Source organism: Oryza glaberrima, chromosome 9 (assembly GCF_000147395.1).
Source record: "Oryza glaberrima chromosome 9, OglaRS2, whole genome shotgun sequence".
Classification (NCBI taxonomy): domain Eukaryota; kingdom Viridiplantae; phylum Streptophyta; class Magnoliopsida; order Poales; family Poaceae; genus Oryza; species Oryza glaberrima.
This window is the reverse complement of record NC_068334.1, coordinates 18,278,072-18,414,156: the sequence shown is the minus strand read 5'-3', so window position 1 is coordinate 18,414,156 and position 136,085 is coordinate 18,278,072. Positions and strand designations below refer to the sequence as shown.

Sequence of the window (136,085 nt, the reverse complement as noted above, 5' to 3'; positions counted from 1 at the left end):
GCGATATCTGGACAGGAAAACCAATAATAAACTTTTTCATTTGATGGGCTAGTCACTTAATCATAAGTTTGCAGGATTAAAATTGACTTACACCCAAAAGGAAAGTCTCCAAGGAAGGGCAAGCGTCGAGAAAATAAACCAGGTAAAGATAATTATAAGCTGGGGAAGATGAGATAATGGTATGATCAATGGTCAAGCACTTGAGATGGAGGAATTTGCTAGGCAATATTGGTGTATCAACCATCTGCATAAAAAGCATAAAGATCATCAGGCTGAAGGCATGAATATTGTTATATGGACATCACAAGTCTATGATCATTTATGTTTTTTGAGTACCTTGTCAGTCGAGCATTCGAGGGTGAGAGTTTCAAGATTTGGCGCATTGGATGGAAGCTTTGCATGAGCATAATACATAGCATCGGGGTAGTGCAAGGATAGTCTCTTCATTCGCAACGATTCGCCAAGCAAGAGTTGTGCCTGCCTACCTCCAAAGTCAAAACTGCAAAGATTTGGAGCCTTATTCTCAACTACTTGAAGAATTCTGCAATCAAACACTTCTAGGTGGCTGAGGCACTGCAACAGGGAAGGTATCTTCAGACAAATTATTCCATTGCAATACATAAGTTCTAACTGCTCCAAACAATGAGAATTTGAGAGAAGGCACCCTAACTCATCTCCTGTAATATGTACATTAATCAGATGCAGCCTTGTCAGGTTTCTCAAGTCAAGGTTGATTGTGGGATGGAAGCCACAATTGCCAAGATAAAGATGCCGCATTGAGCTTGCTCTCCCATCAGCTAGAAGTGAGCATGGGAAGCTGTACTCCATATTGAATGAAGATAGAGATAGGCTAATGGTGAGTTCTTCGATCCACGGTGTAATAGCAATCTGATGCCAACTATCGAAATGATGGCTGATGCTAGTGCTCCTTCTAGTATTGTAAAAACTATTATATTGAAACTTTACCGACTTGATGCCAATTCCTGAGTGATTTTTCATAATGCGGTCAAATTTGTTGATGAAATCCGAGCCCAGTATTCCAATACAACATATAAGATTGGGATGGCATCGCCAGGAATGATGAAAAGCACGAGACACGCATGCTGCACGAGCAGCATCTTTGAATGACATTAGGGAGTGTATATGGCACCAGATTTCCTACAAGCACAAGCAAGGATAAAAGTTTTTTTAAAAGAATTGTGAAGGTTCAATTGGAAGGGAAAGCAGTACTATTAGTAGCTTATAAGGAATAGCTCTTTGGGATTTGTGGTACGCAAACTGAACGGCACATTTTCATTTTTCTCCTTTTCCCTTTCAAAGTTTTCTTAGTGGCTATCGGGAAAAAGATAAAGCAGATTGTAGCCAGTGACTAATTATGATCACATAGTATGAAACCTATTCTTGCTTGAAGTATGCAGCGGTAGTCAACAATGTTATGTATGAAATGATGCTTTTTTCCCTACAATATCATCCTATAAATTAGTCAAAGGTAATGAAGAAAAAAATAAACATGTATCTTAAGGACAAATCGCACATTGGGGGTTCTGGTAAACATAAACATTGATCATCAGGAAACTGGTCGAGACCAGAGTAATCACATAAAAGAAGTACAGGAACCCGCTGATAAGTGAGGAAGAACCTTTAGAAAGTGAACTGCCTTAACAAGATTATTAAGGTGACGCCATCACAAACAATTTTCTGCTTGAGTGATAAAGGTGCAACAGCTAGAACAGAGAAAAGGTGCCCTCATGCAGAATTGTAGAAGATTGCAGCTCTAAATATCTGTTCATAAATCTGGATCAGGCTCACTAACATGTAGGCCCAATGAACCATGGACCCATCTGTCTGTGACAAAGACATGGTACCTTTGAGTTTGAAGGTAGAGGAAAAAAAAAAACGCTGGACACCGGGAAGGACCCAATGTCAGATTTATTAAGAAAGAGGGTGAGCGCGTCCGGCCAGAGTCGAACGCGGGTCGCGGAGAGCACAACGGCTGCACCATACCATCTGCGCTACGCGCAGTCTCAAGGTAGAGGATCTCAATCCTTTTGATCTAGCCACCATATGACCACCAGTGTGTAGTTAGAGACTACTTAGAGCAGTCATAGAATCATAGTGACCCACTTTGCTTCTAATATAAGTATTTCTTATCAGCATTAGGTACCATACCTCTGGAAGGCTAGGCACTGAATATCTTGTTCTTTTGGCGCCTTCAGAATCTGCAACGTGGTGACAGAATGAGCCCTTCCTTTTAGCCAGTGAAGCAATTGAACAAACACATCATTTGCGTGGTTATATGCAGACATCAATCAACAGGGGAAAACATCAGATCAAAGCACATGAATGAACACGAACAATTCAATTTGGTTCAGTTGTCCAGCTTTTTGTGAAAAGAGCGGGTATTCACTCCAATTTGTTTCATTACTTCCTACAAATCAAATTCAACCGAGCATTGCTACCTTTTACCTCCCAAAAGAAAAAAACAATTCTACACTATTTTGTTCCTAAATTCCACAGATCATAATGTCCCATTGCCCCTTCTTGAATTTCTTGCAAGCGAGATGCTCTTTTTTTCCCCAAAAAAGCAATCGTGGCTATCAAACACAATTGCTGAAGAAGAAGAAGGTAGGAGAGGGAGGGCTACTGCGGGGTCGGAGTTGCCGTCGCCGCCGACGGCGATGCCGCTCCTGTCGCGCAGACATGAGACGCTTCGGATCCAGCGTCTTCCCCATGGCAACGCGGCGAATACCTCGCCGGAATTCGCGCCGTCGCCGGATTCGCCTCGCTGCCACCGCCGCAGCAGAGGTGGAGTCCGAAGACCTAAGGGCAAAGGGAGTCCGACATGGGCCGGTCCTGTGCTGATATGGGCTTTCTGGGCTGTGATGGGCTCGGAAGATAGAGTCCGGCCTTCACAACCAGGCTCATGTCGGTGGCAGCTTGACAAACTGAGTCTATTCTTTTTTGTTAATGAAATTCATTTCTGATCTTCACTTCAAAGAAATCACAACTAATTACTACAAGGTTATACACGGCTATAAAATTAGAAAAAGTGATACTACCTCCATTTTATATTATAAAACATTTTGACTGTTTTAGTCAAACTTATTTAGGTTCGACCAAATTTATAAAAAAAATATTAGCAACATGTACAACAATAAATTAGGTTTATTAGATGCAACATTAAATATATTTTGATAATATGTCTGTTTAGTTTTATAAAATGTTTCTATATTTTTCTTTAAACATGATCAAACTTAAAGAAGTTTGATTAGAAAAAAAATCGAAACGAGTTATAATATAAAACGGGGGAGTAGGCACATGAATACTAGCCGAGGCGGATCAATGTTACGTTGACAATTCAAGAGATGGTGAATGACCATGCATGAGGTTGAATTAGCTGCAAATTAAGCTAAAGGGACACACTTGGTTAAGGGTATGTCTTCACATAACGTGTTGTAGAAGTGATTAGAGCCTTTGATGTTTAGGGATGAATATACTCCCTCCTTCCCTAAATGTTTGACACCGTTGACTTTTTTAAACATGTTTGACCATTCGTTTTATTCAAAAACTTTTGTGATATGTGCAAAACTATATGTGTACATAAAAGTATATTTAACAATAAATCAAATGATAGAAAAAGAATTAACAATTACTTAAATTTTTTGAATAAGACAGACGGTCAAACATTTTTAAAAAAGTCAACGACGTCAAATATTTTGGGACGAAGGTAGTATATAGCTAGTCTGTTGCAAGTCAATACCCTCGGAGAAACTGCCTTGGATGAAATTCCTTCCTTCCCTATAAATTATTACACCAAACTATACAGATAACATAGGCAGTGACACGAATCATGGCATATCCGAAGCATAACTCGCAATTAGTCCGCGACACCGACCAATACGCAAATAATCTAAATTCTAACGAGTACGTGACATGGGATCAGCGGATATATCATATATGAACCGGCTAATTAATCTAAAACTCTAAACTTCATAACTCTCTTTTCTTTCCCCAAGACTAACGCAAAATCATATACACACGCAAAATTTAGGAGGAAATTGAACCTATCGATTTATTTTGGCCGTCGAATGCATGCTGAGATTATGGATACGCGCTGAAAGCCTGTTTGGCACAGCTCTAACTTCAGTTCCACCTCTTCTCAAGCTGGAGCTCAGCCAAACAGTTTCAGCTCCACCTAAAATTAGTGCGGAGCTGAGTGGAGCTCTCTCACAAAATGAACGAGAGGTGGATCTAGGTTTAAATAGCTTCACAACTCCACTCCAGACTTAACTTTTAGAGTTAAATTTAAGAGTTGGAGCTTTACCAAACAGACCCTATGATTCGTGTAAGTTGTAAGGGAGAAAAATCGCGTGCGGGGGATGACTATAAAATGCCCTTGCTCCAGAGCGAGCAAATTAAGCAAAAGAACTTGGTGGGCACCTAGCACTAGCAGCGACTGTGGTATATATGGGAGGAGGAGGAGGAGGCGGCGGCGGCGGCGCAGCCTGGCTGGCGTGGCTGCTCGTCGTCGTCGCGGCCATCGCCGCCGTGGGGCACGGCGGCGGCGTGCAGCCGCTGTCGCGGGTGGCCATCCACCGCGCGCGCGTCGCGCTCGACGCGTCCGCCGCCGTGCGGGCGTCGCCGTCGCTCCTCGGCGCGCAGGTACGTACGTGAGCGTGCGCGTCCTTTAATCCAGCTTTTGCCGTGCGCCCTCCGTTCGTGCCGCTCTCTGCGTTCTCTGCAACGCACGGCAAAGCTACTGCCTCCGTCTCAAAATAAGTGATGTCGTAAGTATCCGTGTTTAACATTTAACCGTTTATTTTATTTAAAAAAATTAAAAAAAATAGTCACACATAAAATACTATTTATGTTTTACCATCTAATAATAAAAAAGTAATCATAAAATTTTTTTAAATAAAATGAACGGTCAAACGTTTGTTTTGAAACGAGTGAAGTACTCGACCACACTACACGGTAGCAACATTGCGCATACCTAATTAGGTATACTCGCTCCATTACATATTTCAAGTAGCTTTAACTTTTCTACTCAAACTTTTTTTGAGTTTGATAGTATCACTAGAAACATTTAGCTACATTTATAACATCAAATTTAAATTAGTTTTATTGAATTTAACATTTAATATATTGTGATAATATTTTTGTCTTTGTTGCTATAACTTTGTATAAATTTGGTCAAACTTTAAAAAAATTGATTAGAAAAAGTTAAAATAACTTATAATGTTAAATGGAGAGAGTAGTGTATAGTTAGGCTGAGTTTGCATTAGCTTCTCAGTTGGCTACTACCCCGTATTTCGTAAGTGCATTATCCAAACCATTAAGTTATATTTTTAAAAAAACTTTTGTACGTAATTTTTTATTAAATTATGTTTAATTTATTAATTAATATTCAATTAATCGTTGGGTAATAACTGTTCGTACGTACCAAGGAAAAGCCATCCATTCCGTTGTATCAAACCGAGCCTAGCAGTGTTTGAGGAAAAAGAAATGAGAAGATATTCAAAACGAGATAAACAATTAGCACATGATATTTTAAACTTGAAAAATAATTACTATGAACTATTTAAACAAGTTTCCTATATTTTTTTAAATTTAAAAGACATATTCCTCCATCTCAAAATAAGTGCAGCCGTATGATTCAAATTTGAACTACAGCGTTACACTTATTCTCGAACGGAAGGTGTATCGTTTAACAGTTTTAAAAACATGCACTACTGTAACCACTCATCTGAAACGTAGCTTTAGCGACACCACACAAGCCAGGCCTGGTTTAGTTCCCAACGTTTTCTTTTCAAACTTCTAACTTTTCCATCACATCAAAAATTTTATACACACACAAACTTCCAACTTTTCCGTCACATCATTCCAATTTCAATCAAACTTTAAATTTTGGCGTGAATTAAACACACCCCCAGTCGAGCGATTTACTTCAAATTTTAGAGGATCAGATCAGACGAAATTCAAACTAATCAAATGAAAGTGTAAAAATCCTTCATCACAAGTAATGCGAATAAAAATAGTGACCGGTCAAACAATACCGCGCGTCGAGTCAACTCCCGGCCCCAAAACTTATCAATCTGTCCCCGCGCATGTGAACTCAAACCCATCCGATCGGTTGACTCGCAACTGATCATGCGTAGTACCCCCCGAATATTCGGACGAGATGATCACATCATCACGCGTCCCCTAGAAAAACCCACTCCGCCGCCGCCGTCGTCGCGTCGCACGCGGCGCCCTAAAACAGCAGCCGCCGCGCCGGCCGCTCGCCACGTTCACACGAGCGGGGCCGGCCTCTCTCACGAGAGCAAACCAACAAACTAGTTCGGCGAGCGAGCTCGGTCAATCGGGATACCGCCAAAGAGTGCGTGCGAGTGGCAATGGCGATGCCGCTGGGTGGGATTCTCCTCCTCTTCCTCGTGCTCCTCGCCGCCGCCGCGGCGGGCGGCGGCGGCGGCGTGTGGGCGTTCTCCTCGTCGTCGTCGTCGTCGTCGTATTCCAGGATCGGCGAGCAGCCGCTGTCGCTGATCGGCATCCACCGCGCGACGGTCGGCATCGACGCCGCGGCTTCCGTGCAAGCGTCGCCTCGGCTTCTCGGTGTCAAGGTAGGTACACACTCGTCTCTTCGCCCTGCTCGCCGGAATCCCGAGCTCCGGCGGTGGTTCGCCGGCCGGTTTCGTCTTAGCTCAGCTCGCCGTTGTGTTTGGCGCGGCGAGGAGAGACGACGACGTGTTTGCGCGATGAACCGTACAAAATTTGGATAGATAAGCCAATCGCCGTCGCCGTTGCAGTTCGGAACGAAATCAAATTTCTCAATATCTCAAACATCTCCTAATGATATCAATCGTTCTTCCTCTCGCCAGATTGGATTTTCCTTTTTTTTTAAAAAAAATGGAGAAGATGATTACATCACTAGCCTCTGCATGAGTCATGAACAAAAGCTGGGGATCGGGGCCTCTTTAGATTCCAATATTTTTCTTCAAACTTCTAACTTTTGTATCACATCGAACTTTCCTACACACACAAATTTCCAACTTTCCGTCACATCGTTCCAATTTTTTCAAAATTCCAATTTTAATAGTGATGCCATGTTTTTAGTGGCGAAATGTACCATGGATATTCTTCGAAATTGATTGATTGATTGATTGGTGGATGGGTTTGAGTGTATTGCCCATGCTTGTGCTAGATTGCTAGTGTGGTCACAGGCCACATGGAATTGCTTCCCACGCCTGATAGGGTCAAATGGTATTTGCTTCGACTTTCCATTTGTCAGTGTACGGTTTTGATGCACTACGATCTGCATGATTGATCCCATTTCGTTTTTATCTTAAATTATTGTTGCTCCTATTGGTATTCGATGTGATCGAATCAAGATTTGTCTCCTCGTAAAAAGAAAATCAGGATTTCTTTGACCCATTTCCATTGTTTATTTTTTTACATGAAAAAAATTATATCTGACACTGTTGTGGATACAGGGGGAAGATACTGCCTGGGTAACTGTTGATTTCGCAGCTCCGCATGCGAGTGACGGCGATTGGATCGGAGTATTCTCTCCTTCGAATTTCAAGTATGAAACAAGTATATTTGCCATGGATTTCAAAATTTGAATAGTGAGACCATGTGATGTGAGTTTGTAGATTACAATCACAATGACCATGATCTGATGAACTCTTGCACTTTCCTGCAGCGCGTCCACATGCCCCGGTCCTTCTGGATCAGACTCAGGACCTGTTATATGCTCTGCACCAATAAAGGTTTGTAGGAATAATAGCATCATGTTTGTAAAAGTTCTGCAAATGAACTCCTAAACTGATTTTTTTTGTATGTCTGGTTTCAGTATCAGCTTGCAAATTATTCTTCAGATTATGGCAAGACAGGAAAAGGCACTCTCAAGTTTCAGTTGATCAATCAGAGGCAGGACTTCTCCTTTGCACTGTTCACTGGTGGTCTCTCAAATGTGAGTTCAAAACATCACATTGTAATTTTTTTTTTAGATAATTCACATTGTAATTTTATCCAGTCCTTATTACTAAAGAAATGGCAACTGACTTAATGTATTTCATTTCCAGCCAAAGCTTATCGCAGTATCAAATAAGATCGCCTTCGCAAACCCGAAAGCTCCGGTTTACCCTCGTCTAGCTCAAGGCAAATCCTGGAATGAGGTGAATTATCTTCTTCTCTCTGACTCACATTTGCAAATCATCCTCTTCTCTCTGACTCACATTTGCAAATCTAGATATACAGATCTAATATGAGATGCATCCTAGCTTAAAACGTCAAATCTCTGAAGAATTTGTTGCTTTGTCTTGCTAGATGACTGTCACATGGACTAGTGGTTATGACATCAAAGAGGCATATCCCTTTGTTGAATGGGGCATGAAATGGAGCCCTCCTACGCGCACAGCAGCTGGCACCATCACTTTTGATCGCGAAAGCTTATGCGGTATGGACCGTATAAAAGATCCCTTTTATGCATTATCTTCTGTATATGCATATAATAGCATGAAATTTGTGAGGAGCTTGCAAAAATGTCAAAATTACACAATCCTAGATGTCCAATCTTGATGCCCTGATGTGGTTTAAATTGTCTGAAGTTAGTACATTGTGTTCCTCACAGTAGTTTTTGCTTGTGCAGGAGAACCTGCCCGTACTGTTGGTTGGAGAGATCCAGGTTTCATACACACAGCATTCCTGACTGATTTATGGCCAAATAAAGAGTAAATTACTTCCTATGGCTCTATCAACATTTTTTTTCAATTGTGAATACTGGTCTTCTGACTATGCCATTTTTCCTGCTAGATACTATTACAAGATTGGACATATGCTACCTGATGGAAAAATTGTATGGGGCAAATTTTACTCCTTCAAAGCACCTCCTTTTCCTGGGCAAAAGTCACTGCAGAGGGTTGTCATTTTTGGTGATATGGGAAAGGTAAAATATACACCAGCGCAAAATGTATCGATAGTTTTAGTACTCTCTCCTTCAAAAATAATTACTCCCTCTGGTAAAAAATATTTATCGTTTGGGACAAGATTTAGTTAAACTTTTAAGTTCACTGCTTAGCTCAGTCCTGAAGCAAAACTACCTCATGTTTCTTCTGAATTCACATGGTTTTATCACTTGCAGGCCGAGAGGGATGGAAGCAACGAGTACAGCAACTACCAGCCTGGATCACTGAACACAACCGACACACTGATCAAGGACCTTGACAACATCGACATTGTATTTCACATCGGTGACATTACCTATGCCAACGGGTACATTTCCCAGTGGGATCAGTTCACTCAGCAAGTCGAGCCGATCACTGCTCGAGTCCCCTACATGATTGCAAGGTCTTTCTTGATGAACATCTTTGGTTTATTAAATCTCCAAGCCGGTTAACTAATTCTATGATAATTACTAACATGTTTGATACGATTGGTTTGATTCAGTGGAAACCATGAACGGGATTGGCCAAACAGTGGATCTTTCTTCAATGGGACAGATTCTGGAGGGGAGTGTGGGGTGCTTGCTGAGACCATGTACTACACACCCACAGAGAACAGGGCAAACTACTGGTAAGTCTCAGACTCTCTCTGTATATATAATCAACTCAAATTTCAATTTCCATTTTTTTTAAAAAAAATTGAATACGTTTGTACTGAATTTTGAATATTTTTTTCTAAATTTTAGTTGGAGGCACATTCTTAGTTTATAAAACCAACAGAAAAGGCATTTTTTGTTTTTGAAAACCGGATGTTTCGAGTAAGGTCGAGATCACAAACTGGCTCGGTGATGTTCAAAAAGTTCAAACTAAATCTGAATTTTGTTGGCAAATTTTGGTCAAATTTCATCGGTAGTCAACGGATTTCATGAAAAATAAAATAAGGGAAACCGTTTCAGAAAGCAGTTCAGTTTTGCGGACTCTGCACGTCCTACTGGGATCCACCGACCTGAAATTTTCATTCCGAAATTGTGAACCCTGCTGTCCACTGGTTGCCATTGTAGACCGGAATGCCTGAATTTTGAACAAACAATCTTTTATTTTTTTTTGCTAAAATTTAAAATATTCGAAATTTGTTCTGAACTTTGTTGGGCAGGTACAAGACGGACTACGGGATGTTCAGATTCTGCGTGGCGGACAGCGAGCACGACTGGCGGGAAGGCACGGAGCAGTACGCGTTCATCGAGAGCTGCCTCGCCACGGTGGACCGGAAGAAGCAGCCATGGCTGGTGTTCATCGCGCACCGCGTCCTCGGCTACTCCTCGGGCTTCTTCTACGGCGCCGGCGGCGCCTTCGCGGAGCCGACGGCAAGGCAGAGCCTCCAGAGGCTATGGCAGCGGCACCGCGTCGACCTCGCCTTCTACGGCCACGTCCACAACTACGAGCGGACGTGCCCGGTCTACGACGGGCGGTGCGCGTCGCCGGAGAGGTCGCGCTACTCCGGCGCGGTGGGCGGCACCATCCACGCGGTGGTCGGCGGCGGCGGCAGCCACCTGAGCAACTTCACCGCCGAGGCGCCGCCGTGGAGCGTGTACAGGGAGATGGACTACGGCTTCGTCAAGCTCACGGCGTTCAACTACACGTCGCTGCTCTACGAGTACAGGCGGTCCAGCGACGGCGAGGTGCACGACAGCTTCACCGTCCACCGGGAGTACCGCGACGTGCTCGCCTGCGTCGCCGACAGCTGCCCGCCGACCATCCCACCGGCGACGTGATCCAGCTCCGGTGATTCTGCCGGCGACGTGTGCACTATTGCTGCTTGGTGGTGCTTGCGGGCCTCGTCTGTAATCTTGACTTGTCAATCGTGTGTAAATTGAATTGCGAAATATTTCGAAATTAAGTCAAATAAAGAAATGTTTCAAAATTATGTGTTTTAAATCCTTAATTACTCCTCCTCGTCTGAAAATTAAACAAGTTATTTTCAAATTTGAATGCAAACGAAGCAGATCCCCACCTCTCCGGGCTTGATCCGCACCGCACAATGTGGATCGGACGGTTCATGGCCCTCAAGGGGGTTCGGCGAATAAATCTCCGAACCCCTCCTCGCCTCGACTCGTACTGGTTTTGGTTGGATCGGGGCAAGAGGAATTCACAACCCAGTGAACTATAATTAAAATATTTAGATATATATATATATATATATATATATATATATATATATATATATAATCAAACAATTAAATCCTTAATTACCTCGTAGAATTCACAACTCAGTCAGCTAATTCATTATAATATGAACAGTTTTCCTACTGATCTACTCCATGTTCATGTGAAATTCAAATTTTTAATTTGAATTTGGTGAGGCGACGATTAGTTAGTTGGCCAAGGTGTGGGGGTCGCAGGCGTCGACGGCGCAGGCGAGCACGTCCTTGTAGCCCCTGGTGATGGAGAACGCGTCGAGCACCTCGCCGTCGTCGCTGCGGATGAACTCGAGCTCCAGCCGCGAGTGGTCGCGCGCCGTGAGCTTCACGTACCCGTAGCTCTCGCTCCTCGCCGCGCTCCACTGCGGCCACTCGCCGCCGGCGTACCCCCTCAGCCTGGCGCCGCCCGTGCCGGCCACGACGTGGATCGTGCCGCCCAGCGCGCCGGTGTACGCCGCCGCCGGCGAGCTCCCGTTCCCGCCGCCCCCCGCCGCCGCCGGCGCCGCCGTGCAGGTGTTCTCGTAGACCGGGCACGTCCGCTCGTAGTTGTGGACGTGGCCGTAGACGGCGAGGTCGACGCGGTGCTTCTGCCACAGCGGCTGCAGCGTCCGCCCCATGGGCTCCGAGAAGGAGCCCTCCCTGGCGTAGTACTCGTTCGACGAGTAGCCGAGCGGGCGGTGCGCGGCGAACACCAGCCACGGCTGGTGCTTCCGGTCCGCCGCCGCGAAGCAACCGTCCAGGAACGCGTGCTGCGCCGTGCCGGGGCGCCAGTCGTGCTCCGTGTCGCCGACGCAGAAGCGGAACATGCCGTGGTCGGCGGCGTACCAGGGCTTGCCGCGGTTCGCCGCCGCCGGCGCGCGGAAGTAGGTCTCCGCGGGGACGCCGCACTCGCCGTGCGAGTCGTCGCCGCCGTAGAAGCCGCCGGTGTCCCGGGACGTGCGCTCGTGGTTGCCGCTCGCCACCATGTAGGGCACCCGGGAGGCGACCGGCGAGATCTGCGCCGTGAACTGGTCCCACTGCGCCAGGAAGCCATTGGCGTAGGAGAGGTCGCCGATGTGGAAGACGGCGTCGTAGTTGGGCAGGTCCTTGATCAGCCGCTCCGTCGTCACCTGCGCCCCCGGCTGAAATCCGGCGAGCTCATTGCTCCCATCACTTTGCCCCTGTCCCAACAGAAAAAAAGAAAAAAAAACTCAACCAATACACTCCAAATTCAAATTTACACAAAAAAAACATGTATAGACACTATATTTTAAATTTAAACAGATACCCTTAGCCACTACTTCCATCGTCCTAAAATAAAAACATTTTTAGCATAGTGCCAAGTCAAATATTTTTAACTTTGATTATTAATAGAAAAAAATAAAAAAAACTTAATCATGTAACATTGATGTTACTAGCCTTATCATTAAACAAACTATCAGAATATGTAACTCTTTTTATTTAAAACATTTTATTTTTATATATATTGTCGGTCAAAGTAGCATCTTGAAGACTATGTCGAAGTCTAAAAATGCTTATATTTTGGGATGGAGGGAGTACGTTTTAAATTTAAATTGAAACATAAACTCTTAGCTACTACACTTCAAATTTAAATTTAAACGGAAACTCTTAGGTACTACACTGTAAATTTAAATTTAAACAGAAACCCTTAGCTACTACACTTTAAATTTAAAATTTAAAGCATATTACAAGTTTACAACAGATGGAAACAGATCAGCATGCATTTTCAAATAAAATTTGAACATTGTCATCAGAATGTGCACAAGTTTGATGAAATTCTTACGAGTCCCATGTCTCCGAAAACGACAATTCGCTGGAGTGAAGCTTGTCCAGGGGAAGGTGATGCACGGAAGGTGGACGACTTGCCCCATACTATAGTTCCATCCAGTAGCTCGTGTCCCATCTGATAAGAATACCTAAAAGAAAAGCATGAAAACTACATGAATATTGTAAATTAAAATAGTTGCTGAGAAGCTCAATGCATGTTCTGTCAGTGTTCTTACTCCCTGTTTGGCCACAAGTTCTTCAGGAAAGCTGTGTGGATGAAGCCTGGATCTCTGTAACCTTCTGCATTAGCTGGTTTACCTGAAAAATTTTCCAGCTAAACAGAGTCAACTTACCTGTAATTCTGAATTGAACTCAAACTTGTACTAGATTTTGTAATATATGTACAAGTTTTTTTTAAAACATAATTTGGATGTTTTTCAGTAAGTTGCTCTGAACTTTACCACACAAATGGTTTCTGGTGAAGGTGAGGGTGTCGGCCGGCGATCGTCTAGCTCTAGCATTCTCCTTCCCGTTCATTCTCCACTCCACAAAGGGGTAAGCTTCATCAACGTTGTAACCACTTGTCCATGTCACAGCCATCTGTCATGAAAACCAATTACATCAAGAAACCAACTAAAAATTTATGCAAATTATGCAAGCTCACCTCATTCCATCCTTTTCCTTGTGAGAGACGAGGGAAGACAGGAGCTTTCGGGTTGGCAAAGGAGATCTTGTTTGAAACTGCAACGAGTTTAGGCTGCAAAAGAATCGTACAATTAGCTACATTATCCTAGCTCCTAGCTCCAATGCTGTTTTTCAGCAAAGAAGATCAAATCCTAATCATAGTTCCAAAGTTCTAAAGTCATGCAGTGTAAATCTGAACTCACATTGTCCTTGCCACCGGAGAACAGCCCGAAGGCGTAATCATAGCGCTGGTTGATGAGAAGAAAGCTGGTGTCGCCGCTGCCGGAGCTCATGAAACTCGGCGAGATGTTAGCAAACTTGTACTGATGAAACAGACACCAAAAACAATCAAAACAATCAATCTCATCCAGCCATTGAGATATACACGCAATCTGTATCAGAATATACATCTTGTTTTTCTTTCCCCCTACTACTCCCTCTGGGTTGATAATATTTATCGTTTTGGACAAAAGCACGGTCTCAAAAAAATAACTTTGACCATTATTTTTCATTATAATATGTATAAAAGTGTTAACAAATATATGATTTTATTAAGTGTTTTTTAGGACTAATATATATATATATATATATATATATATATATATATATATATATATATATATATATATATATATATATATATATATATATATATATATATATATGTAATCACCACATTTGAAAGACAAATATATTAAAAATGATTCATAATCAAATATTCTAAAGTTTAATCCCACCCTTGTCTAAAAGGGCAAGTATTATCAGGCCGGAGCGAGTAATCACCAACCTTGATGGGAGCGACGGGTAATCCAGCAGGTGCTTCATCTTCACCTGCTGCATTGATTCTGCTACTGCTCATGATCAAACTGCAGCATCACACACAGAGGGGAGGGGTGGTCAGATTGGATTAGGAAATTTGAAGCTAACAATGTTCAGTTGATCGATCTTGAGGTGGATAAACGAGCTTACTCGAAATCGGCAGGGGAGAAGAGCGCGATCCAGTGGCCGTCGGTGGGCGCCGGCGTCGTGAAGTTGACGGTGACCCAGGCCGAATCCTCGCCCTGCCGGCCGCCGGCGAGAGAAGAAAACAGGTGAGATTCAGAGATCTCATAAGCTTGTATTGCGCGAGGCTGTGTAATACTCACGTTGGTGCCGAGGAGCTCCGGCGAGGCGCGGATGGCGGAGCCGGCGTCCATGGCGACGCGCGCGGCGGCCATGTTGAGCGTCGAGAGCGGCTGGATGTTGTCCAGCGTCGCCGACGTCGAGTTCACCGCCGCCGCCGCCGCGGGGCTCACCAGCAAGAAGGCGGCGGCGAGGAGAAGCGCCGCCTGGAGCACGCCGCGCGCGGCGCCCATCGTCCTCTCTGCTCGCCGGCGAACACACGGCGAGGCTTGAAGAAGAAAACTATGGCGGGGAGGAGGAGGAGGAGGAGGTTGGAGGCTTTGCAGGTCACGAATTTATAGGGATTTTGCTAAAAGTTTGGATGAAATTCGTGTCGTTAGTCGTTAGGCATCTGGTTATTCTGGTTAGTTTCGTTTGAAATTTTATCCCGAACTAACGACGCAGATAATCTACGTGATTTTCTCAAGGCTTTGCTATAAAATCTGAAACGTCTCTCCTACCTCGATCTTGACCGCACGATTTAGATCGGACGGTAATGCAGGCCCAGTTCTGGGTTACCTATCCTCCGAGGGGCAAATGGTAATATTCAACAATTCTAGGGTCCTATATGCAAATGTCGCGACGCCCTTTCTCCCGCGCCGATCTGCACCGTGCAAGATGGATCGGACGGCTGTAAGCCTATGTTAGGGGGTACGGGGAATAAATGTCCGAACTCCTCCTTATCCTATTCCCTCCGTTTAAAAAAAAGACAAACCTGAGTTTATATGTCCAACATTTGACTATCCGTCTTATATAAATTTTTTTTATAATTAGTATTTTCATTGTTATTAGATGATAAAACATGATTAATACTTTATACGTGACTTATCTTTTTATATTTTTTCATAATTTTTTCAAATAAGACAGACGGTCAAATGTTGGACACGGAAACCAAGATTTATCTTTTTTTTTTTTTGGGACGGAGGGAGTACGGCGCAAAAGCTCGCGACCCAACCTCTACCGCTTCGATCTGTGCCGCACAATGTGGATCGTACAGTTGATGGCCCTCACGGGGGTTCAGTGCATAAATCTCCGAAGTCCGAACCCCTCCTCGCCTCGATTCGTACAGACTCTGGTTGGATCGGGACGGATTTGCGGCGCAAGTGCAGCTATATTGTATGGGCTGGAACGGGCAGCCCACACTATTTAGGGCAGAACGTGATTGCAGTTGTGTATCTGGCCGAAATTATTTGGGCTTTTGGGTCTATTTGGTTCTCTACCCTACCAATTAGTTGGTAGTGCCACTACCAATTTTTTTGATAGGGCAAAGTTAGCTAGTCTATATAGGCTCCGTTCGTTAGTCCTGAAAAGTGTGGATTAAATTTTAGATTAAAGTTGCACGCTTTTCAAACTACTAAACGGTACGTTTTGTGCGAAACTTTCTATATGAAAGTTGTTCTAAAATACCAGATTAATCCATTTTTTAAGTTTATAATAATTAAAATTCAATTAATCATACGTTATTACAATTAATCCATTTTTCAAGTTTATAATAATTAAAACACAATTAATCATACGTTATTACAATCTCGTTTTACGTGAAACACTTTATCTTCAGGAGATTCAAACACCACCTATGTTTGGTTTAATACCAATAAAAAGCCAAAATTTAATGAGTGAAGAAGATTCCAGAATATAGCCAAATTAAGCATGGGTACTACTAATTGTTTAGCGTCAATCCAAACTAGCATGTTTACTCCAATTGATCATGTTTTGGCTTCAATCCAAAACGCCCTTTGACGGATTACGGTCCACGTGCGGCCTATATTCCATACGCGGCAAAATACTCGCCTGAACCCGTTAACGACTCGTTTGTGAAGCTTTGACGTCAAAGCTGCAGCCAAATGTACACCTCTCCAAGTCTCAAACGAATTGACTCTTGAGAAGCGTTTTTTCTCAAACGGCTGAACAGTACACTTTTTTAAAAGGAATAAGTTCCTGAAGAAAAAATACTTTTAAAAAAATTTAACTAATATTTAATTTATCATGTTAGTTGTTCTGTTACATTCGAACAGTCTTATTAGAATGCGCTTGCAGGCAGATCTCATTTCTCGCATTCCCAGCAAGGAATGCAGACATGCAGTACACATCTGAGCGAAAAAAAAAAGGCTCAAAACAAACAATCACGATTAGCACACAATTTGCATTGCCCTCCGTTAACGCCATGGTTCTGGTTTTTGGAGGCTAAACAACAGCTACAGATGTACACCATACTTTTCTTTCGGCCGCCCGGGTTCATACCAATTTCTCTGACATGCTACCTCGCATACCAATTTGACAAACGATGTAGTACTGCACTGCAGCCAAATACAACAGCTAAGACTCATCCACATAGTTTCATCATGGTATGAAATGTTGCTTCCGATGCATGATCCTTCTCCAGGGAGCAACACCTCCAGCGATTGCTATGGAAGCATCAATTATCTGTGCCGAAGTAGCGGTCACCGTACTCTCCCAACCCTGGGATTACCCTGTATTCCTCGCTCAACCCGGTGTCGATCTCGGAGGTTACAATCTTCAGCCTCGGAAATCGCTTGCAGACGCACTGAATTCCCTCAGGAGCCTGTTTACAAATAAAGGTAGACAGATCCAGTTAAAACTAAAATAGGGCGGAGAGCAACAGAACAGTTAGTTTAGTATGTTAATGGATTTACCGAGATAAGATTGAGAAATATGATTCGCTCCTCTGGAACACCTTTTCTTATCAGAAGCTCAATAGCTTGATTTGCTGAGTTACCTACGGAGTACAAAACAACGATGAAGGACACTCAGTTATAAAGTAGTGTCAGATACTGGCGCTATGAATAAAATTGCAGATGGCCTAAAGCTGGTGGAGCATCTAGCCAAACATTGCAGCAGCAGCAGTCTTTGATTGTTCATTCATTCAGAACATAATCATGGACTAATGATTCATACTTGCCTTATACTTTTTTTAAAAAAATCAAGGTGTTCCCAACAGGGAAACCAATAGGCAATAATATCTTCCAATGTCCAGAAAAGCTTCTGGATAAATGCAAGATATATAAGTGCAGGCATGCATAGCAAAGGCAATGTCGTCCATGATCAGTGGTTCACAAGTCAGTTAGCTTAAGTTCCAACAAATGAATGAAAATACATATAGAGCGACCATGCAAAACTGACCTGTACCAAGCACTGGATCCAAAAGAAGAACATGCCGTTCAGCAATATCCATGGGCAGTTTATGGTATATAAGCTGCAATGGCAAAGTGAATAATAATTATTCAAACTATATGAACTAAGTCATTCTGAGGATCCTTTTTCAATAATCATTAATCATAAAATCTATGTACTTACTTGCTGTCCATTGTCTCCAACACGATGTATTAGAATCTTGCCAATTTTTATTCCTTTACAACAAGCACGCAATGCATTCTCCATACTTTCACCACTGCAATACAATGATACATGTTAATGAAAAGATGTTGAAATATCTTCTGTAATACTAATATTTCACGACATTACGGAAGAATGACTAGGAAAAAAGTAATTTGGAGTTAAAAATTGGGACATGATGCATGGTACCATGAAGATCGATAAATGCACTAGTCTGACCTAGAAAAAAATGTTACAGAACACATAACATACATAAAGGAAGAGGTTCCAAAATCCAATACAAAACAAAGTATAATGTAAAATTCTACTAATAACAAATAATCTTGAGTTCTAAGGTAGCATCTCAACACAAGGATCCAGAAAATTGCTGTTGGACAGAGTCAATTCAGTATGCAGCCATCCTTCAAAATGCACCTGCCAATGTTGTCTGCTTGAATTTTTAGTTTGCTAATTACTTCATCATTTCATAACGTACCTTCGGACAATAGACACTCCACAGAGCTTCTTGCAAAATTCAACTCCCATATAAATGGACCCTAGACCCAGAAGAAACAAATTATACATGCATGAGTTGATGTTCTGAAAAAGGAAAGCATTGTAGAGCTAGCTAATTTCAAATACTAAATGCATAGAGGTACGACATGCAGAGTATCATGTAGCAAACTTGTTGGGAAGTTCTAGGTATGCTGTTTTTCTATTTGCACTAAATCAGACCCCTAAAAACCTGTTTGCAGCCAACCATAAATTGCTACTCCTACGTCGAAGGGAAAATTTCAGAAGCATATGAAAGTAGCTAATTCCAAAGGTCTGCAGCAGCAGAATTAATTAAGTAAAGGTTCTCCATAACAACGAGTCCCAGCTGCAGGCCACATCTGCAGCATCAATCCTAAATTTTTTTCTCAACAAATTTTTGGGTGATTTTAGAGAATTGTTATGTAGCACACTAGTCAAATTTGAATCAGTTGTCTTACAACTATGAACAATTAAAAAAACTCCTTTTCGTAGGTGGATTCACACCAGTTCAGAACTTATGATATAAAACAATATTAGCATTAGCAACCAGAATGAAACCGTGCACCCCCTGCATCACAGTGGGATGGAGCCGTTTTGATGGCAGGATGGGTTATGTGCGCTCTCTTTTCAGTCTTTTGTAGGAATAATTTGTAACACTGTTAAACAACTGAAAAAGAATGAAACCAAAAATATGTGGTACCATTTGAAAATACCTGTTGGAGTAATAATCTGCTTTTCTGTAAATGGCAAATGCCCCAGTCCGTGCTCAACTACCTGACATGGCATTTCCATACCAATAGCAAATGAGTTGAATCAATTCAAAATCTGGATCTTTTAAAAAAAAAATTTATGAAGTTAAAGAGAAGTTATAAAAGCTATATATACAAAAGTAGTACCAAACGGATCAACCGATCTGAATAAAAGACAAAGTCAGGTGTAGTGATGTCCCTGTCACGAATCAGAGTATGCATTCCTCGGATCTGTTGAATTCACCATGAAAAGTAGAAGAATATTATGAAATTTAGCAAAGAAAAGCATAAAGTTTAAAGATAAGTGCAAATAATCTAACCTGGAATGTTGTTTGAACCACATAAACATGTGGATAGATTTTGCACAAGTCATGCTGACCAAGCTTAGTACGAATATGTTGAACAATCAGGTCAATTGCCACATGATTATCACCTCCTCGTGGTATGATCACGTCGGCATATTTTTTCGAAGGGAGAACAAAATCATCAAATGCTGGCTTCACAAACCTGCCATACTACAGATGCCAACAGAATTTCAAATTATATATGTAGAAAAATTGAAATCAGAAAGGTAAAAAGACAAAAACCTGTTTACAAAGCACAAGAACAATATTAATATAAAAACGCAAAATAAAACAAGTTGAAGTACCTGCTCAAGCACCGAGCTAACATCTCTACCTCTTTCAACTGTATCACGCCTTATTCGTCGAGCTAGCCTAATATCAGCATCTGATTGGATGCATCATGGGCACCCAAAAAAGAAGTGAACAAATATTCCAGCTAATAACAGGAAGCAGTTCAAGGCAAACCCAACATAATAATGAAAATGAGAAACCTGTGTCCACAAAAATTTTCATGTCCATCAGATTGCGAACTCTTTGATCATGGAAGACTAAAATGCCCTCTAATATAATGACATCTGATGCATTGACCTAGCAAAACAAAATTTTATCAGTCATTTAATAAGCAACATTGCAGTTTATTCGCTTAACTGTTAATAAGGAATCATGAAAATACATCAAGAAAAATTAACAAATGTGCACAGTAACATTCGAAACAAAATGCAATGTTGTCAATTTTCATTTTTTTCATGTACAAAGGGCATATATCAGCTATAAATGGTCATATCATTGCAGAGAGATTAGGGGGGAAAGCAACAACTATTCAATGTTATTCAAAAGGCCAATGACTTGAAACCTAGATTAAAAGCTCACAGAACTACCTTTCTAAAGCTTTCAGAGGACCGTCGGTGATTCTTAAAATCATATATAGGAACATTTACAGGTTGTGCCCGTTTTAGCTGCCCCATGCATTCCAGAAGCTGCTCTGTGTCAAATGCATCTGCAAGCAAAGATATTTTTGTTCACATTAGAAACAAAAGAATGCCAACTCAGGCTCTGATCACTAAAACAGGGAGTGTAATTCCATCCAAACGACAAGTCAAGTACCAGGGTGATCAAAGTTGTAATCTTGGGCATGTGCAGATTCTTCAGCAGTTAACCCACGGTAGAAGGAATCCTGCAAGTTAAAACCCAAATGAAATTTACTGGCTCTTCAAAGCATTTCTGGTGGAGCGAGACGACACTAAGACTTGTCAGGAAAAAAACTGAAGTAACTAATGACGCATCATTTGCAGGTGGACTATTGGTTGAAAGATCAACTAACCAATGTGGCATATGGGTTGTCACACAGACACCAAGAAGATAATTTCCCAAATAAATTGGACTAACGGTTTCTGGATTTATAAACATGAGAAGAACATCGAAGGGGGTGGAGCCAGGACGGAGCTGTGGACAATACACATTTAGCTGTGTTTTGCTATTCCATGGAAAACATGGTTGTGCCACATTTCTGCTAACTATAAATATTTTGAGTTGCATTTATCACAAACTGATATTCCCATCCTCTAGATCATGTGGTGCCTGAATGGATGCCCCCAAACATCCAGTTACCGTAAGTGACCTAAATGCATTCATGCTAGAGGTAGCACAACTTGAGGTAACATTCAGGCATATCCCAGAAAAACTGATCAGACATCAAGTTACCCGTGTCCATTCATGCCATGTTTTCCATTCATATAAAATATAAGGTTGTGAACAGTTTCATTGCTTAGTTTCACAGCTGTAATATGAGCATTAGGTGCAATGAATTGCAAGAAAGATGAATGCATAGAGACACTCATCTAGCAGAATAGATCTAAACAGATTACTTTTCCAAAAAGTAGTAGGGAAATGGCAGAAGCACGTTAGTAAGCTGGTTAAAGGACACATCAAACCTACTCGAAAATTTCCTAATCCTGATCACTATCAGTCCATGATTTAGCACATATGCCGCATTATGCAACCCCAGAGTTCAGCTAAGCTAGTAACACAGATCAATGTGAAACTATAGAAGAAAATGATGGCACACACACCTGGTTGACGAGCACGACACGGTGGTCGTGCAGCTGCTGGATGATCATGTCGCACACCGTCGTCTTCCCCGACGCCGTCCCACCCGAAACCCCTTGAAAAATCCAAGAGAAATCCTCGCAAACAGAGGCTAAACCAAGCAAAAAACAATGCCGACGAGGAAGGGCTCGAATTAGTTACTACCGATGACGAAGGGCTGCCTGAGCGCGGATGGCGACACAAGCTCCGCGGCGTCGGCGGCGACGCCGTTGGCGTAGACGGCGCCGTTGGAGTGGGCGGCCGCCGCCGCGGCCGCCTTGGCGGAGGAAGGGGAGGACGGGGCGGAGGGGGAGGAGAGGCGGAGCGCCTCGAGGCGGAGTCCGCTGAAGTGCGCCCCCACCGCCGAGTCCATGACGTCGTCCACCGCCTTCTCCGGCATGATCTCCCCGCCGCCGCCGCCGCCGATCGATCTCGCTGCCTTCGCGGGTTTTGGTCGGGATCTTCTCGCTCGCCTCTCACTCTCTCTCGATCGGTTTTTAAAACGAAAATAAAAAAAAAAAGAAATGTAGTTTGGGAATTTCGGATAAGTAGTAATTTGATGGGGAAAATGGGCCGGGTTTTGTGGTGGGGCCGATGGTTGCATGGACCTGGTGTTTGTACACCGGGTGTATGACAGGTGGGGCCGGATGTGAAGGTGTATGAAAGCTGGGTCTAGGGTGGTTGGGATGGGGAAGCGTACGGTTCAGTGGACGGGGGACATGAGGCACAGATGCTTCCGCCTGGAGCTCCACTATTTGGACCACCTGGCTGTCATTGATCTGTCTCACTCGAGGGAGTTACTGCCTCCGTCCCACAGTAAATAAAGTTTTTTTTTTCTTGCAACGTTAATACAAATATAAAAAAATAAGTTATACTTAAAATACTTTTATGATAAATCAAGTCACAAATAAAATAAATAATAATTATATATTTTTTAAATAAGACGAATGAACAAACATTAAAAAAAACTCAAAACGACAAGTATTATGGGATGGAGGTAGTAAAAAAAACATGAATACTAGGGAAGCATCTGATATCGAATAAGTGGAAGGGGAGAGATTTTGAACCCAAGCCAACTAAATCATCATCTTGTGGAGTTAGCTGGAGGATCCCTGGGCGTTTCTCTCATTCGAGTGAGTCAATGGCACAGTGCCACAGTGTTTGCATATCTTCGTTCTAAGATATAAGGATTTTTAATTTTACACACAAATACTAAGACAGTGGGTAGAATTAAAAGGAGAAAATTATGATGGGTTGAAAAACAAAGGTAAGTGGGAATTAAACGGTGGAAGATTGTAATTGAATGAAAAGAGATTGTTAATAAAGAAGTTATATTTTGAGATAAATTTTGAATGCTAGAAGTAGTTATAATTTTGAGACGAAAGGATTCGATTTCTGCAAAACTCATTTGAATTTGGTGGTTTTTTTTTCATATAAATTTGTCAAAAGTTTAAAGGGTAAACATGGAACGATGAATTCGTACAAGTCTGATGTCACATATTTATGCAGATGCTCCAGCCTTGGAGATAGATAGATCGATAGATAAACCATGGGATTCACAATGTCTTATTCCCTCTGAACAGTATGGGATGGGATTCATGTAAACCTCGTGTTAGGAATCGGATCCAAACCGAAACACCCAGCGACCACATATGAAGACAAAGACTGACAAATTCAGGGCAGGATGCAAATCATGCAAAGTATCATTAAGCTTTACTTGTGACTTGTCCATCAAAAACGGACCCAAGAGTTTTAACATTTAGTAACACTGGAATCAGTGCCAACTGCCAAGGGCACATTTTATTATCTCTCAACAGCTCACGTAGTGCAATCTGGGGATCTCTGTAAAGAAGACGTGCAGAGTGGCCCTAGTTTACAATAGAAACCGAGTACAAAACCACAGATCAGCTTTTGTTCTGAGATCCTTCAACGCTCTTCCTTAGTGCCGATATGACCTCTCCTGGTTCAGCTGCTCCAAATATTGAGCTTCCAGCGACAATGCAGTTAGCCCCAGCAGATGCAGCCACATCAATGGTGGAAGGACCCAGACCACCATCAACCTAAAAGAAAAAACAAAAACGAATATGTTTTGATAAAATGGAACTAAATAGCCCCCGAGCGTCTGTACGATTAAATCAGTGTGCTTTAGACAAGAATCATAAATAACATTGCACCACACTACACTGTGAAGAACATATTGTACCTCGATGTCAAGGGATGGGTACTTCTTTCTCAGGGCACGCACCTAACGCACCATGTTTCAAAATGATCAGAATAGTTGTAAAACATAGATACACAAAAATACAGTATAAACTATAAACAATCAGGAATACTAAATGGCACTTGATGCAGTAATAATACCTTTTCCATCATTTCTGGCATAAACTTCTGACCACCAAAGCCAGGTTCAACTGTCATAACAAGAACCAATTCAACAGGATTTTCTGCCTCCACCTGAAGAATTTGTTATCAATAGAACAATTGATGATGCGTGAAACTCACAGAGCAAGATATGCCCACAGCCTTAACTAGCATTGTCAGAAATCAGTTTCAGATAAGTGAGAGTGAAGTTGCTAGCCAACAATATGATTATAATGAATTCAATAGGAAAACAAGGTTAGGCAGTAAATTGCTAGCTCCTTATCACAAGTATCTTGAGACCTGATCATTATTTTGTTAAACAAATGTCTCTTGATCTTCGATGCAGGTCATGCTGCAGAAAACAGACATGTAATGCTGGATATAGTGAACGGGAAGTTAGCTATGCCTGAACATGGGAAGAACAGGATTTGCTTATTTACCAATCAAAGAAATAACATGCAAAATATATTGCCACTAGAGTGGTACAGAATATACAGCAACCAGGACTGGTACATGATCACTGTTCAAGAGTTAAGATTCAGAACTACAGAGGGAATATGCCTGGATACTGAGAACAGGATAACTATAAATGAAACAAATTGTGCAGCTCGAGTGTAAATGAACATAAGCTTACTCCCAGTTTGAGCACTTATTGGATATGTTAAGAAAGGCATTTATGTCATAATTATGAACTGCGTGTGGAAATAGAGCATGGGATCTAGAGAAGTTATATTGAGCAATTACCAGGGGAAAAACTTCCTCCACAGGAGTGCCTGGCCTCAATGATACACCCGGTCGCATACCCTTTGCTTTGATACTTTGGATGAGTTCTTGCCAATTGTCTGCACCAGGTTTTTCGTAAGACAAGGAAAACCATTAACTGCTTCTCAACAATTATATATTTACCTCTGGATACTTCTATATGGAATGTGAAACCTGAGGCACCAGCTTTTGCTAATGGTTCTACATAATCCGAAGGATTGGTCACCATAAGATGGCAGTCCAAATATGCCCTAGAAAATTTCAGAATGGTGAGCATTATAGGTACATATAGGAACAAGAGTTAACAAGGTGAGTAAAAGAGCACCACCATACTTGGTGTGCTTCCTCAAGCTCTGAATCACTGGAGCTCCAATAGTAAGATTAGGAACAAAGTGCCTGCATATGTGAATTAGTTCTTTAGCACTACAACACCACCACTTCAATCGCCATTGATCTATCATATTCTGGTGTTTGCAATACATAAACTCACCCGTCCTGCAAGAGCATATGGAGAAAGAAACCATAGGTCAGCAAAAGCCAAGTTTCGCATTTTCGATTCATAATCAATAACACACAATCCTCTTGAAAAGGAAAAAAAGAAGTGAAACGTGATCACCAGAGAAATCAGGATTAACTGAAATTGTCACCATGAAAACCAGGCTGTTAGAATGAAGAGACAGAAACTTACGCACACATAACATTCTCTCATAGTCTTTGCTCTGAACATCTATGAGCTATGCTACACTAACTTTCCAGTAAGACATGAAACAGGATATGTCGAACAAAAGGTCATTTTGAACAAATATTATCAGATTCCTGCGATTTAGCACATATATAAGTGCATGGTAACTCCAAGCTAAAGCTCAATCCTAACCCTGACCAAATCATCCTACAAACCAAAGGGTACGCACGGTCAAAAGATTTGGGGGGGAAACCGGATACTACTAGAGCCACTGCTTTCGCGCGGATCAGAAGGTGGGGGGCGAGGCGAGAGGGGGATCGCACACGTTACCATGATGTCCATGTGGAGCCAGTCGGCGCCGAGGCGGACCATGCGGTCGGCCTCCGCGGCGAGGTTGGCGAAGTCCGACGAGAGCATCGACGGCGCTATCTTCGCCGCCGCCGCCGCCATGCCTCCTGCTTGACCTGCTCCCGAACCAATTCCGATAGTGTTGGGTGGTGGTGTGTTTGGGGGGCGGCGCGAGTAGAAGTGCGGTAGGTGACGTTCTTCGGGTAATCGGCGGCGCTGGGAATGGGAAACGAAGAGGTTCGGTCGTGTGTATGGCCCACTTGTCAGTGGCAGGGATTGTTTTCACGAATTATTATCTATTTTAATAATAAATTTAATAGTTTAAATAAAGAACTTTAAAGAAAAGCTTATAACAGTGAGAAAGTTTGAGTTTAGACTTTAGAGACGTGTACCAGATAATTCATCACAATAAGTCAATAACAATACGATGAATTAACCCAGAAGAACATGGTTAGGCTGAATTAAAACAAAGTACTCAAAGCAGGCACGGCTGGTCGCTACTCGCTAGTTGCCAGCGTAAAAGTAGATCAGCAAGTAGAGCGGCGATTTATTTTTGTCCGTCCTGAAACACATGCCTTCCCAATCCGTCCAAAAATAAACGAACCACCATTCTAAAATAAATAAACAAACCAAGTCAATAAACATATCGAATATCGAGCAAACACAAGCACAGTTCAACATATCGACCATTGTGATATTTCTGACAATAAATATGTTCGGTCTCATTTGCATCAAGGCAGCGATTAGTTCAACAAAGCAGGTTGGGAGAATCCTGGTACAGAATAGAAGCAAGAAAGCACAAGCGTTTCTATCAAGTTCAGGGCATGATTCCCTGGCGTATCAGGGAGAATGTTCGAAGCAAATTTGTTGATGCAAATTTGCGGTAACTGAAGAACATAATCGTCGATCTAGTCCTTCCTCAGGTCGATGTACTCTCGCTTCGTCCCAGCTTTGTTGATGACAACTATCTCCAGCTTATCACCCTGCAATATTTGCATGCTTCGAGCGTCAGTAAAGTGGCAAATACGACGGTGTGAAACACATTACTGATGGGATTGCAGTACTGAGATGGTGAAACATACAGTGTAGATGTCCCTCTCAGTTGCCGATGCAAACACATCCTTCACTAAATCGACCGCCTCTGTCTCCGACAAAGGTGTGACGGCATCCTGCACGCATCAGAAATATTCTTAGGACTAGTGGAGCTATTCAAATCAGCAGTTGAGCACTTATTTCTGGGTGGCACATAAACTTGCATGTCAAATCAACCAGATGATCACATGACATGATCAATCATAATGCACATGCTAGGTAACAAACTAGTAAAACTTCAGTGCCTTACTCTTGCAGGGAGTAATAGTGGACTAGGTGATTTTAGTTGGTTGTCCAGCACTGGCATGATCAAAGCAGATCCTGTTCCCTGTGCACTGTAGCCGGTCCTCTCATAGGACCCAACTGCATCATAGGTGAAAACACATCCTTTCCCTGTGAAAATAAGATATGTGTTTATTAGCTATTAGAGAAATATATATGCTTCAACAAACACATAAAACATAAATTGGAAAAGGAGAAAAAACATAAATAAAAATCTGCACCTTACCTTCACTATCAAGCCCACCAAGTACATTGAAAGCATAATATGGGAAGAATCGCTTGTAGTACAGAGTGTTGGAGAGCAGTTGTGCCATGGCAGGGCAGCTCATCCTTTTATTGTGCTGGTGCTGGTACAGCTACAAAAACAAATGGGCAGCAATAATTTAGATAGCAATACTGGGAGCATCCTGAACATTCAGAAGTGCATATTTGCATTAGCTTGAACACTTCCAAGTGTATAAAACAATAAACTTCTTTACTAACAAATAATGCCAATAAATTGCAGCCTAGCCAGCTTAACAGAGTTCCTGACGAAAGGGAAGTTTGATTTGTGAAACTAACAGCTAACCAGCTAGGAGGCTGCGTAGAGAAGCAAATAGAAGGAACAAAAGCAAAAATATATATTTCTGACGCAAGATGCAAGTCAATCAGTTCATCTGCCTTTAGTATCAAAAATTATACTAGCAGCATTAAGTGCACAATAAACAACTATCATTTCTTGTATTGATATAACAACAAAAGGTCTAAACGAAAGTACAACCCTGTTACAGTGGCGAAGTTATGGCTCGGGAACTTACCAATTCTCTGGCAGCCAAGTTCTTGTGCAGAGCTTTGATATCACCTTGGAAGCCGGAAGATGCTAGTGCGCATTTGTCCGCTCTAAACACGAAAAAAAGAAAAAATGTCTTAATTTTGTATTATTGATAACGAGCATATTGGAATGTCATAGCAATAAAGAACAATACTTCCTCCGTTTTTTCCCCGCAAAAAAAAAATACTTCCTCCGTTTCACAATGTAAGACTTTCTAGCATTGCCCACATTCATTTAGATGTTAATGAATCTAGACATATGTATGTGTTTAGATTCATTAACATCTATATGTATATGGGCAATGCTAGAAAGTCTTACATTGTGAAACGGAGGGAGTAACACGCAGTGGCATGATTAAAGGTGCTCAGTAACTTCCATGCAAGCAGATAATAAATTTAGAAGAAAGTAACCTATAGCACCTCAAAAATATATCGGTGTAATCACAAACTAACCATGCCAAATAAAAGAGAAGTGCAGCGTATTATCACCAGTAGACTTAATAAACTAATTGGGTATTAGAGAAGTGCAGCGTATTATCACCAGTAGACTTAATAAACTAATTGTGTATTATCACGTAGTTAACAGTAGGGAACAATAAAAGCTTTTCTGAACATGTTTCTATAACAAGTTTGAAACTACAGAAGAAACTCAAGTAGTTCCAGGAGAAAGTAATATCACATGGTATGGTTCTATTGGACCAGATTCAGATTAGAATTGAGAACATGGAAAAGGCTCAACTAAATAAAGTCATCAATGTTAAGTTATACTTGTATGTAGTTATGTAGTGTACAGTAAGTGCTATCTACCCTTTTCACAAAACCATGCTTATGGAGACTCCATTAGGTAAAATCGCCACTCACTCTTGGCAAGATTATGTGCTAGAAACAGAGGTACCACCCAAAAGAAAATCGATTTTCAAAATCACTGAACAAAGGTAAGCCGAGGTCACCAAGCATGGTAAAACAATCCCAAAAGACAAACAACATCAGCAATTTAAAACGACAAGCTTTCATTTCCTCAGCCTATGTTCATATCCCAGTGAATCATTCGAACAAACCATTCCTATAGATGAATGAAATAGTGTACATAAATGTTCTAACACTGCCTATCGAACACCCTAAGACAAGGCAACACTAAACTCAAACAAAAGATGAGCATACACTAGGAGTTAAACCCACGAGCACGACTACCCAACAATGTCTCTGTTCTATGGATCAAGAAAATTTACTGATTACATATCGTACCTTAATTGCAATACTGTAAAACCATGTTGTGTACAGACTGCACGAGTTAAAAAATAGTTGCCCTAAAATTACTACAATCAAGACCTTACGACAAGTAAACCCTACTTTATCTCCCCAAATCACCCCCCAAGAATCCAGCCACCAAACCCTAGCTAAATCAACCAAAGCCATCACCAAATCATCCCCCATCCCACCAACCAATTCGACTCCCAAGCGCATCACAAACCCACACAGCCCTCCCAATCAACAAACCCTAAGCCCAAAGCGGGCAGATCGGGGGCCGCGATTCGGCCGGGACTTACAGCTCGCAGATCTTGGAGTGGTCGCGCGTGAGGATGTTGTATCCGACGGAAAGGCGGGTATCGGCGGCCACCACGCAGTAGTCCGCGCCGGCGATGGCCACGCACGTCCTGCAGGCACACACACACCAACAACAACCCGCGGCCGTCGTCAGCGAGAGCCGGAGGAAACCACGGCGGCGGGCGGGGATCGAGTATGGGGGCTTACCCGCCGTTGTTCTCGTAGACCCAGTCGCCGCGCCTCGACATGGCCGCGATCGGGGAGCTAGGTCGTCGGCGGCGGCGGCTTGCTTGCTCGGGATGCGGCGGAGGAGTCGCCGGAGTGGAGGAGGAGGAGGAGGAGAGAGAGTATTGGAAAGGACACGCCTCGCTGCGTTGCGCTTTTCTCCACCCTTGATCCGACTCCCACGAGGCCATGGGCCTTGGCCCAACTTCGTATTGGGTCTGGATATGGATCGGGCATGGGCCGGCCCGTGGTTTTTTATGGGCTTTTTAGCGAGCCCGCTTTCCATGGTGACGGTTGCGGTTGCATTTATATCGTCTTGGGTTGAAATGCGAGCCCCCCCCCCCCCCCCCCCCCCCCCCTCTCACGATATTCAGTTTGGGATTCGATACAAAGGCCGGCGGTTTGGGAGAGCACCGAAATTTGGTGATGAAATTCGAGTGAAACTTAACCCTGATGCATGGTACATGTATGGCCCTGTTTAGTTCCACACCAAACTTTCTCTAAACTTCTAACTTTCCATCACATCACATCCAAAATTTTCCTACTCACATAAACTCTTAACTTTTTTTCCAAACTACTTTCTCCATTTTACAATGTAAGTCATTCTAGCATTTCTCATATTTATATTGATGTTAATGAATCTAAATAGATATATATGTCTAGATTTATTAACATCAATATGAATGTGGGAAATGCTAAAATGACTTACATTGTGACACGGGGGAATATCAACTTTCCCCAAACTTCTTCTCAATTTCAGGAACTAAATACAGCCTATGCCATTGAGTTTGGCTCTACTCTTTCGAGGGCTGCTATAAGTACGATATGTTTTGTACAATAGTTGTACGATGAAACACTTCTCCAGTGTTTAACTGCTGTATATTTGGTCCCACATGGATGGATTTACCTTGTGTCGCTCCACCCACATGCATACTAAAATAAATTGCAAAGCGAAGTAGTTTATGATGACATGTTTTGCAAAGCAAAGTTTATATTAAAATACTAATATAAAAAAATACAAGAGCTAAATACATGGTCTTACTCTTAGACAGTGCACGGAAAAAAAAAAGCGACTAGCGTAACAAAGAATATGTTTGTGATGCCCAAGCAAATAAGATGGATTAAGATGGACATACCTCTTTGCATGCAGTCTAGATTAGTATCGTTGTAGATTAGATCAGACTGTCAGTTTAGATATTAACTTAGGTTTATACAGCATAAATAAGAAAACAGGTAAAAGAGGGCAAAGAGTTTGTAAACTTTGTATATGGGCTTCTGGGCCATGAAGGACTTGTATTCTTATCATGTATCCATGTTTCTGTGCCGTCTGTTTGGTTGCCGTATGTTCGGGCATAGCTAGCTGGCGCGTACGCGTCGTCAGCGCTCGTTATTGGGTATAAATTGTTATACTAATCTATTAGCATATTAGATAATAATAGTTTAGAATAATGATGGTAGTAGATAAGGTTTTATTTTTTCTGTGAGATTTTTTTAACTAACAAATTAAAAAGAAATCTACATATGAAGTCATAGTTTCAAAATTTTAAACCCAGATTTGAAAACTTTCAACTCGAAATTTATTTTTTTAAGTAAAATTTGAAAAACTTTCAACTCAACTTTGAAAACTTTTAACCCAGATTTAAAAACTTTCAACTCAAGATTTGAAAACTTTCTACTCGGATTTGAAAACTTTCAACTCGGGATTAAAAACTTTCAACTCGGATTTAAAAACTTTCAACTCAAAATTTGAAAACTTTCAACTCAAATTTGAAAATTTTTAAATTAAGATTTTAAAATTTTTCAGGTCAAGATTTTAAAACTCTCAACAAAAAAATTAAAAACACTTACTGCTGGAATATTAAAATGTAATCAGAAAAAAACGCAAAAAAAAAGAAACATAAAAAAATCACGGAAAAAAAGAAAGTGAAAAAAAAAAGAAAACGGTGGTAGGTTAGAGAAGAAAAAATCGCGCGCGTGCGCCGCGTGGGCCATATGAGTCGGGAGTGCGTGCTGCCGGCGTGCGTGTGCGAATTAGGATTCTCGCGTCCGTTCGTACTAATTTCATAAGTGAGAATCGTACGTGAAGCCTACTATTTCCCCCGGCCAAAAAGGTGACATTGCAAGTATTGAGAAAAATAACATGCACCCCAAATTATCTACGTGCACTCAAAAACTTGGGTAGTCATCAGTGGTCTAGTTGGTATAGTGTTGTGGAACGAGATCATCTGACTTTGTGAAGTCAGAGAAGCACAGTACCTTGGCTTTGATCCATTCTCACCCGTAGCGAGATTAATCGATACAGTACTGCTGTTTTTCGCGTCAACAAGTACGCTACAGTATCAGTGAATAGTGAATTAGCACGATGGTTTTTACTGTTTTGTATTGTTGCTACAGCCAAAACTTCAAAACACTGTTATGTACCATAGCACCAGGCTTATTTTACTGTGCTTATCTGCCGTTCGCTTGCAAAGTCAAAGAGCCGGATCCGTAGGTGTTGTACATCCACGATTTCACGTCATGAACCAACTAAACTCTGCTTTTGATACAATTGATCGGTATATATACTACACGCCAAAAATCTCCCTGCAGTTTTTAGTAAGCGATGCCATTAACTTTTAAACATATATTTAATCGTGTAAATAAGTCATACTTGAAATATATATCTTCCATGATAAACCAAGTTAAAAAAAACTGATAACTACATAACTTTTTTTTAAAAAAAGAATAATCTACATATTAAAAATCATCTATTAAAAACCTAAGGAACTTGGTCAAAACTCCGGTTTTCGAAAGCTGCTAATTTAATTCAAGCATTGGGAACAGTAGAACACACTGCCTATGAATCGTACTGTACATTGATTTGCTTGTACCTTGTATTGATTTCTGCATGATTCCTTGGTTTCTTTTTTTTACACATTTACTTTTCCTTCACCAGATGGAATAATACACAGTAATACTAGCCTAAGGGCCTATTTAAATAGCAGGAATGAAAAAAAATTGAAGGAATAGAAAAATCACATAACTCTAACAAGAATTGAAGTGATTGAAGTGTAAAATAGAGAATTGTAAAACACAGAACCGTTTGATTGAATCGTGGAAAAAAAACATAAGAATCGGATGAGAGAAATATACTTAAAGGGAAGTTTCATCCAAAATATCTATAGAATTGTCCATTCCATATGAATTTTTTTTTACGGAAGTTCCATATGAATTTTAAAGGATTGGATCATTTAATTCGAAGGCATTTATAGGAATTTTTTTAATAAAATTAAAATCCTTCAAAATTTTTATTTTTTTTCTCTGAATTAAAGGAGCCTAACTTTTTTTTTCTCCATGCATGATGCATCCACCACCTTCCTGACCTCTCCCTCTATATACACAGGCGCCACCAACAAAAGGCACACCAAAAAAAAATCTCACTACTGATCATCACATTCATCAGTGGAGTGCAGCTAGCTAGCTAGAGCTAAGCCAATCGAGATGATCGGGTGGGGCGACGTGTACAAGGTAGTGGCGGCCATGGCGCCGCTCTACTTCGCGCTGGGCCTCGGCTACGGCTCCGTGCGGTGGTGGCGCCTCTTCACCGCCGACCAGTGCGACGCCGTGAACCGCCTCGTCGCCTGCTTCGCCGTCCCCTTCTTCGCCTTCGACTTCGCCGCCCGCATCGACCCCTTCGCCCTCAGCTACCGCGTCCTCGCCGCCGACGCGCTCTCCAAGCTCGCCGTCGCGCTCGCCCTCGCCGCCTGCGCCGCCGCCGCCTCCACCCGCTGCTGCGGCTCCGGCGGAGGCAAGCGCGGCGGCGGCGGCGGCGGCGGGTTCTCGTGGTGCATCACTGGGTTCTCGCTGGCGACGCTGAACAACACGCTCGTCGTCGGCGTGCCGCTGCTGGACGCCATGTACGGGAAGTGGGCGCGCGACCTCATCGTGCAGATCTCCGTGGTGCAGACCATCGTCTACTTCCCGCTGCTGCTGCTCGCGTTCGAGGTGAGGCGCGCCACCACGGCGGCGGCGGCGCCGCCGCCGCCGCCGCCGACGGGGACCGACGACGACGACGTGGAGGACGGCGCCGCCGCGGCGGCGACGGCGGCGGCGGCGAGGCGGTCGCTGTGGCCGCTGGTGAGAGCGGTGTGGCTCAAGGTGGCGCGCAACCCGAACGTCTACGCGGGCGTTCTTGGCGTCGCGTGGGCGTGCGTCACAAACAGGTGTGCCTACGTAAGCGACTGCATGCATGCAGAAATTCTTGTTTTGTCCGAGTCTCTCACTGATTCGCGCGCTTTGCTGTGGAAGTTCTGAAGTAACTTTTAATATGTTTTTAACAGGATGGATCCAGCGTAGGTGCTGTGGGACTCGAGTCCCCCTACCCCGCTTAATCGCATTAGTAATTTTATGAATTTGTAGTAGTAATAAACCAACATCATTATCAAAACAAAATCAGTTTGCTGGAAATGTAAGATTCTCTAGTCAAAATGTTGTAAAAAAACACATTAAACAGGCCATAGGAAAATGTTTATATATAGCCTACTAACTGAGCTTTCTTTATTAATTAGTACTCTATAAAAGGGACAATCAAAGTGGATCGGAACAAATACAACCATTGTTAGTGGAACGGCTGACATGAACTTGTAAACCATATTTTTGTTAATTAAAGTAACTTGATTTGACTACAAGCATCTCTCATGTTTGCCCCATATTAATCAAGAATTGAATACAAGTAAAGCAACACACTACTTGAATATGTATTGGACGACAGTCCAATCAGGCACATATATATGGAGAACAACTTTGGCAATTTGGCATAAAGTTGTCTGATTCAAGTCAGGAGAGAATGTTTGCTGCAAATGATCAGATATGTACCTTTAATCAACCCCCCCCCCCCCCCCCTCGAAAAACTTGCATATTACGCTTGTTTAGGCTATGGCAGATTATTCCAAGATCCTGTTCCCAAATCAAACGATGAATTCTCGAGAGATTTGCAGGGAATTATCTTTATTTGTGGCTTGATTTATTGTGACTGTCGTTCTTGCTTTGCAGGTGGCATGTCGAAACGCCAAGCATCATAGAGGGGTCAGTGCTGATCATGTCCAAGACCGGGGTTGGACTCTCCATGTTTAGCATGGGTACGTAATTAACCAATTAATAATCAGCTATCACACGACTTGATCATTCCTAACTTCTTTTCTAATAAATATGCAAATTAAATTTTTTACGTAAAATGATATGGTATTAACGTATAATTGATTAAGTTTTAATTATTACAAACTTAAAAAATAGATTAATATAATATTTTAGAGCAACTTTCATATAGAAAGTTTTTGCACGAAACACACCGTTTAGCGGTTTGAAAAGCGTGTCACGAAAATTTTTATCTTCATTCAACTCTTGTTGGAGAAATGAACGGTACCTAAGGACTAATGAACAAGAAAACGCTGTACTCTCCTAACTGAAATCTGCATTTGATTTGTTTGTGTTTGTACTCTCCTGTACTGTGCAGGTTTGTTCATGGCGTTGCAGGACAAGATCATCGTCTGCGGCGCCGGCCTGACCGTGCTGGGCATGGCGCTGCGGTTTGTCGCCGGCCCGGCCGCCACCGCCGTCGGCGCCTTCGCCCTCGGCCTCCGCGGCGACTTCCTGCGTCTTGCCATCATACAGGCATACACACATTTACACGAAATTCATTCGCCAAGTTCTTTTTTTCTTCTTTCACCTGAAATTTGTCTGAATTCAAACGGATGCATGCATGACACAAGTCCTCACGATGAAACTGCTCGTGATGAACAGGCTGCGCTTCCTCAATCCATCACGACGTTCGTGTTCGCAAAGGAGTACGGCCTGCACGCCGAAATACTCAGCACAGCGTAAGTAGACAATCTTATATACGGTTTAACTGGATTTCACTGAACTTCTTTAGTTTGATCTGCTTCAGTACCTTCTGTCAAATTTATCTTCCAGGGTTATATTCGGGACACTGGCGTCATTACCGGTGTTGATCGTGTACTACATTGTTCTAGGCTTCATACGATGATCGGATTAAGTTTTTTTTTTTTTTTTTTTTTTTGGCACGTCAGAATCAGAGTGCAATGCAAAGTAGCATGGCATGCCATCAAGCTTTGTATCACTATTGATCGAGCTATGTACTTACAGAATCTGTACTTCTGATCTTAGGTAAATAATATTAAGCACTATTTACTCGATGAATGATGCAAAAAAAAAAATCTGATGCAGCAACTGCAAATCAAAGTACAATAGTACCCAAATCAATAGCTAGATACAGTATATGTGCTCTACAGTGGAAGAAGAGTTTAGAACTTCAGAGTTCAGATACGAACGCCATCTCTTCAACCTCTGACATACTCCTAATGGACATGGTAGGTAGCATCTGATAATTAATGCCAATTAAGCAGCACCAAAAATTGTTCGGATTCCATATATTGATCATCTGATACTGCAAAATTTTGTGCGAGTGGTTTAACGAGCATTGAATAAGCTTGCACTCATGCATGTTTCTTCAGATTCGTGTTCCATTTTGTGAAGTGCCTCTGAATTTTTGTGGCATTAATTATTCTGGTTGTCCCAGAGCATCGATCAAGCTAGCTACTTCTGCCATTGTTGGCCATCATCGATTCTCTTCTCGACCAAGAATAATACTTATCACTTTCCACAAATTTGCTTTCGCTTGGCCTTAGGACAAATGCGTTTTTTTTTTGTCTGTCAGGACGTCATGAATTGACGTGATGCCATTTGATTTGAATGTTGAAATGCTACAGGAATGACCTGTTTGGAGGAGCTTTAAATTCTGAGAAGCAGCTGTTTGTTAACCAGCTTCTGAGAATTTGAAAAAGCTCTGAAACCCAGCTTCTCTAGCTTCTAGCTTTCTAGTTCATTTTTTAAAATCTGTAACTACAGATTCTCAGAAACTGTGGACTGTTTGGGGCAGATTCTAGCAGAAGAGTTTTTTGGAAAAAGCTGCAGCTGGGACAAGCTCTCCCAAACAGGGCCAATTGGCTTCTACTCCATCACTAAGCCTCAAATTGATTTGAATGTTGAAATGCCTCAAATTCATTGTTGACGAATCCTTGTTTGTTTGGGGTCAGACGAGGCCCCGACAAAATTCCAAAATCATCTGGTAAAACATTGGTCCAATTCAAGGTTCACGGTGCCATGTAATGGATCTGACTCCAATAATATCCTTCGCTGCTAGCTTCATCCCTGATATATGATAAATGAATAAATTACATATTGGATCACTTTTTATAATAGTTTTAATTTGAACTATCTTGAACTAAGTTTTCACTTTTTTTTAGAACAAAGTTTTTACTTTGGACCGGATAATATTTTCTTCTTTGTTACGCCTATTTTCCTTTGGACCGGATAATATTTCCTTTCCGTTACACCCTGGGCCACCCACATAGTTATCCTTTCACCTCCCCTCGCGTGCCTCTATCATTGTTGCTTAACCAGTGGAACTGCATCTTAGTGGGGATAATTAAGGGCTGCTATGTTCCATTTATTGTATATCCCGAGTGATTTCTCCACTAAGATGGAAAATGGAAATGGATTGTTAACCCGACAAAAAAAGATATGAACTACTTTAGGAAAGCAAAAGGAGTGGTGATTATGCAAAACTTGGTGTAATTTCACATCAACGTAGAAACTGCATTGACGAAGCCACCTAATTTAGTTATTATATATATAGTGCGACATTGGGTGGCTTTATCCATTCTAGGCAGCAACTTCCAATTAGGAGTGTTATTGCTAATTAATTTGCTATAGGCACAAGTGGGTGTGGGCTTTTTGTTTATGCTGTAGACCAGGCCCAGAATAGCCCAAGTAATTAAGCCCATGGTGGCTAAAACCCGGCTCCAAGAGCCCAAGACAGGTTGCCCGCAAGAGAGATATGAATCTAAATATTTTTTTTATATTGAAATTTAAATCTTGAGTTATTATTTTCAATAGTTGGTCGGCTATGGGAAATCCTGATGCCAATATTTTCAATAGTACATGTCAATATTTAAAATTTAGGGAAGGATCGATAATATAGCGGTAAGGTTATGGATGCATGATTATACCCGTCAAGATTTAAATCATAGCGCTCATGAATATTACGAACACGTTGGTACATTTTTAATAAGATTTAATATTAACCTTGTATTTTCTATGTGTGTTAAGGGTATTCACAAATGTGAGTGTGGTGTGCATACGCAGTGTGCACCAGTGTATCCGCACTATTTATAATCAAGAAAAACTAGAATTGATTGTTTTTTTTTGTTATATATAGTCATATTACTTGTTTTTTACATGTATTCGTATGCTTCAAATTAATTACCGTTACAGATTTATTGTAAGTCAAACATTTCAGCCTCTTATCATTATTTTATACAAATTTAACATTATAAGATTTTTATTTTTACATTCGTTATCAGAAAAACTTTCATGATGTATAATTCACTTGTTGTCAAACTATATGGATTATTAAAATTAATGATAACGAATTAGAGATAGACATGATTGATATAGTACGCACAATAACAATAAAAAGTTTGAAACGAAGGGAATATTTAACTTCTCTAGACTCCCTTGTTTTCTCAGACGAGATGACAAAAAACTGTCCGGAAAATATCCTGCAGGGGCGTAATATTCGGCCATTTACTACAGTGGTTAATAATACACCAACAAGTCAACAACAAAATGCAGTTAGCAGACAGCTGCGGAATTACGTTGCGTGTTTGCATACAAACCGATAATTGATTAACAAAGTTAATGATGCAAGCACAGGCGTTAGCTGCAACCGTAAGTTGACTTAAATGAGAAAGAATTTGAGATCGAATCGTTTAGTCGCTGTCAGCATGTGTACCACACCTCTCCCGTACTGCCGGCGTGCTCAGCTAATGCTCGAAGCCTCGAAATCAGCAAAAAGGATTAATAAAATACCATTTACTAAATAAACTACACCATGTAAGCAAATGACTAGTAATAAAATGCCGTCTGAATCGGTTTGATTGGTGGGGAAAAATATTAAAATTATGTAAGATTTGAATCATATTAGAAAATTTCTTCTATTTGGTGCTTTAAAATAAAGCTCCAAGAATCCTATGAAATGCTCAAGACAAAAAAAAAAAAAGATAATTCGAAGGAAAGTTAGCATGACGTTGAACTGTATGAAAACCTTTTCTTTTTGAGTCTTTTTATTCATTCTTTAAGAGTGTTCATAATTATATTATTCCTCTTATATTTCCTCTCTACAACTTATATGAAACTAAAAATTCTTTTAGTTTTCATATACTCATTTTTTTTGCGGGAAAGTTTTTTTTTAATATACTCTCTTCCTACAAATCGAATGATACTTATATAAATTAATTATTAAAAATCCAAATCCTTTTTTTTAAAACGGAATAAACCCTTACCGTATCATACGGTTAAAAGGACCCTCAAACATTTAGGATATTTAACTATTTATTACCACTCTTATATATGATAATTAACCATTTATCACTTAGATCCACATGTTACTGATGTATAAGGCCCTACATATCATTGACATATGGTTGCCAAATGGTTAAACGCCAAATCTAAGAGTTAAAATAAAAAGTTAAATGCCCCCCAATTTTAGAGCGGAAATGCTACTGGGAGAGCCCTCGCCCGCCCAGAGCGATCAGATTTCCCACCCCCCTCCCTCCACCTGGTTTCCTTTTTTGGCATCGTATTACTTTCCTATTTTAATAAATTTATGCACCTAAAGTTTATATACCTCAAGTTTACACATCTAAAGTTTAGAAACCAAAAGTTTATATATCCGCAAATTTGAATTTGAATTCAAATATTTTTTATATATAGTATTTCTATACATCTAAAGTTTATACACCTAAAGTTTATATATCCGATTTAAATTTGAATTTGAATTATATCTGATTCAATTTTGAATCTGAATTCAAATATCCAATTCAAATTTGAATTTGAATTCAAATATTTTTCATATATAGTATTTCTATACATCTAAAGTTTATATACCTAAAGTTTATAGACCTAAAGTTTATATACCCGGTTCAAATTTGAATTTGAATTATATCCGATTCAAATTTAAATTTGAATTCAAATATTTTCTATATATAGTATTTCTATACATATAAAGTTTATAAGTCAAAAGTTTATATACCCGATTCAAATTTGAATTTGAATTCAAATTTTTTATACATAAATTTTTCTAACTTTTTATTTTTTAAAAACTTTTTTAGGTGTACTGTAGTAGGAAGAGAAGATATGAGGGAGGAAGGGGAGAAGTGGGAGGAGTGCCTATAGGGAGTGGGGGATCCAATCGCCCAAGAGAAGAAGGGGGAGGAAGGGGACAAATGGGAGGAGTGCCTACAGGGGAGTGGGGGGATCCAATCGCCGGGCGATCGCCCTGGCGATCGATCGCGCGTTAGGCCCCCCCATTTTAGAGGCGTTTTCTAGTCAGTTTGATGAAATTTGAGCAAAAAAACGCCGTAGCCTGACAGCCTCCCCTCCCCTTCGCCTCGTTCCTATCGCCTCTAGTGCCCACCACCACCCCCCAACGCCCCCGCCGCTCTCCCGATATCCACTAGTGGCCACGCCGCGCCACCCCCTACCCCTCGCCACGCCGCGCCACGCCACGCCTCGCCCATCTCCTCCCTATAAACCCCCCCGCGCCCCCAGCAGCTCGGGCGGCGGCGGCGGCGGCGCGAACTCGAATCTCTTCTGTCGCCTTCCACCACCGTCCCCCCACAGGAGATGCTGCGCTGCCACACGCCGCCGCAATGCCGCCTCGGCGCGGGCGGCGCGGGCGCGGGGGTGCTGCTGAGGCAGCGGAGCGAGGTGGCGGTGCGGTGCCGCGCGCGGCAGGTGTCCGGGGTCGAGGCGGCAGCGGGGACACCGGCGGCGCGGGCGGCGGTGGAGGGTGGGGAGAGGACGAGCCTGGCGGAGCGGCTGCGGCTGGGGAGCCTGCTGGAGGACGGGCTGTCGTACAAGGAGAGCTTCATTGTGCGGTGCTACGAGGTGGGCATCAACAAGACGGCCACCGTCGAGACCATCGCCAACCTCCTCCAGGTGCGCCCCCCACCACCCATGCCGGGATTCCTCCCCGTCTCCCAAAGCTACTCTTCGCTGGTCAGATTCGTGCTCTCCGTGGCTCGATTTGGGGTGGAGTCCTCTCGGATTGCGAAATGTGCTGCGGCCACGGTTTGTGTTGGGGGGAGTGGAAGCATCGTCTTCGTTCTTGTTCTTGATAGATTCGGTGGTTTGGATCTGAATTTAGACAGCTCCAATTTCTCCGTACAATTATAATCCGACCTCATTTGCTGTGATGTGACAAGATTTAGTAATACTAACTTTCCTCAAATCCGTGGGCTATCATTTGCGTAGATTGAGCTAGAGCTTTGATAAAGTCAGGTTGTTCTAGTCTTATTCTAGTCGATGTCTTTTTTGCTTTTATTTATATTTTCTGGCAATTAACAAATCCTGAGCCGGCGAAATCGCCCATCGAAATTTCATGGGCATATGCTTGCATTCCTAGGTGGTATCACACTCCTTTCTAATGCTGATTTTCTTGTCCATGTGTAAATATAATAAAGCTATAATTCCTGAATTATTATGCTTAAATACCTGATAAGTACTTCCAATAGGGGTTGTGTATCATGTCAGTTTAGGTAGTTCTGTTCTGTGTGTCTGGATGAATGTGCGTGGCTGTTAAAAAAATATTGAAATTCTGATTTTTGAGTTCTACTTTGGCATCAAATCATGCAAACAAGTCAAAATATGACTGGGCGTATATCGAGCTAGTTCTGGTGGAATATAGTGGATTGAATATAATCTTGATTTAAAAACTAAGGCAGTATCAAATGGAATGCTTTTTTTTCCTGAAAACTTCTGATCATTGAATTTGAAAAATTGATAACCAGTGGTAACAATACGTGTTTCCGCGTTCCAGAAAAACAATAAGTGTTTCTGCTTCTATTAGCATTTTTCTTAGCTATCAGTGTTGGCTTTATTTATATGAAGAACACTGTTGAGAAGCATCTCATTATTTTGTTTGTACTATGAGCTTTTAATGGTAAGATTTCTTGTAAATGCAGGAGGTAGGGTGTAACCATGCACAAAGTGTTGGGTTCTCCACTGATGGTTTTGCCACAACTACCACAATGAGAAAACTTGGTCTAATTTGGGTGACCAACCGAATGCACATTGAGATCTACAAGTACCCAGCATGGTAAGTTTTCAGGATTGCATCGAACATTGCTCCCACCCTTGTTTTTTTAGCAAGATCTAGTTCTGACTGGTGGTTCTGCTCTGGTCAGGGGTGATGTTGTGGAGATTGAAACTTGGTGCCAAGAAGATGGAAAGATCGGTACTCGGCGTGATTGGATCCTTAAGGATCTGGCTAATGGTGAAGTTATCGGCAGAGCTACCAGGTACTTATTGCTCAAGTATAAGAGTATTCATAATTACATTATTTTGAAAGTGGTTGCCTGATGTGCATTCACTCAACCATGTTGTGCATGCTGGGATTCTGAATAGGTATTGAGGGGGTCCACTGGTGATGTCTTACATGTTTTAACTTAATATTTCTCACCTCTTTACTTTTCTCCCCACCTTATTTCCACTTATTACACCTACACTTCTCCAAATGAATTCAACCAAGGTAAGGCTGTAAAATAGGAAAACTCAGGTACTAGATTTTAGCAATCTCAAAAGAGAGCGTGAATCGAAACACTGGAATTTTTTTTAATGCCCAATGATCTTGGTGCTTGTCTTATGCTTGAATGTTCTTACACTTGCTGGCTGGCAATTGTAGCAGCCTTAATTATTCGTTCTTAATGAGTGAGACCTGCTAATGATTAATTGGAACTTAGTAGTTTGTACTGAACGAACCGTTCTCTTTTGGTGGAAAACAACAAACATTTTCATTATTTAGTGTTTACAGTGTAACACAGCCATATCTTCTTGTTTGTCCAGCAAGTGGGTCATGATGAACCAAAATACACGCAGACTTCAAAGAGTGAGTGATGACGTGAGGGATGAGGTTTTTGTACACTGTCCAAAGACTCCAAGGTAAACCTCCTCTTGTACTCATTTAGCCACAGTTTTCTTGCACATGCACATTTTTGTTGCTTTGATGCATCTCTGTTTTTACTCTTCAATTGAGCCACAGATTCCCTTTCTTTAACTTGGCTCTGTTAAACACACTTGGATACATATTCAGTGGTTTTGAATTACTCGAGAATCAGAAGAATATGTTTTCTTTGTATTCGTAGTTGCAAATAATTCATTGGTAGCTTGACTGAAGATTGTACATGTATTTTCTCAAATGACTGTTATGGTATAATAATTATTGTAACAAGCTACCATTGTGCAGATTAGCATTCCCCGAGGAAAATAATGGCAGTTTGAAAAAGATTCCAGTTCTTACTGATCCTGCACAGCACTCAAGACTAGGCCTAGTGGTTAGTTCTCGTCTCAGAATGCGGTTCTTTTGCTCTGTCCCTAAACAATTCTGTGCTGACATATATTAATTTCTGTATTGCAGCCAAGAAGAGCTGATCTGGACATGAACCAACATGTCAATAATGTCACTTACATTGGTTGGGTACTTGAAGTAAGTTTTCCATTATCTCAGTTTTGCTACCAGTTAACTGTTCTTGCTTCATGTGACAGGCTGACAGCCCTCTCCTGGCTGTAATCTTACTTTGAGCAGTTATCATCCTTGTTGATTTGTGATGATTTCTGATCTCTTTCTTTTTCCTTCTAAATGGCAGAGTATACCTCAAGATATTATTGATACACATGAGTTACAAACAATCACTCTTGACTACAGAAGAGAGTGCCAACATGATGACATAGTAGATTCACTTACTTATATCGAGGAAGGAGAGGAGAAGAGTTCCAATGGATCCGCATTTGCTGCACCGCACCCAGAAGAGCAGCGACAGTTCTTGCACTGCTTAAGATTTGCTGGGAACGGGAACGAGATCAACCGTGGGCGCACCGTGTGGAGGAAGCTAGCTAGATGAATTCCCTAGTTTTGATCATACAGTCATATGTATTCTGATCCCTTCCATTTGTTCCATCATTTTGCTCTTGGTGTCTGGCATAGCCCTTTCAGAGAATCGGTTGTACCCCAAATTTTGTGTTAATTTGTTACCTTTGTAATGTACCGTGGTAACAATTACAGTTTGTGACATTCGTCTTACCTGAAGTTGTGCGTTGCTGTATACTTTGTACTAGTAGAATCAGTGTTTATGAATCTTCAAATAATTCTATCGGCAACAGATAGCAATGGCATGCCAAGTTTGGTTCTTCCTGTATAGAATACCCAGCTGCTTTCCCTATTACTATGATATCTCAGTGATAAAAATGTCTGTTTTATATAATATTATAATAATAAAACGTGTGCATGATATGTTGGATTTAGAAATGTTATGCAGCTTTTATTGTTTATCATGTCATAAGTTTTGCCATTTAATTTTTGCAAGTCTCTATGAACAATTATTCAAATAATAGAATTATAAATTACTCTATTTGCAAGTGAACCTTTGCTCCTCATTTGTGGATTATATGACACCGCAGTCAACTTGTTAGCTGTTATTTGTATATTGTGTTTAGTTATGCCCCTAGATCTTTGAGGGATTTCCTTAGATTGGATTAATGGTGAGTTGCTTCGAGCTGAACTTATTACTTTGGATGATTCTTCTTTTCTTCAGGTCGGTGTTTTCTTATTCTTCCTCCATTTTACAATATAAGACAATCTAGACATATGTATGTGTTTAGATTCATTAACATCTAAATGAATGTGAGTAATGCTAGAAAGTCTTACATTGTGAAACGGAGGAAGTAGCCTGTAAATAAAAGGCATAGGCAAGATACCTAGCACTACTAAAACTTTGTAAATCAAAATAGGAGTAACAGCTTTCATAGTTTTTCCTGTTGCAACGCACGTGCAATCATATGCACAAAACTGCTGCAAAAACTACGAAATCTTCAAAACATCCAACGGTGCATAGAACAAGCACAAATATTAGCTCAGGAAACGGACCATCAATTAATCCCAAATTCAGGTTCTCTTTGAGAACACACAAACAGTACCATCACCACAAGGGACCATCAACCAATCCCAAATTCAGGTTCTCTTTAAGAACACACAAACAGTACCATCACCACATGGGACCATCATCTAATGCCAAGTTCAGGTTCTTTTTAAGAACACACAATCAGTACCATCACCATAAAGAGTACAGACGCCTAAAGAAACACACAAACAGGTTTACAAGACAACATGAAAGCTCTCATACTACAGGAGCTGGGGATATATACAGTCTCCAATTCTCTTAACCATGGAGTAATGTTTGATCTGAGCAACCTCCAAGGCGAAAAACTCGCTGATATGTTGCTGTATGTTTCATGAAGCTTCCCTCTCCTGCAATTTCATCAACAAGGCCACAAGGAGTTCAGCGTAACGTACACCGATGTTGCCTGCCCTCCTCATCACATGATGAATTCATGACAGTAAAGCGTTCTGGGTACTTCCTTAGTAGGTACATCAGCTTGAGCCACGGTTTGCATTCTGTTCCAGCTGCTGAAGAGCCAGCCTCTGGTGCCAGGTGCATCTGGACCTGGCGCTGGGGCCATGTTGCACTGTAACACGCAACGAGCTGCAAATAATCACAGATCAGTTTTCGCGTTCATGGGTGCAGCAATAATGCGAAATAATGTACTTCCCCCATCTTAATGAATTCGGTCGCCGTTCCTTCGGCCGACCCGGCAAAAAAAAAATCATAATAATGTAACAATGTCTTGTTCAAGTTTCTATTAATGGCAGCTGAAGTATCTAACTAATTGGGAGGATAGTGACAATGGTACAATTGGCAGGCACCACTAACTTGTAATATGCTGAGTAGTCACTTAATTTAGTATACCACTCATGTAAAATGATTGATTTAAATAGCAATTCGCCAATTCCTTAGTGGAAGCTCACAATCCTAGGGTCAGTACCACCTCTCAAGTTGACAAAGACACAAAGTATTTCCAAACTAGTGAGTAATGAGAGACACTGGATATTTCCAAAAGGTCGCGAGCTTATTTCATGACTTCCACAACATGTTAATCTGAGGATACGGTAGGGCATATCAGGTAGGTGAACATTTCACAACTAAATTGGACATTGCATGCTAAAGAGAGTTTATAAAAAGGTTATTTCTGCATGCATGCAAAAAGCAGAAATTGACATTGATTACCAGATACAGCAAGGTTTTACTTTAGGCTATTTTTAGACCTGTGAGTTTATGCATAACTTCTGGCACAAGTGATGCGACCAGGGGTATCATGGCCACATCAACAAGGCTATCGAAGGATCATTGAACTTCTAAGAATGAGGGCACATGAATGTAGTTACCCAAATATTTCTGTTCAATGTGGAACTAAGGACAGTGCAACTGATGAATATACTTGGTCCTTCAGTGCAAAGCGTAGCCTGATGACATATGGAAATGAAAGTAAATGCCTTTTTCTGTATATGGATGCTAGGGAATTGTTTCTTTTTTTTTTCTTTGAGTAGAGGAATTGTCTATTAGTTAACAAATTATTATTTCTCAAAAATGCTGATACTTTAGTGCAACATGTACGAAAGGAAAATTAAAGTGCTGGATAACACAACCCACATTCCTGCACAAAACATATCTGGAGGTGGTTACACTAACTTTCTGAAATAAAGAGACACTGGACAGAAATGAGTACTCTTCCACAACAAACCTCTGAATGGAGTTTTTCAATAGGAATCATCTTTTTAAGACCACATAGGTCAGATATCACGATTCCAATAGATGCGAGAACATATTCCTCTTTATTATTGTCTGCTGGTCTTATTGCTAAATTATTGACTGCATAAAGAAAAATAAGCTAGTTAGGCATATCTACAAATAAAATAAGAAATGTAGTAAAAACTGATTTCTTGCATATCTGAAGAGCATAATGTTAACAAAAAAAATAATACAAGTGAATTGGCATAGCATGTACCATTTAGTCTAGAATTATGTTTCAGTGTATCCACAATTTTGCAGAAAAAGGAAAACAAAAACTTGTAGTATCCCATATTTGTTCTGTTAATATTTTTTTTAACACTTTGCACAACTCTGTATTGAAAAAACAAGCAGTGAAAAATTTAATTATTCCAAGAGATCAGGATCAACTAAATTTTGTTATAACAAGGGATATCATAAGACAGGTTCACATAATCACATGATATGACAATTGGAAAATCAGAAAGATAGCATTGAGAAGGCTAGTAGTCTTGGGCAGTTCTGTGCATGGACCTCTATTTGTCCATCTCTAACCATTAGTTTCTGTAATCATGAGAGCTAATTGTTTATCCTCTACTACAGTGGGATGCAACGTAAAAATCAATATAGGCCAAAGAAGTGATAGTATTATTAAGAAGTAATATGATGCCATTTCAACCTGATAAGAACAGGGGAATGTGTGCCAACGACTGCCACAAATTTTTTTTGGCACGCATGCCTAAGGATATGCAAACAAAATCTGCGCCACTTTGGCAAGCAAAGGACATACTTGCCACATTTTTTTTGCATCAATGACACATGGGACCTAGGTGTTAAAAAAATCTTGCCACTAGTGTGGCAATAACCAAAAAAATGCCTAAATCAGTGAAATTTGTCTAATTGAAGTGTGCCAATATGTGGCTATAAATAAAACAGGCCCATAAATTTTATTGTCTGTATGAGTTGGTTGCATACACTTTGCAGCAGAAAACCAAAATTTGAACTACATAAGGAATAGAAAATAAGCCAAACAAATCCTCATGCATGCCTGATTATTTGCTTTACGATTCATCTGAACAGTTTTTCTGAGAAGTATGATTTCCAGTTTTACGTTTCCTATTTGAAATTGGGTATCATGCCAGGTAAGTAACAAAAGATAATTCACGGAATCAGGCATATTTATCAGCATACATATGCCATGAATGTGTATACTACTGCTACATAAGCCCATGAATGTGTATACTACATATTCCATAAATGTGTATACTACATATGCCATGAATGTGTATGTTGCATATGCCATGAATGTGTATATTACAAATTCCATAAAAGATCCTAATTACAAACAGACTGATTATACACATTCAAACTTATGCAGATACACCAAGGTGGCACTACCATCACCACCAGGTGTCATTCATAAAAGTAAATACATAAATAAAGTAAGATAGGAAGGAATCAGATCTAGCAGAAGAATGTGTCAAAGACATACCAGGCTGACCGCCAGGTGCTAATGTTGGCTCAATTGTGATGTGGTGGCTGCTGCATGTATCCAATTCACCAAAAGGCATCTTGTTTTGATTCATGAATTCCTCTTGTGTTTCAATGCCAGCTATATTTTCATTTTCAGCATTGTTCTGGATATGAGCAGGAGGAAGAGTGACGATGCCAATTTGACCAGGTTGAGCAGTGCCAATATGAGGAGGAGGAGCGGCGGTGCCAATATGAGCAGGCTGAGCAGCAGCACTTGCAGTGAGATTATGCTCATCATCAGCGGTGCCATTGTTAGCAGGCTGAAAAGCAGCAGAGGCACTAGGGCCATGCTGATTAGAGGAGGTGCCGAAGATAGATCGAGTTGGCAGGAGAAAGTAGAATTTCTTATGTCCAATCTGAAGGAGGTCTTGGGAGTCCAGTTTAATAGGACTACCACCTGGAAGGTGAAGGACACCTTCAACAGTGCATCCACATTTACCAAGGACTAGAAGGGAAAACCGCTTGCATTCAAAATCATAGAATATGTGTGCGTGATGGCGGGAAATAGAAAGATCTCCACCAGAGACGTCAAGATCTACCTTTTCTCTCTTGCTATCGCGTCCCAAGATGATTGAATAAGTTTGCATGAAGTACTCGAAATCTTCACCTTGAAGCTTTGCAAATCCTACGCCACGATTGCGACCAGCAGATGCCATAACAGAAATAGAGGAAGCCATCTTCAATATTCCTGGTAGTAGCAGTACACTGAGTGCTACTGCCTTTCAGTTTCTTCTACAAAGTAAAAGCAAGGCGGATGCATTAAAATCCTTTCATGTTATAAAAATGAAATGGTTCAAAAGATGCTAATATACTAGACAAATGGGTACTATCGGTTCTTTTTATTGTATTACTAGCTAAATGCCTGTGCTTTGCTATCCATAGAAGGAAAAAAATATCATAATATTTTCTAAAATAAATAAAAGCATATTTTCCATGAAATATGTTACCCACATTTTCCTATAGGGAAGGCTCACATTAATTTAATTTTATAATGTGGCATGTTTGTTTGGCATACTCAAATTGTCAAAGCTTGCCATACTTTTTTAGCTAACAGCCTAACATGCGGCTACCAAAATTGAAGCCACACTTTAGTTCGAAGAGAGCAACCTTGCCACACTTTTATGTGCCAATGACATCTGGGACCCATGTGATGATGAAGGAATCTTACTACAAGCGTGGCACGAACCAAACGGACACCTAACTCAGTCAAACCTGCCTAACTTGAGGCAAATTGTGGTAGTGAACCAAAAAACCAGAACTACAAGGCACATTACATGCAAAGGTTTGGTAGACTCAAACTGTGACAATGCACATTGACACTAAAAATGAGAAATAATCAAAGTGTGCAAAAACTAGGCACATATTTTAGTGACATATGCTTGTCTAACCAACCTTTCTACCTCTTAGTATGTGGTTTTAAGTAAACATAGCAGTGTACTATAGAATGGCATTGACTGGTATGAATAAAGGATAGCTATGATACATCATGTGGATATTTTTCACAACTAAATGGACTCAATACCCTATGAGCTTCAAGAGGTAATAGATTAATGAAGCAGTAAAACATTATCACACAAAACTGACATTGTTTCAACCAACGAAATCTAGGAACTGCAATGAATTTTTATTTGTTTACTTCTTCAGCAATGTATGATGGTAAAGTTCTACATAGGATGTATTCAGAGAAGCCCTCAAAAGGCTATAATTATTTCATGAAATTGATCCAAGTACTCAAAAAAATGCTTCCATGTGCAGCCAATTATAAATGATCACCAAAACAGTCCAACTCCTCTTTGGACATAATGGGCATAGATCAAGTTAATCAATGGACACATAATGGCCTTGTGTATCACCTTTTAGGGGTGTGTGTGTGTGTGTGTGTGTGTTGTGTGTGTGTATGTTGTGTGTGCGCGCGCACGCACGTGTGTTCTGTGGGGAGGACAGTTTTGTTACTCTCCTTTGTAATTATTTTCCTTTTTTGTTTCTTCTTAATGAAATGAAGTGTAGTTCTCCTACGTTTTCGAGAAAAAAAAAGTTATCAATATTGAGATTGCAGAAAATATACACTACCAGATAGATCAATGCACTGTCACAAACTAGTGCGATGAAACATACATTTCAATAAAAAAAATGTGTGTGTTGCTCTCATGTGCAGTCAACTATAAATGATCACCAAAATAGTCCAACTCCACTTTGGACATAATGGCATAGATCAAGTTTATCAATATTGAGAATTTTTTTTTTTGCGGGGATCAATATTGAGAATTTGAGATTGCAGAAATTATACACTACCAGATAGATCAATGCCCTGTCACAGACTAGTGTGATGAAACATATATTTCATTAAAAGAAAATGTGTGTGTGTGTGTGTGTGTGTGTAGCTATGCCCTTGTTCTTAATTCTTCTACCTCACTTGCTGAGTTCTTGCCCTTCTGAAGTTCTTAGCGAAGATCACACCCATTACCACTACCACATAAAACCAATTGGAAGAATCAAGAATATTCCTCAAGCAAGCACTACAGTAGATGCCAATCTATGACGAATATTTGGAATTATTTTCAAGACGCAGCTAAAGAAAAAACACGGTGCAAGAGCTAGATGAAGGTGAAAGAGATATACTTAGCCAAGCTCTCGCGATTCCTCTGGAGAGCGCAAAGATCACCAGTCGCTGCCCGAGATGAGTCAGCGGCTGAGCGAGAGAGGAGGATGTGGAGGCCTCCCCAAATCTGGCTCAAAACCCTAAGGATGAACTCCTTTCCACTCCTCGATGCTGCATTTAAATCCAAAAATTTCAGTTACAATTTTCTCACCACCTTCATGATGATTTGCGTGTTCTACTCCGCCCACAGGAAAACCCCTAAAAAAAACCCAAGAAAACCATGAGATGGCCTTGACTGGTATGCATAAAGGATAACTATAATATAGCATGTGGATATTTTCCACAACTAAAAGGACTCAATACCCTATGAGCTTCAAGATGGTCATAGAATAATGAAGTAGCAAAAACATTATCACACACACAACTGACATTTTTTCAATCAACGAAACCTAGGAACTGCAATGGATTTTTGTTTATTTACTTCTTCAGCAAAGTATGATGGTAAAGCTCTAAATATGATTTATTCAGAAAAGCTCTCAATAGGCTATAATTATTTCACGAAATCGATCCAAAGTACTGCAAAAATTGCTTTCATGTGCAGTCAACTATAAGTGATCATCAATTCAGTCCAACTTCACTTTGGACATAATGGGTATAGATCAAGTTTACCAATATTGAGATTGCAGAAAATATACACTACCAGATAGATCAATGCCCTGTCACAGACTAGTGTGATGATTGATGAAACATATATTTCATTTTAAAAAAATGTGTTTGCAGCTATGCTCTCGTTCTTAATTATTCCATCTCACTTGTTGAGTTATTGCTCTTCTGAGAAAAGACCACACCCAGTACCAAAACCTCGCAAGACTAATTGGAAGAATCTTCCTCACGCAAGTACTGCAGTAGAAGCCACTCTATGCCGAACAATTCAGAATATAATTTTTTCAATACACAACTAAAGAAACAACAGACATGGAAGAGCTAGAGGAAGAGGAAAGAGATATACTTTGTCTTAATGCATTAAAGAAGAAAGAGAGAAAAGTTTAAGTGCAGTTACAAGGCGCATTACATGCAAAGGTTTGGTAGACTCAAATTTTGACGGTGTACATTGAAACCATAAAAAGAAATGATCAAAGTGTGCGAAAACTAGGCACACATTTTATGGCATATGCTCATCTCACCAACCTTTCTAGGGAATATACCAGAACTGTCACTTAAAGCAAAGACAATAATATTGATGCAGTATCCATCGAATTCACCTCTTAGTATGTGATTTTAAGTAGACATAGTAGTGTGGTACTATAGAATAGCCTTGACTGGTGTGAATACAGCATGTGGATATTTTCCAGAACTAAAAGGACGCAATACCCCATGAGCTTCAAGATGGTCATAGATTAATGAAGTAGCAAAACATTATCACGCACAAAATGACATTGTTTCAACCAAAGAAATCTAGGAGCTTCAATGGATTTTTATCTGTTAGGCTATAATTATTTCATGAAATTGATCCAAGTACAACAAAAATTGCTTTCATGTGCAGTCTACTACAAATGATCACCAAAACGGTCCAACTTCACTTTGGACATAAATGGCGGCATAGATCAAGTTTATCAATATTGAGATTGCAGCAGCAAATATACTGCACGGTCCCTAGCAGATAGATCAATGCCCTGTGACAGACTAGTGTGCTGAAGCATATACATTTTCATCGTAAAAATAAATAAATATATAAATAAATAAAAGAGGACATATGTAGCTATGCCCTTGTTCTTAGTTCTTCTACCTATCCTTTCAAAACAAAAATAGTCTGCCTCACTTGCTGAGTTCTTGCTCTTCTGAGCGAAGATCACACCCATTACCTCTAACACGCAAAACTAATTGGAAGAATCTTCCACAAGCAAGAACTACAGCAGACACCCCAACTCTATGCCGAATGATTCGAAATTATTTTCAACACGCAGCTAAAGAAACGACACGATGCAAGAGCTAGAGGAAGGTGAAAGAGATATACTCAGCCAAGCTCTCGTGATTCCTCCGAAGAGCACAAGATCACCCGTCGTCGGGCGTCGTCGTCGGCGGCGGCGGAGGATGTGAGAGGCCTCCCCAAATCTGGCTCGAAACCCTAACGATGAGCTCCTTTCCCCTCCTCGCTGCTGCATTTAAATCCAAGAAATTTCCGTTGCAATTTTGTCACCACCTTCCTCATGATTTGCGTGTTCTACTCCGCCCACAGGACCCCATAAAAAAAAAAAGAAAACCACCCCCCGGATTGCTGCAACCTTCATCCAATCGCAGGCGCGGAGCGGCGGCGAGGGAACGCCGCCGCCACCGCCGCTCCGGCGCCCCGCTCCCCCAGCTCGCCCATCTCCCACCTTCAGCCGCGCGCCTGGCCGCGCGCGCGCTGCTCTCGCCGAGCCCGACCTGGAGCGAGCGCCCATTTGCGGCGAGCTCGCGCGGCGGAGGCGGCGCATGCGAGGTGCTCGGCGGCGGAAGCGGAGGCGTTCGCGCGTTCGCGGAGAGTTTTTTTTTTCCTTTTTGATGATTTTTTTTTCGAAGGGGAGAAGGCTGCAGCTGTGTGGCTCTGTAGAGAGAGTCTGCCCGGTGGGGCCATGGAGTCAGTGAGATGAAGATTCTTCGTGGCTATCGTCGTCTTCGCAGCCAGCGAGGTTCGGCGAGAAAGCCTTCGGCAATGGCGAAGCTCGCCGTTGCTCGTGGGATGATCAGGGGCGGAGGTAAAACAAAACGAAGAGGGTTTCACTCGTTTTCTTTACTCTAATTTAGATCTAATTTAGTTTGATACAAATGCTTAAGTTTGGATGACAGGTACATATACCGTGAAATTAGATAAACTATATTAAAAAAAGTTATGAACCGGGTTCTTGTGCACCCCATGAGACGGTGGCGTGAGAAGAAATTGAGTGCACAAACACACCTGAACTTAGAAGAAATCCTACCTTGTAACGTATCATGTGGATCGGTCCTATTTTTTTCGCTTGTGTTTATTCATATCTTATTAACAGCTAAAAATAACTTGAGAAACTTAGCAATTGAAAAGCAAACCATGTAAAATAGTCTACGATAAAAACTATAAAATCAATTTCAAAATTAAGTTTTAAAATATTCAATTTTGGCTTAAAAGTATAAATATAAACAAACATATGAGCCTCTAGATAAATTACAAATGGAGTAGGACTAAACCATAAACGAACAAATCAGCCTTAGATAGATTACAAATGGAGGAGGGCTAAACCATTAAGAATAAAAAAAAGGGCTACATAATTGTTTTTGTTAATTTTGTTTGAGGAACATAAAGACGGCCTAGCATTGTTTAAGAATTGTCGGATCATGTATGTAATTTGGGAAGAGGTCAACAAAGAGATATACTATAGTAGACAAAATTAGGACTATATTTGTCGAAAATCTTTAATTGATTGTTGGGGGAAAGGTACAGGCCAAGGAGGAAAAAATATCAAAGGGAATGAAATCGATGTTCATTCTTATTACACGGGAAAAAGCCAGAGTGGATGTAATAGGATGGTTTTCAAGATGCCAAGAAGTTGGTTGCGGAGAGCTGCTCGGCAGAATAACTGATGAGCTCAGATCATTGAGTTTGCGTGGAGCAAAAGGTGATGTGATTTTTTTTCTTCCTATATTTTCACTATAAACCGATGTACATAAATTGATACATCTTCTTACTATAACATCAACACCCTATTGGCTTGGTTTTAGAAAAGAGAGCTGGTTTATCATCTTATTTTCTAAAATATTTATGTACTTGAAGGATTAGCTGGTCAAAATTCATACGGGTATGATACCCAATTCGACCAGGCGTTCTTTATTTTATTTTATGTTCGACGAAAGAAGAGGGATGGATTAGGTTAAAAATTAAAGCATTTATAAATTGTAAGGGATTGCAAGCGAATTTTTGGTCGTGAACGTATTTATAACAATGGCAACGTAGATTCTTTATTGTCAATTTTTTTTTCATTGTTTGTTATAAGTAGTTTATGTAAAAATGTTTAGCTATGAGAGCGGGAATTATGTGACAGTTAGATCATATTATTATGTTATTATAGAGTTCTTTTCCGCTTAATTTTATATGCATATTACTTGTAATCAATAGTGTTATGTTACCTCGGCTTAAATTGAGTCTTTACTAACTAATCCAACCATACAGTCATGGGTTTAATATATATTCATTGCTAACTTTAAAAACCTAATTTCACCCGTTGGTTAATACACATATCGTCATGGTATCGAAAGAACTAGATACAACCATGCACTTTGTAGCGATATTTATAGTTAAGAATGGTTGAAAAATTGTCAAACTATAGCATCATCCAATATTAGAAGCTTGTGAGGTGGACTAAGGAGAAAGCAAGACGTGTGAGTCTCTATGGGCCCAACCTCCATTTCGGGATTTGTTAAGATGCGAAGATCTAACGATGGCTAAAAATAAGTGATGGCATGACTCAACCAACATGTAGCCTTTTATACCAGTTATTTTTGTTGGTGGCCCTACTTAGCATGATAGTTTGTAGCAGAATGGCCATTAAGGTTCTCTTTGGCACAACTATGTACCTAAGATATTTTGGAGCTAGGCATTTATGTTCTACAAATTCATAGATCTAGATCTACGGTTACTTTGATAACATTTAGATAAATAATTTTGTTCTCATTTTAGATAAAAATTAAAATGTTAAACCAATATAATTTAACATACAAATTAAAATCTACCATAGATCTGAGATATATATTTGTGTCAAACAGGACCTAAGGGGCACTTTTAATGTGGAACCTTGGTCCATGCGTGGATGGACCAGGCTCTTCTCCCACCTGCTTTGGCCCATGCTCAAGTCTAAATTTCATGTAATCAGTAGCAACTTTCTTTGATTCTCGTCAACTACTTCTGATCAACCCTGAGTTCCTCTCGACATTCAAGGCTGTTGTTGGCCCGATCTTTCGGTGAGTTGTGATAACTACGATTTGGGAGAAACGTTGATGATCCGACTACAACCGTACGAGACGTTGTGTTGCGCCTTAGCGATCGATACACCTCTCCGTGGGTTGTTGATCTTGCCGGTGCAGATCAACCTTATTCCTGCAAGCAAATCGAAAAAACAAGCAAAAACAAGATAAAAGCAATCTGATATTGCAAATAGGAATTTAATACAAATGATAAGTTGGGGTTCCGAAGAACAAGCAGACGGACGGTCTAGCCGACACGCGCGCTGCAAGCAAGTAGCAATGGCTAAACTTTAATCTATTAAAACCCGAGAAACCCTTAAGGGGTACCTAGCTATTTAAGGAGGTGGGAGGACGACCAAGAGGGTCCTAGGGTCGTGCTCCACCAGCTTGGGCCGCACCCCACATGGGTCCCACCTGGGCCGGGGTCCCAAATGAAGTTACAAGCCCACAGGCCCATTATAGGTGACGCAGCACCTTGTTCCTGTGATTCCGGCCACATGAGATGGAATTCGGAGAAGAAGCTAGATCCGTTGGAAAGAGGGCTCCGAGAGCTTTCCAACAAGTACTCACGGGCCGAAAACGGAGGTCGTATGCAGATTCGGCGGCCGTTTTAAGTCAGCAGTGTAGTAGGTAGCCGAATCGGATTCCAGCACTGGGAGGACTTGATCTCGATATCTTCTTGTTCATCCATGATGTGAGTAATGGTTACATCCGTGGTAGCCATGGTCACATCAACTTCAAATAAGCTCATGTTTAAATGCCATCAAATAATTTATGATTTTAGCCCAAAAATATTTAGTTCAAAAGCCATGAATAAAGAAGACGGTGTAAGAGATACACATGTAATAATGTCGTGCTACCATGGTACTACCTCGTTCCAAAACGAAATTATTTCTAGCACATACTTTGTTTCGAATCGAAACAATTTCTCCACCTACCCCTCCTCTCGACTGATAACAAATATTCTCCATCTCATTTTTTCACATACTATCTTTTATCAACCAATCACAATATTTATCAAAACATTTCCATCTACTTTATTAGCATCGTACTAATCTAAAAATATTTATATTTTGGGATGGAGGTAGTACGAAATTGAACGGCCCAAACTGTCCAACCAACCCATTTACCCAACCCAAATTAATCAGGCCCTGTTACTGAATCGAACAGCCCAAACGGCCCAACCCAACCCAGCCCAGCCCAAATTGACCAGGCCCTGTTACGTCTCGTGCTCCCCTTCATCTCCCCATCTCATTGGCAGCGGCTGCCGGATAAAATAAAATAAAAATAAAAACTTATTTTTTTTTCCTCCCCCACTCTCCCCGACCTCCACCCTCTGCCACCCCGGCCGCCTCACCGCCGCGCCGTCCTCCTGCACGGCGGCGCCGCCGCCGCCAAAGCTGAGCCTGCTCTCTTGCCGACCGGCGCCCAACTCCCAGCCTCGTTCTCCACCCTTCCGGTAAAGCTCGCCATTCTTTTTTTCCTTTCTTTCTTTCTTTTCTGTTTGGGTTCTTGTCACTGGTTGTCCGGCTTGGTTTCTTGCTTAGTCTTGATCTCTCCGATTCGGAAGGGGATTTCTGTTGGTGTAGGGTTTGTACACGGTTCGTGCCCGGAGTTTCTGCGCGGTCGTGGGTTTTTTTTCCCCCTTAAGCTTGACAAGATTTGCTCGTGTAGTTCGTGATTGGGTTTTGTTTCTCTAGGGTTTCTTGAGATACTCACGATATGGATTACATTTCAGATTCTTGCGTCTCGGCATCGGAAGCGATGGGGAAGAGGGTGAAGGCGAAGGCCAAGAATCCGAGGAAAGCACAGCAACAACAGGAGCCGACGGCAGCGGCGCCCTCTGATGCTGGATCTGGGGATGCGGCGGCGGCGGCGGCGCAGGACTCGGGGAATTCGACGGAGGAAGCTGCTGCTGCTGCTGCTGCTGCCGCGTCGGCCAGCGGCAGGGAGCAGTGCGGACACTACGGCGGCGACAGCGCCCGCTTGGACAAGGTCCTCTTGGAGATCATGACGTCCAAGCATTTCGCGTCGTGCGAGCATTGCCGGGATGATGCCCCTAGGAAGAAAGGGGGTGGCAAGGAGAAAGGGGGTAAGCAGCAGCAGAAGAAGAAAGGAGGTGGAACGAAAGGTTCCGCGGCCAAGGCGAAGGTGGAGAAGAGTGACATGTGGGTGTGCTTGGACTGCGGTCGGCATTTCTGCGGGGGTGAGGTTGATGTGACCAAGCCGTATGGCCATGCCCGAAGGCATGCCAAGCAGGACCGGCATTGGTGGGCTGCACGGTTTGATGATCCGACTGTTGCGTTTTGTTTGTCGTGTGAGAAGGAGGTGTCGATCGAGATGCCTAGAATAGAGACAGTTGCCGCAGTGCCAACAGAGGTGGCTGGTGCAGCTGACAGAGATCTAGGTTTGGTTAACTCTCATGGTAGTGTAATCAGAGGGCTGCCAAATCTTGGGAACACATGCTTCTTCAATGCAGTGATGCAGAGCCTCCTTGCGCTTGATAGGTTGCGCAGTAAGATGTTGGGACCAGATGTTCCAACGGGGGCTCTTTTGATGTCATTGAAGAAACTCTTCATGGAGACAAGTGCTTCAAATGATGTAGGAGGTGCGCTGAGTCCAAAGAATCTCTTCTCAAATATTTGCTCAAAGTACCCGCAGTTCAGGGGCTTCCAGATGCAGGACAGCCATGAATTACTCCGCTGTTTTCTTGATGGTCTGCACACGGAGGAAAATGAAGCACGGAAGCTAGCGGATAAAGCTTCAAGTGCAACCATTCCTACAATTGTCGATTCCATCTTTGGGGGTCAGCTGTCTAGTACAGTGTCCAGCACAGAATGCACACACAGTTCTGTTAAACATGACCAATTCCTTGATCTGTCACTACCAGTTCCATCCAGGAGGCCTCCAGCCAAGAGTGTGTCATCACCACCAGCAAAGAGGAACAAACAATCCCTAAGAGATAGGAATAAAAATCGGAGATATGGGAAGATTTCGACCCGAGTGACTCCTACAATAGAGGTGAGCAACAAAGAAAAGATTCAAACAGTTGCTGAAGGCAATAATTCCCTGATTCCTGGTTCAGAGTCAGGACAGGTTGTCAGTGAGAAAGAGCCTGAGCCTTCTGAATGCAGTGAGTCATGTGCTTCTGTGCCTAATCTAGAACAAACAGGTACTTCAAATGTGGAGGATGGCACTTGCTGGTTGGATTACATTGATGATGCAGATGAAGCAAAATCAGAGATTCTTGATTCTGCAGATTCTATTGAAGCGGGACAGATCTGGGAAGACAAGGGTGTTACTTATGGTCCATTTCTTCCGCAGGATGATGCCTTATCGAAAGAGCAGGTCTTGGGTTCTGAACACTCTGGTGAAAACCCTATTGATGATGCAACATCTTCACAGCCTGTTATCTTGCTTCCTTACAAAGAATTTGGTTCCACTGCCGATGAAATGGATGGAACCACAGAAAATTCACAGAAACCAGAAGATGCAGTTGCTCCTCCAGCTGTTTCTCCCTTGCCAGAAGATAATGCACAACCTGCATCTGTTGGCGATGGGGATCAAGATGACTATGTTGGTCTTGGTGATATGTTCAATGAGCCTGAAGTTACTTCTGAAGTCAAGAAAGAAACAGGTACAGTTGAAGATATTGATGTGATGGCCTGGAGTAGCAACAGTGCTGAAGACGAGGTGGATGATAGTAATGCTCCCGTATCAGTTGAGGGCTGCTTGGCTTTGTTTACTGAACCGGAGTTGCTCTCTGAACCATGGCACTGTGAGCTCTGCTCTGACTCTATTGCATGCCCAAACACCAATGATGGCAAAGATGATGAGATGGCAACTAGTGTCAATGAAAGAAAGGATGGTGAGGAGATGATGGCAGGTGGTGATGAAACACAAGACGGTGATAAGTTGATCGCTAACTGCACCGAAAAGGAGGGCATTGATCAGATTATGGCAACTGACGGTTGCTCAGATAATTTAAATAGTGATATGAACAGTAAAGAAGGTGGTTGTGCAAATTCTTCTTTGGTTGGTGCTGACAACTCAGTTGATGCTAACTTTCCAGAAAATGGGAAAGTTGCTTTACTGAAAACAGGTTCGTCACTTGTTGACACAACTGAACAGGCAGACAGCAAAACATATCGTCGAGAGATTAGGGATTTGAACAACTCAGCAGTGGAATATACATCTTCAAGTAAGCAACCTCATGATTCTGCCCAGCATAAGGATGAACATAATGTGGATGTAGCCTCTGAAGAAACAACTGCACCAGAGTGTTCTTGTGACAACGAATCTGCCTCTTGCAGCACAACCAATAAGAATGAAGCTGAATGTGGTGTTGGTGCTGAAGAAATTGTTACTAGTAGCCTTCCATCTGAGACGCAAAGAATCTTACCAGGTGAAAAGGACAATGAAGATGTTGTCACGCGGAATCATGGCAGAAGGAAGCGAATGAAGATGGTTGGCAAGGCACATCAAGGGCAAGATAACCAAAATGAACAGAAAGAGAATGGAAAAAAGGTTTTCAGATCTGCAATGAGAAGGATCCTTATTAGCAAGGCGCCACCTGTATTGACAATTAATTTGAACAGATTCAGTCAGGACTCGCATGGTCGGTTCAAGAAATTGAAAGGGCATGTGCGCTTTAAGGAGACACTTGATGTGCGGCCATTCATGGACCCAAGGTATTGAACTTTTTTTTTCAGTTAGAAGTACTGATGTTTTTTATCAACCTGTCAGCTTTCTGATTAGCTGTGACCATCTGCCATTAGTCTATTCGCATTTGCTACTAAGAGGTCCCACTGTCCATGCATAGCCATTGACATTTAAATATTTACACTACAAATTACCTCACAAGTGGTTTTCAACTATGTAGCTGATATTACTCCTGCAAGGAAATTGTCGTAGACACATAGTTAGGATAGATAGCGAATGTTTAGCTTCCAGGTAATTTTGGTTCCTCATCCCTAGCGATTGGCCAATGTTGTTTGAGAAGATAAATTGCTGCACTATTTGTCATGCTTTTTAAGAAGAAATGTAGATCAGATTTTTGTTACATTGAGAGTGCATTGCATTATCGTATTCAACTCCACCATGTCCTTATCGTCGTATAAACAGTAATATACCTGAAAACATTTCATAGTCAATGTGAATTTGGAGGTCTGGGTTAATTTAGCAGTGCAACACGATTTAGACTACAAGGTAGTAAGCAGATCAATATGTCTCTTTTGTTTACCTGGAAATGTGTTTGTATTTACGGATGCTATGTCTATGATTAATAAATGGGTTGCTTCTTTGAACTTTCTAATTCCTAAATAATCAGTTATATCTATTGAAAGAGAACAACATCATGTGGATACAAATTGGTTAGCTTTTAGAAGCTGCAGCAAATTGTTATTCACCATTTATATGCTGATTGAAACACTTTGACTTGAGCAATGGTTCTGAAATTTCCCATCGGCTTCATAATTTTGGGTTCATGTCTAGATGTTGACCATGTAGTACAATAGTATACACAACCCAGTGCATGTACATTCTTGCCCATGATTTTTCAGAAAGGATGGCCAGTCCAAAAAATTGTAAAAGAACAGTCCTAAACCAGCTAGTGCCTAGTGATATGGGCATATGGTAGTGATTAGCAGAAAACAAGACCTGGTTTCCTCTTGCCCTCTCTCTTCTGCTGGTTACACACAAAATTAGGTAGATGAAATTTCAATCCAATCTTTCAGCTGTTCTTTAATTTCAAGAGTTGGTGTTAAAAGTCATCCCATAGATGTCCCAAAGAAAAGGCATTTACTTTTAATAGCTTGTACCATCTACACATGATGACTTCTCAAGTGTATATAACAGTATGCCTTCCCATCTGTACAAGAATAGGGGAAAAAATGTCTTCCAGCTTCCAATCTTGAATTGAACTAAGAAACGTTGTAGATGTGCATGTATCACATCTGATTTGCACGCGAGATGTCAGTATTTTCGGTTTCAATGTTATTAACTTGATATTGAGCCCTTTTGTTGTTGCATATTTCAACTGAATGGTCTTAAACTTGGTGTCTTCAATTTGTGATTTATGAATACTGCAGCCTTAGAGTTGATCTGCTCATCACCTATTCTCTGTAATCTGCAGGTCTAAGGAGAATTACAATACAACTTATCGTCTCGTTGGCGTTGTTGAGCACTTGGGAACCATGGCAGCTGGGCATTATGTTGCATATGTGAGAACTGGCAAGATTGGGGGTCGGCAGCAGAGGAGCACCGGCTCCAAGTCATGGTTTTATGCAAGTGATGCACAAGTCAGAGAAGCCTCTCTGGAGGAAGTTCTTAACTGCGAGGCTTACATACTGTTTTACGAAAGGGTGGGAGACTAAGAAAATTATGTCTGCCATCCAGCAACATCAATCAGTCTCTATCAGGGCATGTTCAAATGGCAAGCAATAGATAAGAAACGTCATTTTTTGGAAAATCAGAGGCTCAGTTAGTCTTCATACTAATTACTATCCATCAAGTCCATTTTGTTTCTTTGATTGAGTCCAGTTGGCCTTGTTACCATTTGTCTACTCAGTCAAAGAGATTTTTCACAAGTGGACTTGAGCAGTTAATCTGTTCATACTGCCTACAGCCGTTTTGTCTTTTGAAGCATATTTTGGAGGTGTGCAAATGTTCAGAATTGGCGAGCTGCTCATACATATCTTGGCAAGGGCTCTGTGGAGAAGCCCATAGATATTGTTTTACAACCAAACAAACAATGTTCACCTTAGTACTACATATTTTTTGATTATTATGTCTCCAGTCTCCACCCCTAAATTTTGAGTGATGGGGGTGTATACTGTAACGTGCCTTAGGTCCATTTAAAAGTGGTAATTACATACTTTTACCTCTGTCATCTGGGATGGAAAAAAATGCTCCTTTTATTGAGAATTTTTCTGTTTCATCAGAATGTAGTGTTCGTGCTGTTGTTTGCCCTGGAGCTTGTGTTGAAATGCAGTGTTTTTTTTTTCTTTTTTGCCCTTTCTGATACTGATATCTGAATATCTGATGGTCACACAAGCCAGCAAAAAACCAAGATAATAATTGTTAACACGTCCAGTTCTAACTTTACTTTTGCACTCAAACCTTTTTCTTTAAGAAACAATTTGGTTACAGTCTGGATCCATCCTAATGCTAGTGTGCTAGTGCCGATGCTACGTTGGAAACCAACTATGGTGAGCAGACTACTCAACAACGCCGCGTACAGCTTGTTTGGATGCAACTGGACCAAGCAAAGCTCACCGCAGATAGCGTGCGGATTGATGGCGATTCACTACGTACTGGCACACAAAACCTGCAGGTTTCTGGTTTAGCACATCTCTTGTCGCCAGCACAAAAACGTAAGAATAGTCTCGGACAAAAAAGATGTGTGGGGGGGGGGGGGGGGGGGGGGGGTAGGATCGTAAGATCTAAGTAGCGAAGGTGACACGTTTAGCCTTCCTGTATTAGCTTAAGCTTTAGATCGAACTGATTGATTCGTATAACTCAATATAGGTTTTTTGGATGAACTGATCAACACATACAACTCAATATACGCAATAGTCTCTAAATCCATTTGTTTCTCTTATTCATATGTTTATCCGAATAGCTTATTAGCTAATAAAAAATTATTTGTGAGCGAAGCTTTTCATTAGCGACTACAAATATAAATTACGATAATAAAAAGATTAAAAATAAAATTCAAAATTAAGTTTAAAATTTAAGCTTTGTCTTATAAGCATAATTGAAACAATGAAGCCTTCAGTACCGTTCCAATTTTTCCCAAACATCCAAAGGGACTTCACACAGTATGGTCTTCTTGGGACTTCTTGTGCTTCCAGAGAATAACGCTTTGATTTGTCCGTTTGACAAAAGCACCCAGCCGCCCGGCGCCCAATTCCTGCATTTCTACCTCCTTCGGTGACCCGCGCCAACAACCAACGCCAACCATCCATCCATCCATCCATCACAATCCGGTCACTGAAAAATCCACCAGAAAAAACGGCTTCGGAAACCTGCCCGCCGCTACGTCGGACCGCGGCTCGTAGCCGACTAGTCCGTCCGTTGTTCCGTCACGGTCACGCCCCGCGAAATCACCCGCCGGTCGCTGCAAAAACGGGGCGAAATCGCCTAGATCGTCTTGCTCGCGTGGCCGCGGCTAAACTAACTCGAGTTTTTCACCTTCTGAGTTTTTTTTTTAAGAATTACACAATACAACACATACACTCACCCCTATAAACGCACGCACGCAAACCCTATCCTTATGAGCATCATTAAAGACTAGGCCGGCAACACTCATCTCTATAAATACACACACGTAAATCCTATTCCCATAAGCATCATCGAAGACTAGGCCGGCAAATCCATTCTGGAGATTGACGAAGTCACTATAGACGCCTTCCTATTGATGGGTACGTTGCCTACCACTGAAAGCACAAAGCCGTTAAATCCTGAAAAATTCGCTCTCTACTCTAAATTATTTTCTAAATTCTATGACTACAATTTATTGTAATCTAAAAAAAATTAAATTGTTTGGTAGAGTTTCTGATTTTAGGAGGAGCTTGTTGCTCCGTCACCGGACACGGTCAGAGTCCGCGAAATCACGCTTCGGACGCTGCAAAAACGGGGCGAAATCGTCGTAACCCCACCCCGACCGGCGCCCGTGCCGCTCGACCGCGCGCACCGCGCCCGTGGGTCGCCATGTGGTGGTCGCGCAGCGCGGCCCTCGCGAGAGCCGCATCATCGGCCATCCGCCACGTCCACACTAACGGACACACACACGCAAAAATAAACAGAGTAAAACCGGCGAGACCATCTGCAAGAGAGGATAACACAACACAACACGCTGACGCTGCTGATGCGAGTGAGATAACGAGATGCTTATGTATTTTTAGGCTCTTCTCGTGAAGCTGTGTCCAAATAGGCGTAGGCTTCTGCTTCTCCTTCTCCTTCTCCAGGTGAGTGAGGAGAGAATGGAGGCGCGGGCGATGCCGCCGCCGACGCGGACGCGGCGAGGCGTCACGCTCGCCGAGCAGATGGCCGCGTCGTCCAACCTCCGCGACCTCCTCAAGCTCCGCGACAACGACGACGACGACGACGACGACGGCGGCGGGCAAGGTGGTCGCCGCCAGCCGCGGCCGCTGCCCGACGCGGTGGTGGTGGCGGCGGGGCGGCGACGCACGCTCCTCGACGTCATCCGCGGCGTCGACGACGACGATGGCCACGACCACCCGCCCACCGGCGTCCTTGAGGGACACCGCCCCGCGACGTCGACGAGGACGGCGGCGGCGGCGGGGGGAGCGCGGGGCGGGAGGGTGTCGCTGATGGCGCTGCTGGAGCAGGCGGAGCGGCAGTGGACGACGGCCGCCGCCGGGGACGCCAGCCGGAGGCGCGTCGCGGACGACCACGCGGCGGCGGCGGAGGCGGGCACGAACAAGGGCTTCGCCGGCGCCGCCGCCGGCGTGGGAGGGCGGTGCTGCGTGTGCATGGCGCGCGGCAAGGCCGCGGCGTTCATCCCCTGCGGCCACACCTTCTGCCGCGCCTGCGCCCGCGAGCTCCGAGCCGGCCGCGGCCGCTGCCCGCTCTGCAACGCCGCCATCCACGACGTCCTCAACCTCTTCTGATGTCACCATCTCCGCCGCCGGCGACGACGCCGCCACCATTAATTCCGTCGACCCAATACACCATTGCTGTAATGTACTTGTAGATAAAAAAAAAAGTTCTACTACTTCTTGGCTTCTTGGCAACTGCAAATCATATCAAAGAATTCTCAGAGCGTCACCTGTTCATCAATCACCCACCCGTGCTACACAACCAATCGCGCGATTCTTGGATCGATCGAATAACCCTCTGTTCCTCCATGGCAGCAACGATCCGCAGATCCCGGCACAAGTGCTTTGCTGCTGATTAGTGATTACGTTTGCAGCCACGCGAGTGATTGAAGATTAAGTTGGCGCATGTAATTAGCACATAATTAATTAAATTTTAATTATTATAAACTTGATAAATGAGTGTATTTGATTTTTTTAAAGCAACTTCTACGTAGAAAGTTTTTACACGGAACATATTATTTAGTAGTTTAAAAAAATATGCTAATGAAAATCGAGATATAATCTACTCACTCTGTTTTATAATGTAAGTTATTTTAGATTTATTAATATTTATATAAATATGGATAATGTTAGAATAATTTATATTATGAAAGCAAATCTTAATGAGAAAATAACAGGTTGCTCGGTTTCAGTGCATCGCAGTCACCGTTGAACTCCACCCGTTTGCTCGGTTTCAGATCAACGCATTAGTTAAAATAAATCAATTGTTTTTTCAGACGATGCGATCATGTGATGTCATGGCTGGAGGAGAGAAGATTAGATAGGGATGAGTTGAACCGTGAGCCCATCTGACCAACGGTACTCCAAACCTGACACCTTCGTTCTGATGATGTTGACTTCCCTGAAGAAATGATCAAATTAATTTATTTCAGACTAAGATCACACCAATTGACTGCCTCTGCATGATCCGGAGTTCCGGACAGTCCACTTAAACGGCTAAACCCTGAACTGACAAAAATTTACTGTACTATAAAATGGTTTCAGAGGAGATACTAAAAATGTGGCACCTTTAGGATCGTAAAATCACTCTTGAACTGAAAACGTAGAGGATACGTACATCATTGCTTATTGCATATGAATATGATATCTTGTATACTTGTGTTGAGGCTATCAAGGCCAGCACTACAGTGCCAATCACTTTAATCACACTTGTACTACCATATTTGTTAGTTAAGTACTAGATTGAGCCAATGGGGCACTAACACAAACTAACATATGCAACCATGCAAGCAATGGGCACTGAAAGTGTACTTTGTAACATTGGATATATTATATCATGTTGGGTAAGCTAACTTTTACCATCAATCCATCATGCAGAAGCACGGGTTCAGAGTTTCAGAGCAAAAAACACCCCAATCTTAAATCTAAATCTATCCCTCTCTAGCCTGTGATTGCGTGCATTCGTCGCCGTTAGCCTGTCTTTGCGAGCGGCGACACCGGGAATGATGGCGATGCCCTGCATCTGCATGCAAATATGCAATGCAAAGCGCTAGGGACCGGGAAATGGTTGGCTGAATTCGCTGAAATGGCAGGAGAGAAGAACTGGACCTTTTTGGAGATTTGCAAGGGTTCAGACAAAGCGCATTAGCTGGGGTGGAATTGCCGTTTAGCGAGCAGGAATCGTGTAGGGTTCATGCAGTGGCTGATGACTTGTGACAGCCTACAGGAATGGGGTACCCACCACTGTACTGGTACTTCGCCTATAATGGATCGAGAGAATAATTGTACACTCAGATCTTGTTGCTTAATACTTTAATTCCTTCTGGAATTACAGTCCCATTGATCATCGTTTTGTCTCCAACTAATTGTAACCCGTGAAACCATAAAAAACTAATATGTAGGTAAACTTTTTATATATGTGTTCTTAGCTACTTAAAAATTAATGCTGAAAAATAAACTACGATGAGAAAAATTATCAAAAACAACTCTAAAATTAAATTCTAACATTAAAATTTGCATGCGAGCGATGGCCAATAAGCATATTTTACAAACTTTACAAAAAAAATCTTGTGATAGATTTTAGCGCAAATCAGTCTCTGTAAAACATGGCATGGGTAGCTAGCTCTGGTCGCCAATAATTGATCTCCTCATGAGGGGACACAGTGACCTAAGCTTAATTAGGAGTTTAGGACAGTGATTCAGTGAACACCGTTGGTTGATGCTGTCCTAGATCGCGGTGGTTGAGCTGCCCCGTCCGTCTGCATGGACGCAGTCACACTATCACAAATTCACACACCATCTGGCATTCTCTGCTTCGATGGAGATAGCTTGCGAGGAAGAGGAAGATGAACAGTGGCGTCGCACAGTTTCTGATCCCAATTTTTATCCATTGCCACCTCAGCATGGCTCCCCACAATAGGACTATATATAAATCTTTGCCTGCCTGTCGATCTCTGTATCTTGAATTCTTGATGTGTTCATCGGACATGCATTGATTGATTGATTGCATGGGACTCCAATCCATCCACTGTTTGGATTGGATCGACCGTTTTTTTTTCTTTTTGTGGTTGGCACTGGGAGGAATGTTTGTCAGAGGCCGGCCGGATGATTAGTTAACCAAACGTACGATGAGAAAGAAAATTAACAATGCAGCTAGCTTTAGCTCATGGTTGCGAACTTGGGATGGAGAACTGTGCATGGTCCAGACACCATACACAAATTTCAGAGGAGACGATATACGTCGTGATCATGTACTCCCTCCGTTACATATTGTAAGGCATTTTAGTATTATCTTAAATCAATTTTTAGTGCTATCTTAAATTAATTTTTAGTGCTGATTAAATTTATAGATAAATATATGCAACGCTTATAATAACGGGCGTATTGTTTATCCGTCGAGAGCTTAACACCAAAAACTTTACTGGTTGCCCATATTTCCTAATAAACCAAACGACTTATTAGCGAATAAAAATTAATTTATAGGTAAAATCATTATATATTTATTTGTAACGAGTTAAAAGACAATGATAAAAAGAAATAACGTTGAAAATATCTTAAAATTAACTTCACATTCAAATTCAAAAATTCAAATTATGCCTTTTTGTTTTGACTTATTAGGCCAATTAATGGGGCTCCAAGATCCATTTAGGTTGGAGGAGATGGGAGACTACGGAGACAAAGAGAAAGTAGCCAAGTAGGATCAGAAAAGAAGCCTTTCGCCTTCCCATCAACGAGTATTCCTCAGTTGAGGTCCTTGAGCCCTGAGGACGCCAGCTTAGGGGCCTCATGCCTCCTCCGTCCAGTGTCCTACTCGATAACGTGCTTGTCCATGCGATTCCATGTAACATGCGCTGTAGCCATCAGCTATGCTATGCAACAGTTGCAGGCTCTACAGGTTAGCACCTAACAGGGATCTCCTCTTAGATGCTAGCACAGTTTGTTTTGTTTCAAGATCAATGTAAATATTTTTTTAGAAACACGTTACAATCACATAAGCTCACAACACGTGCCCTACCCCTAGGAACATTTTCAGAAGATTAGGTCAATATATATCGTGAGATTAATGAAGTCACCACGGCCGTATCTAACTATAGTATTTAATCCGGGTGGGTTGGTTCCACCACAAGGAACCTAACTAGTTGAGCTACACTCACCTCGCAAGATCAATGTAAATATTACCACGTTAAATATAGAAATATTCTATTATATACTAAAAGTCCATTAAACTTCCTACAAACGCTCTCAAGTTAAGTTGCCACATGACACTCTAATAAATTAGAGAAAATCCTAGAAAATCTGAGAAAAAAGCAAAACATCCGTACGTTGATTTTCATTAAAATTGGTGGGTTCAATATTATAAACCATTAGATTAGATTTGTCTTAAAGGTAACCGCAACTACAACTACGGTCCCACCGGCTTCTCACCTCCCCATTGGTACGTACATGATGTACGTATGTATCGCAACAAAAAAAAAACACGCCACTCTCTTTCCTTTTGTATCTTTTTTTCCCTTGTATATAGTTTCTTTGGAATATAAATGCATACATATATATATATGTCGTATTTTTGGATTGGTACTTTGTAAAGAGGAGAAGGGTTAATGCAAAATATAAGTACACTGTAACCATGTAAGGTAATTATTATGTCTATATTCGCGGACAACTAGCTACTAAGCTCATAACTAAAATATCACACTAGCGTTAAATCTAGGTCTTTACAAACATATATAAATTGTATCATCATATCGCTCTTTCCAAATATACATACCTAAATTAGAAATGCAATATTTTAAAATAAAGTTTACACCCATTATATATATAGCCATTTATTATCTATCTATTATATACTAAAAGTCTATTAAACTTTTAGCAAACATTCTCAAGCTGCCACATGGGACTCCTATAATCATTCCTAAGACGCCACATGGCACTCTAATAAATTAAAGAAAATCATATAACTTTTTGGGCCACGTGGGATTTCTATAATCGCTCCTAAACCACATCACGTGACACTCTAATAAACTAGAAGAAAATCATATAAATTTTGAGAAAAAAACATATGTAACGTTTATTTTAACTTAAATTGATAGGTCCAATATTATAAGCTCTCAGATTAAATTAATCTTACAATAACCTAGACATTAGAAATTAGAAGTACATACGGTCACACCTGTACGTACGTTACGTGCATATGCTCTCTCCCACCCACTAGCCCACATTGCAAGTACATATATACATAGTACGTATATGTTTCTTCCTTCCTCTAATCATCCCTCTCTCCTACTTATATAATCCTATTCTATAGCTAATAAAATTTGAAGGGTAGAAACCAATACGCTTCCGGTCCGTCACAGTATATCAATTCGTTTATTTTCACTTACACTACTGGAAAACTGATCTTTGCTCGGTCGCCCCAAAACCACAATAGTCCTGGTTATAAAAAGAACCGAGACTAAAGATAGTTCTGGTTTAAAACCCCATAGCCATTCTACGATCTTTAGCCCCACCAACCGGGACTAAAGATGATCTTTAGTACCGGTTCATCCCCTGTCAGTTCCTTGTCAGAGGGGCAGGGATCTTTAGTCCCGGTTGGTGTCACAAACCGGGACTAAAGATCACCACTTTAGTCCCGGTTGGTATTACTAACCAGGATTAAAGATCTCCTAGATCTTTACTCCCGGTTGGTATTACCAACTGGAACTAAAATCACGCGTATTATATAATCCATATTCCCTATCTTCACCCCCATAATCGGCCTCAATCTCCTCAACAACAACCGGCCTCTCCTCTCCTTAGATCCATCTCCCTCTCCTCCTCCCTCTCCTCCCCTTCCGCCTCCCATCCCGGCCCTCTCCTCCCCCTCCTCCCTTCCCATCCGATCTCTTCCTCCCCCTCCTCCCCTTCCTCCTCCCATCCCGGCCCTCTCCTCCCCCTCCTCCCTTCCCATCCGATGCCCAGCGAGGGCCGCCTCCTCTCCCTCCTCCCTTCCCGCATGCGTCAGGCGGGGCCGCACGCGGTAGGCGGCTGGCGGGGCCGCACGCAGGCCACGCACGGGGAGCGGCGGCAGGCGGCGCTACCGGCATCCATTTTTTTTTCTTTTTTTTTTACAATTTGTGATTCACTGAGATGTATAATTTTGTGATTTGTTGTATGGATCTGAGATGTATAATATGTGATGTATTTGGTTTGTGTGTAATTTTTTTAAGATTTGTGATGTATTTAATTTGTATGTACAAGTAACTTAAGATTTATGATGTGAATGTTTTGCGATGTTACTTTGATTTGGGAATATGCATCCCACTCGATTTGGGAGAAAATACAGGGATTAAACTCTGGCTAAAAAATAATGAAAAAAAAAGAAAAGGAGACATAATGAGACCGTCGCTAACCTCTCTTTAGTCCCGGTTGATAACACCAACCGGGACTAAAGATCGTTCTTTAGTCCCGGTTATTTCACCCGGGACTCAAGATAGCGATCTTTAGTCCCAGATTCGTAGTCCTGGTTGAATAACCGGGACTAAAGGGGGGTTACGAACCAGGAGTACAAAGGGTTTCTCCACCAGTGTTAAATGGGTGGTTCCAATATTTTATACCATTAGATTAGATCTATTATTAAAAAAAAGTAACACCTTCCTCATATATCCATATACATGAGGACAAATATATTATTGTGGACCTGGGCAAAAAATACTTCTTACGTACGTATGATTGAAGAAAGAAATAAAGTAGTTATTACTTAATACTGTTCGCCACAAGAAAAATAAACCATAAGCACATATATACTTATAATAGATCATGATAAAGGAAAAAACATACGTACATACTACGTGTACAATTGGGAGAAAAGGTCGACGTGTTCTAAAATAATATTTCTACAATTTAAAGATAAACAACTTACACAAATGAACTTGATCTATATATAATTCAAATATAATATATCCAATCAATGTTCTTTAAATGTTCTATAATTTAAATTATTTTAAAATTACATCTCTACTTTATTATTTATATTTATGTAATTAAATAAACTACTAATATCTATGGTCCTAAATACATCGCAATACATGGAGCCGACATGTAATAGTTAATGTTATAATAATTTTTAAATAATTTTACATCATATTTTAGTTTAGGGTGTCAGATACCACTAGAGGAATATATAACACTAATTTAAATCTGCATATGTGAAAAAATGAAAATAACATAATTTAGTTGTTTTTAAGTAGATATGATTTAATTTTAATTTGACAAAAAATTGGAATTTTTTAAGACTATTTGATTGGTATTTGAGAAGTGAGAGAATAAATACAACATAGGTGTGAAAATAATTATCAAAAATATTTCCAGCCTATGATCTTGCTATACATAATACAACTCCTTAATCCATCTTGATATTTATGGTCATTATGTATGTTTTTTCTTTGCTATATAGTTTTGATAACAAATAAATAATCAAGTAACATGTGCGTAATAAACTACTCATACATAATATATTTTCTTATAGTTGAGAAATTCTAACATGTAATGTATAGTTGATGGAGCTATGTCATACACCATACTGACGTCGCCAGAAATATACTACAACGAATTAGTTATTGTAATAAGTTTGAAAAAAATAAATATATTCTTCAAATTAGTAAAGATGTCTCATGTGATTTTGAACAATATGTGTTGAAAACAAACCTGACGTTACCCTATAGATATTTGACAAAATATAAACAACAATATAGTGCTTAGGAGATTATCTTGGTAGTATTCTTTTAAAAAAATGACTTTGTCCCGGTTACATATAAATTCATCTATTGTTTTGGGATAAAATTTGACTCATCGAAATTATGTGACGAAGGGAGTATAAGCAATATAAGTCTATCTTTAATTAGATAAAGTAGTCTATTAGCTACGTTTTAATAAAAAATAATTTCATTAATATATAATAAATCCATAAAGTCATCTATAGCACACAATAAAAAATGTTAGTAAAATTTTAGAAACTGAAATGCTAAATATTCTAAAAAAGAATCTCATATAGTACAAATGTATATGAACCAACTCCATCATTGTGACACAATTTTTTCTTGGTTGTACAGTTTCAAATAATTTTAGTATATAGTTTATACGTTGCAAGGATAATCAGAAGAAAAACATAACCAATGTCCAAACCTATTATTAACCAAAATATGTTTAAAATGGACTCAAACTTTTTTTTAACAATATCATCCTAACATTCGTAATAAAAACTAAAGCAACATTAAATAAGATGCCTGTGCGTATGTGCGGGCTACTTTCCTAGTTTTCTATAAAACCTATATATAAAAATGTAATCCATGTCTTTGAGCAACGGTGCTGAAAAAAATGTGAAAATGTGGTGACACCGGTATAAGATAATAGCAGCGCATTGCCATAGTGAGTTTTGTTCGGTCTCTAAAAAATTCAGCTTTGAACGTTTGAGATAGCTGAAATTGATGGATTAATAGATTGTCTGACTTTTCTGATAACTATTTAAGGGTATCCTAATTAATTCTCTCTTTCAAAGTTGTTGCCTAAAAACATTTCAAGAAAAAAATTATATAGTTTTTTTTACACAAAACGTATGATTTAGTAGATTGGAAAGCATACAGATGAAAAATCCAAAATTCATAATCAGAAAAAGAAGTACGTGAAAAAAAAAACTAGCAATGGGCCACCAAGGCCCATCTCAACATTGCCAATTTCTATATGGGCCGCAAGTAAAACCACCGGGATATACGACCGCCGCCGCCGCCGCCGCCGTGCTCTCGCTCGCAGGGCGCACCGGCGAGCCGCCATGGCGGAGCGGAAGGAAGGGGAAGGGAAGGTGGTGGTGGTGGAGGAGGAGGAGGAGGAGCGGCGGCTGCGGGGGGCGCTGCGGAGCCTGCAGCAGGAGGCCGGGGTGCTGGAGCGGCTGGTGTACAAGCACCGGAACCAGCACCGCGGCGCCGCCTACTTCCAGTACCTCCTCAAGGTGAGGCGCGACGTGAGGCTGCTCCTCGCCGCCGGCCTCGGGGACGTCCTCACCGCCGTCTTCCCCGTCCTCGCCTCCCGCAAGCCGGCCAACACCATCCTCGCCGTCAACAGGTCAAGCTTCATGCCTATGCCCCCCCTTGGAACTTGAATCAACGCTGATAAAATTTTGTCGTAGCGAGGCGTAGAATTAGGCGAAGCCGCTCTAGGATTATGGCTTGATTGTGTTTTTTTTCTTTAGGCAGAGTAAGAAGAAGCCTGGTGCAAACCATTGTCACCATGAGAGGCTTTTGGGTGTCGCACGCTTGTTATCAGAGGTGAGTGTTATACTGTTATTCTTTTTTACCCCATTGGGATTCAACACTTAGCTTAAGTGTTTAGAGAAGTTGGAAGTTGGAAACACTAATGGTAGTTTGGACTTAATAATGTGATGTCAACTGACATTTTTTTTTCTTTTCTGCTACTGTCCAGCTAATTATGACATAGATGCAAATTATTGTGATTATCTGTAACTTATTTAGGATGGCACTCTTCACCGGCCCAATGAAAATTATTGTGATTGTCCTTGCATATTTCAAAGTCCTAAAGGAAATTTTAGGTCATATGCAAATCCATTTATTTCCTCTATGGTATATGCGGAAAATTAAGTGACAAGCTTTGTATGCTATATTCACCATTCTTGATATGCTTCTGGACAGCTCTAGCTGATGATAGCTTTACCCAAAAAGAAACTTATATTTTCTCTGTTATGTGCAGATGGCTGAACCTGTTATGATGGGAGCAGTGTATCCTTTTCCTTTTTTTTTTGTTTCTTTGTTCCTTTTATTCTCTTGTGCATAGAAATATTTTTTTTGACTGGATGCATAATATATTAAACTGTACACTTACAACTGGTTTGTCTTGTGCAACGCGTGCCTCATATTTGTACTAGTATCTTTGCCCATTCTTTTACTTTCATATAGTTCAAATAGATATGTTCATTTCCCTGTTTTGGTAACAATCGATAGTTCCTTAACCTGCGGTATAGTCAGATCTCGTTTTTACTTGCAAGATCATTTTTTGTTGATCTTTGCACAGCGATTCTTGCTTTGCTAGCAAGAGTGAGGGCTCTGGTTCAACAGGTGAGAGCAGCTGCAGAATTACCTACAGCCAAGACTGTGTTGCTATAGTTATAGTAGGAAATATATATAGTGGAAGCATATGTTGGCTAGTAAGGTTCTTTCCCTCTTTTCACTGACCCTATATTGTGTGCAGATGCTACTTGATGTTGTCTCAGTTTACAACAAGGCTTCTGATCTTATTGATAGGAAGCAATCTGTTAAGATTAGTATTGGTGGAGCGCAGGTGAGTTTGCTTCCAGAGTAGCACTCTGCATGCATAACTATCAAATGTCAAGCATGATGAAACTATACTACGTCAAATCATGTTTGGATTGGCAGAAAACTATATTTATTCACCACATAAATCATTCATGTCACCTTTTTTTAAAAAAAAAAAAATCCCTACAGGCTTTCAGAGAGTACTATCCCTCAAGCAATGATGCCCGTACTTTTCTGGAATGTGTTTGGGTGAAAGATAAATTTGTTTTGCATGAAAATACAAAAGGTAACTGTGAGAAAACCCAAGCTGAGGATCAAAAGTCATGTGCTTCCGAATCAGCAGTCCTGTATGAAACTCTTGGACAAGTTTCTGAAGGTTGGGATGCAATATTTTCTGTTCTTCATGATATATTTATTAATACTTTGGTTTCTTGGTCGCATTCTTGGAATATTTACAAATGTCCATGGCATGTTGTTTTGCATGGTATCATGATGTATATTAGTATGGCATTTAACTTCTGATTGTTGTATCGTTACCACCAGATAATTTGATTGTGATAGGTGATATGGTGCTGGCTAGTATGTTTTGCAAATTTCTTCAATTGCAATGATTACTTCATGGAATAAAATGAAAATGTTTTCATTACCAATAGTTATGTACTCCCTCCATCCACAAAAGTTACACATATTACTTTTGACACCAAGACCAAGGGGAAATTAAATCACCTTGGATGTTACAAAATCAAGTAGTGTTGCAAACATGCAACAATTGAGTATTTAGATGACTCCTTAAGTTCTAATAAAACATTTAATTTATCTCTTCATTTAAGTCTTGAATACATAAAGACTACAAATAGGAACAACTTATTTGGAAAAACTCAAATGTGAAATAGGTGTAACTTTTGTGGATGGAGGGAGTATTTAATATGAGAGGGCACTACTTTTATTTATGGTTTGATAGCGTCAAACTTTAAAAGGAAGTTTCAGATAATTCTAGTGCTTCTGACATTTTTTTCAGATATGGAAAATGCTGAAGGATTGAACTCTCCCATGAAGCTACCAGATGCCACCTTAGCAAACCAGCCAGAGAAAACCCATTGCCATCGTGATGAAGATTCTCAAAGTAGGAGGCAATTGGTGAATGACAACAATTCTAATTCTCTTTCAGATGCAGTTGCTACTCATGTGCATTCAACTCCATGCCCTGATGTCAAGCCTGAGACAAAGAAGAGAGTTGCATTCATTGCAGTTGGAAATCTGAAAGCCACTGCTAGTTCGATTGGAACAACTTTAACTAAGAAGCAGAGACTAGATGTGATTCCACGCGCCACTGCAGAACCTGAAGATCTATATGTCAAGCCTGAGACAAAGAAGAGAGTTGCATTCATCGCAGTAGGAAATCCGAAAGCCACTGCTAGTTCGAGTGGAACAACTTCAACTAAGAAGCAGAGACTAGAGGTGATTCCACGCGCCACTGCAGAACCTGAAGATCTATATGGCAAATTTTCTGAGGATACAGACAAGTCCATATTTTAGATTGTTTTGCACTGCAGCTGACCAGTGATCACTGAAATACTTCTCAGCTTTCTAACATGAAAAGAACAATCAATACAAAAGAGGGCTCGGTGTAGCTCAAGATATTGTTAAATTTTGAAGCAACTTTTGCTGTAGCATCTAGGAGGTTGCTTGGTTTATCTCGCTAAATCATTAGTATAGCCTTCATTGTATTCTGGGATGCAATATTATTTTGTCATCCATTTTTCAGGTGTAATTCTGCACAAAGATGAATTTTAGTTCGTCCCAATGTAATATGCATTCATTCTTTGATTTGACGCTGACTGCATTACGTTTGTGGAGTGGCCTTAAGAACTCGAAAATTCAGGAGTCTGGAACGAAGTGTATCTTGAACTTGGGTTCTAAAGCATCAGATTATGCATTACTGTCGAAAAATCATATGCAGACACAACATGGTAATAATTCCTCTGAAAAATCCTCCGTAAATGGTAATGCTGATCTGAAGTTATACAAGAATACCAGAATTGCATCTAATACCAAGTGATGTACGTCACAAGATCAGAAGCAGAAAAATCTAACAGTAACAGATTCTCCTGTTGCTATCTCATCAGGGCAAACTAGGGAGAGCAGCTTTGTTGAAGGAGAGGAAGCTGACCCGTCCGTTGTCAACATGGCAAAATTTCAGAGGAATGCCCTCAAACTTGTTTTCAACGGTTTCTAGTTCTTCCCTTGATGGTGGTTTGTTGCTGCACCAAATTGAAAAGCAATACATCAAAGGTAGGAACAACAATCGAAGTACACGCAAATAACCCAAAAGTCATGAACCATACGTCGTTCTCAATTTTATTGCATGTAATGTGACCTCTTGCGCATTTCTTTACCTACCTTATGACTTGTATGGTATTTTCGTTACTTCTCAGTATTCTTTAGGGGAAGTTGGTGAACAAAAAGAGTAAGTCAAAATAGATGGAGTCAATGATAAAATATAAAAGAAATCATATGATTGGGTATGCAATTTGATGAGAAGGCAACCAACTGGAACTTCGGTGCTAAGCTTGAATCGCATTCATATAATTAACATAGAAGCCACTTTGAGTGGATATACCAGGATGACAAACAGATCTATGACTACGTAGTACATGAATAGCACGTCATAGATACATCACGCATGACAAAATACAAAAGCTTCATACCATATATGTTACTAAATTTATATCAAGAAACCACAAAAAATGATCATTTATGAATTGACAATGGACGGTCAATGCAGTAATTCAAATATAGCACTAGTGAAGATGAACTTTGTGATCAAAATAAAACACAAACCATGATGAGATGAAACTAGAGCACGTTTCTAGGTCTGAATGGATGACATTCAAGTGACCGGAAAAGGCAACCGTACCTTAATAGGCATAGGACGAAACTAGGGTCTCCTGGGGATGTCTTCTTAAATTTGCTATTCGGTAGATACACTTCAAAGGATGGATGCATATCATCTATGCACATTTCCTTGAGCAATTTAGTTATGTCATTGGAGGCACCACCGACTCTATTTAAGCTCTGAATCTGATCAGTTTCAACCACACTTGTGGAGGCATCAGTGACGCTGTAAGTATGGCTACGCTTAACTGTCCAGGGAACGCCATATCGTCCAATAATATAGCCGAGCAACTTCAAGTGCTTGTAAGCTTGGAAGGCATCCCAGGAGCACCCATACTTCCCTCCAGCAATCTTTCCGTAGATTTCCTCCATTCCAATTGTTTCACCCTCATAATCAAGAAGAACCAATGCCCCTCTTTCTGCCAAGAACCTGCACGGTTTGGTCAGCTGACAAGCCTCAAATTGAGAACGAAGCGAAAATCCAAGGCGTGAGAATCATCTATAATCTAAAAGCAATGGATACAACAAGTGCAGCAGCGCTAGTGTAGCATTGTGAACAGAGTGCAAACTTTGGGAATGTGACCGAAGCAAGTGCAATCAAGTGTACAAGGAATCCGAATAGCGCAGGCATTTCATCGAACAGGTGGCGTACCCAATCTCCTCGACATTGTAGTACAGCTTGCCGTCCCGGTTGACACCGGTGGTCAGCCAGAGCTTGCCCTTGCTGTCCACAACCTCCGCCGCACCAGCCTCCTCCACCCACACCGCGCGCGACGCCACCTTCCTGCTCCCCCGCTACACAACCCGATGAGCTAACACGAAGCAAAGGAAAAAAAAAAAAAGACAGCACCTGAACTGAACTCTCGACGAAGACGACGACGGGGCGGCGTCCAAGAACGGATTTAGATGGTGCTCCTCGCCATCATCCTCCGCGGCAACGGCGACGGCGGCGATCGCCGGAGCTCGCCCGCTCCTCCGCCGCCGGTGGTCGACGGCGCGCGTGGGCTTCGGCATGGCCACTTCCGTAATTTTTCCCACCAAATTTACCCTTTTACCTTTTTACCCCCCAACCACTGCCACTAAACCAACGGGCCCACGCGCCGGGCCGGCCCACCAGCCGGCTTCTCAGCCACATGGGCCACGGCCAGGTGGGGCCCACCCGCAAGAGGTCGAAGCCCACTCCGCCTCGTCCTCTACCCCCTCCTCGTCTCCCTTTTAAACAGGAGGAGAAGAATGGGAAACGACCTCTCCTCTTCTTCTCTCCTCACTCGTGTTGAAATTGAAATAAATCGCGGTCAAGATAAAAAAAAGAAAAAAAAAGAAGAAAAAAATCGCGGTCTCCTCCTCATCGAGCCGCGCGGCTGGATCGAGGATTCGAGCAGGTGCGGAATCTCCAATCCCTCCCGCTTCTGTTCGTTTCGATTTCGCGTGGGTGGGATTGGCTCGGGTTTGGGAGGCGTTAGCGATTTCGCGTGCGGACCGACGGGGAGTTTAGGTTTGATGGTTCCGATTCGTGGGGGGGTGTTAGGTTTGGATTTGATCGGGGAATTTTGGTTTGGGTGGATTGATTCGGTGGAGATCTCTTCTTCTTCTTGGGGGAGGTTAGGATTTGGGAGCCCGTGAACTACGTGTTCTAGTTTACTTCTTCAGTTTCTGGATTGTTCGTGTGGATTAACCGGGGTTGATGGCTACTTGTACGATTGGTGGTAGGGGGTTGGTGGGTTGGTAGGATTTTTGGTGATAAGGCTATTGGATTTGGCAAGTCGAGAGGTTAATTTCCCAATTCTGTTAAACTGTTCGCGATTTTCATTTCCTAGTAAGTGTGTATGTTGTTTCAAGATTCGTAAATTTGTGTTCTGAATTTTAGAAGTATGAAATCCTAATAAATTCAACAGTTAGTTTGAATTGAAAGACGCGAATATTAGGGAAGGACCTAATATCAAATAATTAGATATTTAGATGGGACGAGGCTTCGAACACAGGTCATTTAGCCCACCACCTTGTGGAGCTAGCCGGAAGACCCCTAGGTGTTTCTCAACAGTTAGTTTGAATTGAATCATATAAGTTCGTAACCCCTTGAATTTCAGGTTGATTTCAGAGTTGAGTGCCACTGATTCAGCTCCAAAGTTAGCATGAGTACTGTCAGCGGCACTCGGCGTGCCCCAAGGAGGCAATCACAAGATGGTCCTGGTGATAAAGTCGTTGTGAACCTGGACGCAATCTCCTCCCCAGTGGTTGGAAGCCGTCGCGCGGTGCCGACCTCCACTGGTGCGCGCGCCTCCCCCATTGATGTGGAAGCTCTGGATGATGAAGTGCAGACATTGTCCGCTTCGCAAGTGCCTCCTCCGGTATGTCACTTTTTGTTATCTTGAACTGAAAGTATTAGTTCAGTCTTGATTATATTCTGTACTATTATCTGTAGTTATTGTTATATGATTGGGTTCATAATGATGTTTAAGTCTTTTTACCAGGGTTTATGTACTACTCCCTATGTTTCTCAGGCACACTAGATGTTCCTGTTAAGAACGAACTGGTGACTTTGTCTCCATGAAAAAAATGATGCATCCCTTGCCCACATTTGTTGAACTGTCTTGCATTTTGCAGAGAAGGAACCGGAGAACTAGGAGGCAGCCTGTGGCAGTAGTTGATCTGGAAGTAGATGCTAGCCGGGAAGGTTAGTTCATTTATACAAAGATTGCATTAATCTGTCCTAAGTCATAAATTAGTAATCACGGGAAACATGGGAATATGCTATCTATTCCTATGTTTGCCATTCATCAATCTGTCCTAAGTCATAACTTAATAATCTGTCCTATGTCACAACAATAATCATGTATTAAGTCAAGTGTGTTTTGTGATGATAATACACAGGGAACAAACGTCAAAGGGTTGCACCTGTTATACACTGCCTCTCTCCAGAAAGGGGAGAAGGGTCCAGCTTGAAGGTATCCTATAATACTATACAATTGATCCCCACTTAGTTTATTTTCATACTCCCTCCGGGCTGGTTTTATTTGTCGTTGGAGCTAAGTTAGCTGTGGATGAGAAAATTTGTTGTTCGAGTGTTTTTCTCACGTATGGGACGAGATTGCTCTTGTGCATTGATGTTGTTATTCTTCCCAGATCAACTCCTCCTTAACTCCTTGAATGCTTCGTTCCCATATCACTTAATGATGGCATGCATGCAGGCAGCAAATGTGGTATAAATACATGCGTAATGTGTGGCAAATTAGCGCGGCAAAAAGCGTGCGTAAGCAAAAACGAGATTTTCTAGCAGCAAAACGCGCGCATAAGCACAAAGTATAATTGGTCGGTTTAATTTTCGTATGCCCTTGCACGCTGGCTGCACCGAAGCTGCATGCATGGTGCCATGCATAATCGCCAAGACAAAAAAAATGCGCATATCCGAGAATCGAACTCAGGTCCCCACGCACCAAGACAGATGCACTAAGCCAACTGAGAGTAATTAGTTGCTTGTTTGGATGATACACCCAGCCATATTTAATAAGGACAAAACAGGAAATAGGAACTTTACTTAGTGACTTCTTGGTTTTTGAGATTTCCAAGTCTTCAACTTTTCAGCTTTAAGGGCCTGGTTGGTTATTGATTACTTGTCGTCGCTCTTTATTTTCTTCTATGTAAAAAGTAGCTGGTACTGCTGTGCGCTCAATATTGACTCTTTTGGCCTCCCTATAGAGTTTACAAGTTGGCCTTTCAGTGGAGTGAGTTATTTGTTTTAAGTTGAAACTTGTAGGCATTTTTCTTGGTCCATTATGTCATAGAATACTCATGCTTGTAGTATTATGTATTTATGATGATCTGGTAGAGAGCTATTAAAATTGTTCTTGACAGCCACTGGTAGTTAAGATTCTTGCTTGTCACAAACAATTAGGATTTTGCTAAATTTCAAGCATTGTCTTATGCATTCTAGTGTAAAAGTATCTATTACATGCATTTGATACTTGTGGCTGATGGCTTATTGCGTTATGCATTTACCTTAACACTGATTGCATTTCCTGTTTTGGAACAATGCTGTGAAGACTAGCAATGAGCCTCCTAAGGCAAAGGAACCGGTTTTTAACTGTCCGGTGTGTTGGAACAAGTTGGAGGAGCCCTCCACAACAATTTGCGGCCATATCTTCTGCACGACATGCATCAAGCAAGCCATCCAGATTCAGAAGAAATGCCCTACTTGCAGAAAGAGTCTGAGGGCGAACAATTTCCACCGTATTTACCTTCCAAACTCTGATAGTTAAGGTGAGTCGTTTACCTATCAATTGCCTTCTTGTATACCTGGCACTCTAGTGAACTTCTGATTTCATCAAATCGATTGCCTTCTCTTGTATACCTGGCACTCTAGTGAACTTCTGATTTCATCAAATGCAGGCTCATTGGATGTACCAAAGGAACTTCTCGCATCAGCAGCAGCATCCTCCAATCTAATATATTCAGAAGAACAGGAGTTCTCCCATAACGTGTACCATTTTGCTGTGGAATTGTGTCACGGCAAAATGACCACCTAGACCCGCATGTTCATCCAAGGCTACTGTTGTTTGTATGTAGATGCATCACCAGGAGCTCATCAGCTGCAGGTGACAACTCTGGTTTAGGCTACCGAATGGCCTCTCTGCCTCCAAAGGATACACAACAAAACTAACTATAGTCCCCATTGGTTAGATTTATCTAGTTTGTGTACTGTTGTATTTACCATGCGTTTGGCCATGTACCTTACCTTCTCTCCATAGTTGTTGATGTAGCCTTGAATCAGCTTGAAATCGTGATGATGTTAACGCATTACATGTTTACTCTTGCTTGTACTCGTTTGCTGTTCTGTCTTCTGTGTCTTCAAGTTTGCCTTCTGTGGCAGAGTTGCAGCCACCAAGTCGGCACAAGTGCAGCTACATTTGTGTTAGAAGTGATGTTTTTTTTTTCAGATGAAATGGCCCGTGATGAACGAACTCGGAATAACAGGAGGGTTGAAGGATGCAATCATGCAGGTCGAACGAATTTGACAGGCACTTCAACGAGCAAACGAGCAGAGACACTGCAAGAATTTTTCAGGATTTCATTTGCTATAGAAACTAAATAGTACCAAAGCCATGTTTTTTTTTACACATCAAAAACACATACAGATACAGACCATTCCCAACCCGTTGGGATCTTCATTGTAAATGATTTGCCTCGCAAGCTGCTGCAACAGGAACAGCTGTATATAGTTCGGAATTCTGAATTAAATCGTTCGTTAGGGGCAATTCTGAATTCTGATACTATATATATATATATGGCTTTGAAATATAAAGTTCTCCAAGGAAGGTGACACATATTTCCTGTTGTACGAGCATAAGGTGATTTGACGCTCAGACTGATAACAACTGAACTAGGGCTCAGTCTGCTTTAGGCCTTTGAAGGCAGTTTGTTCATCACAGGGGCTATTTTGTCCTCTGGGAGCCCTCTTTGAGGATCAATCTTGTAGGTGTCATAGAAGTCCAAAATTTCCATCGAGATATTCTTGACCTGAGAATTGATGAAAATACAATCAATCATTAATGGATGAAAATAGCAAGAGAATCAAACGATGGGAGCCAGGGCAAGATCAAGTGATCAACAGGCACACTTACAATGTTCATGTCAACACGGAGCTCTTCAAACCACAGAGTTATGTCCTTGTCTTTAAGAACGCTTGCAATGTAGATGCAGGCTAATGCTATCATATATGGTGGGTGTATGAGAATAAGATCCATCTTGTAAGTATCATTGACAATTCCCCTGCAAGTAACAGCAGATGATAAGCATAGGAAAAGGTATAGTTGAAAATTTTGCGTGCATTATGTTCACTAATCATAATAAAGACAATTCAATTCATTTGTTTATTTCTCATGTGATTCCAGATAAAAGCTACTAGATCTTATTGTACTCTATCACACTGAAATGATTAAAAGTGGTAAGAGTCCTTCAAAGGATATTCAATATGACAATAATAAATGGAAATACTCTCTTCAAATCTAAAAATAAATGTCAACAAATTATCCATGTGGTAATTAAAAAGGTTTAGACTTGGACCACCAAATGCCAGAAAGCATCTAAAACAGCTTTTCTGCATAAAACAAAACTCAAAACAGACTTCACAGATACAAAAATGCAAATTGTTATAAGAAGAGTACCAGGCAAATTGTGTCAGATCTGTTATGCCAGCATCCTGCAATAACCTAAAATCAAAGCATCTGTTAATACCATTGCAGCTCTGATGTTCATTTAAAGTATATATAAGGGCTTCGGTAATTCCGGTGAAAGATAATGTTGTTTCATCGCATGATAGTGGAAACAGAATCTTACTGTAAAAGAGGACGATATGGGTGGTAAACAACTAAATAATAGTCAAGTGCCTCCAGGAGCTTCATTTCCATTTCAAGGATATCCTTGATTTCAAACCGGTACTTCTCATCAGAAGCTACATTTTGCGGGGGGAGAGCACATGTTTAGTTTTAGTTTAGTGCAGTTCTTCCCGATAAATATGTGTCCATTTATGATTATGAGCCTTACCACACATCTTTTTTATGTAAAAGACAAGAAGTCTTGCTTGCACTGTGCTCTCTTCCACCTTTGATGCCAAATACAAACAGGTTGGTGCTACCAGACGAGGATCATATTCAGTCATGCTCTTTCTGTAAACATATCCAGCATCAGAACAAAATTCTAATAGCTTGATGTTCCATTGCAACAAAGAATTAAATGTTCTGGAATGAAATATTAGAAAGCACTGTGCACTGTGCCACTGTGTACTCTAGTTCTTATCGAAGAAAGTAGAGAATCACATCAACATAGTAGAGAATCACATCAACATTTTGCAAGCCCCCCACATACCATAATTCTTAGGGCATTAATTAGCTAGAGAAAGGAAAATGATAGCCTTATTAGGAAGTTAGAAAGTATATTGTTTATAGATTATAAGGTAGTCACCTTAATGGGAAAGTAAGGCCATCTACAGTGTGAATTCGCACCAAACAAGCTATAAAGCAGTCTCGCAGCTTAGCATTGTTAGCTCTAGTGTGTTACTCATCTCCTAATTAACATTTGGAACCCATAATCAAGTCACTCTCCTCTCCACCTCTCTCTTGTATATCAGGGAATATATTTATTGTGCACCAAATTGAGAAGTTCTATTTTACTTACATGAGAGATGGCTTTACTTTCCCATTAAGGTGGCAACCCTATAATCTTAAAAATACGCTTTCTAATTTCCTAATAAGGTTATCATTTTCCCTTCTCTAGCTAGTTAAATTGACAGTCAAATTCATATGGATATCTTAGGCACTCTTTCTCCTCGATGAATAGAAGGCAACTGCCTTTCCCATGTATCCTTAAAGAGAATCATACCTTGTGTATACACGCCTGAAATAAGTAACAGCAGTAGCTATCACCCTGAAAATACAAATGACATAAGATCAGTATCTTCAAAAACTTGAGGTCAGTATCTCAAGATAATAATGGATAAGTCTGGTGGAAAATGGACAAAATTAGTAGATATAGAGTAAACATTATGAGTTACAGTTAACCTTGTGAGAACGTTGAAATGCCCTTATGGTTGACAGATACTACAGTAAAGGGAAAAATATAAAAGTATAACTAACATGTTCGTTTTTCTCTTAAAGAAATTATATCTCAGTCTTTAAGGCCAAGCAGACAGCAGAAATGTTACAGCAAAAATGAATCTTGACGAGGGAAACATTAAAACAAAACCAAAGTATTTATGTCTCTAAGGTAATGAGCCAGCAATTTATACACTATAACATATATTTCCACAGGCTTGAAAGTAATCCTTCAGAAAAGTAACTGCCAAATTTGTTGCAAGTAGAAAGGAAGCAGAATCCCCTTCTTAAAATAATTACCCTAAAAAAGTCACCCTTGGTAACATTTTTAGAAATAGTCTACAGCGCATAGAGTGTACAAGGAAAGCCTGCTAACTAAGTCCCAATGCAAAATGACAACTTTGGTTGTTCGATAAGGACATCCTATAACAAATGGTACAGGCCAGAAAGTGGAGAGAAGGTTTAACCTTTGTCTAACTTTCACCTGTTGTGCCAATCGCCAGATATCTGAAATCATCAAATGATTTGCCTTAATTTGTAGGACTAACACAAAAGTACAAAGCATGAACATCGAGCAATCTTAAGTGAGACGCTACAGCTTCTATAAATGGAACGAAATACTATGCGCTCCTATCCATTTTCATACCTACGGTAGTTATGCTACACCTTTGTCGATTTATGGAAACAATGCTAGCATAGCTTGCAGTGACCCCACTATAACCGAATAAGAATACAAATCTGTATGTTCGAGAATTTTCCATACGAAGATGCATAACATTGCGCAAGGGCATGACTACACATCCTATGACAACTTGATTCATTGCAATTACAGCAAAAATCTGTGCATATTAATGGCTAAAAGTTCCCTTTCTTAACCACCGAATGACCAAACAACACATGCCGTGAGCTGAAAATGCTTTGCATACAACAATTATACACTACAAGCATACTACACAAATTTCTTATTGCCTTGTAACTATAGCCAATTCCTTTGATCAACACAACCCAATTAAAACGTACTAGTATGCATGTGACACAAAGTTCTATATACTGACTACCGAATTCATCTAGAACGAGCCCACTAACGCTCGCATACTAGTTCCTAAAATCATTCTCAAATCCGTTTATGCTAAGTAGCAGTATCTCCCCAATTCCAGAAACCAGGCAATCACACCGAGTCCGGAGCTGAGAACAAATTCGCGTCAACGAAAGCATCACAGGAAAGCTAAAGGGAGGAGAAGCTCACGGAAGGACATGTGGATCTTGACGAGGCGGAACTCCTCCGGCGTGATGCCCCGGTCGCTGTCCGCCTGGGGGACCTTGTCCACGTCCTCCTGGTCCAGCAGCTGCTTGCTGCCCTCGCTCGCCGCGGGATCACACACGAACGAACACCCCCCAGATCAGCAGCAGCTCAGCTCACGGATTCGCAGCCCAAGAAACCGAATCGAGAGGGGGGGAAACGTGGGGGAGGTTGGACGCTTACCAGTGCGACGACGTCCAGAAGTTGGCGGCCATCGTGGGCAGGGCGGAGGCGACTCCGGCGAGCCTCTCCGGCCGAATCGGCGGCGCTCACCGGGAAGAGCTCGGAGTTCGCCGGAGGGGAGGGGGGAAGGGGAGGGGACCCACCGGCGTCGGGGATGGATTAGGAGGTGGTTTTATCAGGCTCGAGTTTTGGGCCGTTTGGGCTTTGGGCTCTTCGAGGCTTACTCGGCCCAGACCAAATGATGGGCCGATTCACTATTTCGCTAGTATTTTGCCTCCTAAAGTTCAAAATTACAGGAGCCTCTGGGGCTTGTTTGGGGAATGTTAAGATTGTAAGAAATAATTGGTTGGTAACCAGTTTTTGATAATGAAAAAAATAGGTTTTTTAACTTCTAATTTTCAGTTCATTTTTTTAGTCTACAACTATAGATTCTTAGAATCTGGACGAAAAGTTCTGGGAGAAGCTGGAGGTGATAGAAACTCTTCAAATAGGGCCTTGAACTGTTTGGTGTTTGGTATGTTACCCAAATCAATCATGATAAATCAAATTATGTAATTCCTCTATTTTGTTGTTGCGTCAGCAAAAATGTAATTCTGAATTGTGACAAAAAAGGAACTTGTATGGTAGAGGTATGTGAATGCGGATGTGATAGTATTTTTGGTTTGATGCCTTCCAAGATGTGGTACCTCGTATTACATTTTTGGTATAGTGGGGTACTTAGGGTTTGTTTGGATTGCTACCTTCCAGAAATTTGCTATGGTTGGTTTGGGCAAACATACCAAACACTTTGTTTTCACAAGTAAATTGGAGCTCTTTTTTAAGGAGGGAAATATAATTAAAAACCAACCATGAATTATATTAGCTTTTTTTCTAAAAGGTGAAAAAGTATAACAACCATGAATTCAAAAGTGCTACATCATCAACATTGATTTAAATAAACAAAGGGTAGGAGTAACCTTTCATACCTGTCTTGTAACATGAGGATTGCTGTGGATAAAATGCCTATTTACCCCCCAAAAGTGCTCATTCCCTTATTTATCCCTCGTTCTCTCAATAACACTCGAGCCCATATTCCACATGTCAAAACAAGACATCTATACATTCTATATAGTTATAACCCACTAAGTTTAAAACTCAACATACAAATATACTACCTCATCATTCACTAACAATAATTACATATAAAAACTCATACAAGTATTCAACATTATTTACAATTCATTGAATTCTACAAATCAACATGCAAAGCATATGTGATTATCATACCTTACATCATTTCCATAATATTTTAACATATCTATTCATCATTATATTAATATATATTTATCCAGATAACATTTATTGATTGCTCCCAGCGAAAAACATTTAGGTCTTATTTGGTTAATCCCTACGAGGGAGGGATTGGAGGGGATTTATTATGGTGTGGAATTATTTCCCCTCAATCCCCTCTAAACCGAACATGGCCTTAATCATTGCCAACCGGGGCTCCCCTTTTCCCATTAAATTGGAAGTCATCGGGAAATACATTTCACCGAGGGCCGTGGCAAATGACACTGTAGCTAGCTCTGGTAGGCCTTCTTTGGCTGGTATGACAAGTGCCCTCACATGTAGGTCGTTGTGCAGTGTCATATATTGTACAGTACTACATATGAGTACTTGACAGGAGGAAAAAAAAAAAAGAAATCTCTTTAAGGTGGTCGCTCAGTCGTCTACTCACCATGTAAGAACAAACAGTTGCTGCTCCCAAACATTCACATGCTGTCCTCTCCCAAGTCTGAACATGCATATTCAGACAAAAAAAAACATCAGTATAACTAACAGTCCAATATACGAGTACTCGTGCTATGTCATTTGCTCTCTCCAGTATCGCAAGATCAGCCGCAGCTAAAATCTATAATTTTTAAACTTAATTTTAGAGTTGATTTTAATTTTTTTTTGTAGTTTATTTATTAACACTAGTTTTGAAGTAACTATAAACACATCTTACAAGTTATATTTTTTAAATTGCTAATAATTAACTGTGGACGAAACGCGATGGAATCATACTGTTCATCTTCGAAGAACAGATGTCGGTTTGCACGTCCTTCTTGGCGCAATTCAATACGATTCAGGCTTGATGTCGACGACGACCTGTCATGGAATGATACCAGAATTAATGGATGGGGAACACCCAGCATGTTGACGTCTCAGCAACCAATCCAAGTGAATTATGATCTAACTAGCTACTGAAAATTCCTTTATCCAGTGCTAACCAATCAGCTCTAACGATGAAACTGTCAGGGAAAAGGTTGGAGTGAATATCCATGAAAACGACCGGGTTTTCTGAAGAACATTCAGGGAGACGAAATGCTTGGATGTGATACATATATATATACATACATATATATATATATATATATATATATATATATATATATATATATATATACACACACACATATATATATATACGTATATATATATACATACATATACATATATACATACATATATACATATACGTATATACATATACATATACATACATATATACATATATATGTATATTTATATATATGTCTATATATGTATATGTATATACGTATACGTATATATATATAAATATACATATATATGTATATATGTATGTATATGTATATGTATATACGTATATGTATATATGTATGTATATATGTCTATATATGTATATATATGTGTGTGTGTGTATGTATATATATATATATATATATATATATATATATATATATATATATATATATATATATATATATATATATATATATATATATATATATATATATATATATATGATGGATGGTTAGTTTCTGCATTGGGTCTCATTCATGAGATGGGCTGTCTAGCTTATCCTTCAGTTTCAGATTCTTGCTAAGTTCTAGTTCCTTCTGTTTGGCTGAAAATTTGCAGAGTTCTGTTTATCTATCTCCCACTATCTGAAACTCTGAATTACAGCTCACTAGTATGAGTATGTTTGTTTCAGTCTTTCAGAATCATGTAAATTATACTGTTTTCAGTAATTATTGCCCATGTGTCTAGCACTCAACTCCAGTGATTCCTCAACTTTTGCATCTCTGGCTGGATTGCTGTCCATTGAAAACACCCATTGAAAACACTTGTTTTCAGAATGTTCCAAAGTTTCTTTAACCAAATACTGCCATGTGTGTATACCTGTTTCAGAATATTCCAAAGTTTTTTGACTAAATATTGCCAAGTGTTGCATACTCATTTCAGAATCTTCCAAAGTTTTTTTGAACTAAAATATTGCCAACTTTGCATCTCTCTATGGATTAGATTTCACTGAAGATATTTTCATCATGCAGCCACCCATATGATCCTTGTACTTACGCAGGCCGTAGGGTCCCTTGGCTTCAAAAAAGTCAAGGAATCCAACCTCAAATCAGATAAACTTTAGTGCAGCGATTGGAACAGATGCCACATTGGATCTGATTGGACTTGTCTGGATAGGATTATCAATTTATCATGGCCAAAACATCCGTCATGTCATGTGCATACGCCTGTTCGTCCATTGCCAGCTAAATATTCAGAACCTAACACTGAACTTTTTCCACACTGATCAGAAATTAAGAATGCCAAACACAACTAGCTCCTGATCAATCAAGCGACATTACAATCTGCAACTGCAAGTGAGTAGATGCATGTGTACTGTAGTATAATCGCATTCAAAACGAGGAGTACTACATTGCAATGAAGAATTTGTTTCGCCAAGATTGATCAACCTGACATGGCAGCTCCTTCGCAATTGCAGCATTGCCTGCCCTTCTCCTGAAAGTGCCATAAGTCTTCCTGTACCTGAAGAACATAAATTCTTGCAACACCGAACAGATCACCAATAAATCATGGTACTTTTGAAGGACATATGTTCGTCAGATCTATGCATATTCAGACACAATACTTATCAGGGCAAATACTTATCGTTGGAATCAGCTAGCAATTAACTCCATGAAGTTTCAGCTATACATATACATATTCGATGCAAGAATTAATCAATACGGTTATACGGAGATCGACAGACATAATTGCATCTAGCTTGACGCCTTAATCTGTCTGACCTACACTCGTGTCTCTCGTAGTACTACTACTAAATATCAGGATTATATATGTCAATGGCATCATTTCCATTCTCTGCATTCAATCCAAGAACCTTTCAGGCTTTCAGTGACAACCAAACGGTCCCCCTTTGCAAGCCTGCAACTGCCATGGATTGGAGAGCATGCTTCGTCATAAAGTGGCATGCTCTCCATCGAAAATGACATGCGTGTGCTTGATGCTTCGATCGATCTTGATTTGGTGGTCTCATGACAAATTACGAATTGGGGTTGCACAAACATGTCGACATTTTCTTTCAGGATTTTGCCGGTGCCAACATGATCAATGGACTTATTAATAGCAGCAGCATTAGCAGCATGTTCAACCACATGTATCATGTACAAGTACAACTGCAACTCACTTAATCTGGAACATGCGTAATTAAAGAAGGGACATGGATTACAGACTCGTGTGTATAGCTGAAATAGTGAAATTAAACTGTACTCCACCCTGTTAATCATTTACGTTTCAGTTTTTTGCTACCTAATACTCGTCAAAAATATTTGACGAGATTTCGTTAAAAATTTAAAGTTCCGACCATCAATAATTTCTTTAAATTTGCTGCCTGTTACTATAGAAAATATTTAGGACGAGATTCAGTTAAAATTTTAGAATTCCAACCATGAATAATTTATCAAATGCTTAGTTTTTTTAAGAAATAATAAACATGGATTTGTCTCAAAAGTAGTATCATAACCATGATATCGTAAACTTATTGGATATCATAAACTTATTCTAATAAAAAGTTGGTTTTTAGAATTTAAAAGTTTGATAGATTTTATCCTAAACATTAAATATTTATAACCGCGCGTGGGACTACCAAATTACGTGAAACATAGTACTAGGTCAGTTCAACCCAAACAAATAACATGGAATGTAAAAAAAAAACACAAATATTAGATAATAAATAGAAGTGTGAGCCTTCGAATCTAGGCCGGCTAGTCTACCACCCTATGGAGTTAGTCGAAAAACGTTGGGCGTTTCTCAACAGTGAAATATATAACAATTCAAGTTAAAGAATCATGCATCATATCCAATTATATGGTCGAGGTTAACCAAATGATTAGAGGGGAGAAGGGAGCAGAGACGTTGCTCTCAGCTCGCTCTGTCACTACCCAGTGAGCCACTCTGTCATGCACGTTGCCTCGATTGCTCAGTAACGCACTCCCTCCGCCCCATGATATAAGAGATTTTGAGTTTTTAATTGCAACGTTTGGCCACTCATCTTAATCAATTTTTTTTAAATATAAAAAACGAAAAGTTGTGCTTAAGATACTGTAGATAATAAAGTAAGTCACAAATAAAATAAATAATAGTTTTAAAATTTTTTTGAATAAGACGAATGGTCAAACATTGCAAGTAAAAACTCAAAATCTCTTATATTATGGGACGGAGGGAGTAGTTACTAGAGTAATACCCATGCTTTACTAAAGATAAAACAAAATATATTATGATATTATCTAAAATAATTCTTTTATAAATATATTATCTGTCTTTTTTCTAAGGGGAATATTCATCTTAACTTAGTTTTATATGTGTTTATCATTTAGATTTAGATAGTTTGTAAAATTTATATGTGTTTATCACTTAGATTTGGATAGTTTGTAAAATTTATAATAGAAAGATGAAGTGGTAGATTACTATCAAGTACCGACATATAATTAAGCTGGATTGACCAAGCATGCAATGATATAAGTTACTAAGAACATCCATGTGAAATAAATATATATTCCTTCCGTTTTTTAATAGATAACATTATTTACTTTCAAACACATATTTAACCATTCATTTTATTAAAATAATATTATGCATATGTATAAGATATAAATCATACTTAAAATATTTGAAGTGATAAAACAACTCACAACAAAATAAATTATAATTATGTATTTTTTTAATAACACTCAAATGTGCGATAAAAAGTTAACTGCGTTATCTATAAAAAAAAAAGAGGTCTATGGCATTGCTCTCACTCTCAGCTAGCCACCGACACATCCAGAAACGCGTGCAGACGCCGGCCATGGCTGATGGCTTAGGTACAGGTACATGCCCTAACATTGTCTGCATTTGCATGTACTCCTATATGAATGCGAGAACGACGACGACCGTACGACAGTACCGGCTTTTGTATCTTACGATGGGAGCTGGGCACTGTGCTGCTGTCTAACGCTGATAATAATAATACTAGTAATCAATTAAGTCATACCCTTGCTGCTGGACCTGTCTGTCATGTGGAAGATACGACTGCACCCCCCATGGTCTGCTACTCATATGCTAGCTGACTGATCAGTGATCCAGTTGTAGTTTTTCGTTTCCTTTCAGCTATCTTTATGATAATAAGCTGTAGATGTAGGGACCAAAGAGGATTTTTTTTATTTATTTTTGAACTTTTTTATTTTTAATCTTAAAAATAAACACTTTCAAAACTTATTTATTTATAAGATCTGAATCTTTTGGTTATGTCATGATTGGCATGGCAAAATAACATTGTCACGCCGATCTAGCTGGCGTGGCAGCGTTATTTGGCCACACCATCCTCACTGGAATGGCGGGATAAAAATGTTATGCTCGCTGTGTGTGACGTGTCAGTATTGTTTCGAAAATAAGTTTTGAAAGATTGGTATGGCCAAAGGTTCAAATTCTGAAAACAAGTTTTGAAATGGTCTACTTTTAAAATAAAATATAAAAAAATTCAAAAATAAAAAAATCACCAATGTGTGGTTCTTTAACCTTTTGAGATCAATCTTGCAAACTCGTGCTTGTTTTGCACCCTATATTCATCGGATTTTTCTCGCCTATTAGAGCAAGTTTAATAGTACTCCCTCCGGGTTTATAATACTTGTCGTTTTGGATAAGGGTGAGGTCAAACTTTAGAATCTTTGATTATCAATCATTTTTAAAATATTTCTCTTTCAAATATGGTGACTTGTATAGATTGGTCTTAAAAAATACTTTAATAAGATCATATATTTGTTAACACTTTTATATATATTATAGTAGAAAATAATGGTTAAAGTTGTTTTTTGGAGACCGTGACTTTGTCCAAAACGACAAGTATTATCAACCCGGAGGGAGTATAACCAACTACTAACTCTAATTCATCTATAGTCAATCTAATAGTTCATTCATACAATAGTTACCTATAGACATATACTAATTTATTAACATATGGTCTCACCTCTCATACACATATAATGTATTGGAGTCCGTGCCGCAGCTAGCTATAAATCTGTAGCCCGGTTTCCTTCTCTCTCTTCTTTTCTCTTCTCTACATGTGCTTGTAGCTGACTTATAGTCTGCCATTGTACTCGCTCTTACTCGCTCCACGCTTGTAAGATTATACGATTTCTCAAAAAGCTTCCATCTAATGCATTGGTTAAACCATTATTTCAGATGTTAACGAACTTGCCGTACACATTTTGCTCGGACTTTTTTTCTTTAATTTCGGGTTGAGATGGCAGTGTTTAGCAATGGCTCAGTTGTTTTCAGTTTTCAGTTGGCAGATCATTAAGTCGATTCGGATCGGAGTTTCCGACAGGTACATTGGTTAATTAATTAAGACACAACTGAGAATACAAAGATAATGCACCCGGTTTTTTTCAAGCTACCCTATCGAATTATTTCCGCGGGTTTTTTTTATTTACTATACGTCTTGAAAAATATGTTTCCTCAAAAGGATTTCTCAACCTTTTTTTTAAAAAAAACCATTCCTCCAAATTGTCGACGGGGGATACCCGTAGACCGGATATAGAGGGTATTGAGGTACGCTGGTACGAGGATCTACGTAGTACAACATCAAGCAAACAAGAGAAAGAGATTATACTGGTTCAGACCCCTTAGTAGGTAATAGCCCTAATCCAGTTGATATGAGATTGTACGATGGGAATCACAGATTACAAGGAGAATAGTGGAACTTGATACCGATGAGATTGTAGTCGAGTTGGTTCGACTAGATCACCCGGCGACTTGGCTCATGTAGGCTCTGGCTTCGTAGGCTGTGGTGGATGTGTTGGCGGTAAGATTCCATGCCTTAGGTCCTATCCGGAGTCCCTTTTATACCGCAGGTCAATTGGTCTCCAAGTAGAACTCGGAGATGTCGGACCCCATACGATACAGTAACGACCCAGTTCTGTCCGAGTAGTACTCCTTTCATCTGTGGACTCCGTGATGAATTTTCTTAACGTGTGCATGGAACATCCGTATGCGTGCAGGTATACCATATCAGTACACGACGTATATCCAAGGGTAGAGGGTATACCTTATCCGTAACTCTGACACAAATCTTTGTTAAATTTATTTTATGAAGTTTATAAAATATTTAATTCATCACGATAATCAAGTAGATAAATAATCTAAGGTAATAATGCGCAATAACCTGTTTTCAGACAGCCTCGCTGGTGACGGTTGAGCGCTAGCAAACAGCTCGCGCATGCTGCCCATGCAGAGAGTCAATGGATCAATCCATGTATGCGCTCGCCGGCGGCCGCTACTCCTCACTGTGCGCCATAAATTCCACCTTCGGATTGGATCTGAATATCTATCATCTATTTTTAGTTCGATCCGTTTAATTTAATTTGCCCCCAATTTTCACTGGTTGATCTGACCTCTCCATCGACTGATTGATCGATCGATCGAGCCCTACTAGCTGCACATGAACAATGAACAATTACATCGTGATCTCTTAATTGAATGCATCTTAATTCTGCATGAATTCATGCATGCTCTTCTCGATCGATCGTGTTCTTGAAGCGATCGAGGACGGACGACACTGTGTACTTGGACGTGACCGATATGCATGAGAGCTTTGTAATGGTAGCGTTCCAACGCTAATTAAATACAAGCAAATTAATCAAGGTCATGTCCTAATTTATGCATGACTAAATTATGTATGAGACAGTATTGCAGCTTGCAGGTATGCCATGATGATGTTAACAGTCCTGCTTCTGGTATCCTTGACAATGAACGATCGATAGATCGATCAAATTAAAGGACATTAGCTACGCACAGTACTGATCACCAGCAAAACACATGGTCCGTTGTTAATCTAATCAACCTCCTTTAATTTACTCCGATCGATCGATCCAGGTGCTAAATAGCTGTTCATTAAATTCGCAGAGGCATCAGATCACCGTTACATTCATCCATTAATCCAGAATTTCAGGTACTATTTCACTGCATGCGACTGCAGTATTTGCTTCTGTGCTAGTAAGAGTACTTCTTTTCTGAAGAATCTGTTACTGCTGCTGTGCTCATACCCAACTCGATCAATCACCCATGGGGTTAGTATCCTCTATCTTCGAAGCTACTACATGATTTTATCACTGGTATATGGGTCCGATAGACCTTAGGACTCACATGTGAGACAGTTACAATCGGTGTTGGGCCTATATATGGCCACCGCTTTCTCTTCCTTCCTCAAGGCAAGCGGCGTCCCGCATGCTCACCACACCTCGAGGCTGATTCATTGCTAGGGATGCGGTTATGCTTGCGGCATCTTAACATGGGCAAAGGTCATTACCCACAAGAAGTGGCGGCTCATCGTCCTTATAGATAGAGTTGGTCCTCTTAGTGCGGCATGGCCTCACACGATCCTTTGGCTAAAACAACTACGGTGGCGTCACCATGACGATGACAACAACGACTAGGTTAGAGGTGAACTCGAGTTAGGATGGACTAGTTATGTCCGCACGATCCGAAGACTGCCACAATCAGAACGGTATCTTTAGTGGCGATTGATGAGTGTAACCGGTAATGTCAGAAATGGCGGTCGGTGTGTCGTCATTGGCGAGCTGGCTTCGATAGCCATGGTAGTGGCAAGATCCGACAAGTGATTGTTTTACACTTCAATTACTCTTCAGTGATATTTTTCGCTTTGGCTTGACATCAATCATCGGTGCTGATGTGCACAAAAATTGATTTGAATAATGATCGGACGCTGATTTTGAGATTCTATATTCCGTTTTGTAATTTGATTTATATCGACGGTGTTATCTATTTCTTTAGACTAATGTTCTAGCTAGTTTTCTTATTAGCTATCAAGTTATGATTTGTAATCCGCGGATGCCCGATCTATAAATTCTATAATAATTAAGTTTAGCTTCTTTAAATGCTTTGGTCCAACGAAAAATATCTCGAGGTACCGGTATCTCACGGTACCAAATCGTTTTCGATCGTTAGATCTAACAATATCTATCCTGTCTAGTTAGATTCAATGATTGAAAATGATTTGACACCATGAGGTACCGATATCTCGAGATAATTTTTGCTGTACTGGAGTATATCTCTTATTAAACAAACTAATTGTCTCAAAATCCTCACGAGGAAGAGGAATCCGACGTTATGGCCCGTGAGAAAGATGGCATCAATGCGCACCCCCCGCATCGCCTCATGGGCTTCCCTCCCCTCTCGCTACACCCCCGGAAGCACCGACCCATCGACCCCCAGCACGTCACATGCGCTTTGACAACGATCTGAGATCGATCGATGTGCCGCCGCCCGCCGGCGGCCGCAACCGCTCGCCGGCGACAAAAGAAACCGGCGATCCCCTTTTGACCTTGCCAGTCTCCACATGTGCAGGCAAGTCCGTGTGTGTGTATAAACTAGTTCAGCACGGAACGAACTCACCGCCATCTCCTCTTGCACAGCACAATGTGTCATTCTGCCTGCTTTTTTTTAGAATGATATTTTTTATCCTGTCTCTATATCCAACCATATATATATATATATATATATATAAAACTCTTTTAAATTGAAAACTTAACCTCTCAAACAACCCAATCTAAAATTCACTCATATAAAGATTTGAACTCGGAATCATAAGATGCTACTTAGTCAGTGTAAAATTACTATATTTTGATTAAAGTTAAAACGTGTTGTAATCTGGAACGGAGGGAGTAGAATATATGTGTCATTCTGCCTGCCTAGCTTGCTAGCTCCACTGCCGTGCGGTGCATGCGAGGTCGGACCACTCCCACTACCGCGTTTCGCCCAAGTTGCGACGAGCCGAACGACCAAACACAAACGCTGGATGCTGCGATTCTACCGAATTTTCGCCTGCTTTCTCCCGTGCGATCTCACCCGAATTCCTCTCTCTCTCGTCTCGTCCCCGTTTTTTTTTACCCGTCTCCACGAACCAAAAAGAATTCGAAACCAAAAAAAAAAAAAAAACACCGCAGCGCGCGTCCTCTCTCTCTTTATAACCTTCAAGTGTTCGTCCACTCCCTCCTCAGCTAGCAGCAGCTCTAGCTTATTACTACCACCACCACTGTACTACCCCGCACGACACGGCGCGACGCGACGCGAGGAGGTGAGCGCGGATGCCGGCGGACGCGGCGGCGAAGGGGATGAAGCTGGAGAGGTACGCGAGCGGCGCGGGCGCGATGCTGCTGCTGCGGCGGGCGGCGAGCGGGAAGGTCGTGTCGGCGTCGTCGCACCTGCTGTTCCGCGCCACCGTGCTCGCCACGATGGCGCTCGTGTTCCTCTTCACGTTCCACTACCCGTCGCTGCTGTCGCGCTCCTTCACGCTCTCCTCCGGCGCCGGCGCCGGCGAGGGGGGAGCCGCGGCGCACGCCTCGCACCGGAGCTTGCTCATGTCGTCGTCGTCGGCGTCGGCGTCGGCGGCGTCGGTGTACGGGGGCGCGGCGTGGGAGAAGGAGGTGAGGCGGAGCGCGAAGCCGAGGAAGGACGGGGGGATCGCCGTGCTGGTGACCGGCGCGGCGGGGTTCGTCGGCACGCACTGCTCGCTGGCGCTGAGGGCGCGCGGCGACGGCGTGCTGGGGCTCGACAACTTCAACGCCTACTACGACCCGGAGCTGAAGCGCGCGCGGCAGAGGCTCCTCGCCGGCCGCGGCGTGCTCGTGCTCGACGCCGACATCAACGACGCGCTCCTGCTCGAGAAGCTGTTCGACCTGGTGCCGTTCACCCACGTGCTGCACCTCGCCGCGCAGGCCGGCGTGCGCTACGCCATGGAGGCGCCGCAGACGTACGTGGCATCCAACGTGGCCGGGCTCGTGACCGTCCTCGAGGTCGCCGCCAAGCACGCCGACCCGCAGCCGGCGATCGTCTGGGCGTCGTCGTCGTCGGTGTACGGCCTCAACACCGACGCGCCCTTCTCCGAGGAGCACCGCACCGACCGGCCGGCGTCGCTGTACGCGGCGACCAAGAAGGCCGGCGAGGCCATCGCGCACACGTACAACCACATCTACGGCCTCTCCATCACCGGCCTCCGCTTCTTCACCGTCTACGGGCCATGGGGCCGCCCCGACATGGCCTACTTCTTCTTCGCCAAGAGCATCGTCTCCGGCGAGCCCATCACGCTGTTCCGCGCCGCCGACGGCGCCGACGCGCGCCGCGACTTCACCTACATCGACGACGTCGTCAAGGGCTGCCTCGGCGCGCTCGACACCTCCGGCAAGAGCACCGGCTCCTCCAAGTCCGGCAAGAAGTCCGGCCCAGCGCCGCTCCGCGTCTACAACCTCGGCAACACCTCGCCGGTGCCGGTCACCCGCATGGTCGCCATCCTCGAGAAGCTCCTCGGCAAGAAGGCCAACAAGCGCATCGTCGCCATGCCCAGCAATGGCGACGTGCCCTTCACCCACGCCAACGTCACCCACGCCGCCCACGACTTCGGCTACCGCCCCACCACCTCCCTCGACGCCGGCCTCCGCCACTTCGTCGACTGGTTCGCCGACTACTACAAGCTCAAGCTCGACGTCCCCAAGATCGCCGCCAAGGTCGCCGGCGCCGGCAAGCCCTCCTCCTCGTCGGCCTCCAAGAAGAAGAAGAAGGCCGCGGCGATGTCGGCGTCATCATGATCGAGCAGCACAACACCATGAGACACCATGCAAGTGTGTATTCCATAGCTAGTTCTTGGAGGCTCTTGTCTGTATAACATTGTAAGTGCTTATTGTTTAAGCCCCTATTAATTTCTTTTCTTCTTCTTCTTGAGGTGTTTAATTTTTAGTGATTAGAAACAAGGGAATAATGGTGGAGAAATAACACTGTTGTTGGTAGATAAATATGAGAGGGGTATAGAGATGATGATAAAGATCAAAAACACTTGGAAGCCAGGACAGAAAGAAAGATGAAGTCACTGGCTTCCTTCGAATCAAAATGTCTCTTTTTTTTCTTGTTCTTTTCTTTTACAGTTTCATCACTTGTTCTGTTCTTGTTCCACCTGATGATGTAAGCCATATCAACATGCTGTTGCTGATGGAATCCAATCCACATCATGAAGCTAAGCTCAGCTGCAAGCAAGAAAGAACTTCACTTCTACACTTCTACTTTTATTTCTGAAATCTGAATCATCACAATCTTTTAATAGATAAAACCATATCTTTCTGTCTACAGAAACTTGTGCAGATTCAGGCCCTGACTCTGCATTTCAGTGAGGCTCATCAACCACTGACATTTACTACTTCTGCAGAGTGTGTATGTATGTTTGTGTGATCAATCACTGAATCACATGGCTCTTGATTCGTCCAGCAATGAGGCAGCAGGTAGTGGCTGGTTGGTGAGGGGATCATCAGCATGGTCCAGTCTCTAATTTGCTGCTCATTTTTAGCATCTTTGATGGGCAGCATGAGCACATATTCAGTACAGGCCGCTGCTGCTGCTTGCCGTTTCAGAGTTCGGCCACTGTTTGCGAGATTTTGTGCTTGGAGACTTCGACGCAAGTGTACTACAAGGAAGAAAAGAGAGTGTTTTTCCTGCCGATTTGTGCGGTGTTTTTAGCGTAAATTCAGTAGAATGTCGGCACGATGTCACGAGGCTACAGTTTTCAGAATTTTCGGTGCGTTTTCAGGCACAGGGTTCAGCAAATGGATATTAATCAAGAGTGCCAGGCTATCTTCACTTCACTCGTTCGTAGTGAGTGAGTGATGACTGAATGAATGACAATTGACAACCGACTTTTTTTGTTTATGGTGAGTAACAATCATCTTGTTGTGATAGTTGATAGAGACACTGCATATTGTCTGCAACTGTGCTTTTTTTTTTTTTTGCAGTTTTTTCCCAGTAATTAGAGATATAGTTTTACTCTCTCCTTTGTTCTGCCGCAGATTATAACCTGAAAGGAATTTTATAATTTAAATTCATACTCAATTTTAGGGGTTTTCTTCATGATTCATCACTTTGGTTGCTCTATAAGAATCCCTTTATGGTACACCGTACTACATTATACTATTAGAAAATCTACCTAAGATTATTTTTAAAAATCAAATTCTTTTTGGATTATAATCTGCAGCTGAACTAAACGGGGTCTTTTGAACTTTGGATTCCTTTTATAAGCCCTATTTATTCGCACTGGCAATCTGTCCATGAATGGCCCCCTTTCTGAACCATCCATCATGCATTCATGCTGCTAAGCCTTAGTTCTGGGACGATTCTTGTCCATTTCCTGCCTTTACACCACAGCTGCTTCTTTGCATGGGGCCATCAGATTCCAGTGATGTTGTTCCATTATTCTACTACTAGATTTGTGCTACATGATCCAAAAAAAGAGCAGAGAAAACATCATTGTACTCTGTGAAAAATTGTGTATATGCTGCAGATTCCAGTGATGTTGCATATTCTACTATACTTGACTTGTGCTACAGAATCCAAAAATGAGCAGAGAACACATCATTGTACTCTGTGAAAAATTGTACATTCTGCAGGCAAAAATATGGCCTTCTTGTCAGCATTTGCCTTTGTTTCTTCTCCCTGATTCAATTGGTTGAACATGCAGCTCACAGCAAGAAAGCCAATGTGTGTTCTTTTCTAAGGAAAGCAAGAAATACTTCCTCTATATGAGTTTCTTAGAAAATTATTTTAAATCCATTTTTCCGTTTGTACCCTCGAATAATCGTCACAAAATCATTTAGCTATTTATTAGTGTGGTGCTTCTGGGATTTTGCTCGCCTAACCAGATATCTCATATGCCATTTTCTACGGCTGCATCGGACAATATTTTCTGACTATAGTTTTCAGTACACATCATTGAACCAAAACTATATGGTCCAGTTTAAATCTTGGGAAATAAATATGTCGGCATCTAGATTGTTCCAAGCTCCAAACATTGCATTGAACACGGATAGTATATAGGACCAGAGAGAATCCATCTCATAAATTATGCAGAAAGCAACAAATAATATAAATTAAGAATTAGAGATAGGCCTGTACTTAACAAGTCTGAATTGATGATGAACGAGGTCTGTCTATACAACAGTCTGGTGATCATGTTCTGGAGCAGCATAAACAGAATCATTTGTGAGCAGGAAAGCACCTTGGATCTGAGGCTTGTGACTTGTGAGATCTTGGAAGTGTTGCATTGCATTGTGCAATGAATAATAGGTCAAAGTTTTCAGCTAGTATTTCAGGTCATCTGTTTTTTTTTTTTTTTTGGCTAGAGACAATTGAACTCTGCCATTTTACAGCTAAACAATAAGTTATAGTACCAAACTAATTGTTCAGAATTCTCTGCACTAGTGCACTTGGTCTGCTATCTGAAGCCAGTGCTATAGTGTTAGTATTATATTAGTACTGCAAGTTGGAAGTCTGGTCCCAGTGGCTCAGGTAAGCTTCACAGTGGAGCAATCTTTGACTTGCATTGGAATGGCATTAGACCAGAAAAAAATTGGACCTAATCCAGATTATTGGTCTCCCAGTGCTTCTTCACCACTTGCAAAAAGTATGTTACTTTAATTAATTCCATCATGCTGATGATCTAAGTTGATGAGCCTCCATTTCAACTCTTGCTGACTATTGGTTTAGTTGTAGTAACATGCATGTTCCCATCATTCCAGCTTGCTTCGTTTACTAGTTGATTTCTTTGTGTTCAGTCTTTGTGCGAGTCTGTTCAGGAACCGGAGTATCTGCAAATCTAGCAGCATGAATTTTCAGCTGGATTGTGATATGTGTGTGTGGCCATCCGCCTGACCCACTATAATGAAAAATTCAGTTATTTTTCAGAAAATACAGAAAAGAAAGAAAAAAAAGGTCCACGGCGTCGGTCATGGCCGTGGTCTGCATCCACAGTTTCAGAGATGATAGAAGGCAACAAATCTATTTGGAAATGACACTCTGACAGTAACAAACAGCGCCTGCGGGAAGAGAAAAACGCCGCGGGAGTTTTTACGGACAAATAAAGCTTTGATGAAGTCTTAACCGTTGTGAATTATTTATGGCCTCGTTATATTCCAGTTATAACTTAAACATTTTAGAATTTTATAAAAAAATATAACAACATTTATATCACTAAATTAGTTTCATTACGCCTAGCATTAAACATATATTCCGATAATTTCTTCCAAAAAAGTATTGCCAATTTTTCTATAACTTTGATTAAAAAAAAAGTTGCAGAGAAAATTGCGTCGTCGCCGCCACAACACCTGGGCTCCATCTCTCTAGTGGGCCGGGCTGAGAGCACCAGGCTTCAACCGGGGGAACAAGTTCACTTAGACTCCTTTAAGTAGTGGTCGAATCTGCTTCGTATATCTGAACCACAATACCGGATATCTCGACCCCTTAATTATCAAAACCGATGCAATTTGACTCCCTTGGTGGTTTTGGAGGGTGGTTTCACTGACGTGGCGGTGTTGACTTGGTCTTCATCCTACGTGGCGTTTATGTGGCACTACAATTAAAAATATATATATGGCGGTGTTGACTTGGTTTTGGTCTTATGGCATAGAGAGAAGCTAGAGAGAGAGGAGGAAGGGAAGGAGAGAGGATGACCTGTGGCCCCCTATGTTAGTAGGTACCATAAATTTTTTTATCACTAACAAATGGATCCCACATATATATTTTCTTAAGTTTAATGCCACATAAGCGTCACATCACCGTCACGTGGAACGAAGACCAGGCCAACACTGTCACATAGGTGCCAAGTCAGCGAAACCTCCCTTTAAGACCGTTGAGGGAGTCAAATTGTACCGGTTTTAATAGTTGGGAGTCAAATTGTAATTCAGGGGTACGAATTAGATTGGACCACTATTAAGGGAGTCAAAATGAACTTATTCCTCGACCGGGAGACCCCAGCCCAGCCCATATTAGCCACCGGGGGCCGGGGCCTGGAAGCCTTAGCCCTCGCTCGCCGGGCGTCTCCGTCACGAACAAGCGCCGCCGCCGCCGCCGCTCGCCGGTGCTATGGAAGACGCGGCCGCTTCTTATTCGGAGGCGGCGAGGAGAGGGAGAGGGGCTTCTTCTGCTGCTGCTTCGGCTAGGAGCCTAGGACGCCATGGCTTCCTCTCCGACGACAGGTACGACGAACTCGACGAGCTCCCATCTTCTTGACTTCTTTGCGCAGCATGTCTACCTCAGATTGAACCAAAATTCACAAAAACTCCAGAAAAAAAATCGCTAGCTTTCGGCTCAACTAGTGAGAACGAAGCTTACGGCACAAATCCATTAGCTTCCAGCTGCAGATTGTGAACTTTTCAAATCGCTTAGATTGAAGACTATCAACTCATATCTTGTCCTTCCAAGACCGAGTTTAAAGCTTCCAGATGGATTAATTTAACTTCTACATTGCAATTTTCATGCCATGCTTGCATTCCATTATTATTAGTTTATTTTTGGGGTTCTTATGATAGTGTGATGTATTTTTAGATGGATTAACTGAGTCAGTGGCCAAAAGGAAGGGCTCTCCTTGCCAACAAGATGATGATTGCCAAGATGACAAACGAATAAGATCAGGTGCAGACCTTCCAGAGGTATAAATTACTATAGTGCAAAGCCTACATGCATGTGAATTAGTTGTGGCTCGAATAGGAATTTGTAGGTAGGAGTAATGTGGTGGGCATGGGAATGTGAATGTTAGTGTGAACCCTTCATTTGGCCCGTGATATTTAAAGAGAAAAATTCATTGCTAAATTCACTCTCTACAAGATATAAAGATAGGTATGCTTATATAATTTTAATTCTTTTGAAGATAATTTTAGATATAATTTTAATGTTAGGTGTAGGTTGAATGCATCACATTTTCAGTCGTGTTTATATGATTCTGTTACTAATATTCTCTGATCCTAGTTGACGAACTGCATCTTTGGTTATAAGTTGTAGGATTTAATCACATCTGATTCAATATTGCCTATAAAGATAAGGACGATTCAGATAAATATCTGTATGAATTTACTCTTGTCATTGATAACTATACTCAACTTTGCTTTGACAATCTCCAAATCTTTTAAAGAGAAGTACTGAAGAAAATCCCCAGATATTGTTATGCACGGTTATTCATTCATCTGGTCTACTCATTCTATGTTCTTGCTGCAAAACATCCAGATGCACTATACGTATGCTGTACAGAGTATACATGTTTATTTCCGGTTCTTTGCTATTCTGTCATCCTTAGCTTATAATATCATATTGCACAGTATAACAACATGATTTTCCCGAACGCATGGAAATAGCATTTGTTGATTGAACATACCTATTTCAATTTTTGCTGATCCTTACTAATCACTGTCTGGAAAAAGATTTATGCAATATTCATATAAAGATCCCATGTCTCAGTCCACCAATTTTTTCGAGGGAAATTCTCATTCCACCTACCACAGCTACATACCAGTGTATTTTCTTCTTCTTCTGTATGTGATGCAGCACATCTTTGCATTGCTTTCGTACTTCCAGTACTACTGTTCTCACATTGCTTTGCATGCAGGACATTTTTTGGTACATTCATTCCTTAATGCCACTTCGAGATGCTGCTCGTGCTGCTTGTGTGTCTCATTCATTTTTACGATCTTGGAGATGCTATCCCTACCTTATGTTCAGTGAGGAGCTACTCCGATTGCAGGAGAGTGCATTTAGTGATGATGAGAGAACGAGAAATCTCATCAGCAAAGTTAACCACATTTTACAAAATCACTCAGGCATTGGCGTGAAGAAACTAGAGCTTGTTTTCTTGGATAGTACTGATGTGGACTTAAGTTATATTGACAGTTGGCTTCACAAGGCTGTCACACGAGGGATTGAAGAACTCACCCTGATACTGCCTATAAACAGCAATGCAGAATACAGCTTCCCATGTTCGCTTTTATCTGATGGTAATGGTAACTCGATTCAGTATCTTCATCTCTCTCGCTGTGCCATCCGCCCCACTGCTGATCTTGGTTGCCTGAGAACATTGTTGCATCTATATTCCGTGCGAATCACTGGGTTTGAGCTAGAGTACCTTCTTTCCAATTCACCCGCATTGGAGTGGTTGATAATGATGGATTGTAAAGAGATAGTTCAGTTGAAGATACCAAGTCTGCTGAAGCGGCTCCATACTCTTTTTGTGAGTAGATGTCAAATGCTGAAAGTGGTAGAGAGCTATGCTCCAAATATCGCCACCTTTCACTTCCGGGGTCATGTTCATGCAGTGCGAATGTTGGGTTTACTGCAAGTAAAAGACCTTGAGATGTCATGTTCAGATCACTCTAGCATTCTCTGCTATGCTCTCACCAATCTTTTGTCTATTGTCCCAAATGTTGAAAAACTTAGAATATCATCACAAACACAGGTAAACTCTGAAGCATTACATAATTATAGAGTAGCAATTTTACATAAAATTGTAGACATCTATTAAAAAATTACATAAAACTGTAGACATCCATTAAAATAAAATAATACGAGACATCTTTATGCAGATTGTCAGTACACAAACTGTACCAGGGAAATATCTTCGCCTCAAGCACTTGCATATATCTCTTAACAGGTCCCCAAACTTTGATTATCTTTCTCTTGTTTCTTTTCTCGATGCCTCTCCTTCACTCGAGACTTTCATCTTGCATGTAAGTAACTAGTTTCATCTTGTAAAGACAAGTAGTATATATCATCCATAAATATAACCATCTTTTGAAGTGTTCTCTCTGTTTTACAATTAATTTTGATCCTATATGTGCAGATATGGGACATATACATACCACTGGGTCATATGGGGCATCCTTGGACTCTTGGAGACTCTGAACAGCTGAGGCAGATGCCAGGACACCGCCATGACAGTCTCAAGAAATTCGAGGTCGTCGGTTCCTGCTACGCGAAGAGCTTGGTCGAGCTAACATGTCATATCCTTCAGACGACATCGTCGCTCGATCGTATTAAACTCGACACCTGTGGTTATGTTGGGCTTTGTGCTTCCGGCAGTGGCAGATGTTACCCACATTATACAGAACAAATCATGGAGGCCTGTAATTCAGTCTTGGCTATCAGGACATACCTACAGTGAAGTTTGAACTTGTTGAGCCTTGCAGCCGTTGCCCTGTACAGTAGATGCTAAGTTATTACCGGTTACCATGCCCATATGTTTTTTTTAACCATTTTTTTAAAACCCTACGGATTGCCGACATAACTTGTTGAGAAAGGATCATTGCATCCTAGTCAATATCTTTAATATATTTATTCACCCGTAAATTACTCCAGCACTTGTTGAGCAATTGTTGTACAGGTTACATATTTGTTGTACAGATCTCTAGTCTTAAAATAAGACATCACTGAAAAACTTTACCTCTGAGCAATGGACTGAGCAACTGTTGGACAGCTACTTTCCAATTCACTCGTGTTGAAGTACAAAATAAGCAGCAGCCTTCTCAATCCAAAAGGATATAACAATAACATGGAGTTCTGCCGCCTCAGAAGATGATAAGATAGAAAGCACCTTTCTGTAAATTAAATAAATTGTACACTCAAATGGAATTAACTTGGTACAGAAAGAATGGTGGAACTATTCAAATACTGGTTAATATCACAATATTAATCGTTTTAGAAGAATTAAATGAATATAGAGATAACACATGTCACTACAGAAAAGAGGCATCGTTATCAAAAATAGTGGAACAATAAAGCCACCATGTAAGTCTGAACATCAGAACAGGACAGAATCATGGAACTAAAATGTCCCTAAAGTTGCCGTAGAACAATTCTAGAATGTTATCGTGGCAAAATACAGTGACTATACGGATCGGGGCAGAAATTTGCATCATACTGGGGAGAACATCAGTATACCAGAGAGAACTGGAAACATCCAGTCTGTCCTAATATAACTATTAGCTGGACATTTTATTTTATTGTAGCACAAAAAGAACTCTGTACTGAAACAAGTTAATAACTTACAGCACAAAAAGAACTCTGTACTGAAACTTACAATCAAACATGAAGTTATGGTGGTCACTTGATGTTAAATTGTTGATATGATAATAGTTTTTTTTTTCCTTCCATTTCGTGAGTGAAATACAAGCAGAAACATCTAATGCAATGCAATCTCTGTATAATAACTTCAAAAGCTTCCACTTACCTGGTTTTCAGCAAGCAGATACTACCTCCGTCCTATATAATATAGGAATATAATATAGGAAGGAGGTAGTATGATTAACCATTCATGTTTTGAGCTGGGCCACGATCTGAAGTATCTGAGAGAAGCTTAAAATTTTCAAATTTCCAAACTACTGGGAACTAATTCACAGATAATGAATTAAACAAGATATTTTCAGGGATCTTCATGATCACGAGGCTGAAATTAGCGACTTAAAAACTGAGTGCACTGCAAATAAATAACTGATCAATAAAGGAAGAACAATCTGTACGGAACCAACCTGCAATCACACTTTCAGAGGTGGAAACTTTAGTGCGATTTTCAAATATATCCAGTTAGAACTGAGTAGATTGGAAAATATCCAATGTCAAGTTGTCGACTAATATTTTATCAGCCTGTAATGAACAAAAAATCACATATAAATATGTTACCTCATTTAGGGAAAGAACACACTACCCCCCAAAAGTCAGATGCAGCAACTCGCAACTTCTTATATTAGACAAGTACAACACTAATAGCTAGTGGTTTTAAGCATATAGTACAGTATATTGAACAATTGATAACTGGAAAAAAAATGCATATCAACTCTTACACTTGGTTCCATGATGCTATAGAGTCTTCAACAGAGACATCAGTGTGAAGTGTAAACAACTTGTCACCTCTTCAGAGTGGAACACAATACATGATATGCTACATAGTAATGAAACGAACATTCTGCATAACTCAAACATCACATCCAACAGAAAGTGAACTGGTATAGAAGCATCAAATTCAAACCTGATGCAAATAAAACTCATTCAGTACACTCAATTATTCTTCAAAATGGGTTTCTTATACCATCACTGTTACAGGGAATAACCAAACTGTTCTTTTCCACAAAATACTATGATACTGTAGAAGCTGCAAGCTAACATAACTTTAACTTGTGCATGAAAATAAGGAAATCTCAGTGAACTCCTCCTAACTATTCATTTTGCAATTTCATTGTGAAAGTTAAGCTCAGCACCGCGCTTCGAGGTCTAGTTTGCTCATGAAGATTGCTACTGGCTCACCAGGAGAAGGCGGGGTCTTGTCCAGCATAGAAGCATGCACGCCAGCTTTAGCACGAGCAGCCTCATCAGAAGCAGACAGGACCTCTGCATGTTCAAGGCCTACCTGCCTCTTGATCAGCTCCAAGTTCTCCTCGAGAACACTCATTTCACCAAAAGGAAGCTTCAAATTCAAAGCGTGGGGCCCAACACTCCTCGCCTCATCTTTTTTCGACTTGATGAAAGGCATGCAGAGCTTCTGGACTTGTTTGAAGTTAGTTTCCTGTCCGATGGAGCAGTTCTTCAATGCTTCATTAATCTCCTCATCAGGAGCAAACAAACGTGCTTGGCTATCAAATTTAGACTGGAGAACCCTCAAACATTGCTCTTTCCATCCATAATAGTTCTCATTGACGTAGACCAGACCAACAGTCAGCTTGTTTTGCTCAGATGGAGGAGGTGCAGTTCCCTTCTTGGGTTTCTTGGAACCAGATTCTTGCTTCTGGAGCAGCTTCCTGAATTTAACTATGGAGTCCTGTAAATATTTGTTAGCAATTCTTAGTGTGGGATCTGGGGTTCCAGCAATTGGCCAGCCTGCCTTTATTGCAAATCCTTCCTTCCTCAGGATGTTTCGCCACACATGCTCAGCATAGTGTGGACAAATGGGGGTAATGAGCCTAGTCTGCACCTCCATGAACCGCCATAATAATTCACGATTCATGCCTGCTGCTCCACAAGAGAGTCTGTACTCATCTCTAGCCAACTGTAGGTCATAGAACCCCAACTTAAGGGCATCTCTGAACATGAAGGCATTGTAGCTCTTCTCAGTTTCTATCACCGCAATGTTTATCTCGTTGGCAAACACATGGTCAGCATAGGTAGAGGGAGGCCCAGCTCTCAGAGAAGATTCAGCGGCTATAACCTCTTCCATCCATGCAATTTCTTTTGTAAGCCTCAAAATAGCAGCATTTGCTGTTTCAAAGACAAAGTTTGCATCATCCATACCATCACCGGCATCAGCAAGGGCAAATCTAGTGGCATCAGAAGAGAATTCTTCAATGGCCTGTCGAAGAGTTCGGAAATTCCCTGTGGACTTGGACATCTTCTCAGAATTAAGCATAAGATGTCCATTGCAGCGGAAACCACGAGGCCAATGATGCTCTGGAAGAAGTGCTGTATGATTGTAAATGCTGAAAGTCAGATGGTTTTGGATAAGATCCTTACCAGAGACACGAATATCAAATGGATACCAGTACTCAAATTCCAGCTTCATTTTGCTCAAGAGGGCAGGAGGGATGTCACTATTGGGTGCTGGACCATCACAGAACACATAATCCCAGACTTCATCTGTCATTTGTTCTGGTCTGATAGAAGATATTTCCTTGCCATACATGTTGCCATTTTGCAAAAGGTGAGAGATTGTGTAATATGCCATGTAGAGGGTGGAATCAGAAAGAGATTCTACAAGGAACTGCTCATCCCATGGAATGCGAGTACCTAGGCCAAAAGAACGAGAGCAGGCCCACTGGTTCAGCCAGCCTAACGTGTGTTCAAAACCATTACGAGTTTCAGCTGAGAATGTATTCATCTTCTCCAAGCATTGAACTGCCTTCTGCTTCCATTCAGTCTCACCATAAGTAATGTACCATTGATCTGTGAGAGCAACAACACACTCATCACCAGATCTCGACATAACTTTCTTCTCAGGCTCGCTATACAACACTGCTGTGCCTTCTTCCAAAAGCTTGTTCTTTATCAGTGGCTTCGCTTCTTGAACTTTTCTGCCATTGAACTCCCCTACAATCATTGTCCCATCAGTAAAACCTTTCAGATATGTCATCCTTTTTGCTTCAGCAAGCTTCTCCTTGTCATTCTGACTCTTAATCTTAAGATCGAGGCACACCTTCTCAGCAGACTTGTCTCCAAATTCAGGAATGTTGATTATTGGTACAACCTTAAAGGGAAGAACCCATTCATCTTTGACTCCATACTTCTGTCTCAAAGCTGGCTTTGCGACTAAATCCTGTAGTGCCATGAAATCATCTGGAGAATCACTTGGGACACTAGTCACAATGCCAGTACCTTTATCTGTTAAGATAGTAAGCATGGGAAGTGCATATATGATCTCATTGAAGGCAAGAGGGGATTTCAGTGGTAAACCAATCAGATCACTACCAGATAACTCCATTAAGCAAGTTGGTTTTTCTGGGACCCTTGATAGATTCTGATATGCAAGATTAAGAGCAGCCCTTGATGTAACAATGAAGACATCAGTGTCATTGATCTCAAAGGCCCCATATTTTCCATCAGGCAATACCCAACAGTTTGTCTGCCCATACATTGTCTCAGGTCTCAATGTAGCTGCTGCCAAATAAACATTTCTTCCTTCCATGGTCTTCAACTTGGGAGGAAAAGGTGGAACAACTTCCATTTTAATTAACACATATTCTTGTGGCTGTACACCTTCACCAGATGCTCGATCATGGTCAGCACAAGGTTGACCATCCAATGGAGAGTAGATTGTGTACCTCATATCTTTGACAACCTTGCCCATTTTCTTCAGCTTTCTCATTTGCCACCGGACAAATGCATCATAGAAGGGGTTCATGTCAGTAGTTATGAATGACCTCCTCCAATCACAGCCCAGACCAAAGGCCTTGAGGTCCTCCTTCGCCAATGGAGGGAAGTAAGTTAACCAGTGGTAAGGATCCTGAAATTTGGCGATTTCTTCATCTGATAAGCCAAAGCCTCTCATGATCTCCCACTGAAACTTCTGCATGCCAACCTTCGAAGCAGCCTTAGATTTCTTGCTCTTAAATTTATCTGGGACAACAGAAGCCGCATTGTCAGCCTGGCTACTATCAGCAACTTCTGCACTTGAATCATCCTCTACTTCAGGAAACGCTGGAGGATATCCATATTGTTGCGCCTCCCTAGAGAGTTTATCTGCTGAGGCCTTGATGGGCATTCCCGTACAGTGGAAAGCAAATGGCAAAAGAACATTTGAACCACGAAGCCTCTGATATGCAGCACCAAACTCAAGTTTAGACAAGGAGAACGCATGGCCCAAATGTAGCAAGCCATTCATGTAAGGATATGGAAAGTTGCCAAAGAACTTTTCCCCAGGGCCCGGAGGTTTATTCCCAGGTTCAGCCTCAAAAACCTTGCTCTCCTCCCACCATTTTTGAGCATCTGACTGGATCTTGAGTAAAATATCTCTCCGAGCAAAACTTCTGCCTCCATCAGGATTTGATGACATTTTCCTAATCAATCAACAAAAAACAAGTGGTTAAGGCTTTTTGTTTAATAAAATTGAACTCAGTCCAGTACTTAAACAATGTTTCTACACAAACAAGAATAACTAACCAACTCATCAAGCACACATAAAAAAATAAGTTTTTAATGAACCATTGTTATGCAATAAGATTTGATTGAAGTCTTGTGCTAAACATACCTACAACTCATGACAGGGCAAGTCATTGATATGAAGCTATTATGTGATCTAGGATAACAGGATCATAAATTTATAACCAAACAAACATCTTCAAGAAGCGAAGGGGGGGGGGGGGGAGAAAGATCAGAAAGAATTAGTTAATTTACACACTTAATAGCTTGAAGAGAAGAAAATTCACACTAACTCAAGTGTTCCATAAACCTAAAGACTAGGTGGATCATGCATCCTATGGATACTACAGCATATCCACAATTCCACATAATACCAAGGCAGACAAATGATGGAAAGAAGAAATCCACCTCCAGGAAATAAAGTGTGAAAAATACACTTCCTACCAACGGCTCACCATAACAAAAGGAAAATTTTAGGGGGGTTTTTTCCCTAGAAATGCTCATGTAAAACTACACGAGGAAGTAGATCCCCAACAATATAACGCAACCCAGTGACATAAGCAGAGAATCAACATACACTAAATTTCCACTCTTGATCAGCTACGACGATTAACTAAAAATCTTATCGGAAAAACGACGAACCACATTGAGTAATGAGCACTCTGCCCAAAGCCACACGAACCAATACGGAAAATAATCAATCCACCCCCTATCAACTAAAACGGCATGATAAAAACTAAAATCCCCAACACTGATGTGCTAACCCACCCACCCATCCAGACCCCTCCCCGACCCGTCTACACAAGGAGCAGAGCACAAACCGCACAGCAAATTGCATAGCATCAACGAGAAAACAAATTTCCGAGCAGCAGCTCTGCAAAGGGGGAGGCGCGGGGGATGGGATCGATCGGCCGGTCGGTACCTGACGACGGCGGCGGCGGCGGCGGCGGCGCGCAGGCGGGGGAGCAGCAGCCACAGCCTCAGCCCGGAGAGCAAGTTGGGAGCCAGCAGCAGCAGGAGGAAGAGGAGAAGGCGGCGGCGGCGGATTCTTTCTGCAGGGGATTAAAGCCGATTAGGGCATATGCTTGGGAACGACGTGGGCTTTGACGGCTTTGTGAAACTAATGGGCCGAGCTTCAAGTGAAGCCTCTAATGGGCCATGCTCATAGAGGGCCTGTCTGCGTTCGTTCTCCTAAGTTGGGATAGCATTCCCTCCGCACGGAAAACGGAGCGACCTATTTTCTTATAATTAATTAAACATTTATTTTTAAAAAAAATTATTAATATGATTTTTTAAAAAAACATCTTTCAATATATAAACTTTTTTTTACAAAAACCGTACCGTTTAGCAGTTTGGAAAGCGTTGCGCGGAAAACGAGGCGGAGGGACTTGGGAACAGCTAGAACGAGCACAGCCTTAAGTATGTACTCCCTCCGTCCCAAAATAAGTGCAGTTTTGTACTATTCATCTTCAACGTTTGACCGTTCGTCTTATTTAAAAATTTTGTATGATTAGTATTTTTTATTGCTATTAGATGTTAAAACATAAATAGTACTTTATGTGTGACTAAATATTTTCAAATTTTTCACAAAGTTTTCAAATAAGATGTACGATCAAATGTTGGGCACAGATATTATCCAGTCAAGTCCATCGGAAATTCGATGTCTTAGGTATGGCCAACTCCATTTTTCGTACACATGTTTTCCAAACTAACGGTGGTTTCTTTAAAATGGATATGAGGAAAGTTGTTTTAAAAACTATACAGCATTTAATTATTTTTTAAAATAAATAAATACTTAATTAATTATGTGCTAATCTATTGTTTTGTTTTGTGTGCCGGAAAGATCCTATTCCAAAGTCGGATGAGTAAGGATCATTGGTCTCGTAGGTGGTAGCTGATCGCGTTGTAAGGTGAATGACTCTGGATCGAGGCTGAATCTTTGCATGAGGAGAATGATTACAACAGACTCAATCCGAACTGTTCGTCTTTTTTTTATGACATCATGAATCCATGGTGCTAATCCTCACACTTAGGGAGGTACATTGCAATTTGCAATGCTCATTCTGTGCCTCCCATTTCTACAACGATCTTGCCCGTGGCATGGCCTTCCATGCTCTTAGCCCAAGCCTCCTGTGCTCTGCTCAGAGGGTACTGGGAATCTATGGTGGTCTTGAGCTTCCCTTGCTTGGCCATGTCGACCAGCCACTCCATCTCCTCCTTCTTGGGCATCAGGATCAGCGGCACGAGCCTCTTCTTGGAGAAGGTCACCCTGTGCAGGAACGACCTGACGGTGGCGGCGACCCCCGGCGTGAGGTCGACCACGACGCCGCCGGCGTCGGCCAGGGCGTCCCTGAACACCGGCCACGGCGCCGGCGGCGCGCAGTGCGCCACCGCGTCGTACCTCCTGCCCGACGGGCTCCGCAGCGCGGCGCCGTCGGGGGTCCTGTAGTCGAGCGCCTCGTCGGCGCCGAGGCCGTCGCGGACGAAGGCGAGGTTGCGGGCGCCGCAGGTGGCCGTGACGTGGAGGCCGGCGAGCTTGGCGAGCTGCACGGCGTAGTGGCCCACGCCGCCCGACGCCGCGGTGACCAGCACGTTCTTGGGGCCGCCGGCGGCGGCGGCGGCGTCGGCGTCCGCGTCGAACCTGACTCCGGCCGCCTTCAGCTGCTGGAGCGCGGAGCCCGCGGCCGCCGGCAAGCTGGCGCCATCGGCCGCGGACACCTCGGGCGGCCTCGCCACCGTGAGCGACGCCGGCGCTACCGCGTACTCGGCGAGCCCGCCGCAGTTCTGCCACGGCGAGACAGATCGTCAAGGCGTGCGAATCGAGACGAAATGGCTTACAACGCTGAAGAAGATAATATATAGGGTGGAAACTACGTATTAAACTTGCAAATTACCGTTAAATCAAAAAATAGGCGTATTTGTCCATGTCATCACGAGTAAAAATTTTACTCGCGGGTTCACAGGTTCACCCATGAGTAAAAATTTTACTGGGAATAAAATTTTTACTCATGATAACATGGACGAATATCAGACATCCATTTTTCGATCTAACGATAGTTTCCACTGTATTTGTAGTATGCACTAAATCTTTTCCCCTGAAGAAGATGCTCACCGGGAAGCTCATGGAAACGACCTTGTCTCCCGGCTTGAAGCCGCTCACGCCGCCGCCGAGCTCCACCACCTCGCCGGATAGATCACCAACTGTTCGACCATGGCAAGAGTTCATGGATTAGTCTGAACTTTAAAAGTTGCATCTGTTAACAGTTGCTCAGTAATCAGTATGCATCTCGTTCAACATTTTCAATAGCTTCTTCTACAAAATCAATGAGTAGTTAGAGTACTTGATGGTGATTTACAGGAGTAAATATCAATGACATTTTGTTCTTGAGGAAATACTCCATCCGTTTCTTAATAATTGACAATTTTTACTTTCTCGTTGACCATTAACTACCTTTAAATTATTAGACCAAAGTGAACATAAGTTACTACACGCTACTTCGAGTATCTTAGCCAACTACTACTGCCGCGTTGTTGAGCATCCGACCATTTCCCAATCACGCCGTTTTCGTGATGTAATGAACTCCGAAAAGCAATCAAAGGGAAGGAAAAGGACGAAAATGTACATGAAAATGAAGTGAAAGGTAGCCGAATACGAAAGGGAAGCGAGGAAGAATAATGTCCTCATTTGCACGTACAGATAGCGATCGCATTCTTCTTCTTTTTTTTTTTGGCAGTCTTAAACGTTACTTGTATGGACAAATCTTCAGATTTATTAAAAAGAAATAAATGTATCTTACGATTTTCTCATGGAAAAAAAGCATTAGGCGTCACCCATCTTTAGCCAACTGAAGTACTGAACTAGCAACTCTTTCATACTGTTATACGGAAGAAAAGGTTGTGGCTTGATTTCTTGTGTAGCTGAACATGTATCAGTCAAAAAAATTCAGAAGAAGAGCATAGCTTGTTGACACCTGACAGGAGTACTTACATATCAAAAATCGCCAGACAAAACTGAAATTCAGTTACTACTCTCTCTGTTTCACAATGTAAGTCATTCTAGCGTTTCCCACATTCATATTGATGTTAATGAATCTAGACATATGAATGTGGAAAATGCTAGAATGACTTACATTGTTAAACGGAGGAAGTAATTAAGATGCGGTACGGTGAGATACGCGACTTTCAGCCGTCAATTTGTTCAGGTTTGTATCTGAATTTCTGAAGCCAATGTCCTGGGACTGGGAGAAGACAGATACTGGTATTAGTACTATATCTAACCTGGAACGAAGGGGAATTTCTTGGGCAGGAAGAGGCGGAGCATCCCCTTCTGAATCTTCCAGTCGATGGGGTTGATGCTCGCCGCCTCCATCTTGATCAGCAACTCCCCTTCCTTCGGCGCCGGGATCGGCACTTCCACATGCTGAAAATTTGAAAATCCACCAGCAGCAATCTCATCAGAATTCAGAAACAAACACGCAGCATATGTTCAGTTCTTGTGAACTGTAATTATCAGTTGGTGATGCTGGTTTTTTTACCTTGAGGCCTTCTGCTCCTCCGCCGTACTTATCGTACTGCACAGCTCTCATCGTCTTTGGAGCAGCGTCGGCAGCGGCAGCCATGGCTGAGACGGAGAGCACGCAACACCGAGAGAGAGAGAGAGAGATAGAGGAGATGGAAAAGCTGGTGATTTTGGTGGTTTGTGTGGCGATGTTGATGTTGATATAGTTGGTGTCGTGGATGGAAGTGAGCCGCTTCTGTAGCATAGCACCGGCAAATATCAGCCTCGCGACAACGAACCCGCGCTGTAAAGTTTGCCTGGTTGATTACCAATATATTCCTTTCGTTAAAAAAAATACTAACCTAGAGTATATAAATAAGATAAGATATAACCTAGTATAATAAATCTGGATATAAACATGATCAAATTCGTTAGTATTTTTTGGAACGAGGGAATATGCATCTCGATCGTTCACCACCGTGGGTGTCCATTTCGGGTTGCTCTGAAAGCATGATAATATATGGTTCCGAGATGCATGGATTGTTTGTTATTTGTTCATGTCAGACTAAAAAATATATAAATAAAGCTGAATCTGAAATCTTGAGTGCAGCGATTGTTGCGGATCAATGCATCGATGGAGTTCTAAAAAAAGAACAAAAAAAACACCAATAACACCAATGGACCTCCGGCAGTTGTCAGAGCATCACCAACAGTCTATCTATTATATCCCTAATCATATTTTTTTTGGGATTTTGGTTTAAAAAAACTGATCCAACATATTCCCAAAAGAGCTCTGGACGTTTTGGAGTTACCATCTCCAATTTTCTCGGTACATGTATTTGAGGGCGAGAGAACGACTCCCAATCCCCTCCTTCCGCGCATTTCTCCCCTCCTTCCGCGTTTCTCCTCTCCTTTCCGCGTCGGGGCGATCTCCTTCGGTGCACGGGAAAGGAAAAAAATTAGAATTTCTGTTGGTAGTTTAATAGGAGGGCCCACTTTTAGTTTCGGGGATTGAATTTAGGCTATCTCTTGTAGGAATGGGTTTTTTCACCACCTATTTTCAGTTTAGGAAACCCAAAAATTAAATTTTGGGGATAGATTATTGGTAGACTGTTGGTGATGCTCTAAAGTTCGCTATCACCAAAATACTTCCTCCTTCCCTAAATGTTTGACGCCGTTGACTTTTTTAAACATGTTTGACCGTTCGTCTTATTCAAAAAATTTAAGCAATTATTAATTCTTTTCCTATCATTTGATTCATTGTTAAATATACTACTATTACTCAAGTTTTTGAATAATATTCACAAAAGTTTTTGAATAAGACGAACGGTTAAACATGTTTAAAAAAGTCAATGGCGTCAGACATTTAGGGAAGGAGGGAGTAAATGAACAAGCCACTTTTCAAGTGTCATTTTAAAATTTATAATTTCCTGATAGTAGGGTCGCATGGTCGCAGGTATGCGTTCCCAAGGAGTACGGTGGACTCGGTGTCCCTGACTTAGAGCGAATGGGAATCGCTCTAAGGGCGCGTTGGACCTGGTTGCAGCGAGTTTCACCAGAGAAGCCTTGGCTGGGTCTCAACATACCGTCCTCACCGAAGGAGTGAAGCTTCATCGCCGCCTCCATTTTGTGCTCTGTGGGGAACGGCGTGAAGGCCTTGTTCTGGGAGGATAGCTGGCTGCAGGGAGAATCCATCCGCTGCAAGGCGCCGGCTCTCTATGCTATTATCTCGGCTCGCATTCGCAAAATAAGAATGGTCATAGAAGCTCTGTCTGATAGGCGGTGGATCAAGGACATCTCTGGTGCCCTTGGTATTCAAGCCATTCTTGAGTATTTATCCCTGTGGCAAGACATTCGTGCAGTGCACCTCACGGAGCAACCCGATGTGCTTTCTTGGAGATGGGAGGGACGGGCAATTACTCTTCCCGATCGGCTTATCAAACGTTGTTCCTAGGGAGAACCTGGTTCCAGTCTGCCCCGATCTGGAAATCTCTCACTCCACCTCGATGCCGGTACTTCGTCTGGTTAGTGGCGCTTAACAGGTGCTGGACGGGTGATCGATTGAGGAGGCGCGGGCTGCCACACCCAGATCCATGTGTCCTCTGCGATCAATGCGATGAAATCATCGATCATCTCCTGGTCGCTTGCCCAGAGTCCCGCCAGCTGTGGTGGATGGCACTGAGGGCCATTGGACAAACAAGTTCTCTGCCGATGAACGAAGTCTCCTTCCACCTCTGGCTTTGCGATAGCCGAAAGAGATTGACCAAGGCAGCTCGGCATGGTTTCGACACCATCGCAACCCTCAACGCCTGGACGATCTGGAAAGAGAGGAATAACAAGGTTTTCAATCAGCAGCAAAAGACTTGGGCGGAAGTGGCAAGGGCAATGGCCGCCGAGGCGGAACTCTGGAGACTTGCGCGAGCAGCCATTCCGGAGTTCTTGCCATAGCCAACTGTCGAGAGGTCGCAACATCGGTTAGGAGAATAGATCTTTTTGGGCAATTGTATTCCTGCATCCCGTCCCCTGTAATTAAACTTTTTTCCATCCTTAATACAAAGATGCGCTCCTTGCGTATTCCATTTTTTAATTTCCTGATAAACTTGTGAAACAAAGGTGTTCTACAATAAATCGTGGGCAACAATGATCACTTGATTGAAACATTAGGTCCAATCTTTCGGAGGTACTCGTAAAGATAGAGTGTGCGTGTGTGTTTACAGGAACGAGTGCACCTGTGTCATGAACGTTACATTTGTACCGTGTTTCCTTAAAAAACATTATTTTCATACAATAACAGTTAACCGTGCGCTGCCACTGAACATACTGTTCCAACATCCAACGGTATCTCCCTGCGTCGTGCTCATTCTTCTTCTCCGATTTTGACGACGACCTTGCCGGTGGCGTGCCCTCCCATGCTCCTCGCCCACGCCGCCGGCGCGTCGCTCAGCAGGTGGCACGAGTCGACGGCGGGCTTGAGCTTCCCCTGCCTCGCCATGGCCACCAGGAGCTCCATGTCCGCCTTGCTCGGCGAGAACATGAACGGCGTCAGCCTCTTCTTGGAGAAGGTCACCCTGTGCAGCAGCGCGGTGGCCAAGGCCGCGGGGGAAGGCGTGATGTCGACGACGACGCCGCCGGTGTCGCCTTCGGCGAGGACGCGGTCGAACACCTGCCAGGGGAGGTGCGGCGCGCAGTGCACCACGGCGTCGTACCTCCTGCCCGACGGGCTCCGGAGCGCGGCGCCGTCCGGGGTGGCGTAGTCGAGCGCCTCGTCGGCGCCGAGCTCGCCGGCGACGAGGGAGAGGTTGCGCGCGCCGCAGGTGGCCGTGACGCGGTGGCCGCCCAGCCTGGCGAGCTGCACCGCGAAGTGGCCGACGCCGCCGGACGCCGCGGTGACCAGGACGTTCTTGGGCGGCGGCGCGTCGTCCAGGCCGGCCCCCGCGGCCCTCAGCGCCTGCAGCGCGGTCACCGCGGCGAGCGGCAGGCACGCGCCCTCCGCCGCGGACACCTCCGGCGGCCGCGCCACCGTGAGCGACGCCTGCGCCACCGCGTACTCGGCGAAGCCGCCGCCACTCTGCTCGGATAAATCACACTCAAAAACTGAACTCAACTCGATCGATCAAAAGAAGAGAAAAAAAAGAAAGAAATCAAACTTCTATCGTACCGGGAAATTGATGGCGATGACCTTGTCGCCGAGCTCGAACCCGCGCACGCCGCCGCCGACCGCCGCGACTTCTCCGGCGAGATCGCACGCTGCTCGACCACGTATACACATTAGCGATCAGTAGCTCCTGTGATTCTTTTAGCTTGCTAGCTAGTGCTTCCTACTATATCAAAAAAAAAAAACAAATAAATCCTAGCTACGAATCTAGACACGTATATGTCCAGATTCATAGCTGTTCTTGAATCTTAAAATCTTACTTGCTAACTAGTGCATACTGCATACTAATATATATATATATATATATATATAAACAAATCCTAATTATGAATCTAGACACGCATATGTCTAGATTCATAACTGTTATTGAATCTTGAAATTTTAATTGCTAGTACCTGGAATTGATGGGAACTTCCATGGCAGGAATGGCCGGAGCATCCCCTTCTGAATCTTCCAGTCGATGGGGTTGATGCTCGCCGCCTCCATCTTGATCAGCACCTCGCCTTTCTTCGGCGACGGGATCGGCACCTCCACATGCTGAACACAAACACATCAGAAAACCAGAGAAGCAGAAGCTAAGCTGGGAGTGGGAGTGAAACTCGCAGGCGTATGTAACCTTGAGCCCTTCGGCTCCGCCGCCGTAGCCGTCGTACTGCACGGCGCGCATCGTCGTCGCGGAGGGAGGAGGAGACGGCGTCGTGGCCATGGCCGCCGACGCGCGCGGTGTGTGCGTTTGGTGCGCCAATGTCGGCGTCTGCGTCTGGATATGTACGCACGACGGCGTCCGACCCGTGGTGGTGGTGGTGGACGACTGGACGTGCACCGTCCACGTCGGAATCTAAATAGCATGTGCACCGGAGAGGGATTGATGAACAATCCACTCGTTTATTGTAAGTTGACCAAGATTAATAAGATGATTAATACGAAATATAGCGTTCCACAGACAGGCAGGTTGAAATTCAACTTGTATAAATTGCGAGAATGCTCAACGGCGGGCGCACGGGGGAGGGGAAAAAAAACGGTCGCTCCCCCCTCCCCCCATCACGTGCCCACCTGGTCCCCACCACATATTCCGTGTCCCCACCTGCCACTTATCCATATACATAACTCCGTTGCAACAAATCACCTACATATTTTAGAAACCATCTATTAAGGGAATTTGGTTTATTTTTTTTCACAAAAAATGTTTCACCTAGTGTACTTATAATGTTTCACTATGTATAAACCTAATGTTGCAGTGAAGTGAAATATTGCATTGCAACAAAAAAAACCCACATATTTTTGAAACCCCATATTAAGAGAATTCGTTTTATTTTTTTGTTCCACCGAAAAATGTTTCACCTAGTGTACTTATAATATTTCACTATGTGTGGATCAAATGTTGCAGTGAACTGAAATATTCTTTCGCTATTTACTGGAACATTGTTTTTATAAGGTAAAACAACAACCGATTTAAACGAGTGAAATATTTTCGATCTACTTAGTGAAACAATTCCGATATACATAGCGGAACATTGTGCAACATTTTAAAATAATTCAATAATAAGCTTAAAAAAAATTCGTCGGAATATATCCATGTGTGGTCTTGTTTTGAATATTTAATTGTAACGAATTTAATGGTGCAATCGGATCATGATTTGGATAAGTAATTTAAGAGAAAAATCAGTTTAAAGTAGTTTTGCACGTAAATCGGGTATTGACGGCAGCGCCCGATTTTTCTCCAAACCGATCGGGCGCCTGACCCGTAGACTCATCCTATAAATTATGACAAAATTAACTTAAAATATACGTATATTAGTACAAGTTGAATTTAAAGTTGCATGGTTGTGTACTAATTTATTACACATTAAGGACACATAAGAGAAAACGAGTTGAGGGTTGAAAACTCGCAAAAATCAAATCCAAATTTTAAACTCAACTTATTTGAATAGTAACGTGACACTATTTACCTGAATTTTGTTTTTTTCTCTCAAATGAAGTTGAGTTTGGTGAGAATTTATTTTACATCTACATTTATCTATATTATTTTAAATAAACTTACAAAACATATTTTTTATGAATTTTTAAACTTTTAGACATGATTTTCACGTTTCTAACACTTGATATTTCTCCTTACACATTAACCTATCCTGTCCGTTTTTATTTTTTTTTACTATTTAGTTGACATGAATAAACGAATAGATATCTATCCAGATGATTAAAAGAGTTCCGTGCACGTTGACATACATTTTTCTTGCAATGACTTTTACTGAATAATTTACCGACGGTTGGAGGGTTTAGATTGGGTTCACCTCATGTAAAATTAGGAGTAAATTTCTCGAAGATATTTACGCTGTGTTAAGATGCATTCGTGAAAATTTCTACAGTCTCACGTTGGATATACGGACACATATTTGAAGTATTAAACGTAGTCTAATAACAAAATAAATTACATAATCCGTCAGTAAACCGCGAGATGAATTTATTAAACCTAGTTAATCCGTTGTTAGCAAATATTTAATGTAGCATAATATTGTCAAATCATAAAACAATCAGGCTTAAAAGATTCGTCTTGTCGCAATTTGTGCAATTAGTTTTTTAGCCTATATTTAATACTTCGTTCAAGCGTTCAATATGACAGGATGAAAAATTTTAGTGTGAGATCTAAATATGGCCTTAATTTATCGTCATAATTAAATGAATATAATCCGTAGTAATAATCGGCCCAACAATCCAAATGAAGTAAAAAGGAGCCCTTCCCAAGGAAACAAAAGCAATGATAATCCCCTGGGCCATTCTGGACTCCTGATGTTCGGCGCCAACACGATCTCCTCCTCCTCCCTCCTCGTCGCAGGATTTGCCAATAAATAGCAAGAGAGATCGATAGATTAGATCGAAGTAGAACAGCGGAGAAGAAGGAGAGTAGGAGCGACGGCGACCGCGCGGAGTTGATTCGATTCCGGGTGTCGCCGCCGCCGGCCATGGGGATAACGCTCGAGATGAATCGGGTCATGCCCACCCGGCGGAGGCGGCAGCGCCGTCGCCGCCGGCGAAACCGACACCGCTGTAAGCTAAGCTCCCTCGGCCTCCTCCTCCGGCTTATATAACTTGTTCAGATTGTTCTTTTGCAACAAAGCGGCCATGCCCGTGATGGTGTTTCTATCCGGGCTAGTATGTTTCTTTGTAGGATTTCTTTAAAAAAAACCTGTTTTCTTTTCATCAGGGGGTTAAACCTAGTGCATTGGTTGGTAACAAGATTAAGTGTTCCTCATTGTTTTTGTTTGAGTAGGCTAGGTATCCAAACTGGCGTCTTTCTGAACAAATTTTAATCTACAATTTATTTTCTCATGATTGGGGGGGGGGGGGGGGGGGATTGTATGAGATGTACTCCCTCCCGCCCCATAAAAACCGAATCTAGATGGGATGTGATATATTCTATATGTCCAGATTCATCGTAATAAAATGTGTCATATCCAATACGATTGGTTTTTTATGAGACGGAGAGAGTTTTTTTTTTATAACAACATGAGATAGTTGATTCGTTGGTGAAAGAGTGATGCAGCCTATCATAGCATGGGGCACTTAACTGAACATGGCAACCAGAGCTGAAACTTGTGACTTGGGTTTACCGAATTGTGAGGGTGAGGAGAGGAGTGGGGAATTTAGGGATTGGGAAAGAAGGATGTGATTTTTCACTGATTCGTCTGCTCCAATGTATTGCTGTTCAGTTGGATACTTTGGAGTGCAGGAGATACACACTTTGGGGAGACTGCGGTATTTACAAAATTTTGCGCCTGCGCACTATGAATTGTTCTTTTCTCTTAGATTGCTACAAGTTGGAAACTCAATTGGCATTCAAAAGCTGGATAACAGAAGAAAATTTTGATTTCCCTGTGCTTGTTTGTGTGCTTCGATTTGTCCGCTTCCTTCTGTTATTGTTTGAATTAACTATAACCATGCATGATGTGCTTGCAGATAGATCAATTGCTAAATTGGGTAAAAGGAAATTCTCGCCCTCCCAACAAGATGATGATTCTCAGGGTGCTAAAAGAATGAAAAATTCAGGGATGTTGCTTTCAAAGGTATGACATAGAAAATGAATGATTTACATTTCAAGGGAATATCACTATGACTGCTCCAACACAGATTAGTACACCCGTTACGCTTGTTTCATTGGTATGCCATGGTCTAGGTCCACTATTTGCTGTTTATTCTTACCAGAATCCTCTAGATGCAAGTTGTTCTTAGCCTATTCCACATCAAGCACATTCCATCTTCATTCTACTAAAGAAAGAACTTTTCCCCCCAAAAGCAAGACTCATATACTATTTACCTACGAAGGATATTTACTTGAATTCGTTGGAAATTTTCATACTAATGTGCATTTCATTCTTATATTTCACTCATGCTACAATTTTTAGGACACCATGCCAGAAGGCCTGCCTAAATTATATTTCAACGAATTACACTGTTAGAGCGAAACAATTATATCCAATGCTTAATTTAGGCACCACAATTACATTCTAATGCTCAATATGCCTATGTCATGCAGTGTACTTGTGCAATCATGAGTGAATACATGGGGTAGAGATAGAATGATACCCCATATGGTTTTGTTCTGTTTTTTTCACCCAATCAAAGTTTATCACAATCACAATATCCAAACTTTATCCCATGATGGTGTGTGCAGGACATCTGGCGCCGTATACATTGCCTGATGCCAATGCGAGATGCGGCTCGTGTTGCATGTGTGTCTCGTGCCTTTCTAAATTCCTGGTTATGTTATCCAAACCTCACCTTTAACAAGGATACGCTGGGATTGGATGAACATGTTTGTGAGACAGATTTCATCAGCAAAGTTGACCACATTCTTAAAAGACACTCGGGCACTTGTGTGAAGACATTCAAGCTTGAAGTCCCGTATGAGCTAGATGTCTGTGACCATGTTGATCGTTGGCTTCAATTTGCTATTACACCAGCGATCGAAGAACTCACTCTTACGCTGTATGGAACTGCTCAAAAGTACAATTTCCCATGCTCACTTCTATCTGATGGGATGGCAGATTCTATTCGGATTCTTGATCTTGACCATTGCGCCTTCTGTCCCACAATCGAACCTGGTTCATGGAGAAGACTTAAAAGGCTATGTTTGTCTTTTGTGCGTATCACGGAGGATGATTTAGGGTGCCTTCTTTTGAATTCGTTGGCTCTCGAGGGGATGGAACTCAGGCATTGCGATGAGATAGTTAGCCTGAAGATACCTTGCACACTGCAGCAGCTCAGCTATATTACGGTTTCAGAATGCAGCAGGGTGCGAGTTATAGAGAACAAAGCTCCAAATGTATCCAGTTTTTACTTTACTGGAAACAAGGTAAAACTTTCACTTGGAGAGTGGTTGCAAGTGAAGAAACTAAATATGCGCAGCTCACGCATTGTCCGTTATGCCCGTGCCACTCTTCCATCCATGATGCCAAATGTTGAAACTCTTTCCATAGGTTCGCTCCGTGAGGTATACACCAACACTTTAGATGATTATATAGACTAGTTTGTTATCCATATTATAGTACTCATACCTTGGAGTTTGGTTAATCTGAGACATCTTTATGCAGGTGTTCAACACACCAATGCTACCTACCAAATTCCCCTACCTGAAGTACTTGAGTATTTCTCTCATTGGATTGACCAATTCGCCAGCTTATGATTATCTCTCTCTAGTTTCCTTTCTTGCTGCTTCTCCTTTATTGGAGACTTTCTTCTTGGCTGTAAGATGCTATTCACTTTTCATTTCATCCTGCAAAACTATCTACTTTGGTGAAAGCACTAATTCAAGTATATTATTACTTTTCATCTTCAGATATCTCAGCAACAAGCAGAACAGGAATCGATATTTGGAAGTTCCTCACTTATGTGGCAGATTCCGGAGCACCGATATGAGTACCTCAAGAGTGTGACGATCAACGGTTTCTGCTCCGCGAAGAGCATGGTTGAGCTAACATGTCATATTCTTGAGAACGCAGCCTCTCTTGAGCACCTTACTCTGAACACGAACCTTGGCTTGGCTAATCGTTCTGAACAGAGTCCTGGTATTCTCAAGGAAGTGCCTAAAGCTCTCTCGGCTATCCAGAAATACATCGCAGGGAAAGTTCCCTCTACTGTTAGATTAAGTGTTCTGGATGCTAGTGAATGAAACGCTATAGGGCATCAATTATCATTTTGTGAACCACGCGTCCACGCTCATTTTGTGCAACTTTTTGATGAACCACGCTCTGTTTACTAAATTATTGGGGCCGTTAAAAGTTTAGTTGGAGTATGCTTTCTTGGTTACAATCTTTGTAAGACTTTTGTGGTGTTCTTATAATATATAAAATATAACTGGTGGGCGAATGCCTGTCAGTTTTCCTGGTCAAAAAAAAGGTGAGTGTTTAGTTCTTCAGTAATTTATCAGCAACAAAGCGGGCTGCTAATAGTGGGTAACTGTGCTGTAAAGTTGTACTGTAAAATATAGATTTTGAATGACCTGGAGTTCGGTTGGATGTGTTGTGACTACAATACTTGTATGGGTAAATTTGGCTAAAATGTTAAATGTTGCTCACTTTTGTACTTCCATTTGATAATGCTGTGATCTACTGATTGGGTAACACGGATGTGCAGTAAGGATTTACAAATTGCCCATTCATGAAAATTAGATTTACATAATGCCAACAAGAAGCAACATGAACAGTATAACAGATTTAGGACAAATGTGGTAACTTGTAATGTGCATGTATCCAACAAAAATACTACCACAAGGCCAGAAACACAAATCTGATTCCCTGTTAGTTCCCCCGCGAAGCTCCCAATTATATGATGATTGAGTGGATTTCACTTGTTAGTCGGTGTAAGTTTAGTTAAAGACGTCACGTTAGTGTCCGTGTGACATGCCACATCGAATTTCAGACCAACTAGGATAACCACATAAAACCACAAACCAACAAGGATCTAAAAATATAACCATATGCACAAGGAACACACCATGCATTTTGTTTTTATATTTTTTTAAATCGTGCAGGGTGTATTTGTATTAAAGGAGAAGAAAACACTGTACAATACCCTTAGTGCCTAGGAGGTTGCATCAAGAAAGGAAAAAAAGAAAGCGGGTGAGGCATGATGCAGCTTAAAAAAAAAGAGACGTGTGGGTCTTGTGATTAGGCTAATTACGTATTGTCGGTTGCGCTTCCATAATTGTTTGGCATTAGGCATTGAATGCCCTTTGCCCTGCCTGCATGCCATAACCAAATCTCATCGGTCACTCTATCAATGATTTCGTGCGACAGTGTCTCTATGTAACTATGTTCCTTAAAACCTCTCTATTTCTCTCTTTCCAAATTTCCCAAGAGAGTAGGATGAGGCTCGATTTGACGCCCTTTCTTTTCTCCTTAGCCATCGCACGAACGGTCTAAGTCCACCAGTCCTCGAGTAGTGTCGTGTGAGACCAATTTTGCGGCTATAGCCGAGGGATGTCTAGCCTTGTCGATATGGCTTTTTTTTATTTATAAATAAACTAACAAGTACTGGCAGTATTTACTACCATGACAACCATGAATATTTTCTTCTTACAAGAGAGAGAGGGCTTCGTGCTATCGACATGTTGGCAAAGAGACGGGGTCCTTTATATTGATGTCCTAATCGATTGCCCATATTTTCTATTAAGATAAAACAGTTTATTACCATAAGAATTAATTTATAGGTAAAACTTAAAAAATACATAAAAATACCTTAAAATCAAATTTAAAATTAAATTTTAAATTTTAACCTTTGTTTTGATTTATTAAGACAGCCACATGGGAGGGGACTCTGAGAAGATAAGAGGAAAAACCGAAAAAGACCAGTATTTTCCTGGTCGAGTTGGGTTTCGTCACGCTCCGCTTCCCCGACGGCGCGGCGCCAACACGAGATCTCCTTCTGCTCCGCCCCCCGCGATTCTTCGGGTGCGCGCTCTCGATTCCCTTGCCTCGATCGTCGCGCGGCGCCCCGCCATGGGCATGCTCCTGCTGAGCCGGCTCATGCCCACCCGACGGCCGCGCCGTCGCCGGCCACACAAATCCCGCCGCAGTAAGCGCTTCTAATTGCCCTCTCAGTTGTTCCCCTCAACCCTGAAACTCATTAGCATTCTAACGCAAAAGTTTGGTTAATGGAGACAGATCGATTGGATTTCTCTATGCTCGTTTGTGTGCTTCGATTTTTTATTTTTATTTTTGTTTTTATTTTCTTCTGTTAATGCCTGAATTTATCTGTAACCGCGCAGGCGGATTGATTGCTAAATCGGCTAAAAGGAAGCGCTCACACTGCCAGCAAGATGATGATGATTCTCAGGGCGGTAAAAGGATGAGAAATTCGGTGCCAACCCTTCCAGAGGTATGGCATGTAATGTCGATATAATCGAATAGTTATACTGAAAGTAAATACCATTATCACTACTCTAACACAGATTGGTACACCTGCTGTGCCTAAAGAACAAAAGTTATGAACAGATGAGCAAAACTTTCAGTGCTATATTTACATTATCAATTACAGTCTTACTGCATTAGTAGCTTTGTTTTATTCTAGATATCGTGGCTTTCGCTCTCGAGCTGCAATTTGAGTCCTTGATAATATGGAACAATTTTGGAGTAAACTTCCTAGATCTATCTCCCTAATTAGCAGTAGCTAGAGCATATCCCTTATTTACTCAAAATTCCTCAGAACTTAGAGCTTTTCAAATTAATATGTACAGAGTCCTTGCTAATGTTTTTCAGAAATCTACAGAGGGCAAATACTACTTAACTAAATTATATTCCAACTAACAACACTGTCAATAAAAGATAACTCTATGCAATGTTTCATTTGCGTGCCATTGCATTCTAATGCATGCATAGTACGCATATGTAATTTAGTGCACATTGTGCAATCTTGCACATAGCACCTGGGTTGAAAAAGAATGATGCCCCATATGGTTCTATTTTCCCCTCTAATCAAATAACCCAATCCATTGAAACTCTATTTTTCCCCCTCTAATCAAATAACCCAATCCATTGGCACTCACATTGCAATGTTGAAATTTTATCCCATGATGCAGGACATCTGGTGTCATATACATTCCCTGATGCCAATGCGAGATGCTGCTCGTGTTGCATGTGTGTCTCGTGCCTTTCTTAGTTCCTGGAGATGTCATCCCAACCTCACCTTTAACGAGCGTACACTGGGATTAGATGAATATGTTTTTGAAACAGATTTCATCAGCAAAGTTGACCACATTCTTGAAAAACACTCTGGCATTGGAGTGAAGACATTCAACCTTCAAGTCCCCTATGAGCTAGATGTGTGTGATCATGTCGATCATTGGCTTCAGTTTGCTATTACACCACGGATTGAAGAACTCAATCTTATGCTGTATGGAACCGTGCAAGAGTACAACTTCCCATGCTCACTTCTATCTGATGGGATTGCAAATTCTATTCGGTTTCTTGATCTTGGCCATTGCGCCTTCCGTCCCACAGTCGAGCTTGGTTCATGGAGAAGCCTTAAAAGGCTATGTTTGTCTTTTGTGCATATCACCGGGGATGAGTTAGGGTGTGTTCTTTCTAATTCGTTTGCTCTGGAGTGGTTGGAACTCATATATTGTGATAAGATAGCTAGCCTGAAGATACCTTGCACACTGCAGCGGCTCAGCTACCTTAAGGTTTCAGAATGCAGCAGGATGCGAGTTATAGAGAGCAAAGCTCCAAAAGTATCCAATTTTTACTTCACTGGATACAAGGTAAAACTTTCACTTGGAGAATGGTTGCGAGTGAAGGAACTATGTATGCTCAGTTCACACCTTGTCTGTTATGCCTGTGCCAATCTTCCATCCATGATGTCAAATCTTGAAACTCTTTCTATATGTTCACTCGATGAGGTATTACACACCAACAGTTTAGATGATTATATAGACTATTGTTATGCATATTATAGTATTCATGCATTGGACTTTGATTAATCCGATACATCTTTATGCAGGTGGTCAACACACCAATGCTAACTACCAAATTCCTCTACCTGAAGTACTTGAGTATTTCTCTCTCTGGATTGACTGTTTCGCCGTCTTATGATTATTTTTCTCTGGTTTCCTTTCTTGATGCTTCTCCTTTCTTGGAGACTTTCTTCTTGGCTGTAAGATTCCGTTCACTGTTCATTTCATCCTGTAAAACTATCTAGTGACTATGGCAAAAGCATCAATTGATGTATATTATTTTTCTCATCTCTAGATATCTAAGGAACAAATGAAGCGTGAATCGAAATTCAGAGATTCCTCACATATGAGGCAGATTCAAGAACACCGTCATGAGCACCTCAAAAGCGTGACGATTATTGGTTTCTGCTCCGCGAAGAGCTTGGTTGTGCTAACATGTCATATCCTCGAGAACGCAGTATCACTTGAGTGCCTTACACTGAACACAACCCTTGGCTTTGCTAGCCGTTCTGAACACAGTCCTGGTACATGCTTTCCAATGGGCAAGGCTGTTCTCATGGGAGTACCTAAGGCTCTCTCAGCTATCCAGACATACATTGTGGGGAAAGTTCCCTCCACAGTTAGATTAAATGTTATGGAACCATGCAACCTGTGCAATGGTATTGGGCATTAGGTGTTATCCGAATTGTCCATTGTGTAACTCTTCTGATGAACCATTCTCTGTTTCCTAAATTATCAGACTCGTTAAATGCTAAATTGTGTAGTTATCAACACGAGTGGTTTGTTCTCCAGTAATTTTTCAGTAACAGAGTGGTCTGCTAATAGGGTGTATTGCTAAACTGCTAAAGTGTGCGCTGTAAGTTGTTAGTAAAAATATAGAGTTATCCTGAAGGTTGGATGTGTTGTGTTGTGCCTACAAAATTAGTATGGGTAAATTTGGCTGAATTTTTTTCGTGAATACGCAATTCACGCAAGGAGTGCATTTTTGTATTAAGGAGTAAAAAGTCTATACAACAGAACCTAAGAGCAGCAGGGGACAGGAGAACTGGACACGGGGGAACTAAAGCCTAATCTCGCGAAGGACTGCGACCTAAGAGCTCCTAGCAACTAGAGGCGAATCGTCGGTACAGCAGCGTTGGCTAACCGCCACAACGCCGCCTCATTAGCCATTCCTCTGGCCACCTTCACCCAACTTCTTTGTTGCTGGTTGAAGACTCGGTTGTTTTGTTCTTTCCAAATAGACCATGTCGCAAGTGCTACGATGGTGTCAAAGCCACGCCGAAGGGGTTTTGCAATCCGCTCCCTGCTGTCGCACAACCAAACGTGGAAAGAGTCTTCATTAATGGGCAAGCATTCAGGATGCCCTATGGCTGAGAGAAGCATCCACAAGAGTTGGCCCGATTCGGGGCAACCGACCAAGATATGATCAATACTTTCCTCTTGTTGATCGCAGAGAACGCAAAGGTTTGGATGAGGAAAACCTTTGGGTCATAGTCTATCAACCGTCCAGCAACGCTTGAGGCGACCAACCAGAGGAAATATTGACAGCGCAAGCGACCTCCAGATTAGCACCGACTGAAATAGGATCCGACCGAGAAACAGGGCTTGATAGGCTGAACTAGAGGAGTAAACACCGGAGCTCTCCCACTTCCGAACGAAACGATCTGGCCGATCCTCAAGCTGGAACGACTGCACCCTCGACCAAAGAAGGAGGTAGTCTAGGATGGGGAGTCCTACTCGGCGCGTGTGCGCCAGGGGCGCACACGACCCCCTCCTTTTCCACGCTAAGGCAGTTAGTAATATATTAGTATAATTACAGTTAGAGATAAATGACGGTAGTAGTTAGAATTTTTTTGTGAGATTTTTTTTAATTAACAAATTCAAAATGAAATTTATATCTAAATTCAAAATTTCAAAATGTTAAACCCATATTTGAAAACTTTCAACTTGAAATTTGAATTTTTAAGTCAAATTATGAAAACTTTCAACTTTTCATGTTAAATCTGAAAAACTTTCAACTCAACTTTGAAAACTTTTAACCCAGATTTGAAAACTTTCAACTCGAGATTTGAAAACTTTCAACCCAGATTTAAAAACTTTCAACTCGAGATTTGAAAACTTTCAACTCAGATTTTGAAAACTTTCAACCTAGATTTGAAAACTTTCAACTCGAGATTTAAAAACTTTCAACTCAAAATTTAAATTTGAGAGACAAATTTTGGAAACTTTCAACTCAGATTCGAAAACTTTCAACTCGAGATTTGAAATTTTCAAATCCAGATTTGAAAATTTTCAAGTCAAGATTTAAAAACTTTCAAATCAATAACATTTGAAAAAACACGTGTGCTAAAGATTTAAAAAAGTAATCTGAAAAAAACTGCAAAAAAAGGAAAAAAACGCGAAAAAGAAAACGGAAAAACCGGCATGAAGGAGGGGAAAAGAAAAAAGGTGAAAAAAAAGGGAAAAACCAGCGTGTGGGGAGGTGACAGCTGGCGCGTGCGTGAATTAGCAAATCCGGTCTAGGATAGCCTGTGTCCTCAGGGCACCCTGGATATCATGGATCCATCTTCTGTTGAGCAGACCTTCCACAACCGTTCTGCAGCACCAGACGCGCACTGGAACACAGTCATACAAAGCCAGCGCAAGCGAGCGAATGCACGAGCCATCCAGCCAGCGATCTTCCCAAAACCAAATCAAATCCCCATTGCCCACCTGACAGGAAATCGAGGCTGCAACAAAGCTAAGTTCCTTCTGTCAACTCGGGATGGACAGACCTTGCCAAGGTTTATCCTCAGCAGTGCGCTGCGACCAGATCCCACGAGAGCGAAGAGCCACTCCCATGAGTTCCAAGTTAGCACACCCAGGCTGCCATAATCAGTTGGGGAGCAAACCTTGGCCCAGGTGACCCTGCAATGTCCACCTCGAGGGGAGGCCCTGCCCCCCCAAAGGAAGCCATGTCAAAATTTGTCGATCCCTTTGATCACCCATTTTGGAGGATCAATGGTGATGAGAAAGTAGATGTGAATTGAGCTCAGTACCGATTTAACCATGGTAATGCGCCCAATCGGTGCCATCTGTTCAGCCTTCCAAAGGGGTAAGCGGTTGGCCACTTTGTCGACAAGGGGTTGGAGATCTTTCCTTTTTCAGCTCGAAGATGGATAGAGGCAGCCCCAGATATTTGCACGGGAACAAAGCAACAGGACAAGGAAGTTCCCTCACCACCGAACTGAGAATTTCCTCGGAGCATTGAATCGGCAGAGCAGTGCATTTGGCAAAGGTTGCCTTTAGGCTAGAGGCTTCCCCGAAGATGTTCAAGATCTCGCCTTGATCTCTTCCACCGAAGGTTGGATAAAAGCGACCACATTTGGCTGAAATGTTAGATGTTGCTACCGATGTGGGTCTTGCTCCGTTGCATTTTTTGTACTTACTACATCTGATAATGCTGCAATCTTCTCATTGGGTGGTACAATGAAGATTGCTAAAAAGACCCTCCATTTTTGGCTGCAATCTATTTGCAACTGCTGCCTTTACTATTTCAATATGACTGACTAATAATTGATCGAAATCTATCAGGACTGTCAATGCATTACTGATCACTGATAATATATATGTGGTCCTTCAACCTCGGGGTTTAGAGGGCCTTGGGAGGCGAGGCGGCGGGGACGCTACCGGAGCCGTGGGAATGGAAGCTCAGCGACGGCGAATATGACGACGGAAGAGAGAGGGGGAGACGTATCTCACCTACGCCGTTGACAGCTTTTTTTTAGCCGGGCCAAAGGTTGGACCCAAGGAAGGACTTGGAGTCAATGGTTTTAAGAAGGAAGAGGTAAATATTTCCCCTGGTGAGCGCGCTCGACAAGGATCGAACCCGGGCCAGCGGGGTGCATGCCAGCGACCCCTGCCACTGTGCTACTAGCGCATCTCGTTGACAGCTTTCGGCCGGCCACCGAGGCCGAGCGTGGTGCAGGGCGGCGCCGGCGAGCATTCGTGCGGTTGTGCGTGGGGAGGTGTAATGGCAATCTCGAGGCCATACTGGCCGTCTAAAAAATTGACTTGAGTTTTTTTTTTTCTGCCACGAGAATTAGACCCTTCGAACAATGATAAATAATTCAACGAAAATAGGTTAAGATGTTACCATTCTTTAAACTGCAGTTACGAGTCGATGTTATGCTATCATTCAACGAAAACAAGTTTGTATTTGATATACTCCTTTTTTTCATTAGCTAAACGAGCAAATCTTACAGAAGTACTGCAAGGAAATGAATACAGTAAAATCCAGTGATGTGATGTTGCAACAATATATTACCATCAATTTCTATCGCAAGTGGAGTTTAATTAGGCAGCTAGCTAACATCTCAGGTATTAACCAAAGATTTATTTGTGGACGAAGACACTAACTTATGAAAAAAAAAAAACACAAACTGGAACTACAATACTCCCAAATGCCAATCAGAACTAACATTAGAGTCATCAGAACTTGTCCTACTCTAGCTTCAGTCACAACCTTGAGATCTTCTTCAAATAAATACGATGTGCGAAGAACATAGCACTTCAAAACCTCACCAAGGAAAAAAAAAACATAGCACTTCAAAAAGGGAATTTAGTATATTCTTGTCCAGACAATTTTTTTTTATGAAATTGTCAAACCAACTTCATTTCAAGATTTACAAACTGCCGGCAGCAAGCAATGGAGAACAGTATAATAGATTTGGGACAAATGTGGACATGTGGTAATTTGTAATGTGCATGCATCCAACAAAAATACTGCCAAAGGTTAGAAGCATAACTGAGTCCCTGCACAGATCACCAGCAAACGGCCCAATTTACTTTTGCAACTTCACAATGAAAACAAATTTTGAGCCACTTACTCATAGCAAAGGGCATTGATCTGCAATTTAAGGATGATGAGCCTAAACCATGGAAACAGCTAGATCAACAAACATATTCTTAAACCACACAATTGCCCTTAAATGTTACAGTAATACAGCTACAGACACTGCTGCGTTAATTAACTTTCAACAGGATTCACATTTTGATAAATAAAACCAACTGCTACAAGTAAAGTTTCTGGGTTAATTAGCAGTTATTCATAAGGGTAGGAATGGAC

At 41.6% G+C, this 136,085-nt stretch overlaps 22 protein-coding genes across 28 annotated transcripts in view; 11 read left to right on the top strand and 11 right to left on the bottom strand.

Annotated features, from left to right (window-relative positions):
- Positions 1-2,940, bottom strand: part of LOC127785047 (uncharacterized) — a 3,408-nt gene extending 468 nt beyond the window's left edge. Inside the window, exons 1-5 of the mRNA XM_052312469.1 lie at positions 2,645-2,940; positions 2,170-2,219; positions 337-1,158; positions 92-244; positions 1-7 (exon numbers count right to left, since the gene is read on the bottom strand). The exon at positions 1-7 is cut by the window's left edge and continues 468 nt beyond it. Coding sequence (XP_052168429.1) covers positions 1-7; positions 92-244; positions 337-1,158; positions 2,170-2,219; positions 2,645-2,732 — 1,120 coding nt within the window. The 5' untranslated portion in view covers positions 2,733-2,940. The remainder of the gene's footprint in view (positions 8-91; positions 245-336; positions 1,159-2,169; positions 2,220-2,644) is intronic.
- Positions 2,941-6,181: 3,241 nt separating this feature from the next.
- LOC127783594 (nucleotide pyrophosphatase/phosphodiesterase-like) lies at positions 6,182-10,865 on the top strand. The gene is made up of 11 exons (XM_052310783.1): positions 6,182-6,620; positions 7,491-7,582; positions 7,703-7,769; positions 7,853-7,972; positions 8,085-8,177; positions 8,329-8,458; positions 8,651-8,732; positions 8,815-8,947; positions 9,143-9,348; positions 9,448-9,573; positions 10,096-10,865. The coding sequence occupies exons 1-11, from the start codon at positions 6,396-6,398 to the stop codon at positions 10,712-10,714; spliced, it is 1,893 nt and encodes a 630-aa protein (XP_052166743.1). The 5' UTR covers positions 6,182-6,395; the 3' UTR covers positions 10,715-10,865.
- A 338-nt stretch (positions 10,866-11,203) lies between these two features.
- LOC127785042 (probable inactive purple acid phosphatase 27) lies at positions 11,204-14,946 on the bottom strand. The gene is made up of 9 exons (XM_052312464.1): positions 14,737-14,946; positions 14,561-14,652; positions 14,379-14,457; positions 13,795-13,914; positions 13,572-13,664; positions 13,369-13,507; positions 13,144-13,225; positions 12,924-13,056; positions 11,204-12,300 (listed from the first exon to the last, which is right to left on the bottom strand). The coding sequence occupies exons 1-9, from the start codon at positions 14,944-14,946 to the stop codon at positions 11,314-11,316; spliced, it is 1,935 nt and encodes a 644-aa protein (XP_052168424.1). The 3' UTR covers positions 11,204-11,313.
- A 1,759-nt stretch (positions 14,947-16,705) lies between these two features.
- LOC127784060 (uridine/cytidine kinase UKL1, chloroplastic-like) lies at positions 16,706-22,293 on the bottom strand. Its single transcript, XM_052311239.1, has 14 exons — positions 21,963-22,293; positions 21,782-21,873; positions 20,817-20,886; positions 20,591-20,709; positions 20,204-20,300; positions 20,018-20,097; positions 19,689-19,883; positions 19,516-19,599; positions 19,333-19,393; positions 18,582-18,642; positions 18,068-18,161; positions 17,894-17,966; positions 17,407-17,489; positions 16,706-17,315 (listed from the first exon to the last, which is right to left on the bottom strand). The coding sequence occupies exons 1-14, from the start codon at positions 22,195-22,197 to the stop codon at positions 17,169-17,171; spliced, it is 1,491 nt and encodes a 496-aa protein (XP_052167199.1). The 5' UTR covers positions 22,198-22,293; the 3' UTR covers positions 16,706-17,168.
- A 1,195-nt stretch (positions 22,294-23,488) lies between these two features.
- LOC127784062 (ribulose-phosphate 3-epimerase, cytoplasmic isoform) lies at positions 23,489-26,154 on the bottom strand. Its single transcript, XM_052311241.1, has 8 exons — positions 25,933-26,154; positions 25,411-25,415; positions 25,254-25,316; positions 25,065-25,171; positions 24,903-25,000; positions 24,159-24,251; positions 24,001-24,042; positions 23,489-23,857 (listed from the first exon to the last, which is right to left on the bottom strand). The coding sequence occupies exons 1-8, from the start codon at positions 26,050-26,052 to the stop codon at positions 23,702-23,704; spliced, it is 684 nt and encodes a 227-aa protein (XP_052167201.1). The 5' UTR covers positions 26,053-26,154; the 3' UTR covers positions 23,489-23,701.
- Positions 26,155-26,603: 449 nt separating this feature from the next.
- On the bottom strand, positions 26,604-30,052 carry LOC127784061 (proteasome subunit beta type-1). Its single transcript, XM_052311240.1, has 7 exons — positions 29,887-30,052; positions 29,682-29,789; positions 28,122-28,203; positions 27,551-27,680; positions 27,293-27,435; positions 27,033-27,119; positions 26,604-26,933 (listed from the first exon to the last, which is right to left on the bottom strand). Exons 1-7 carry the CDS (start codon positions 29,925-29,927, stop codon positions 26,859-26,861), a joined length of 666 nt encoding a protein of 221 aa, XP_052167200.1. The 5' UTR covers positions 29,928-30,052; the 3' UTR covers positions 26,604-26,858.
- Positions 30,053-33,318: 3,266 nt separating this feature from the next.
- On the top strand, positions 33,319-36,079 carry LOC127785105 (probable auxin efflux carrier component 5b). Of its 2 annotated transcripts, XM_052312527.1 has the most exons (6): positions 33,319-34,106; positions 34,224-34,235; positions 34,936-35,021; positions 35,396-35,553; positions 35,683-35,759; positions 35,854-36,079. In XM_052312527.1, exons 1-6 carry the CDS (start codon positions 33,385-33,387, stop codon positions 35,924-35,926), a joined length of 1,128 nt encoding a protein of 375 aa, XP_052168487.1. In that variant the 5' UTR covers positions 33,319-33,384; the 3' UTR covers positions 35,927-36,079. The 2 variants fall into 2 exon arrangements, with proteins under 2 accessions (XP_052168487.1, XP_052168488.1); XM_052312528.1 differs by lacking the exon at positions 34,224-34,235.
- Positions 36,080-40,261: 4,182 nt separating this feature from the next.
- Positions 40,262-44,184, top strand: LOC127784452 (oleoyl-acyl carrier protein thioesterase 1, chloroplastic-like). Its single transcript, XM_052311765.1, has 7 exons — positions 40,262-40,962; positions 41,988-42,121; positions 42,210-42,323; positions 42,868-42,963; positions 43,268-43,355; positions 43,439-43,507; positions 43,668-44,184. The coding sequence occupies exons 1-7, from the start codon at positions 40,648-40,650 to the stop codon at positions 43,920-43,922; spliced, it is 1,071 nt and encodes a 356-aa protein (XP_052167725.1). The 5' UTR covers positions 40,262-40,647; the 3' UTR covers positions 43,923-44,184.
- Positions 44,185-44,335: 151 nt separating this feature from the next.
- LOC127784453 (FHA domain-containing protein FHA2-like) lies at positions 44,336-53,360 on the bottom strand. 4 transcript variants are annotated; one of them, XM_052311768.1, is made up of 6 exons: positions 53,097-53,360; positions 52,829-52,970; positions 50,835-50,985; positions 48,175-48,947; positions 46,657-46,784; positions 44,336-45,560 (listed from the first exon to the last, which is right to left on the bottom strand). In XM_052311768.1, exons 4-6 carry the CDS (start codon positions 48,890-48,892, stop codon positions 45,357-45,359), a joined length of 1,050 nt encoding a protein of 349 aa, XP_052167728.1. In that variant the 5' UTR covers positions 48,893-48,947; positions 50,835-50,985; positions 52,829-52,970; positions 53,097-53,360; the 3' UTR covers positions 44,336-45,356. The 4 variants fall into 4 exon arrangements, with proteins under 4 accessions (XP_052167728.1, XP_052167726.1, XP_052167729.1 ...); XM_052311766.1 differs by having other exon boundaries at positions 50,835-51,072; positions 52,829-53,360; XM_052311769.1 differs by having other exon boundaries at positions 48,175-48,944; positions 52,829-53,360.
- A 3,720-nt stretch (positions 53,361-57,080) lies between these two features.
- Positions 57,081-62,728, top strand: LOC127784561 (ubiquitin carboxyl-terminal hydrolase 2-like). The gene is made up of 3 exons (XM_052311890.1): positions 57,081-57,244; positions 57,524-60,476; positions 61,919-62,728. Exons 2-3 carry the CDS (start codon positions 57,550-57,552, stop codon positions 62,157-62,159), a joined length of 3,168 nt encoding a protein of 1,055 aa, XP_052167850.1. The 5' UTR covers positions 57,081-57,244; positions 57,524-57,549; the 3' UTR covers positions 62,160-62,728.
- Positions 62,729-64,593: 1,865 nt separating this feature from the next.
- On the top strand, positions 64,594-65,592 carry LOC127785024 (uncharacterized). Its single transcript, XM_052312447.1, has one exon. The coding sequence runs from the start codon at positions 64,770-64,772 to the stop codon at positions 65,418-65,420; it is 651 nt and encodes a 216-aa protein (XP_052168407.1). The 5' UTR covers positions 64,594-64,769; the 3' UTR covers positions 65,421-65,592.
- A 7,810-nt stretch (positions 65,593-73,402) lies between these two features.
- LOC127783531 (uncharacterized) lies at positions 73,403-76,983 on the top strand. The gene is made up of 7 exons (XM_052310720.1): positions 73,403-73,940; positions 74,068-74,143; positions 74,583-74,611; positions 74,854-74,947; positions 75,081-75,170; positions 75,335-75,521; positions 76,164-76,983. The coding sequence occupies exons 1-7, from the start codon at positions 73,651-73,653 to the stop codon at positions 76,679-76,681; spliced, it is 1,284 nt and encodes a 427-aa protein (XP_052166680.1). The 5' UTR covers positions 73,403-73,650; the 3' UTR covers positions 76,682-76,983.
- A 49-nt stretch (positions 76,984-77,032) lies between these two features.
- LOC127783532 (uncharacterized) lies at positions 77,033-79,280 on the bottom strand. The gene is made up of 4 exons (XM_052310722.1): positions 78,891-79,280; positions 78,693-78,824; positions 78,063-78,470; positions 77,033-77,406 (listed from the first exon to the last, which is right to left on the bottom strand). Exons 1-4 carry the CDS (start codon positions 79,052-79,054, stop codon positions 77,268-77,270), a joined length of 843 nt encoding a protein of 280 aa, XP_052166682.1. The 5' UTR covers positions 79,055-79,280; the 3' UTR covers positions 77,033-77,267.
- LOC127783534 (uncharacterized) lies at positions 79,272-82,845 on the top strand. Of its 2 annotated transcripts, none has more exons than XM_052310725.1 (6): positions 79,272-79,422; positions 80,139-80,388; positions 80,645-80,714; positions 80,912-80,985; positions 82,081-82,297; positions 82,427-82,845. In XM_052310725.1, exons 2-5 carry the CDS (start codon positions 80,173-80,175, stop codon positions 82,294-82,296), a joined length of 576 nt encoding a protein of 191 aa, XP_052166685.1. In that variant the 5' UTR covers positions 79,272-79,422; positions 80,139-80,172; the 3' UTR covers position 82,297; positions 82,427-82,845. The 2 variants fall into 2 exon arrangements, with proteins under 2 accessions (XP_052166685.1, XP_052166684.1); XM_052310724.1 differs by having other exon boundaries at positions 80,128-80,388.
- A 240-nt stretch (positions 82,846-83,085) lies between these two features.
- LOC127783533 (cyclin-C1-1) lies at positions 83,086-87,249 on the bottom strand. Its single transcript, XM_052310723.1, has 9 exons — positions 87,110-87,249; positions 86,873-86,979; positions 86,094-86,133; positions 85,415-85,459; positions 84,581-84,702; positions 84,374-84,488; positions 84,202-84,246; positions 83,659-83,806; positions 83,086-83,554 (listed from the first exon to the last, which is right to left on the bottom strand). Exons 1-9 carry the CDS (start codon positions 87,139-87,141, stop codon positions 83,435-83,437), a joined length of 774 nt encoding a protein of 257 aa, XP_052166683.1. The 5' UTR covers positions 87,142-87,249; the 3' UTR covers positions 83,086-83,434.
- Positions 87,250-98,292: 11,043 nt separating this feature from the next.
- LOC127785349 (UDP-glucuronate 4-epimerase 6-like) lies at positions 98,293-100,372 on the top strand. Its single transcript, XM_052312781.1, has one exon. It carries the CDS (start codon positions 98,551-98,553, stop codon positions 100,045-100,047), a length of 1,497 nt encoding a protein of 498 aa, XP_052168741.1. The 5' UTR covers positions 98,293-98,550; the 3' UTR covers positions 100,048-100,372.
- A 3,804-nt stretch (positions 100,373-104,176) lies between these two features.
- Positions 104,177-107,423, top strand: LOC127784157 (uncharacterized). The gene is made up of 5 exons (XM_052311351.1): positions 104,177-104,472; positions 104,822-104,925; positions 105,876-106,718; positions 106,846-106,989; positions 107,103-107,423. Exons 1-5 carry the CDS (start codon positions 104,451-104,453, stop codon positions 107,421-107,423), a joined length of 1,434 nt encoding a protein of 477 aa, XP_052167311.1. The 5' UTR covers positions 104,177-104,450.
- Positions 107,322-113,940, bottom strand: LOC127784156 (leucine--tRNA ligase, cytoplasmic-like). Of its 2 annotated transcripts, XR_008019452.1 has the most exons (5): positions 113,802-113,940; positions 109,284-112,797; positions 109,099-109,196; positions 107,703-108,901; positions 107,322-107,456 (listed from the first exon to the last, which is right to left on the bottom strand). XR_008019452.1 is itself a non-coding variant. In XM_052311350.1 (2 exons), exon 2 carries the CDS (start codon positions 112,791-112,793, stop codon positions 109,506-109,508), a length of 3,288 nt encoding a protein of 1,095 aa, XP_052167310.1. In that variant the 5' UTR covers positions 112,794-112,797; positions 113,802-113,940; the 3' UTR covers positions 109,277-109,505. The 2 variants fall into 2 exon arrangements, 1 of the variants encoding a protein (XP_052167310.1); XM_052311350.1 differs by lacking the exons at positions 107,322-107,456; positions 107,703-108,901; positions 109,099-109,196 and having other exon boundaries at positions 109,277-112,797.
- Positions 113,941-114,755: 815 nt separating this feature from the next.
- On the bottom strand, positions 114,756-117,603 carry LOC127783496 (chloroplast envelope quinone oxidoreductase homolog). Its single transcript, XM_052310684.1, has 4 exons — positions 117,415-117,603; positions 117,158-117,299; positions 115,992-116,080; positions 114,756-115,663 (listed from the first exon to the last, which is right to left on the bottom strand). The coding sequence occupies exons 1-4, from the start codon at positions 117,496-117,498 to the stop codon at positions 114,938-114,940; spliced, it is 1,041 nt and encodes a 346-aa protein (XP_052166644.1). The 5' UTR covers positions 117,499-117,603; the 3' UTR covers positions 114,756-114,937.
- Positions 117,604-119,993: 2,390 nt separating this feature from the next.
- LOC127784128 (chloroplast envelope quinone oxidoreductase homolog) lies at positions 119,994-121,852 on the bottom strand. Its single transcript, XM_052311320.1, has 4 exons — positions 121,649-121,852; positions 121,428-121,569; positions 121,036-121,124; positions 119,994-120,945 (listed from the first exon to the last, which is right to left on the bottom strand). The coding sequence occupies exons 1-4, from the start codon at positions 121,736-121,738 to the stop codon at positions 120,235-120,237; spliced, it is 1,032 nt and encodes a 343-aa protein (XP_052167280.1). The 5' UTR covers positions 121,739-121,852; the 3' UTR covers positions 119,994-120,234.
- Positions 121,853-123,789: 1,937 nt separating this feature from the next.
- LOC127783646 (putative F-box/LRR-repeat protein At3g28410) lies at positions 123,790-127,821 on the top strand. Its single transcript, XM_052310839.1, has 5 exons — positions 123,790-124,077; positions 124,987-125,093; positions 125,702-126,520; positions 126,621-126,773; positions 126,866-127,821. Exons 1-5 carry the CDS (start codon positions 123,993-123,995, stop codon positions 127,196-127,198), a joined length of 1,497 nt encoding a protein of 498 aa, XP_052166799.1. The 5' UTR covers positions 123,790-123,992; the 3' UTR covers positions 127,199-127,821.
- Positions 127,822-128,831: 1,010 nt separating this feature from the next.
- Positions 128,832-132,106, top strand: LOC127784045 (uncharacterized). The gene is made up of 5 exons (XM_052311225.1): positions 128,832-129,102; positions 129,296-129,405; positions 130,106-130,924; positions 131,026-131,178; positions 131,274-132,106. The coding sequence occupies exons 1-5, from the start codon at positions 128,832-128,834 to the stop codon at positions 131,649-131,651; spliced, it is 1,731 nt and encodes a 576-aa protein (XP_052167185.1). The 3' UTR covers positions 131,652-132,106.
- The last annotated feature ends 3,979 nt before the right edge of the window (positions 132,107-136,085 follow it).

Bases quoted from the DNA above. Each gene is read 5' to 3' on its own strand.
- LOC127783594 (XM_052310783.1), top strand. From the start codon at position 6,396: ATGGCGATGCCGCTGGGTGGGATTCTCCTCCTCTTCCTCGTGCTCCTC. The intron at 7,770-7,852 runs GTTTGTAGGAAT...GTCTGGTTTCAG, and splicing joins TATGCTCTGCACCAATAAAG to TATCAGCTTGCAAATTATTC. The intron at 8,733-8,814 runs GTAAATTACTTC...TTTTCCTGCTAG, and splicing joins GATTTATGGCCAAATAAAGA to ATACTATTACAAGATTGGAC.
- LOC127785042 (XM_052312464.1), bottom strand. From the start codon at position 14,946: ATGGGCGCCGCGCGCGGCGTGCTCCAGGCGGCGCTTCTCCTCGCCGCC. The intron at 14,653-14,736 runs GTGAGTATTACA...GGCGGCCGGCAG, and splicing joins CGGAGCTCCTCGGCACCAAC to GGCGAGGATTCGGCCTGGGT. The intron at 12,301-12,923 runs GTAAGAATTTCA...CTGTTGGGACAG, and splicing joins TTTTCGGAGACATGGGACTC to GGGCAAAGTGATGGGAGCAA.
- LOC127784060 (XM_052311239.1), bottom strand. From the start codon at position 22,197: ATGCCGGAGAAGGCGGTGGACGACGTCATGGACTCGGCGGTGGGGGCG. The intron at 20,098-20,203 runs GTTTCTCATTTT...GCATCCAATCAG, and splicing joins GAAAATTTTTGTGGACACAG to ATGCTGATATTAGGCTAGCT. The intron at 17,490-17,893 runs GTCAGTTTTGCA...TGTACTCCGTAG, and splicing joins GGATCCAGTGCTTGGTACAG to GTAACTCAGCAAATCAAGCT.
- LOC127784062 (XM_052311241.1), bottom strand. From the start codon at position 26,052: ATGGCGGCGGCGGCGGCGAAGATAGCGCCGTCGATGCTCTCGTCGGAC. The intron at 25,172-25,253 runs GTATGGTGGTGC...GAAATTTTCTAG, and splicing joins AGCTTGAGGAAGCACACCAA to GGCATATTTGGACTGCCATC. The intron at 25,001-25,064 runs GTAAATATATAA...AACCTGGTGCAG, and splicing joins CCATATAGAAGTATCCAGAG to ACAATTGGCAAGAACTCATC.
- LOC127784061 (XM_052311240.1), bottom strand. From the start codon at position 29,927: ATGTCGAGGCGCGGCGACTGGGTCTACGAGAACAACGGCGG. The intron at 28,204-29,681 runs GTAAGTCCCGGC...TTTCGTGTTTAG, and splicing joins CACTCCAAGATCTGCGAGCT to AGCGGACAAATGCGCACTAG. The intron at 27,436-27,550 runs GTAAGGTGCAGA...TTATTTTCACAG, and splicing joins TGGTGGGCTTGATAGTGAAG to GGAAAGGATGTGTTTTCACC.
- LOC127785105 (XM_052312527.1), top strand. From the start codon at position 33,385: ATGATCGGGTGGGGCGACGTGTACAAGGTAGTGGCGGCCATGGCGCCG. The intron at 35,022-35,395 runs GTACGTAATTAA...TGTACTGTGCAG, and splicing joins ACTCTCCATGTTTAGCATGG to GTTTGTTCATGGCGTTGCAG. The intron at 35,760-35,853 runs GTAAGTAGACAA...TTTATCTTCCAG, and splicing joins GCCGAAATACTCAGCACAGC to GGTTATATTCGGGACACTGG.
- LOC127784452 (XM_052311765.1), top strand. From the start codon at position 40,648: ATGCTGCGCTGCCACACGCCGCCGCAATGCCGCCTCGGCGCGGGCGGC. The intron at 40,963-41,987 runs GTGCGCCCCCCA...TTGTAAATGCAG, and splicing joins CCATCGCCAACCTCCTCCAG to GAGGTAGGGTGTAACCATGC. The intron at 42,122-42,209 runs GTAAGTTTTCAG...TGCTCTGGTCAG, and splicing joins ATCTACAAGTACCCAGCATG to GGGTGATGTTGTGGAGATTG.
- LOC127784453 (XM_052311767.1), bottom strand. From the start codon at position 48,892: ATGGCTTCCTCTATTTCTGTTATGGCATCTGCTGGTCGCAATCGTGGC. The intron at 46,785-48,174 runs GTATGTCTTTGA...TTCTTTATGCAG, and splicing joins AGCACCTGGCGGTCAGCCTG to TCAATAATTTAGCAATAAGA. The intron at 45,561-46,656 runs GTTTGTTGTGGA...GATTATTTGCAG, and splicing joins TTGAAAAACTCCATTCAGAG to CTCGTTGCGTGTTACAGTGC.
- LOC127784561 (XM_052311890.1), top strand. From the start codon at position 57,550: ATGGGGAAGAGGGTGAAGGCGAAGGCCAAGAATCCGAGGAAAGCACAG. The intron at 60,477-61,918 runs GTATTGAACTTT...TGTAATCTGCAG, and splicing joins CGGCCATTCATGGACCCAAG to GTCTAAGGAGAATTACAATA.
- LOC127785024 (XM_052312447.1), top strand. From the start codon at position 64,770: ATGGAGGCGCGGGCGATGCCGCCGCCGACGCGGACGCGGCGAGGCGTC.
- LOC127783531 (XM_052310720.1), top strand. From the start codon at position 73,651: ATGGCGGAGCGGAAGGAAGGGGAAGGGAAGGTGGTGGTGGTGGAGGAG. The intron at 74,612-74,853 runs GTATCCTTTTCC...CCTGCGGTATAG, and splicing joins CCTGTTATGATGGGAGCAGT to TCAGATCTCGTTTTTACTTG. The intron at 74,948-75,080 runs GTGAGAGCAGCT...TATTGTGTGCAG, and splicing joins TGAGGGCTCTGGTTCAACAG to ATGCTACTTGATGTTGTCTC.
- LOC127783532 (XM_052310722.1), bottom strand. From the start codon at position 79,054: ATGCCGAAGCCCACGCGCGCCGTCGACCACCGGCGGCGGAGGAGCGGG. The intron at 78,471-78,692 runs GTACGCCACCTG...CAAACCGTGCAG, and splicing joins TACAATGTCGAGGAGATTGG to GTTCTTGGCAGAAAGAGGGG. The intron at 77,407-78,062 runs GTACGGTTGCCT...AATTTGGTGCAG, and splicing joins TTCGTCCTATGCCTATTAAG to CAACAAACCACCATCAAGGG.
- LOC127783534 (XM_052310725.1), top strand. From the start codon at position 80,173: ATGAGTACTGTCAGCGGCACTCGGCGTGCCCCAAGGAGGCAATCACAA. The intron at 80,715-80,911 runs GTTAGTTCATTT...GATAATACACAG, and splicing joins AGTAGATGCTAGCCGGGAAG to GGAACAAACGTCAAAGGGTT. The intron at 80,986-82,080 runs GTATCCTATAAT...AATGCTGTGAAG, and splicing joins GAGAAGGGTCCAGCTTGAAG to ACTAGCAATGAGCCTCCTAA.
- LOC127783533 (XM_052310723.1), bottom strand. From the start codon at position 87,141: ATGGCCGCCAACTTCTGGACGTCGTCGCACTG. The intron at 85,460-86,093 runs GTTAAACCTTCT...TTGTATTTTCAG, and splicing joins CAGGTGAAAGTTAGACAAAG to GGTGATAGCTACTGCTGTTA. The intron at 84,247-84,373 runs GTAAGATTCTGT...CTTTGATTTTAG, and splicing joins CCATATCGTCCTCTTTTACA to GTTATTGCAGGATGCTGGCA.
- LOC127785349 (XM_052312781.1), top strand. From the start codon at position 98,551: ATGCCGGCGGACGCGGCGGCGAAGGGGATGAAGCTGGAGAGGTACGCG.
- LOC127784157 (XM_052311351.1), top strand. From the start codon at position 104,451: ATGGCTTCCTCTCCGACGACAG. The intron at 104,473-104,821 runs GTACGACGAACT...ATGTATTTTTAG, and splicing joins GGCTTCCTCTCCGACGACAG to ATGGATTAACTGAGTCAGTG. The intron at 106,990-107,102 runs GTAAGTAACTAG...CTATATGTGCAG, and splicing joins TCGAGACTTTCATCTTGCAT to ATATGGGACATATACATACC.
- LOC127784156 (XM_052311350.1), bottom strand. From the start codon at position 112,793: ATGTCATCAAATCCTGATGGAGGCAGAAGTTTTGCTCGGAGAGATATT.
- LOC127783496 (XM_052310684.1), bottom strand. From the start codon at position 117,498: ATGGCTGCCGCTGCCGACGCTGCTCCAAAGACGATGAGAGCTGTGCAG. The intron at 117,300-117,414 runs GTAAAAAAACCA...TCAAATTTTCAG, and splicing joins GAGGAGCAGAAGGCCTCAAG to CATGTGGAAGTGCCGATCCC. The intron at 116,081-117,157 runs GTTAGATATAGT...ATGGTCGAACAG, and splicing joins GAAATTCCCCTTCGTTCCAG to TTGGTGATCTATCCGGCGAG.
- LOC127784128 (XM_052311320.1), bottom strand. From the start codon at position 121,738: ATGGCCACGACGCCGTCTCCTCCTCCCTCCGCGACGACGATGCGCGCC. The intron at 121,570-121,648 runs GTTACATACGCC...GTTTGTGTTCAG, and splicing joins GCGGAGCCGAAGGGCTCAAG to CATGTGGAGGTGCCGATCCC. The intron at 120,946-121,035 runs GTACGATAGAAG...TTATCCGAGCAG, and splicing joins TCATCGCCATCAATTTCCCG to AGTGGCGGCGGCTTCGCCGA.
- LOC127783646 (XM_052310839.1), top strand. From the start codon at position 123,993: ATGGGGATAACGCTCGAGATGAATCGGGTCATGCCCACCCGGCGGAGG. The intron at 125,094-125,701 runs GTATGACATAGA...TGGTGTGTGCAG, and splicing joins CAGGGATGTTGCTTTCAAAG to GACATCTGGCGCCGTATACA. The intron at 126,774-126,865 runs GTAAGATGCTAT...TTTCATCTTCAG, and splicing joins TGGAGACTTTCTTCTTGGCT to ATATCTCAGCAACAAGCAGA.
- LOC127784045 (XM_052311225.1), top strand. From the start codon at position 128,832: ATGGGAGGGGACTCTGAGAAGATAAGAGGAAAAACCGAAAAAGACCAG. The intron at 130,925-131,025 runs GTATTACACACC...ATCTTTATGCAG, and splicing joins CTATATGTTCACTCGATGAG to GTGGTCAACACACCAATGCT. The intron at 131,179-131,273 runs GTAAGATTCCGT...TCTCATCTCTAG, and splicing joins TGGAGACTTTCTTCTTGGCT to ATATCTAAGGAACAAATGAA.